Genomic DNA, 107233 nt, shown 5'->3' with positions numbered 1-107233 from the left:
CCATTTCCCCCCCTCCCCTCACTCCCCCCCGCTCCGACCACCCCCCCACCCACCTGGCATCTTCCCCCCCCCCATCCCCAGGTACCCCCCCCCCCCCCCAAGCACCCTCTGCATTAAAAATAGACCATATCCCTTACCTGCTCACTGGGTAACTCTCACTCAAGCGCCCCCCCCCCCCCCCATCTCAACAGGACTTCCCAAATAACCCAGGTACCCCATAGTATGGTCACCCCAGTTAACCAAGAGGCTATACTTAATCTCATGGACTAAGTTATTGTTTTGTTGTTTACCCCTGCGGTTATGTTTACTCCGCGCAACAGAGGTTGAAATTTTGTTGAATGTTGATATGCTGTCATCATAGAGATTGTCCTCGGTCACTGAATAAGCTGCAATGTCCAATCCACGGAACGGACACTGATCCTCCAGTCATCTGTATGAACATGTTTAAACATATGGCCTAGACTCTTATTATGTTGGATATTCTTGCGGTTTTGTTTACTCCACATGATAGATGTTGTACTACTGTTGAATGTTATTGTGCACCGCAGAGCCTTGTTCTGAACCCATAACAGAATAGTGATGAAAGACTTCGAATCCTCCTCTCCATATTGTCCCCCACCCCAGCTTCCCTCCCCCCACCCCCCTTCCCCACACTCCACCACCCCATCCTCACCCTCCCCAACCATACCTTCCCTCCCCCCACCCCCCTTCCCCACACTCCACCACCCCATCCTCACCCTCCCCAACCATACCATCCCTCCCCCCAACCTCACCACCCCCCCCTCCCTTCCTCACTCACCCCCCCTCCCCACACCCACTCACCCCCCCCCCACATGGAGAACTACTGCCTCCCCAGGCGACCATATTGTCACTTACCTTAAGGGGCACAGACCCTAATATCTCAGGCTCCTAGGCCCCTGGTTTCCGTGTTACTACACCCAAGCCATGGGCCAAACTATTGCCATGCTCACTTGTTGCAATGTTGATTCCACGCGATAAAACCCAAAATGTTGTTGAATGTTGTTAAACACTGCAGAACCTCATATTGAACTCGAAACAGAACAAAGATTGAAGGTTTTGATTCCCCCTCCTCTCCCCGCCCCCCCCCCCACTCCCTACCCTCCCTCTTTTCTTCTCTTTTTCAATGAAACTATACCAGAGAAACTAAACACCACAACTGAAAAAGGGGGGTAAAGTGTTAATTACAGGCACCAAAAGGTCTGGACCCCTCTGTTGCCCACCGGCCATCGACGCCGGAGCCACCCCCGAAGGGCACCTCAGCCGAAATGCCGGTCGCCCAAGGACCTGGAGACTTTTTGTTAGGCCCTAGAAGGGACCTAATCACCTCTACCCTCTATCTTCTGACCCTGTCCCAGCAGATCTTCACCCCACTCTTTCCCCCCTCTCCACCCCTCCCTCCCCCTCTGTACACCTGGTTTGCCTCACACAGAAAATGTACCCATCCTATATGTTTGCTAGGGCACTACGAGCTTCTAAGCTACAGAATTAAGACCCCCCAGTGGGAAAGGAGGGGTCCTAAGGTCTCACACCATAAAAAAAAATCCAATGACCTCCACAGCCCAATCAAGATACTGTCATTAAATGTCAAAGGAAGAAGATAGGCGTAGATAGAGCACAGCTCCAGACATCCTGTAGTAAAAATCCAGGAAAACAAACCAGGCCACTCCAAAATAGTAACAAAAAGAGGTTATTTAATGCTGGCTAGACATACAGGGAAAAAGGGGGGACTAAATGAACGCACCTACGCGTTTCGTACAGGAGTACTTTACCTTGATAAAGTCCTCGGAATTTCTAAAAACAGTTCTCGAGGGCGTTGACCCGGGATATCTGTCGTCGATACTAGTGGGCGGGGACCTAAACATGGTTCTAAACCCCACCGAGGACAGATCAACCGCAATGGGTCACCCCCGTACAACCCACTCCCAGCAACAGGGGAAAAGGTTTAGGGGAATACTGAGTGAGTTCTCATTGGTGGACATATGGAGATCTCAACATCAAGGCCAGAGGGACTACACTTTTTACTCAGCACCTCATCAGACCTATTCTCATATAGACTACTTTCTGGTAACCAAAAATGTCTTGGAGGCGTCCATTGGCTCAGAGATTGGCCCGATTACATGGTCCGATCATGCCTCTGTCACCTTGACCCTATCAGTACCATTCGAAAAAACTACATCCTATTCTTGGAGGCTAAACGACTCCTTACTGAACCATCCTGAGATAGAGAAGGAGATTAGAACCTCACTTAAGGACTACTTCTTTTTTAATTCAGGATCAGTCTCTTCCCCAGCAATCCTATGGGAGGCCCATAAGGCAGCAATCAGGGGCAAATTTATCTCTATTGCGTCCAATGGGAAAAAGTCAGACAGAAGCTGATCAAAGAATTTACAGACAATATTCTTACGCTGGAACAAGCCCACAAAACTAACCCCTCAAAGATAATTTATAAAGCTCTAATTGCAGCCAGGCTGAAACTTAAACAAGCCCAGCTAGAAGATGTTGAGAAGGCCCTCAAATGGACTAACCAACAGTACTACGATAAGGGTAACAAGGCCGACAGACTTTTGGCTAGCAGACTGAGAGGAATACAAAAGAGATCCCAAATAACGGCGATCAAGAATAGATCTGGTGAGATACAATATAGTGATAACAAAATAGCAGCAGTGTTTACTAAATACTATACTGAACTATGTAACCTAAGATCCAAAAATGGCCAACCTGAACCAATAGCATCCGAATCTATAAAAAAATATACCTAGACAATTGCCACCACCCTACATTAACAGAGAAGGAAAACACAGTCCTCAACGCTGAGATTTCAAAAGAGGAACTGGAAGAGGCAGTCAAAGTGCTAAAACTTTCTAAGTCCCCTGGCCCTGATGGGTTCACCAATGTCTACTACAAGAGCTTCTTGCCTATACTATCCACGCATCTACTAAAAATTTTCAACCACTTTATGGAGGGGAACCCAATTCCCAAATCAAAGTGTCTCTCGCTAACCGTGCCATCATCCATAAGGAAGGCAGAGACCCGATGCAATGTGGAAGCTATAATCCAATCTCCCTTCTCAACAATGACCTTAAACTATATAGCAAAATACTTGCAAATAGACTAAACCCTATCTTACCGAGACTTATAAACATTGACCAAGTAGGATTTGTCGCGGGCAGACAAGCCTCAGACAATACTCGTAAGATAATTAATATCATAGACCATGTCCACCTCACTGGAACCAAAGCATTACTCCTAAGCTTAGATGCAGAGAAGGCATTCGATAGAATTGATTGGCTATTCCTAGACCACACCTTGCGTAAATTTGACTTTAAGGATTCATACCTAGAAGGGGTCCGTAGACTCTACCAAGACCCGTCAGCAATGGTAAAACTACCAGGGGGCAGTCTTCAGAGATTTAATATTAAAAATGGCACAAGACAGGGTTGTCCCTTATCCCCTCTCCTCTTGGCACTAACGATAGAACCCCTGGCATCCACAATTCGAAATAATGTAGACATCCAAGGAATAGAAATTGGACATACGCAATATAAGATATCCCTGTTTGCGGACGATATCATCTTAACGCTCTCCAAACCCCAAATTTCCCTCCCCAATCTCCAAAAAGAACTCCTAGACTTCGGAAGAATATCAGGTTACAAAATTAATAGTGACAAATCTGGCGTTGAATCTAAACCTGCCAGAGTCAGAGGTGAAACTCCTAAAGCTAAATTTTAACTACCGATGGAGCTCCTCTTGTATCAAATATTTGGGAGTAAAGGTATCGAGGAACTACCAATCCCTATATCAACATAATTACCTGGCCCTATTTCGGAAAATTAAACAAGACCTGGCTAAATGGGGAGGGTACCAAATATCATGGATCGGGAGAATGATCTCGGTGAAAATGAATATATTCCCCAAATTGTTATATTACTTCCAGACTCTCCCGGTCCACATCCCTGGCTCAGAATTGAAGAATATCCAAAAACTAATCTTTCATTTTATTTGGCAGGGTAACAAACCCAGAATCGCCAAGGCAGTTTTGCTTGCTTCAAAGGGGAGAGGGGGTCTTGGAGTCCCAGATATTGCAAGATACTATCAAGCCACCCGGCTGCGACAGGTAGTAGTCTGGAACGCAGACCCAGGCCAATATTGCTAGCTGGACAAAAAAACGCAATACGCCTGCACGCCCTTTCTGCCAGCATGCCTTTGGTCCCTGAGCAGGGAAGATATGCAGAATAGTAAATTCAAATTAGGATCAATGAGATACACATGGGAGACCTGGATGAAATGCAAACTCAAATTCAAGTTCACGGCCCCTAAATCCCAACTCATCCCAATTATAAAAAATAAAAAAAATTCCACCTGGCTGTGAGCCCAGACAATTCGACCAATTTACGGTCAAAAATATTCGGGCGGTTGCCGACTTCCTGAGTTTAGGGCAGTTCCTGAGTTATCAAAGATTACAAAACAAATATGAAATAGTAGGACTGAATGTCTTCAAATACCTTCAAATTCGACACTTTATTCAAATACTATCCCAAACATTGGAATTTCCCCCTCTCACTGGCTTTGAATGGCTGTGCAAGGAAACAGCCCACCAAAAAGGTCTTATAACACAAATCTATGCAGAATTGGAGAGGGCGACAGACGCCCCCATCCATGACTACATGCTTAATTGGGCAGCAGAATTGAATATAGTTATAGACCAAGAGGACTGGGAAAGTATTTGGGAATCAGCCTCAGGAACTTCCATACGTACCACAATGAAGGAAAATATTTACAAAATACTGTTTCGCTGGTATCTTACTCCAGTCAGAATAAGTCAAATCTACCATCTGGCCTCCGATCTATGCTGGAGAGGCTGCGGTCAAAAGGGAGACATGGCCCATATCTGGTGGTCATGTCTAGAAATTCAGAAATATTGGGAAACCATACAAAATATAATAAAAGAGGTCACAGACCTTACAATACCCATTGACCCGCTGACCTACTTATTGGCCAGGCCAATAGAGAACATTGACCGACCAATAGGAAAATGAATCTCCTTCATTCTCACGGCGGCTAGATGTGCAGTGACAGCCTCATGGAAGAAGGTGTCTCCCCCCCCCTAAGCAAACAGTAAAGAAAAGAATACAAGAGGTAATGGTAATGGAGAAGCTATCAGCCTTTCTGAAAAGGACAACGGTATCCTTCTTTAAAATATGGGAACCATGGCTGACCCAAACAGCAGATTAAAACTTGCCTATCCCCAAGAAGCAATAGATGAGACTTCAGAGAAACCCATCACCGGAAACTGAGGAGAATGGAACGCTCCCTCTCCCCCCCCCTCTTTTTCTCCCTCTCTCTTTCTCTTTCCACCCTCACGCTAGCCTTGTCAACCCAAGGAGAAGGGTCGGGAGAGCGTTGAGACTTTCTCTGTTAACACCAAAAAGAAAAACCCTGTATTAGGCCAAGATATTTTGTAATAATGCATACTGTATCAATGCCTAATAAAAAAATTGAAATAAAAAAAAAAACAATACATAAAAAAAATAAAAGTTAGTACCATAATTTTTATGAACACATCTTATATTCATAGCTCAAATTATAACACACCATGAACTCTCACAAGCAGTTAATTTGCAGAAAGCAAGAGTATAGAGTACATGTTTGCGATTGGTTGTCAGATTGGGCTATTTATCTAGGAGGTTTAGTCGGGACAGTCCCGTTTTTTTAATGTCTGTCCCAGCTGCCCGACATTCTTTAAAATGTCCTGATTTTTGAGGCTGTCCCAGTTTTGACCATCAGAGGGGGGGGGGCAGCAGAGAGGAGAGAAACAGAGTGTAGAAGAGCAGAGGCCGGCTCTGAATGCAGCTGCAGAGGGTGGGAGCGGGGTTAGCTGCAGAGGTTGGGGGCGGGGTTAGTTGCAGATGGTGGGGGTTGGGTTAGCTACAGATGGGGCTGGGTTAGCTGCAGAGAGTGGGGGAGGGGTTAACTGCAGAGGGGGAGGCGGAGTTGGCTGCAGAGGGTGGGGGTGGGTTAGCTGCAGAGAGTGGGGGTGGGGTTAGATGCAGAGGGTGGGGGCGGGGTTAGAGGCAGAGGGTGGGGGCAGGGTTAGCTGCTGAAGGTGGGGGCTGGGTTAGTGTCAGTGGAGCCTCAGCAGTGAGAACTTCCAGTGTCTGCTTCCAGGGATCAAGATGGCTCCCCCTCCCCCCCCCCCCCCCATGTTACACAGTGACAGGTAGGGACAAACATACACTCAAAAAAGGTAGGGTTACCAGATGTACTGGTCTTGCCGGGACAGTCCCAGTTTTTTCTGTGCTGTTCCGGTTGCCGGTCCGTCCCGGAAATTGCCTTGTTTTTTCTCCCTGGTCCCGTTTTTTAGATGTGGTGTGCGGGGGCGGTGAGGAGGACGCGGCAGCCCGGCCAGTTAGTATTTTCAGAATGCCAGGGGCTGGGCTTCTTAGTAGAACATGCCGGGCCGCAGGTGATTGGATGGAGGTTGCTGCACTCTTGGAAGGCAGAGGCGATGTGCTGAGGGGGAGAGAGGCAGGCGTAGGCCCGCTAGCACGGCCGTGTCGCCCGCTGCGGCGGGATGCGGCAGCAGGTAAGCGGCATGACGTGCCGAAGGGGCGTAACCCCAGTGCGACCCTTACAAAAAGTAGCTGACTAAGATTTGAACTGGGTTTGACTACTTTAAAGGCAATGGTACTCCCACTGTAAGGGCTGTTACATACTGCGTGCGGCCGCGTGTGCCTATGCGAATGCGCGTGCACATGCTGTATGCTTTTCATAAGTATACTGTGTTGAGTAAGTATACAGTGTTGAGTGTGTTTGTGTGTTTATATATGTGTGTGGGTGTGTTTATGTGTAATTTATTATTTATTTTAAAAAAAACATTAGTAAAAATAAAAAATGTATTAGATTTGTGCAGACACACAAATATATATACACATACACACACAAATACACACACATATATACATACATATACACAGTCATCGACAAATCACCAAAAAATCTACTCGCCGAACAAAAAAATCTACTTGCCACCTATTACCACACGTGTGCTGCTTGGGTCAATAGGAGCTCGCCACGATGTTAAATCCACTTGCCCGGGGCGTGCAAATGTATAGGTTTGTCAAACACTGCATATACATATATACACATGCATATATATACACACACACACACACACATATACATACATTCAGCGCCGGTAGCGGCGCGAAAAGATGATTTTCCTCACCTTCGTCGCTGTCTGTTGGCTCCCCTCTCCCTGCCGTGCGCGCGTGCGGCCCTTATATAGAAAGGCTGACTAACGTCAGCCAACTAAAATTCCGCGCACGCACGGCGTAGCACACACCTGGCACTATAGAACATACTTAATACTCAAGGAAGACATAGCCTGTTATCCATTATGTCATAATATGTAATACAGGAAAGGGATGTTTGTGATGGAGTAGTGGTTTAGAAGATATCTTCATACCTCTGTCATGTAAAACTACAAGTATTATTAACGGGAACCAAAAATCTATTCTAATTTTCAGGATAATATGGAGGTAGTTGGGCAAACAGAGGATAAAAGAAAGGGGGTGTATTCGCTAAATGGGGTAGGAGAATAGGGGCGTTGTTGAGTGATGGAAGGAGGTGATGAGTTGCAGGTGGGGGTGATATTGAGAACTTCAGCTTGGACTTGTTAAGCATGAGTGAGACTGGCTGAGGAACGGCTTGGGAGATCGACCACAAGTCCTACTCACTTCCGAGATCGTCCTCCTGGGCTCCGGACAGTAGTCCCGGCTTCGCCACCTCCTCGTTGCTGTTTGCAGCCCTGCCTCTAGGCTGTTTCAAATAATATTTTTTTTGGACACATCAATGATTGAGTCAGTGTGTGTAAGGTTAAAAATTGTATCTGTCAAGTTTTGTTCCCTTCAGGACCTGAATAGGTTAAGGCAATGTATGTCGGCTTCATTCTACTTAGGGACTTAAATAGTTACATATTTTAGTCTCCGTTAAGTTTTAGATCAGCTGGCTCAACATGTCATCTGCCCAAGAAGCATGACCAACCAAAGACTTATATGATCGCACTAAATAGCTGTTACTCAGCAGTAAATGTTTTAAGATTTACAGAAAAGGCAATATGTAAAGGTTACATGTAAATTTAGATGTGTATCCATATATGTAACATATGACAACGTTTTTTTCTGTCCTTGCATTGTGTATAAAAACTGCTCTCTTTGTATTAAATGTCAGTTGTGAGAACTCAGCATGCATTCCTTGTGTGACTGTCGTTCTCTCACTCCGAGCTCGTAACTATCATATCTGAGAACAAAGAGTATAGCAGCTGCGTGATGAATCTCCCCGGGTCGAGTAAAAGAAGTTACCTGCTCTAAGGTTTGGTCAGGTATATAGACCTAACAGATGGTGTCAGAAAAAAGTGGGATTTGCACAGAAAAAAGGTGAGAAAAACGTATTTTATTGTTTCTCACCGTTTCTTTGCGAATCTAAAGAACCTAAATTTTATAGGGCAAAAGAATAGAGGGTTTAAGTCCCTGATCTATATAACAAAGGGTTGAAGTCCCTATTCTTTAATTGAGAATCAATGGTTTAAATCCCTGATCTATTTAACAAAGGGTTGAAGTCCCTATTGTTTAATTGAGAATCAAGGGTTTAAGTCCCTGATTTATATAACAAAGGGTTGGGGTCCCTGTTGTTTAGTTGAGAATCGAGAGTTTGAGTCCCTGATTTATATAACAAAGGGTTGGTGTCCCTGTTGTTTAATTGAAACGGGCTGTATATGGTGTCTCAGATATGATGGTAATTTAGGATAAGATAATTGTTTAAATTAAGATGATATTAAGAATGATTAAACTAACCCGATTGTACACTGGCGACACACTTTATTCGAGCTTGGCTAGTCCCACGAATTCGGGTATACCCGGGTGTATTGAGGTTTGTGACTGTTTTCTGCCCGAGTACATTGAGTTATTTTTCAGGCAGGGATTGAAGCATTTTATTCCCGCTGGCTGCAATACTGCACAGTATATATATATACACTGCATTACAATTCATGAATTTATGCCATCTGGTAGACACGCGAAGCATTGCAGCCTATTAAATCCTAATCATCCTCATTTAACAGATCAGCCGCCCATCAGCCAGGCATGAACCCAGGCTGGGAAGGCAAATGCAACGGGGCTTGTCAGAGGTGAGGAGCGGCGCATTCCAGGTATCTGCCAGGTACATACCGGGTATTTGCTCGAATAAAGTGTGTCGGTGCAGTATGTTGTTAAGATAAAAATTCCTTTATAAGTTGTTTATGGGATTATAAGTATATGAAGAAATGTTCTGTAGTATGAGTTAAAATTACCCTTATGGATGAAAGATGTTGCTAACTGAAATTTTTATTATTTAAAAAAAAAATGTATATCTATCTCCTGCCCATATGATATCAGGACAATTACCTCTATATGTTGCCCCCATTTACCCCAGTGTCTCCATTCTCAAACCCCCTGAACCCCTTAACCCTTTCTGGGTCACAGGCACTGAGGCAATCTTCAACTAAGAAGTTTTTATGATTTCACTAAGAACCTGACTGAACAGCCTCTAGACCACTCACTATTGAAATACCTTTTACACAGAGGAGGGGGAGGAGATGAACCTTAGGCAAAAATTAACCTCGGTCAGGGACTATTCACGGGATGAATGCAGTGTGGCACAGAGATGAACAGGTCCCTCAATTAACACTCAGGCACAGCAACAAAGCTGGGATTTTTCTTTTGACAATCTGTCCCCCTCAAGTTAGGCAAAAAGTTATGTTGAAGACCAAATGATATTAATTACAAGGGTTTGTTTCTAAATATGTCAAAATCAGCTCTGTCTCTCTCTGTCTCACTTGCCTGCATGTACTGTATTAGCAGCTGCAAGTAACACCCACTTTTTTTTTTTTCCGCCAGCTATTTTTACACAGGCATAGGAATGTTGTACAAAATCGTGAATGGCAGCATGGCTCTTAGGAGAAACGAAAGACATGCAAACCCAAATTATTTGTGCAACATTAACCGAGTATGAGTGTATATTAAGTTGAAATTAACAATATTTTCCCGTCTGAATTGAAAAGTGGAAAACAAGATTATAACAGGTATAGGTATCTTTTTCCCTCAGCATGTTTTATTAGATTTTTAAGTATAGATTTGGTAAAAAAGGTTGATTGATTGAGTAATCCCTGTGTGTGCTTGTAAGAATCTGAGTGAATTCTATGTAAAAGTTTTATGCGCATTGAATAATAAGAATACCGGTTTATTGTTTGTATACAAAATTACTATTCAGGGACTTGCAAGTGCTTATAAATAAAGAATATAATTAATTGCTCATGTGGAAATCTAATTTTTAAAGGTGTACACCCCCAATATAATATAAACTAATTAACACTGGGTAGGGGAGAATTTGGGGTATCTGTGGAGAAAAAGAATAAAGAAAAAAGTGAATTCTTTTTGTAAACAGTCCAGTCACTGGAATAATAAGGATGTTTATCGTACTGACCAGGCGATTTATTTCCTTAAACAGAATTACAATTATTTTCCTCTAAATCTCCACAGATAAAATCAGGTGAATATGTTATATAGAAATAACAGGCGAAATATATTCTAGACACAAAGCTAACTAGAAGCTCAGCATTTTAAAATTAGTTTAAAAAAGTTAATTATGATATGGAAAAAAAAAGGGATATCTTTATTAATTTAGTCTGCAGGATCAAACTGTTTTGTTTTCCTATTTATTGTAATAGGTGAGAAAATATGTGTCTGTTATTTTTGTAAAAGCTGGTTGAATGTGTGAGGAGCTGCATATTTCAAGCTGTCCCAAATTGTATTGCAGTAACCAGTAATTAACTGTTTTTTCTGTTACAAGGTTTTGGCAGGATGCCCAGAAAGATATTTCAGCTTGTTATAAGGTCGGAAATGGAAATAATTGTGAAATTGACTAATGTAGAGTTCAAATGAACAGAGGACAGTAACCTAGAATGAGCACTCTAAACACCTGGTGGGTGGGTGGGTAATGAAGGGGTTAAAACATAAATCTTTATTATCCGTGTAAAATAATGGGGATTAAAACAAATATTAAACGCTCAGATCCTATAGTATGAACACAATGTAATGTTCTGGATCACTGATGAACTGCATAGAATCACTAAACTAGTGTCTTGCAGTTTGAACAAGTGGATAAAGTAACCACTAGTCCAATGTCCAAAAACTCTAGTGCTGAGGCACGTATAATTGTGCAGACCCTGTAATAGCAGTAAAGCAACGGACAAGGAAAATGGACCCTAGCCAGGTCTGCCAGTATACTAGAGGGTTCTATGTGGAATTATTTTTCTGCAAAGTTGATCAAATATTTAATATTTTATCATTTTTAACCATCTTCTTCTCAACTGTGTCCCATCTTTAAATCTGTGTCTATAAGTTTTTTATGCTACAGGTTGTTCTTTCAGCAAACCAGATGTTATTTGGTGTTCTAAAAGTTTCTGTCAGAAGACTATAGCAGATTATATTTATATTCAGTAGGGTTTTTTTTGTTGAGATTTTTAATGTAAAATTTATACCCAAAGGTTTCAGGTTAGTTTTGCTATACATCAATCAATTCCATTAAGGTTATGCTTTAAATGCTGTTATCCTTTATGTGATATTGTTCACATGTAATCAAAGTGAAAAAAAGGAGGGTGTTATTGCTGTTATTATTGCTGGCTGCCCCTGAAACCGTATGGCAAGGGCTGAGAGTGTCAGCTCTTGGGTATAATATTGTACCTTACTATGTTGCCTGTAATTTTTCTTTTCCCTTTTATACTGTCCCCCATAAGGTTATAAGCTAGGAACTGTGTCTGTGGGATTAACTGTGTAAGACCAGTGGGCTAGTTAATGCATTCTCTGTGTATTCCCTTTGCCTCATGGGCCTGCAGCTGCCTGTGCGAACTTATAAATTGATTGCCTTGTACGGGTGGCCCCTTTTGAGAAATAGCTGCAGAGCAGAGTCCCCTGTACATGAGGGAAAAGGGGGGGATATTTTGGCCTGTCTTGCCTGCCAGCAAGGTATTCTTAGCTGGTGTCTTAGAGAAGAGAAGGTTTTAGAACCCCACATGATAGGTGCAAATGGTGGAGTGCAAGCTCTTGTGTCTACATGTTGGTTTTACATGTTCTAAACCTGCAATGCATTGTGCTTGTCCTGTGAATTAAACCCAGGTTGGTGAATTAGCATGTGAATAAGCATTCCAATGCCCCAGCTCAGATATGGAGTGCCTGAAAGTGAACTGACCCTGTTATTTCCGATGTCATATTCCCTTAGCGGAACTGTGAAATTTCTTGTGTGTCAGTTTTAGGGGGATATTTGGGTGGAAATATAATTATTTTGGTTGCAGGAGTTGGGGGGCCAAGGTGCTGGTAGTCATTTAATTTTCCCCAGCAAGCAGGCATGATTTGACGGTACGCAGGGTGAATTACACCAGGGCTTCCCTGTGTCACCCAGACTCCTGGATTTGAAGCCCAAATCACCCCAAGTTATTTCCCTAATAAGTATAAGGTCCCCCAAAGTATATTCTCTGTTTCTTGTGTTTCTGTGTGTCTCCGAGGTCTTATCCGAATAAACCGCAATTTATTTTTCTGCCTGTTTTGTCTTGTGACTGATCCCTTAAATATAAAGGTGTATTTGGCCTGGCCTAATGTGACAATCAGAAATATTTTTTTCTCATGGGAAGACCAATGGTCACCCCAGGTACCTTGTAGATTTAATGTTGTATGTTTATGCTCTAAACAGACGATTTTAATCAGCATCTATTGTGTGAAACTAATGCAATTGTCTGAGTGTCTCATGTCTAGGTGCAGACCTTCCAATTAGATGAAGATAAAGGTGACGCAAAAGCGCTTTTCATCTAAAGTGCAGAAGTCCATTCCAGATTCTACCCCGACAGAGTATTTTTCCTGGATCCATGTTACACAAGTGCACCTACAGTCGCTTCAAATTAAACCTCAACACAGGAGGGATGGCCTAAAGACACAGCCGTTCTCAGTTGGTGTTTTGGTTCATAAGAAAACCCGGCACTAACCAAAGAAGGAGATAAGTTCGTAGGAAGAAAATCCGGACTTCAACATATGAACTTTGAACTTTTTAATAACCTTTTTTTCACAGGTTTTATTATTTTAATTACAGAGTTTATTCTATTAAGTTTATATAAGTGGTGTCCACATGAAGACGATAGGATAGTAACAAGAATATTTTGTTATACTGTATAATGGAATCCTGGTAGACAAAGCCCACATCTTATGTGCAATATAACCCAATGTACTATCCATACCCAATAGGTTGCACCCCAGGAACACGAGAATTATATTTAACCCCTTGGAAAAATTACAATAGGTTTTAAGATATTTGTAGAAATATATATATATATATATAAGAAATTGGTTACGAAGGGAGTAGAAATACGACTTTGCCCTGGGGAAGTTATTGACTCTGTGACAGAAGGATAGATAAAGTATTATCCTGCAACTAGACCAGGTTATGTTATTTGGGAAAAGTGGTTCCAGTGTTTGAAGGTTGAGCTGAGGGTTGGGATTTGTTGGGACTTGGTGGTTAGATTATTTAGCTAGGGGCGAAGCTAGTGGATGTTTTTGTATGTGTGTCTGTCCTACTCATTACTCTCTCTCTCTATATATATATATGTTATGAACAGCAAAACTTTGGTCCAGAAGTGCGTTGCAACCCCCCCACCGATGCTATGTCTCTTTTTGGTGATAAAGATGTCAACAGTCCCCCAGAAGAAGAGACCAAAGAAGAAATCAACTGGGCCAATACAATGGCCAGAAAGGAATCAAGTTATGCACTATGGGACTATTTTTTGGGTCCGGCAGGACTATGATATGGTTAACTGTTCTTTAAAAAGACTGTCTCTAAAGGATAAGAGGGGACTGAGAAGATTGGATATGAGGAAGGTGGGGAGGTCACCCAAGGGCGTGTGTCAACCACAAGGAAAGGATCACAAGTCAGCCATTTTGACTATGGCAGCCATTTTGTCTGTTCCGATATTCTGAGTAAATGTAGTATGTAAGATGTATATGTTGTGCAGTCGCTCCTAGGAAATATTAACCCACACCAACCCCCACTTATTCTCAGAAATAGAATTTAAATAATGTTCACCTTACCTAAGCAAAGAGAATGAAATTGAAAGGCATTAATTACTAAAAGTAGCTCAGTTAAGAGAATTGCGGGAGGTCTAATACCCTTTTTAGGAATGTATGATTTATATGCAAAATGAGATTTTTTTTAGTAGTCAATATAGATGCCGTTTTTAACGATACTAAAACACACTATTTTAAGGCTCAGTAGCAAATAGCAAAAAATTAGCGCAACAGTATTGCAAAATTGTATGGCATTAGGTTATCTGCTGGCAGCACGAGGAGGGGTTTGTAAATTAGTGGGTAAAGAATGCTGTGCTTATATTGATGACCAATCAAAAAGTATGCACCATGATATGGATACTCTAGCAGAAATTCAATCTAGAATGCGAGAGGAACCAAAAGGGTTCGATTGGATCTTTTGCCTTGGAAATTGGCTCGGTGTATTGGGAATTAAATTCTTTACGGAATTAGGATAATCGCAGGTTTATTACTCCATGTGTATGTATTAATCTAGATGGCTAAAAGTGTAATCAGCTCTATTTTTGCCAAAAAAAGCTGTTTCTACTTCTACAGTTACGTATATGTCTCCCACAATGAGAGCAAGAAATACCAATACTCTTGGTACTCGTCAACCACCCATATATTCATCTCTGATTATCAAACGAGATACCTAACAGAGGGAGGTTTCTGCGAGGATTCTCCCTTGGAGTTTTTCCTCTCCTGAGTGGACGCAGAAGAATAAATGGGACTGGTCGATTGGATTGTTCCTCCAGAACAATCAGGAGGGAATGTAAGGTTAAAAATTGTATCTGTCAAGTTTTGTTCCCTTCAGGACCTGAATAGGTTAAGGCAATGTATGTCGGCTTCATTCTACTTAGGGACTTAAATAGTTACATATTTTAGTCTCCGTTAAGTTTTAGATCAGCTGGCTCAACATGTCATCTGCCCAAGAAGCACGACCAACCAAAGCCTTATATGATCGCACTAAATAGCTGTTACTCAGCAGTAAATGTTTTAAGATTTACAGAAAAGGCAATATGTAAAGGTTACATGTAAATTTAGATGTGTATCCATATATGTAACATATGACAGCGTTTTTTTCTGTCCTTGCATTGTGTATAAAAACTGCTCTCTTTGTATTAAATGTCAGTTGTGAGAACTCAGCATGCATTCCTTGTGTGACTGTCGTTCTCTCACTCCGAGCTCGTAACTATCATATCTGAGAACAAAGAGTATAGCAGCTGCGTGATGAATCTTCACGGGTCGAGTAAAAGAAGTTACCTGCTCTACGGTCTAGTCAGGTATATAGACCTAACAGTGTGGATAATTCATTAACTTGCGATACCACCGATTGTCGATTGAGCACGACCGCATGGAATTTTCCTTCGACTTCCATGAGAGATTCTGTGTGGTAGTCCTGAATCTAAATGATCGCAGCATAATGATTAACCTGCAGTGGCTCTGATTTTTACCATCTGCCTCTTATAGACTTCAATGGAATCTCACTGGCTCCCCAGACTCACCCCTATCTCTGTATGTGGGGAGAATAGGGAAGGTTGCAGCGAGTGCAGGGAGCGCTACGGCGTACCAGAGGCTCCGCAGTGATCCGAGCGATCAGGGCGCCGCCATGTTGGATGTTCACGCAAGCGCGGCGGGCCGTGGAGGTAAAGATGGATCAGAGGTCGCGAATTCACAGCCAGAGGTTGCAAAGCCCGCGAAAGAGGAGCGGCTCCTATAGGGTGGAGCGCACGGGACTACGAGTCCCAGCAGGCATAGCGAGACCAGGTGATGCCAGGGAGCCTATAGGGCAGCCAGGATATCGGGAGGTGGTTAGAAGGTTGTGCAGGGGAGCACACCGGCAGAGCCGAGCGGGAGGAGGAAGGAGAAGGAGCTCTATGTGTAGGGAGGCTAACTGCCCCTACACTAGGCCATATACCCCGGCCCAGTTAGGCCCTGAGACCCCGTAGAGTGTAGCGGAAGTAGGGACCGGCCCTCAGTTACAGTACCCTTTAGTGCCCACCGGAGAACTACAGCTACAGAGACAGTTGCACTATCCGGCCAGAGGTTTGGGCTCAGACCTCAACAGCCGCAGCAGCAGCCGACCGGGTGGGATCGCCCCGGAAGGTAGACCTGGAATTCATCCGTCATCTGATCCTTTGTGAAGTTCCTTGGCAGGCCCGGGAGCTGGAGTGCTCGGCAGGTAACATCATCAAGTGCACCAACTATACCATATATCTATATCAGGACATAGTGGCTGCGCAGTCACACACACATACCTCACTTGAGGGTGGGGGAACACTGAGTGTGGGTACTAGACATGTGGTGGGAGCAACCGGTGAAGGGGATTGCATCCTGCGAGATGCAGTAGTATAGTGTCTCCTCTAGGGAGGGAAACCTGTTGATTATATGCAAAGTTATGGTTGCGTTAGTAAAGTCATTGGTTATTTTACATGCTGTGTGTGTGGAGTGATATATATTTGTCCTGCGAGGAACCACTCCCCCTCTGGTGGGAGCCATTGCAGGTGGAGGCGCTGCACCAAGTAAGAGTCGGCCGAACATATCAAAGTAAGTGGCCTGAGCAATGAAGACTACCCTATCGATGGCATCGTGACGGTGTCTCTAGAGATTCAGCAGCTCAACACCGGGAAGTCACACCCTATGAACGTGGACGCCCTCGTGTGTCCGGAACCCAAGGATCTACCCAAGTACCCGATCATCCTGGGGACCAATGCAGACATTGTACAAGCTGTTATCCGAGCCTACTTGCAAGAGACGAATGAATTGCCCATGTCAAGTCTTCAACTGCAGCTCGTTCAGGTGGACCCGGACCCCCCAACCTCGGGCCTCGAGGGCTATGGGCTGTTGTTCTGCGGCAGAACCGGCCTAAAAAAAATTCAGCTAGGGGCAATACAGAGAATGCCAGCCTGGTGCTCATATGCCGAGCGAGAAGACACTGAATATCTCTTTTCATTGGAAAGCACTACGGAAGAAGACGCTCGAAGGGGATACCGAATAGTGCCTGAATTTCGGGATTGGCCTGCTGCCATTCCTCGTCACATCTATGTGTTGGTACAGAATCTATCTCCCTTCACCATGGCTATAGATGCGGGACAGAAATTGGGTCGGATCTACCCGGTCAGTCTAGTGGATGAGCCCGTCCAGGTCAAAACCGCCGAATACCCCTAGGCAGGACTAGACTTTGGCTCGTCCGGGCTGCCCGAAGAGTGGAAGGAGAGATTAAGGGGCCAATTGGAAGGCAGGCGTACCATCTTCTCTACTGGAGAAATGGATGTGGGGTGCAGTCGCAGTGCCCAGCACACTATCCAGATGAATGACACGACTCCCTTCCAGAGCGCTCCCGGCGTATCGCCCCTAGGGACGTCGATGATGTACGGGCCATGATTCACGAGATGGAGGAGGCCGGGATCGTCATGGAGTTAAGGAGCCCCTACGCATCACCCATGGTGGTGGTGAGGAAAAAGACTACGTGTGGATTACAGGACTTTGAATAATCGCACGATTCCTGACCAATATAAACTCCCACGCATAGAAAATGCCCTCAATGGGAGCAAATGGTTCAGTGTGTTGGATCTCAGGTACAGGTACTACCAGGTACCCATGAACCCCGAGGATCAAGAGAAGACTGCTTTCATCTGTCCGTTGGGATTCTATCAATTCACTCGCATGCCACAGAGCATTTGTGGGGCGCCGGCCACATTCCAACGACTGATGGAGAAAACCTTGGGAGACTTGAACCCCCGAGAATGTTTGGTGTATCTGGACGACATCATCGTCTTCGGCCGAACACTAGAGGAACATGAGACCCGGCTCCTGAAGGTGCTCGACCGTCTAGCCCAAAAGGGACTCAAGTTGTCCTTGGATAAATGCCGTTTCTGTAGGACCTCCATGACCTACGTAGGACACATTGTATCCGCGAAAGGAATAGCCACCGACCCGGCCAAAATAGAAGCCGTAGTAAGCTGGCCACGACCCGATAACGTTGTAGAATTGCGCTCTTTCTTGGGGTTCTGCGGATACTATCGTAGGTTTGTGGAAGGATATTCTCGTCGGGCCAAGGCCCTCAACATTCTTCTAAAAATATATCCCGAAGACATGGGGCGAAAGGCAACTCCCGCACAACAACCCTTCGGGGACAAGTGGACCCCAGAGTGTGAACAGGCTTTCCTGGACCTGAAGCAGAGTCTGACAGCGGCTCCGGTGTTAGCCTATGCCGACCCCGAACAACCTTATATCCTACATGTGGACGCTAGTCTCAGTGGACTAGGGGCGGTACTGCATCAGAAACACCCAGAAGGATTACGACCCGTAGCCTACATCAGCCGCAGCCTGACGTCCAGTGAGCAAAACTATCCCGTACATAAGCTAGAGTTTCTCACCCTAAAGTGGGCCATCGTGGATAAGCTCCATGACTACCTCTATGGAATCACTTTCGAGGTGCGCACGGACAATAACCCCCTCATGTATATCATGACTTCAGCTAAACTGGATGCGGCTGGTCATCGCTGGTTAGCAGCACTCTTCAACTACAATTTCACCCTGAAATACAAACCAGGCCCCCTGAATGTGGGGGCCGATACCCTATCCAGACGACCGGGGCTGGTCGCAACCCCCGACGACGATCAATGGGAAGAAATCCCTGGCCCCGGGATGCGGGCTCTGTGCTGCACCGCAGCCATAGTGAATGATCAAGTAGCCTTCTCCGAATTAAGGGTGGCGGATTCTTTAGGGTGTGCGTCCAAAGCCATCCCGGCTGCATACCGGGACCCCAGTGGCATGCACATCACCCATGACAAGATCATATCCTGGAAAGACATGGTGTGTTATCAAGTCCGTGACCCGATAGCCGGCGCCATCCGCCACACTATCCAGAGAAACCGTCCTGATCTACTCAAACATGCCCCTGGCGATGTGGGGGGTATTCTGATGAGAAAAGCAGATACATTTGAAATACGGGACAATTTATTATACCGGGTTGTGGAATATCATAACCATCCAAGTAGGCGGCAGCTGGTTCTACCTAAAATGTTACAATACTTGGTGTTACGGTCGTTACATGATGAACATGGCCATTTGGGTGTCGACAAAGCCTTTGGACTGGTGAGAGATCGATTCTTCTGGTCAAAAATGAGGGAGGCCGTGGAGCATCATTGTCTACGGTGTAGCCGATGCATCCAACGCAAAACACTGCCCACCAGGGCCGCCCCAATGGGTCATTTGAAAAGTACGGGTCCCATGGACTTAGTATGCATGGACTTCCTGTGTATTGAGCCGGATAGCCGGGGAATCTGCAATGTGCTAGTTATCACAGATCATTACACGAGATATGCGCAAGCCTTTCCAACAAAAGACCAAAAAGCCATCACAGTAGCCAAGGTGCTTTGGGAAAAATACTTCATACATTATGGGCTTCCCCACCGACTACATTCTGATCAGGGCAGAGACATTGAGAGCAAACTTATACGGGAATTGCTGAAGATCTTGCACATCACCAAATCACGAACCACCCCGTACCACCCTGAAGGGGACACCTTGCCTGAACGGTTCAATCGCACTTTACTGGACATGCTGGGCACCTTGACGGGGGTGCAAAAGACTGAGTGGAGTAGACATGTGGAAACGCTAGTACACGCCTACAACTGTACCAGCCATGAATCTACCTGATTTTCGCCCTACTTCCTGATGTTCGGAAGAGAAGCCCGACTGCCAGTAGACATACGGCTGAGGATCTCTACTGATGCAGTTCATAATGCCACTCACTTCAAATATGTGCTAAGACTACAAGAGAACCTGCTACAGGCCTATCAGCAAGCTGAAAGATCTACGGAGAAGCTGAAGACTGGTAACAAGAGACCACAAGGTCAAACATCGGGACATTCAGCCGAGGGATGCGGTACTTCTCCGCAACTTGGGAGTACCGGGAAAACACAAATTGGCTGACCGGTGGAGAGAAGGAGTCTATGAAGTACTGCTGCGGCGCATCTGAGTCTAAAACATCGCCGGTTTTTCCCTGGCTTTTTCCTGGAATGCGATGCACTTCACCCAGAGCATGCCGCATTCATTTTGCGTTCTCAGCCACGGGTTGACGCGCGGTTGATGTGTTTATTGAGAGTGGTTCTGATTTAATAGGTTGAAATTCTTCGCGTGTCTGCCAGATGGCAGATATTCATGAATTGTAATGCGCATGCGCTTCAGTAATGTGTCGACTTGCAGGTGTTTCATTTAAATAAGATACTGTACCACAGTGTGCCATTGTAACTTGGCCTTGAGACTGAAGGAAGAGGTTGCAAAAATGTATCAATTTAGGCTTTTCATATTAAAGAAAGACAAAGACCAGTTTCGGTTACAGTATTCTCCAGAGACCCGCCGCCCACCATGAGTGTTCAAGTGCAGCCCGTTTTCCAAAAACCCGACAGAAGTTACGCGTATTTGATATGGGCCACGATTAATGCAACAGAAGATAAGATGGCAACAGTTGTTCAAACTTATCAGTATTTTATCGAAAACTATGACTTTTACAAATTTTCGCCAGCTCCTCATACGTGGAAGCGTGCAATAAGGAAAAGGTTATGTAGCGACCCGTTTTTATCGTATTAAGCCACAATTTGTTGGAGGGTATTGGTGTGTATCACCGGCTTTTTCCTGTATCTATGATCATGCAGATGGCAAAAGGCGAAGGGTCATGTTAAAGCCAACTAAGAAACGACAATCGCCGCCAAGCACAAGTATGCTGATGTTTTCCGGCCGAACAGTATACAATACTTTTTTTATATACAGTACAGTATACTGTGTAATAAACCCGAAAAAATTAAAACTATGCATTTATTCTACATGTATTACACTGACAGTACATACAGTACAGTACAGTATGCGTCTTCTATTTTTTTTTGATACTCATACTGAGCATGCCTACAGTATACAGTGCAGTATGCCTCGACATTCTAGAAACACTGTATTTTGTTACAATGGAGCCAATGGAACAATGTAAAACAAATAAACATGTTCTTTTATTGGTGGAGTAAGTACAAAAACATTTATTTACAAATACTGTACAATGTAGAAACATTTTAAGTGCACAGCAATTCAAAACATCAACAGGTGTATGGTTTACTGTTACAGTAGTGAAAACATTTATTTATGTATAGAAAGTAAAAACATCTACAGTCAGTCAGTATGGTTTACAGTCACATGCTTTAAAAACAAATTCTTTATTCATAAATTATACAAAACCCAACATCTCCTTTATTAAAGTCAAAACATATACAGTGGGATGGTGTGCAAAACAGTCTGCACCAGTACAGTCCTCGAGGGCAGCAGACAGGCCCGGTTTTCAGGACAACCTTGAAAACCGTGCCTGTTTGCGGCCCTCAGGGACTGGAATTGTGCAGGTAGGTCCTGTGTGTTACAAGTTACAACATTTCTGTATAAATACAAGTTAAAAAACACACAACAACATGTCCTTTATTTAAGTACAGCAGGTCAAAACATGTACAATACAGTACAGCACAACAGTATGGTCTTACCTGTGATTAATAAGAAATGTTTATTCATAAAATGCAGTATACAAAACTTAACATCTCCATTAATAAAGAAACATACAGTACAGTATACAGTACAGTGGGATGGTGTGCAAAACGGTCAGTCAGGCCTGCACCATTGCACCACGACAGTCCTCGAGGGCAGCAGGCAGGCCCGGTTTTCAGGACAACCTTACCTTGAAAACCGTGCCTGTTTGCGGCCTTCAGGGACTGGAATTGTGCAGGTACAGTACAGTATGTCCTGTGTGTTACAAGTCGCAACATTTCTGTATACAGTAAATACAAGTTAAAAAACACACAACAACATCTCCTTTATTTAAGTACAGCAGGTCAAAACATGCACAATACAGTTTAGCACAACAGTATGTCCTCCACATGGTCCGTCCATGGCCGATGCCTTGCATGGCGCAAAACGCCATTAATGCAGTCTCAAACGCCTCTCATTACAGGATCTGTAATTGGATAAAAGCGCCGCAATTCATCCAGAATGTTCTGTCTTAAATTGGCAGGAAGCGCTTTTTTTACGCGATTTCCCTCGTAGTTCACTTTGAAGGCTCAGTCGCAGTACAACGAGTAGGGAACATGCTGCTTAAAAAGTAACATGGCATACTTGTGGGGTGTACCAGCACTCTTCACCCTATACTTCTCCCTGAGCGCCGGTGTCAGATCGCACAGGGTGATGTCGGGCACCGTATCGATGCGAGCGGGTGTAGGTCTTTTGGGAGCGGGTGTACTTGAGGCGACGGGCGATGGTAGGTTGTCTGGGAGGAAGCTTTCCTCCGGTCTTGGTCGCCGTGTTGTCTCCTGGCGTCATCTTGATGGGGTTGTCATGTTATCCTCCTCCTCAACGGCATACAGTACACTACACTACGGTACACTACATCTTCTGGTGGAGGGGGTGCGCTTGGTGATGGAAGGGGGTCGTAGGTCCCATTCATCATATCCATGTCACCCCCCTGCTCCGGCGCCTGGGAAACAGGGGCATGAACACCGAGCAAATAATGTATACCTGCTATGTCAGCCTCTATCTTCTCCATCCGTCGCTCCATATCTAGCATTGTCTCCAGAAGCAAATCTATCTTTGCCAGCAAAATAGAGTTCCCGGGGATATCCACACTTATCCCATTGAGCATCCGGTCAAACGAGCTGCTTCTTGTGCTTGGCGTCTGGACATCTGGGTGGATGGGTGCAACGGAGGATGTGAAGGATGGAGGAGGTGACCTGTGGATATCCGGTAGAGGAGAAGCGGCAGCGTCGTCGAAGAATGATGGAGAAAGGGACCTTTGGATTTCCGGGTGAGAAGCAGAGTCGTCTAAGAGCAAAGGAGAAAGTGACCCGTGGATTTCAGAGGCGGCAGCGTCGTCGACGAGGGGTGGAGAAGATGGGCTGAAGATTTCCGGGACAGCGGCGGCGGCAGAGTCGTCGAAGCGTATGGGAGGTGGTGGTCTGCGGGTTCGATGGGTTGGCTGCCAATCGTTTTGCATCGACAGTACATCACTGTATATCTTCTTGACATAATAAGGTTTACGTCTATGAAAACCCTTAGCCTTTGGGGTCAGCGGAAGGTTTTCTTTATTGGCCTTAGCCTGTCGCTTTGGCCTTGGCGTGGGAACGGCAACCGCCTTTCGCTTTTTCTGCTTGACAGGCACGGCAGAGGCGAGTGGGTTCCTGCGTCCGTAGAATTGGGGTTGCTCCATGGAAGCAGGTGGCAAAATGCAGTATCTGGACGAGGGCAAGTTCAGATAAACATAATCAAGTGGTGTGCTACTGTATGCAAAGTGTGTAACCTTTTATGCATGGCAGCGAGGTACAGGTGTTGAAAGTGGGCATGAGTCATTACCGTATAAATACACCATCCATTTTGTGGATTCACTGCACATTGAATACACATCGACTAAACATTGAATATGCATTCTTGTGTTTGAACTGTATTTCTTTCTACTCGCAGCAATGGTTGTTAAGAAGATTTCCAAGGATCTCAGCATGCAAATTAAGGAGATGTACACGAGCGAACACCGAATTGCTGCTATCCAACGCTGGTTAGCTACTTCTGGCATCGTTGTGCCTGCAACCACCTTGAGCTATCATGCACACTGAAAAAACAGAGAACTCAAAAGGGCACCAAGGGTAGCTAACGCGTAAGTACAGTACAGTATAGTATATTTATAACATCTTCAAAAATGTAGATCCAGAAATATTTTGTATCATTATATTTATACTGCAACAGTATATATTTTGTATATTTACTGTATATTGCAACAGTATATACAGTAGTATATATTTTGTATCTTTATATTACAACAGTATACTGAAAAGTATATATTTTGTATATTTACTGTACAGTATATTGCAACAGTATATAGTATATATTTTGTATCTTTATATTACAACAGTATACTGAACAGTATATATTTTGTATCTTTATATTACAACAGTATACTGTACAGTATATATTTTGTATATTTACTGTATATTGCAACAGTATATAGTATATATTTTGTATCTTTATATTACAACAGTATACTGTACAGTATATATTTTGTATATTTACTGTATATTGCAACAGTATATAGTATATATTTTGTATCTTTATATTACAACAGTATACTGAACAGTATATATTTTGTACTGTATCTTTATATTTATATTGCAACAGTATATATATTTTGTATATTAACAATATATTTTCTTTACATTGCAGGGAGACAACTCTTCTGGTGGACAAAATAAGTGAGGAGAATGATGAGAACAGTGCACTAAGCGTCAAATACACTCTGCAGGAAAAGCACAATCTCGCTGTATCAGAGACCAGCATAAAGAAGATGAGACGCAGCATTGGATGGAAATATGGACGTGTGAGGTTAGTACTGGACAGTACAGGAGGTAAAAGTGTTGTTTCGGAAACTGTACTGTGCCGTTAAAATTATTTATTCCTTGTCATTACAGAGCATACCCCATGATACGGGACGCTAACAAAATCAAAAGAGTGGTCCAGGCCCAGGCATGGATCGACAGTGGGGAAACTTTCCAGGATTGCATCTTCACTGATGAGTCTACTGTGTCGCTGGAGAGATTTGCAACCTTTGCGTTCCACAAAAAAGGACGCATATCTTTGAAGCCGCAGCCAAAACACCCCGTGAAGCTGCATGTGTGGGGTGCCATCTCTAGGCTTGGACCAGGATGCATTGTCATCTTTGAAGGTAAACTATATCAAATATAATGTAGCCTTATGCACTGTACTTTACTAGTCTAGCCTTACTGTATGCACTGTACTGTACTATTGTGCAGTTTTTTGAGCACTTTTCTTTTCTTGCTATAGAAATCATGAATAAAGCTTTCTTCCAAGACAACATTGTGCCTGAGATGCAATACATTACACACGAGTTCCCCAATGGTCACCGCTTCTACCAGGACAAAGATCCGAAGCACACCACGTCAACAGCGCATATCCTTGAGCGCGGTATCAACTGGGTGAAGACGCCAGCGGAGTAAGTGCAGTAGACCGTGTCCCATTTTTGTTCCCCACTGTTTTTACTGTGTACTGTATCTCTTAAACTAATTGTCCTTTTTTTCCCAATGACAGATCGCCAGACTTCAATCCGATCGAAATGGTCTGGCATCAACTGAAGGACCATATCCGGAAAGTGGCGAAACCCTCCAAAAAGGACGAGTTGTTGAAAGGCATAATGAGTTTTTGGAATGATGTACTCACCGTGGAACGCTGCAATAAATATATAGACCATATTGCCACTGTGTTGCCCATTGTGATCGCGCGTAATGGGCAAGCATCAGGAAAGTAGTGCTGTGCTGTAGTATTGTAAGTACAGTATGATAAAGGTAAGTATGGCACAGATTTTTTCTTTCCCAATAGTCAGAGTATACAGTAGTTACAGTTTTTTCTTTACAGAGAGAGCAGCACCAGCCATCTACAGTACATAGTATTTAACAGTAGTCAGAGTATACAGTAGTTCCAGTATACAGTAGACTAGTTTGACAGTACTACGGTAACCGCCTACTAACTGCTCAGCACAAGCAGCACCAGCCATGTACAGTACAGTACAGTACATCACACAATGCCATAATACAGTACGCACATAACTGCACTAATTTTTTGTTTTATTGTCGTTTCAGGAACAACGGTGGCCTGGTGGGAGGTGGGGTGTTGTGTCCAGGCTACTCTGCTTGTACAGTCAAATGTACAGTATATAAACAGCAGTAATGATGTACACAAAACCTCTCCTCTCTCAATGAACTACTGTACTGTTCACAGAGGGAGGAACAAGATACAGACAGAAAAAATAATATTACTATATATATATTATACATTACAGTATATACTGTATTATTAAATAATATTCTTATAAATGTGCATTATTCATGTTTAAAAATGTTTATTCATGTTTAAAAATGTTTTCTAAATGTTTATCCAATTTCAATCTGCCAGAAGAACTTAATAAAGACAGCATTATTCATGATTATTTTTATTTTTGTATTTTTTGGTTCCTGATAAAATAAAATGAATATTTATTCACATTCCTGCTAATCATAATCATTGACAACAACCACAACCAAGGGGGGGGCCCTTCAGTGCACCAATGAATAAGAATGAATGACAAAACAACATTAATCAGTTAATGGTTTTTTTAACTCTAAATTCTCACTATGCTGTGCAAATCAGATTTACATTTCAAAATCGAGAAGGGATTTTCCAAAGCTAAGCCTCAAAGGTTTGGGGGGGGGGTAAGTCATGTACATTAATCAGCTAGCTCCCATGTCTAAAAGGATTAGAGTACACACAGGCAGTGTGAGGCTTTGAAGCTCGGCTATGGACGGATAAAGAACACAATGACTAACTACTGTAACTTCAGAAAATTAATGACTCTGTTGAGAGAGGGGGTTGGGTGACTCATGCGCAGTAAGCAGCAAGCTCCCATCTCTGAAAGTATTAGAGTACACGCAGGTGCAATGAGCAGAGTCGATAAGAGTTTGTGTGTGCGTGGGGGAGGGATGAAGGATTAGTCATGCAGCAGGTCAAAGAAATAACATACAGTACAGGCAGTTCATCATAATACTGTAATTTGATCCCTACACCCCCCAAATACAGTACATAAAAAGCACACACGTCAAGCATGTGCAGGCAAACGCACAGATTAAATATCGTAATATCAAGATTGTTTTTGCAGGCGTGTGGATAAAATAACAGTTAAGAGTTACAGGCGCATGAGCAGGAATAAACTACAGTAGCTCCCATCCGAAAGAGGATTACACACAGGCGCATACTGTAGAGAGGTGATGCTCTGTGCAAATCAAATTCGAGAAGGGATTTTCCAAATCGTTGCCGTAAACAAAGCCTCTAAATTCCCATCTCAAAGAGAATTACACGCAGGCGTAGTGAGTCTTTGAAGCTCGGCTATGGACAAATTAAGAACACAATGGCAAGACTCAGAAAATGAATGAGTCTGTGGAGAGGGGGGGGTTGGGTGACTCATGCGCAGTAAGCAGCTAGCTCCCATCTCAAAGAGAATTTCAAAAGGCAGTTCATATACACCCCAAATACAGTATGTAAAAAGCACACAAATCAATCATGTGCAGTCAAACACACAGTGTCGCAGTCAAAAGCTACAGCACAGATTGAATATCGTAATACAGTAAGATGGTTTTGGCAGGCTTGTAGAGAAAAAAAATGGTTTGGTTTGTGGAGAAAAAAAATTACAATAACAACACACGTTCAAAGGAATGGTGTGGGAGGGATGTACTGCATTGCACAGAAGATGACACTGTTACAGTACTGTACACGCCTACAGTATGCGTGTAATTGTAAATTGTCTCAACAATTTTCAAATGAGACATACTGTACTGTACAACAGCACAGCACTGCAAATGCATGTATACTTTGAATATGCAAATTTACAATTACTGCGCTCACACACAGACTGTGTACTGACATAGGCTGAACCGCGAAGGTATTAGACTTCCAAGACAACAGCTCGCAAACGCCCCCCTGAGTTTTTACACGGCATTGCAGTATTGCAGACAGCGAGAATAAAATGCTAATATCACGAGTGCGAAAATAACGCAGTTTACTCCGTGCGAAAACGACAAAAAACGCACCTAACCGGGATAATCTGAAAGCCGCGGATCTAGCCGCCTTAGACTCAGATCGGCCGTCACTGTAGAGTCGCAGATGCCTGGCCTACCCCATTATGAGGCTCAGCAGTGGGCTCGCAATCGAGTAAAGTCAGTTATCGTTATGTTCAGTGAGATGTATAACCTTATATAGAGTGTAAAATGTATTGTTTACGTATTCATGCATTTTTATTATATAATCCTTGTGCCAGTTGATGTTCTAGTATTCCAAGAGGGGACGTTGGAGTCCACAGGGGGGAGGATGTAGCCAGGCTCCCCAGACTCACCCTATCTCTTTATGTGGGGAGAATAGGGAAGGTTGAGCGAGTACAGGGAGCACTCCGGCGTACCGGAGGCTCCGCAGTGATCCGAGCGATCAAGGCGCCGCCACGTTGGATGTTCGCGCAAGCGCGGCGGGCCGTGGAGGTAAAGATGGAGCAGAGGTCGCGCATGCGCAGACAGAGGTTGCAAAGCCCACGAAAGAGGAGTGGCTCCTATAGGGTGGAGCACATGGGACTACGAGTCCCAGCAGGCATAGCGAGACCAGGTGATGCCAGGATATCGGGAGGAGGTGGTTAGAAGTTTGCGCAGGGGAGCACGCCGGCAGAGCCGAGCGGGAGGAGGAAGGAGCTCTATGTGTAGGGAGGCCAACAGCCCCTACACTAGGCCATATACTCCAGCCCAGTTTGGCCCTGAGTCCCTGTAGAGTGGAGCGGAAGTAGGGACCGGCCCTCAGTTAGGTTACAGTTCCCTTTAGTGCCCACCGGAGAACTATAGCTACAGAGAAAGTTGCACTATCCGGCCAGAGGTTTGGGGTCAGACCTCAACAGCCGCAGCAGCAGCCGACCGGGTGGGATCGCCCCAGAAGGTAGTCCTGGAATTCATCCGTCATCTGATCCTTTGTGAAGTTCCTTGGCAGGCCCGGGCGCTGGAGCGCTCGGCAGGTAACATCATCAAGTGCACCAACTATACCATATATCTATATCAGGACATAGTGGCTGCGCAGTCACACACACATATCTCACTTGAGGGTGGGGGAACACTGATTGTGGGTACTGGACAAGGGGTGGGAGCACCCGGTGAAGGGGATCGCGTCCTGCGAGACGCAGTAGTATAGTGTCTCCTCTAGGGAGGGACACCTGTTGATTATATGCAAAGTTATGGTTGCGTTAGTAAAGTCATTGGTTATTTTACATGCTGTGTGTGTGGAGTGATATATATTTGTCCTGCGAGGAACCACTCCCCCTCTGGTGGGAGCCATTGCAGGTGGAGGCGCTGCACCAAGTAAGAGGTTATCAATATTCTTACGAGTGCCCAGGCTCTCCGTGGCGGAGGCTCAGGCCCTGCGAGCCAACAGGTTACACAGCATTGGTAGCGTACTGTATTCACTAGGAAACAGGGCTACATAAAAAAGAAACAAACAAAAAGAAAAAAAACTTTAGATTTAGGTCCTTGGATGTTAATGTCTCTTTAAGAAGCAAAATAGTAATAGTACATTTCCCCCAAAATGTCTGACATGTCTAGTCTACAGCACCATGTAATGCATTTGATTTCAATGCAGGATTGTATTAAGACACCAAAGTAGAAATGGACACAGATGACTGGATATTTCTAAAGTACTTTATTCCCCATTTAGCGAATACACCCCCTATTTTTTATCCTCTGTTTGTCCAACTACTTCCATATTACTTTCTAAAGTACTTTGCACTCCCGTATCTTTCTCATACATGCTAAGGGCAGCATTTCTCCTCTTACATGCCTCCGGCTGCGAGTCTGCCTGGCGACCGCTGCTAAGAATTGAGCTGCTGCTATAAAAATACATGAAGAGTTCAACTGTGCATCAAACACATATCTTAGGGGCAGGTCTGCCCCCACTTAAATTTACCAAGAGACCAGAGCAGTTTGTTTTTAGAATGAATCAGGGACCTTTTTTTTCTGCAATGGCTTTTTATTGTAATATCAATTGTCTCTTCTGTTAACCGCTTCAGCAAAGCAATGGCACTCAACACATTGCAAGGAGCTGCGTCTATAGTAAATCGGTTGAACAATTTTGCTGCCCTTAAAGACATCAACACTGAGGTTTTCCCCATTGTAACTTTTAATTCAATTTAGCTGAGGTACAATAGCTGTAATAGGCTTTCCTAACTCCAAGTAGACAAATGTAAAAGTTTGGAAAGTGGAAGGGATACTGGCAAAAATGTGTTTAGTTTATTCCCACAACGGAAATTTAATATTTCCTTATGATAAAACAAGTGTGACATTTACCTAGGTACATACAGGAGGGAGCATTCTCACTCTAGATAAGGACAGATACAGTTCCAATACCTTCCTTTTATTAGGGATCTTTTTTCTTTTCTTTTTTTATTAGGGATCTTTTTTCTTTTCTTTTTTTATTAGGGATCTTTTCTCTTTTCTTTTTTTATTAGGGATCTTTTTTCTTTTCTTTTTTTATTAGGGATCTTTTTTCTTAGGGATCTTTTTTTTATTTTTTATTAATTGGGGATCTATATTTAATTCCACATAGTGTTGATTAAATAATTAGAACTGAGGCCAGAATACTCACAGGGAGGGAAATGAACGCTTTTTCGGCCCCGTTTCTTTATTTATTGTAGTTTATACGTAAACTTTTATCTTTGCTTAATGTTCTTGCACCCTTTTTCCTGCAAAAACATTCTTAGAGTGCTTAACGCAATCTCACTCTATCTTCCACATCTGTTCGGGTCACTGGGGGGATGACCACGTAATTGCTACCCTCAAGTGATCACGTAGGTGTCTTCCCTACCCTCAAGTGATCACGTAGGAGTCTTCCCTACCCTCAAGTGATCACGTAGGTGTCTTCCCTACCCTCAAGTGATCACGTAGGAGTCTTCCCTACCCTCAAGTGATCACGTAGGAGTCTTCCCTACCCTCAAGTGATCACGTAGGTGTCATCCTTACCCCTAAGTGATCACATTGCGATCCCGGAAGACTGGCGATACTAAAAAGCAGAATTCGAAGGGAAAAAAAACCACTTGTCCATCAATGCAGGATTATTTGAAAATAGGGAGTGAAAAACCACTGCTGTTGATGAACATCTTTGGGGGCATACCTCACAGCTCTGCTTGTCAAAGTCATGCCACAATGCGTTGTGTAGCACTATGCAAGGCGTTGTGGAGTGTGACTTTGTCAAGCAGAGCAGTGTTTGCCAGACCTGCTTCCAAAGAGATTGTTCAAGAGTCGCTTCCACCTCTGGCGTAGGAAAGACAGCTTGGTCTCTCACGGTGGCAGAGTAAGTAAAAAAATGTTCAGCCCTGCATGTAAGCCAATATACAAAAAATGGAGTTAGAGTGGATATCTCCTATAAGATCCCTCATCTCATCATTCTTGTACCATGACTTTGTTACAATTGATTGCCTTATTTGCATACTGCAAGGATTTTTCATTGAACCTCTTAAACTGATCCATATAATAATATATATTTTTTCTATAGTACTAAGATATACAGTATGTAGAATTTTGCAGGCACAAATCCCTGACGAGCTTACAAATAACTTTCTTGGGAGATAAAATGACTTTTTCGGCATAAAAGTGTCACGGATGCTCACTACAACCTGGACTAGACCATGGGGCTGAGGTGGGGAAGATATATAACCACCGCCCTAAGCCCCGGGGATAGGTCCGGATTGCAGAGTAGAGGACATGTAGCCGGTACACGGTAGGAGAGTGGAGAGAGTAGAGGGTACTTGCCGTGGTCCAGGGTTGTAGAGTGTAGAATGGTCGTAGTCCGTAAGCCGAGGTCGTGGAGTAATTTGTGGCAATCACATTTAGTGCATGTAGCTACGGTGCTAGCCAGAATTAGGGAAGCGGGGCTCACCTTGAAACCCACCAAGTGCCTAGTAGGGATGGCAGAAGTCTTGTACCTGGGGCATAGGGTGGGTGGCGAGCACCTCAAGCCAGAGCCAGCCAAGGTGAAGGCAATAGTGCAGTGGCCCGTTCCCAAAACCAAGAAACAGGTTATGGCTTTCCTAGACACCGCAGGCTACTACAGAAAGTTTGGCCCTCAGTACGGTGCGATAGCAAAACCCCTGACTGACTTGACCCAAAAGCGACTGTCTGTGCTAGTTGTCTGGTCTCCAGCCTGTGAAGCTGCCTTCCAGGCACTGAAGACTGCACTGGCCAGTGCCCCTATACTAGCTGCCCCAGATTACACAAAAACATTTTTTGGTGCAGACTGATGCCTCGGACTATGGCATTGGTGCTGTGCTCAGGCAAGTGGGGGAGGAGGGTAGTGAACACCCAGTGGTATATTTGAGCCAAGAGCTGCTGCCCAGAGAGGTGGCATATGCCCCCATTGAAAAGGAATGTCTGGCCATTGTCTGGGCTCTGAGAAAGCTTAAGCCATATCGATACGGCAGGTCATTGACAGTGATCACTGACCACAACCCGTTAAGTTGGTTGCAGAGGGTGTCGGGGGAAAATGCCAAGCTCTTGCGCTGGAGTCTTGCTTTGCAGGAATTCGACTTCACCATCCAGCACAAGAAGGGCAGTGAGCATGGCAATGCTGATGGCCTTTCCCGCCAGGACAGACCTCATGAACTATCAACCTTGTCATGTACGACCCCCTGCTAGCACGCGACTTGCATACGGGACAAGGGTTAATACCGACGCTCGCAAGCGCACCCACAAAGGTCCGTCAAATGGACAGTATCCCCTCTCAAGCCGTCCCAATATACCACCACCTAGGATAGCACACAAGTGAGCACGTGACTTTAGATACGCAACCAGGGTTTATACACAAGGCTACTCAAGCAACCCCCCTTTCTCCTCAGCGAGGAACCAGCGAGTTAGTATTAATCCCTACTCAACTGCATGTCATAACCATCCACTTTAACATAACATCAACAGTAGTAACGTGTGCCCGAGCTTAGTAAATTATTCTTTCCAGTGTGCACCAGTTCAATCAGAGCCCAAAGCATTACTTATGAAATGTTTTAATATATATAAATACAGTGCTTAGATTACAGAAAGGAGATACAAAATAAACATACAGTTGCAATATAAGGCAGAACAGTTTCTTAAAATAAAAGGAATAAAAAAGAAAATCCTATACAGTACATTACCAAAGGACATAGGTTCTTCCCAAAGAGGTCATTGATAAGAGGCAATGCCATATCCTCAGTCTGGTCTCCAGAAAACTCTGAAGCGAACTGCCTACAAAATCTTGTAGCCAACTGCCTTTCAAAATCCTGTAGCCAACTGCCAACTGCCTTTCTCAAGGCACCGGCAGGAGCCCACCCCTTCTACAGAATACTTTGAAGCTACCCTCCCCCGACCAGGTATGTAGGCCTTGGTTAAAACCATTAACACCTTGAGTGGGCCATCCAGGATGCAGAACAGACCAAAGAAACATCCTGGCCGGTTTCAAACCCCGCATTTTTATCTTTTGCTAAAAATAAAATAAAAAAAGTGTATGTCATTAACCCCTCAAGCACCAATGGGGATTAAACGACCTAATAGTTCCTGATATTATCATGACAAACCTCAAGAGCTGCCAGGCCAGCCCAACCACCGGACGAGGTGGTCGGGGCAGAGCCTGCGCTTTGAGTTGGGGGAGGTGTGGCGATAGAGGGGTTAATCAGGCCATGAATAAAAGCATTATTCCTAGCTGATTAACCCCAAATCGCATTGGGACTGCAGGGGTTAACTGTATGTGCACACACTGCTCTGTTTCCCCCTACACCATCATTCTTGTCCCCATTTTGCAGCTCACTCCCTAGCTGCAGTAATAGAAATGTATATAAATTGTGCCAATTGGTTTTGCGACAGAAGAGGGAGCTGTGAGCGCTAAACCAAGCGCTGATTGAAGACGCGTGGCTATGTATGGGGGGCCGCGTTGAAAGTATAGGGATCACTTTCCAAGCTCTCGACCTCGCAACCACAAGGTTAATTAAATAAGTGGTTTGCGGTCTAGCTGAAGTGATTTCTGTCAAAATGTATTCGCTACCTTGTTAACTTCATAACTTGAAAGAGGAAAAGTCAATTGGGTTAAACCGCAACCCACATCATAGCCTGTTCAATTAAAGAAGCTAACCCGCGATCGGAATAAGCTAGCACTCTAATTTTTGGGGTGCAGTAAGTAATAAAGAAACCATGCAAATACATAACATTTATAGTAGTGGCACAAGCAGAACATACTTTATTAATAAACTGCGTTATTCTGTTGGTTTTAAATGTCAAGACAGGAAAACTTTTTCTGTGATCCCAGGAAAAATCCTTTAGCATGCAAATATGCTAAGGGTGAATGAACTGAGGGATTTCTCAACTCCGTTCTTCAAAGGCACCCTGCAAAGAGGGCACCGCAATGTCTATGAGAAGCCCGAAGTTGAAAAGCCTCAGCAATCCTAGGTGTTAGGATGGCCGGGATATTGTAAGTGCCAGATACCGGTGTAAAGTATGCGTACTTCACACTTGGTGGCCAAACCCCACACTGTGTCGCCAGGGAAGGGGCTGACCCTGGTATGCTAAGGAGCGCAGGTGTGAAGTTGACACATGCTCCCGTACAAACCAGGAGGCAGCTCCTGCCCTTTATGCAGACTACTGGCAAGTCGAGGATAGGTGTGGAAAATATTCCCACGGGCAGGATTGGGTGCATATGTTAAGTATAGGACCCTGAACCCTATAAAAATGCCTGCAGCCCAGTCCCAGTCAGACTCACCTGATGTAACAACGATTTGACCAAGTTCCAGCGTCTGCGGTTCCGGAGTGTGAGGGGTTAATAATATCGTAACAACGTATCATCCCCCTCTTCTGGAATTCGTTAGATCTAAAGGTTCCCGAACGAACGCTGTAAGGACTGAACAAAGTTTTTCGATTTGGCTGAGATAGTGGGCTGGCAAGTTGAGCCCCGAGCCAGGAACGGCTACACGGATCATTGTGAGCACCCACTTGCATGCGTGCAGGGGTGCCCAGAAACTTTGTTTTATTCCAAGGACAATTGATTTTGTTTCCCCATCCCAGTAAGTGTTTTATTGAGTGTATATTGTGAAGATTTGTGTTTGTCTGAAAAGAAATAAATTACAATTTATTTTACTCAATTTGTGTGCTCAGTGCAGAATCCCGGTATTAATCTGTAGATAAGACCTGGTCTACCGTGACAATCAGTCACATGGCAGAATAACTTTTGTAGGTATGAACCCAGCTCTTGGGGTTCTACCATTTCATGTATACCCCTGATTCTTATGTTAGAGCGTCTTCCTCTATTATCCAGATCCTCTTTATGCATATTTTGTAGTCTTTTCCTGTACTTTATGGGTTACATACTCCTGTTGGGAACATACCAGCTTCTTTTTCCAGTTCATCTACCCCGTCTCATAGAGTACTAATATCCTTTTTAATCTCAGACAGTTCCGTTTTAAACATTAGTGTTAAGTCTGTGAACAGCTTTTGTATGTCTTCTTTAGTTGCTAAATTTGTCAGGTCTGCTTTGTAGCATACTCTACCTGGCCTTCAGCCATTTCGAATGCAGAAGATCTCAAGCTGGTCAATGGACCCAACTGTCAGCCTTGAACGCCAGGGGAGAGGTAAGCCTGCGCAATCTGGTGGCTCCACAGGGAGTGATTTGCACAGTGATTACATCTCCCCGAGCAGCTTCCAGCGCATTGCAAACGAATGCCTTGCAGAAGTCAGATTTAGGATTTTACCGTATACTGTGTAATGTGGGCCCTTATAGTAGAAAATAGTAGTGGTAATTAAATATACGGATATTTCAATGGAACAGAAGTTAGAAACAACACTGACCTCACTCAACTATCTGGGGATGTAGCCATACCCCCGCCTGTGATAGGCCCGTTCTGCCTGCCCACCTTGCTTCTGATTGGCTGAGGAGATTGCTGTTTTTCCACAAAAATTGTTATTACCGTTTTTCCTCGATTGTAAGTGCTAAATCAATGGTACGTCTTACAGTCGATGGCGTCTTGCAATCAAGGAAATACGGGAAATAATAAAAATAGATACCAAAATGAGTGGAGTAATGATTAGGATGAAGTAGGGCACATATATGTCCACATAAAACAGTTTTCTAATTGGAATACCAACTACTGTATGTTGTTTATGTCATAGAAAGTCCATGTAAATGACAATATGTAGGAAGAACCAAATGAACACTGAAAGATAGGTTCATGGAGCACATGGAGGAATGTAGAGAAGGGTTATCTTTTACATTCCCTTTCAAAACACTGGCGTGGCGGACCCGTTCTTGGGCACCCAAAGGATTAAAGCGTTAGTCCCACATAGCAGGTGAAAAGCGATTGTGTAATTAGCTTGCTTAGATTAAAATCACCTTTAACCTCTTGAGTGCTCTTATGACAGTCATTGACATCACAAGAGCAGGCAAACTAATAGCCCATGTCACAGCCAGTAAATGTCATCTACTTTATGATCATTTTCCATGGGAGCTGCGATCTAAATGCAAGAAGAGGACCCTCCTTTTACCCATGGTTGACTTCACGACACGTAATTGCTACTCAATTGATCACGTGGCTGCAACTTTGCAGGAGGTCCGTAATCATTTCTTAATTATATCGTATAAAAAAAAAAGGAATATGTACTGTATACTTTTGCAAGGAACACTGAATTCAAGCATATCAACTACTAATGCTAACCTGTTAAAAGAATGATGGCATTAAAATTATTTTGCAAACAAAGAACCAACAATGTCTGTGGAATAGCCTCAAAAACATTTGTTTACCTAAACCAACAATTTGTCTGTGGTATATTCTCAAAAACATTTGTTTATCATGGTAATGTTAACATTTTAAGATTTAAAAATACTTAAACTTGCTCATCTTTTTAAAGGTGTAAATCAACTACATTTAACTTATTAAACATGCCAGTGGCATTGGTTCACTACCCATTTAACATTAAAAAGGAAAACCTTGAAAAATGAACAATTTATTCGCTCTTATTCACCGTGTTTGACAGACACACACACACACACACACACACACACACACACACACACACACACACACACACTTACTATTAAAACGAAAATATAGTCTTATGACGCAGAGAAATAACCATCATGGAGGACGCGTCACAAAAATTAAGATTGCTAAGACTTTTTTCTTGTTTCCAATGGATTCTTAAACTGGATAAAAAAAATTCAACTGCTACTTTTTTGTGTGCAGAATTCAAGGCTCGAGTTTTACTTTTACTTTATTGAAGCACCCCCTGCTTTCTATCTGAAAATATATTTTCCCAATGAGCATGAGCTACTATATCTTTAAGGATAACAACAAATAAAACAAATTGGCCAAAAAACTTTAATGATTCTCAATTAAAAAAGCTGATGATACTCTGTGCCAGGCCTTAGATGATCCCAAACACTTCCTAAATGTAAATAAAATACTGTCAAGGACTCTTCTTCATTATTATTGTGTGCAGACAGTAACCGATGGGCAAAATAAACACTGCATATCTGAAACAGGCCATATCTTGGGACTACTTTCAGGAGCTTGGGTTGGAAAAGTAGAGATAATATCAACATGTTCTTCAAATTTCTTCTTTCCTCTTGTCAATAAAGCACTGCAGTTTTCTGTTAATATTTTGGAAATGTTTCTCGGCTTCCAAAACAGTTTGTGATTGTAGCAGAAGTGCAGGTAGGCTGGAAACTCCATACTGCAAAAAAATAAAATAAAAAAAAAAAAGAGTAAGCATCATGAAAAGTGCTACAGTGGAGCCTTTATTTGGGACCATCATCTTCTAAGCACAGGATGGGAACCGAGGGTCCTCCAGAGCGGGGCAGTGTCATTTTCAGCTATGTACACGGGTAATTTCCGAGATACTTACCATTAAAATTCACTTTTCTTTTGAAATGGCTGTCCAGTACAAAGCTGAAACCAATGACATGGCTATATTGTTTCTCCGGAAGGGACATTTATACCCGGTAACTATACTGCCAAGTATCTCTAGTACGGCAGGAGAAGGCCTAGAGTTGAAAATGTCATGGTTCAGTTCTGGAGGATCCTGGGCTACCATCCCACTAAAAAAATACAGCCTTAAAAAAGTCAGTTAATCCCTGGTGCTGTGCTTCTTAAGTGAAGCCAAACATGCAAAGCTGAAATCATTTACTAGAAAATCTTTCCACAATGAATCCCAGTAGTGACCAATAGCTGTGGTAAGGGGAAGGCCAGGATCAGGATCCTTATCCCCAAAGGAGTGGGAGGTTCTGGGACTTCCAGAACAGATGTGTGCTGCCTGCAGCCAATACAAAATACTAGGGCTGTTGTCGGGGGAAAGAGCGAGGCACCTCTGTAAAGCTCTTACTTTCTTTCGTGCCGCCCTCCTTCAAATGACGCTGCACCGATACGTTACCATGGCACCGTGACATTGCAGCGTTATTTGACGCCACAAAGCTGAAGGAAGAGGGTGACACGAAGGAGGAGTGCAAAACCAGGTAAGTGCCTATTGGTGCCTCTGCCCTCCAGAATTGGTAAAGAACCTCCCACTAAGCCAACTAAAAGGCAAGCGAAGAGAATTACAGGAAAGGAATATGCACGATTCTCTGGTTCCTGCAGAGTATTATATTCCCCAGGAGTGCGTCCAAGAGAAGCAACGCCGACTAATAACATTCATGAAATTTGTGAATTTTCTACATTATCAAATATGGTAAAAGTTACCAAAAAACAGCAACTGCCCATTATTCTGAAATAAAATTTAGCAGTTAAATTAGCACAATTTTTTTAAATGTCGAGTAATGTGGGTGTTTTTGCAGCAGGTTTTGCAGTTTACATAAAAGACAAAAAAAGCGCAAAACGCAAATAGTGAAGTATATCAAAAACTTGTTTAGTTAAAAGAAATTTTAAAAACCAGACACAAAACATAAAACACAGACAAAGCTCAGTTTTAGCACATCCAGTGAGACTCATACACGGTACAGTGCCTAAATATATATGTATAAATATCTAATAAGTAAATGGTCTTTTAGTTTGACATTTTTGGCCAAAATTGTTGTAAGCCCCTGAGCCAACGGCACGGCAGACCACATATCAGGGGTCCCTAACGCTAATATAAATTCTTAATAACCTGTGTAATAACAGGAAGAATGATTTATAGTAAATCTGTCAATATTAGTTGCAAAGTTCTAAGTCTGACTGAAGCTTTTATTAACCTGTACATTACCAGGAAAAGCACTCTGTATTAGAGATGTCACAGCCAAACTGCAAGCAGGCAAGTTCCCCTGAGTGGAAGATGCTATGGAGTGAGCCCATAACCATTTAAATGTGGGAGGGGGTGAGCTTCAATTAAGAAGGAGGTTGCCAACCTCCAATCAGCCATGACTAGCTGGTTAATAAAAGCTTCAGTCAGACTTAGAACTTTGCAACTAATATTGACAGATTTACTATAAATCATTCTTCCTGTTATTACACAGGTTATTAAGAATTTATATTAGCGTTAGGGACCCCTGATATGTGGTCTGCCGTGCCGTTGGCTCAGGGGCTTACAACAATTTTGGCCAAAAATGTCAAACTAAAAGACCATTTACTTATTAGATATTTATACATATATATTTAGGCACTGTACCGTGTATGAGTCTCACTGGATGTGCTAAAACTGAGCTTTGTCTGTGTTTTATGTTTTGTGTCTGGTTTTAAATATATATTGCCATGCTCAGTAGCACTCCTCTGTGACACTCATATGCTTATATATATGTTGTGGTCATTTTGGGGGTTTAATAGGAGCTTGTTAGGTGTCCAGTATGTTTTACAATTCTTGTCCAGCTAGTCATGGCTGATTGGAGGTTGGCAACCTCCTTCTTAATTGAAGCTCACCCCCTCCCACATTTAAATGGTTATGGGCTCACTCCATAGCATCTTCCACTCAGGGGAACTTGCCTGCTTGCAGTTTGGCTGTGACATCTCTAATACAGAGTGCTTTTCCTGGTAATGTACAGGTTAATAAAAGCTTCAGTCAGACTTAGAACTTTGCAACTAATATTGACAGATTTACTATAAATCATTCTTCCTGTTATTACACAGGTTATTAAGAATTTATATTAGCGTTAGGGACCCCTGATATGTGGTCTGCCGTGCCGTTGGCTCAGGGGCTTACAACAATTTTGGCCAAAAATGTCAAACTAAAAGACCATTTACTTATTAGATATTTATACATATATATTTAGGCACTGTACCGTGTATGAGTCTCACTGGATGTGCTAAAACTGAGCTTTGTCTGTGTTTTATGTTTTGTGTCTGGTTTTAAATATATATTGCCATGCTCAGTAGCACTCCTCTGTGACACTCATAGGCTTATATATATGTTGTGGTCATTTTGGGGGTTTAATAGGAGCTTGTTAGGTGTCCAGTATGTTAGTTAAAAGAAAGTAAGTATTCAGGGAAATGCCTGATAAACTACCTTGTAAGCAAAGCTGTAGTTTATCAGGCATTTCCCTGTGTACCACTCCCTAGCTACATCGCCCGGGTGTATATTGCTGGAGATACGCCCTCCCGTGTGACGTCACACGGATGCGCGGACACTGAGGTGAACCGTCACTGCCAGTTGCCGGTCTCCATGACTGGGACGTGATCACCTCTCTGTGTTCTCTCGTTACCAACTCACTGGCTGACGGGTACAGAGACTTTCCTCTAACTACACACAGTGTGAATAATTTGACTTAGGACTCTTTTTCATCAACGTCACGTGAGTGACCCAGACGACAACGCAGTGCCTGCCGCGGGAAATCCTCAGACGATCCGGATGCTGGTTACGAGTTGCAGTCACCGTGAGAGACCCAGATGACATCTGGAAACTGCGGAAGACTACTTACCAGAGAAATCTCCTTCTAATACCCACCCTGATGTCAGCTGTGTGGTCATTTCGTATATTGATACACGTACATGCGAATGTTCTTTTATATTGATGTACGCAGAATACTTACCTTCTTTTAACTAAACAAGTTTTTGATATACTTCACTATTTGCGTTTTGCGCTTTTTTTTGTCTTTTATCTCTAGTTCGTGGGAGTGTTGAGCCACTCTTTAACTATAGCAGCATACTCCACATACCAACGGTTTTGTATGGTTCAATATATTTTTCACTTCCACAGTAGGGTTGTGCCTTTTATTGTGTGCATAGCCAATTACGATATACAGTATAGGGGTTAATATCTGTATTTTTTTCACTGTTAGACACGGTCTTTTACCACAATTAGGTTGTCTTTTGGGTTGCGCACTTATTTTTCTGTATACATTTGCAGTTTACATGCCTTTGGAATGCTGAAAAGAAAATATGAGAAGCAACCTTTTGTGATCATTTCATAAAATTCAGTTAAGCGGATGTATTAATACATTTGTAAAAAAAAACTTTGATATCATACAGTAATTTTTACCCTCTCAGACAACAGACTGCAAAGTGCCAACACGGCATGTATTAAATTGCACGGAACTGAAGGATTGAACTTGCGATAGAATGGAACATGCCAATTATGTCAGTTCACTTGATATTCTTCTACCTTAATGTCATATATAGCAGCCTCTTCTTAAACCACGACAGCGATGCAATGATAGAAACACTTACGGTTTCTTCAGATTCAGGGTTTTCTGCCTTGAACTTTAAATAATTCCCTTGAAGCTCCTTCAGATTTATCAGGAACTCCTTTGCTTTCGTCAACGCAGATTGTTTCTCCTGCAGTTCTGAATATTCCCTTCGGAGTTGCTTAAGTTTCGGTTCTGTCCTGGAATCACAATAATATTATCCTATGTAAATGTGCATATAAGGGGGGACTCCATTTTGATTGCTGGATAACCATTTTTCTATAACTATTCTGTACTAACGTTTAAGTCTCAGGAACTAATCACATGCCATATGCCATATGTAATTGTGCTGTGCAGGCAGGTCTGAGAATGTGACTTGACCTGTCACCTACTTATCTTTAGCTGAACTGTGTTTGTTCAGACTCATTCAGACTTATTTTGCCCTGTAGAAAACAGGAACTTGTCTTCAGCCGTACTGGGCATAAGTTACACAACAATGCATTTCACAACATACTGCCATTTCCTTAACGGCCTCCTAACTAGGAAATGTGCCCCTTTCTCAGACCATAAACTGTCTAACTGTCATTTTGCTGAGATAGACAGACTGTGAAGTAAAAGGGGAAGTATGTTCTCATATCTGTGTTTTTCTATGCCCAAGTTTGCTATATAAACTGGCTGTAACCCTTCAATAAATGAGAGAGAACAGTTTTTTGACAAAGCTTCACTGTCTGACTCAATTACTGCTTTCTCCCGAGCTCGTCCACCATTTTGTTTTCCCAGGTCATCAGCGCTATAAGAGTGGGGTTAAATCCTCCGGAGGTGGAGTCGTCCTTGAGTTGGCAGACGGTGTATTTTCACGCTAAGACGTTGGAGAATACAAAGGGCACCTATTTTCATCCTACTATCGTTATATCCAGGGCTTTCCAAGTCAATCTTCTCAAGTTTGTATCAGATTACAGATTTATTGTATTTACTAACCATATAGAAAAAATAGGCTAAAGCGCTCAAATGCAGGTATAAAAGAATAAAGCAAGCCAAACCACTAATCCAAGGTCTAAGGAATGAGTAATGATATTAGTACTTAATATCCAATAGTATGGGTACTATCCTCCTGAAGACAGGTGGTAGATGGTACATGCCCACCCACCATCAGTCTCATTGGCAGGTTCCCCTGAACATAATAATACTCACAGATTCCTTGGAGTGGTAGGCAGGCTGTGCAGCTTCCAATGTGTAGTTAAACAGGAATGAATGGAGGACAAAGCGCACAAGCAAAAAACAAAGCAGGAAGGACCTAGAATCAAAAATAAATTAAAAGGGCACTTTAATGTGACAAAGACCCATCCAACGCGTTTTGAACGTCACAGCGTTCTTTTTCAAGGAAAAAGAACGCTGTGACGCTCGAAACGCGTTGGATGGGTCTTTGTCACATTAAAGTGCCTTTTTAATTTATTTTTGATTCTGGGTACTTCCTGCTCCATTTTTTGCTTGTGCGCTTTGTCCTCCATTCATTCCTGTTTATTTACTAACCATCCAGTATAAGAAAGTGTGGGGTTTTTTTGAGTCCAAGATATGTTCTCAAAACTTGAGCCATAAGGCCAGAAAGAGTCCAGTAGAAGTGCTCTGCTGCAACCAGAGCTCAAAACGAGGCTAGTCATTAGCCGAGAAGTTCTCCGACAGTCCCTCTACAGCAAAAAATTTACCGGGAAAATACTTTCCTATTTAAAGCAATGTTCCTTTTTTTTTGTAACTTCAATTTTTTATTGAATTGTAACAGCAAAAAATACATTATAGAATACTTTTTTTGTCTTGTATGAAAACAATATTTTAACAACTGAGAAAATAGTAGGAATTTTGTTCCTTAATAATTCAGGTGTAGTATTTGTGCATGTGTATACGGAGAAGTGAATCTCCAATGTAGCGCTCTAGAAGATCCCAGTTTAAGCCACACAGGGATACAGGATAATAAATTCCATAGATAGAAGTAGGGATTTAGTCTGTTAATGTGAGTATTCACAGTGATAGCTGTACCTCCGGATCAGAGTTATGAGTCTGCTAGACAAGACCCAAAGGTGAAGCCCTGCAGCAAAGCTGGACGATAGATGGGGTCAATGTACACCAGCAGCTCTAGATCCAGGTAAGTAGCAGCAAATAACACAACCTCCATAGGTAGTTGACCAGTACAGAAGGTAAATAAAGTACTCACTGACCCATGCTGCTTGAAGTAGCGAATGGATTAATCCCGGCGTGCATCCCGTAAGGAGAAATCCATAGAAATAAAACAAGGTAGCGCTGAGCACAGCAAAGTAGAAGAGAGAACTGGAGGTAGGATCAAAAGTGAAAACAATAAAGGTTTATTTACACATAGTGCCCGTACAAAAACTGAAGAAAAACTCTGATGCGTTTCCCGCCGTCACTGGCGTTTTATCAAAGAGTATTATCTTCAGGTGAATCGCAACCATATATAGGAGCAGCTCCGGCGGAAGGACCGCAATCAGTATCCCACCAGGTAAAATGACCGCCGACACAGAAACAATGTGTCTTAGACAAGACAACAAAAAAGATGGACGCCCTTCCGTCGGAGAACCCAACTCAAGTTGCAAAAGTGCATAGTATCACTCATCATTTATCAATAATATTTATTAATAGAACAATTTAGAAAGATCTAAACTTACATTAAGAATAAAAACAGAGAATGTTAACAAATACAGTAGTATCAGAACAACTAAAGTTCTGATGCAATTTGAAAAGTTACTGGGTCTGTCAAACTAATGACATCATCTTATACACATGTTAATGATGACTTGGAGATATATCCGCCTGATGTAAGGATTAGAAATGTATCAGGAATACTGCAGCAACAATATAACTAAATTCTAACAGTATAGTTACAGAATCTCGAAGTTTTACTGCAAAAGGAATAAATGTAGCCAATTAGTGCAATCGTCCATGCTCCGGTCCCGATACTATTGAGGCTGGAGAATCTTGGCAACACTCCCAAATTTGACAGCCATAGACATTATAAAAACAATAGGAGAGACTAACCCCTTAACCGTGTCACATATGGGTGCTGGGTGTGGAGGAGTTGGCGGCGAGATGTGAGGACCTGCAGAGCGTTTTCTTTCCTTCTCTCTACACCCTTTTCTCCCCCCTCCTTTCCCATTATCATTATTTTTATCATTTCAAGTTCACAGTTTGCAAGAAAAGATACAATGCTGTGAGCTTATGGTTACCTGAATGTTCATGATCTTTTTCCATTTTTATTATAGGTTGTAACCGTGCTCGCAGATAATAAGGAAATGTTTAAAAAAAACAAAAAAAAAAAAACATGTCACATATTAAGTGTTTGTGGAGTTGAATACTATAAGAAAATCTGGACTCTGCACCACAACAACTTTGCAACTGTGAGATCTTGACTTTCTAAATGCTGTGATTATTTGTACTCTTCCAATACTCCATTAACTGGTTTAGTCTCTCCTCCTGCATCTCACTATGCCCTCCATATTGCTTTTTCTGTTTACGGTTTCCTCACTCCTTTGTGAACGTTTCTCTTCTCTACAACCTCCCCACACCCCTTCTATCGACATTTCTTCATCTCTCTTCCCCTCCACCTATGCATGTGCCTATACACTGCACCATTATGTATATACCTCTTTGACAACAACTTATTTTCCCCTCAATAAAAAGCACCCTCACAAATCCTCTATTCACATCCTCTATCTACGCCTTCCTGCTGCTGGGGATATGTCTCCTAATCCTGGACACAGCCATATATACATCTGCTCTCATCCACGTCTAATTGCCACCACTTTCCCTGCTAATCATGTTGACCTACAGTATCTAATTTAATACTGACTAACCTTAAAACTCACCCCACAAATCTGACATCTCAACAGCCTGCACTCATGGCTATTGTCCCACACCCACAGTCACTCCTACCAACCATTGTGACCAAACACTGCCATTTACAGCACTTATTCCCTCACCTGCTGTCTCTGTAAATCTCCCATCATACCGCTTAGATTGTAAGCTCTTCGGGGCAGGGATTTTGCTGCGCTTATTGCATTATTATAATTCCCTGTACTATATTCTTTGTGAAGCGTCAGTATACTTTTGGCGCTATATAAATAAAGACATACAATATTATTCACACCGCTAAATCTTACAATAGATTTGACAAACAATACCAGTAGTGGTCAAGCAACTATTTTTATTAATAGAATGCATGTATAATCAAAAAAAAATGATGTATATATAATTTAATACCACAAATATGTAAGTGATATGATTTTAGATAGAGCATATGAAATCTGAGTGGGTCTGATGGTCCTCCCCTTCCACTTTCTTACGGATGTTATTTGGGTATGTACAGTATAATAATACTATGTTCACTACTCTACAATAGGCTTGACAATCCATTTCTACTAGATGATATAAAAACATATATATTTTCAAATAGAGACGTTTGTTATGATTACTGCTCTATCTAAAATCATATCACTTATATATTTGTGGTATTAAATTATGTATACATTCATTTGTTTGATTATACATGCAATTATTAAAAATAGTTGCTTGACCAGCAACCATCCACTGGGATGGTTTGTCAAACCTATAGTAAGATTTAGCTGTGTGAATAATATATTGTTCTTATAATGTCTATAACTGTCAAATTTGTGTTGCCAAGATTCTCCAGCCACAATAGTATCGGGACCGGAGCACTGACGATTGCACTACTTGGCTACATTTTTTCCTTTTGCAGTAAAACTTTTTGTAGCTATATAGCTTATTTTTGTAAGATTTTGTAACTATACTGTTAGAATTTAGAGTTATATTGTTGCTCCAATATTCCTGATACATTTCTAATCCTTACATCAGGCGGATATATCTCCAAATCATCATTACGATGTGTATAAGATTATGTCATTAGTTTGACAGACTCACTAAGTTTTCAAATTGCATTAGATCTTTAGTTACTCTGATAATTAAGTAATAATCCCAGAAGAACAGGGCATTATTGGCCAATAATGCCCTGGCTGGAAGAGTTGAAGGCCCGAGGTGAAGCCGAGGAACTTTAACCCAGCCATGACATTATTGGCCAAGTAATGCCCGGCTCTAGGGAATTATTACTATTATAGGCTAAATGTAGGCCAATTTTTATTTTTTTTATTTTAATTTTTTCATAAAAAGATAGACACTTTTGTAGTCATTGATTTTTATCAGCATTCTTTTGCTTTTACTGCAAGTTTATTATTGGGAAATTGTACATACACACAACTATATATACATACACATTCATATACACACATTATATATATATATATATATATATATATATATATATATATATATATACATATACACACACACACACACCCTCTCTCTGCAACCCCCTCTATATACACAAACACCCTCTGCAGTCCCCTCTACACACTCTGCAGCAGCCCCCTTCTACACCCACAAAACACACTGCAGCCCCCTATAAACCCACAACACACAATGCAGACACAGACACACACACACACACACACACACACACACACACACACACACACACACACACACACACACACACACACAAACCAACAAAACAGACTGCCACCTCTACATCCACAAAACACACACCAGAAGCCCCCTCTCTACACCCACTGCAGCCACCATGTAAACCCACACACTGCAGGAACACACACAAAACACTCTGCATTCCTCCTCCACCCACAAAACACGCGCTGAAGACACACACACTGCAGACCCCCCTCTATACACCCACACAGCAACAAAACAGACTCTGCTGTCCCCTCTACACCCACAAAACACACACCAACAGAAGACAACACCAATAAAACACTTTGCTGGCCCTTTACACCCACAAAACGCACAGCAGACACAGACTTTCCCCCTCACTCTCCTGTGCGGAGCTCTCTTCATGCAGAGTGGAGGAGTTAGTGCCTTGCTGCTGCCTCCTGTCCAATCACCTCCTCTGTCTGAGAGCTGCTCTCACTCTTTGTGAATGAGAACTGAAAGCTGATTTGCTGAAAAACTTGTCAGGGTGACAAAAATTCAAGGCCATTACTGATTGGATAATGCCCGGAATTTTAACCAATCAGAGAGCAGGGATTTCAATAATGCCCAGAATGTAACAGCTATAGCCTATAATATTTGTTACCATTCTCCGTTTTTAATCTTAATGTAGGGTTAGATCAAATTGTTTTATAAATAAATATTATTGATAAATGATGATTGGTATTATGCACTTTTGCAACTTGTGAGGGATGCTCCGACGGACGGTCGTCCATCTTTTTTGTGGTCTGGTCTAAGACACATTGTTTCTGTGTCGGCGACCAGTTTACCTGGTGGGATTGCGGTCCTTTACGCCGGAGCTGCTCCTATATAAGGTTGCGATTCACCCGAGGATAATACTCTTTGATAAAGCACCAGTGATGGCGGGAAATGAGTCAAGAGTTTTTCTTCAGTTTTTGTACGGGCACTATGTGTAAATAAAGCTTTATTTTTTTCGCTTTTGATCCTGCATCCAGTTCTCTTTTCTATTTTGCTGTGCTTCCCGCTATCTTGTTTATTATCTTGTTTATTTATGCAGTATTTGTGCATCATCTTTATTTTTTCCCCAGTTTTGCATAAATCACATCAATGATCTATGTATGGAAAATACACTTTACATAACTCATTTTTATTTTGATTCAACCCGGCATATATTTCTTACTATAGGTTCACTATAACTAATTTTTGTTAGTGTTTCTAAATCAGAAGTAGTACCGGGTGTATAGGAATTGGGGCAAGGGGGAGAAAAGATAAAAGTAACTTACGCAATCAGTTCATTATTCACTTCAATCAAACGTTTCCTTTTCTTTCCAATTTCCAAATGTATCTATGGGATATTAAATAATATGAGGTTTCCTGCACTTCTAGTGATAAGAATATAGGCCATTCATTTTTGGTGCTCAAATTGTACAGGGCATTTTAACTAAATTAATAAACTTGCTGGAATACAATACTTACTAAGGGGCCTATGCAGAGAGCAGCGGTAGAAATAATTGGAGAGTTTTAGAAAAACTAGATTTAATGGAGAGTTTTATTCTCCATATGCAGAAATGGGCGAAATCCGCTATTTTTAGCATTACTGCATGTGGAGAATTGTAAATGAGGAGATGCGCGCAGCTGAAAGGGAAAAAAAAAAAAAATCGCGCTTTTTTTTTTGTTTCCCTATAGCCGGCGAGCTCCTGCTTCTTGCCAACTTTAGTTGGCGGAGAAAATTGGAGAAAATCGCGCCAAAAACAGCCGCTAGATGGCGAGCGCGCCTTTCTGAATTCGGATATTTTTCAGACTGGCGAGATGTAGTTTCTCGCCAGCCGCGCGGCGAGATTTTCAAATAGAAAAAAAAAATGGCGCTTTTTTCCTACCTCGCCATTTTCAGCTGTTTTTAGCGCGATTTTCTCCAGAAAATGGCGAGATTGTAAATAGCGCTGCTCTCTGCATGAGGCCCTAAGAGGACTGGGAATCACAGAATAAATATCTCAAAATGAAGTGCATACATTTTGCAAATATTTGCTTATTAGTGTAACTGAACAAGACCAGCAGTCTGCTGTTAATTTACAAATGGAATTAAAACAGTACATGGTATAGTTTTGACAAAGGGGAAAAAAAGGATAAGGAAAATGTAAACAGATAACATATCAACATATTTAAAATAATCCAACAGTATATTTACTTTGTACTGTATTTGCAAACACTCATGAGGAGAACGTATGAAACAAAAGCTTAACCATGACAGAATGTAACTCTCCATCATGCTACTATACTGTATACAGGTTACCAAATGCATACATACAGGGGCTGTTCATTTCACATAGGTTCACTAATTAGCGGTCAGGTCTTTTAATGGTTACTTTCAAGTGGCTTGTCCTGAATCAGTAATAGGATTATAGACTATATGACAAGTACTGTAAACATTTCTTACTACACCATTCATATACACTGCAAATACTGTATGAATCACTTTGACCTGTCTTATGACTTTTGATTCATCATTTTGGGAAATGTGATACTACGAAGCGTTCTTTAAAAATAGCCATAAATGTGTCTACAGTAGTAGTGTTTGCAAACAATCTGATCCTGGGTAATGAACCTCGTACATTTACCTTTGCATTTTTTCTCTTAAGATTTCTTAGTTTCTGAATGTCTTCTATCTGTGGAAAAAACAAAGTTTAAAACAGAGCATATTTGTTAAACTTAAAAACAACAACAAAAAAAACCATGAATCTCCATTCAAGCCATACATATTGGCATGTCCACCAACTTGTTCATGAAGAGTACCAACGAGACTGGACACTCATCTGAAATTATAACTAACAGGTCATTTTCCTCTATACTAGTTGATATAGCACCATTAATTCTTTAATCTGCCTTTAATGCCAAAAAGTAAAAAGTTGTAGTTGCCGGTCACACATTGGAAATTAAGTTAATTGGCAATCATTAGTCATTATTTCATTACCCACGGAATTCCACTCATTGCCAAAACCCAACCTTACACTGGGTTTAGTCCATGAAAAATAATCTGCAGTTAAAATATCATCCCTCCTGACCCTGTTCTTTAAATGCAACCATGTATTTTTATAACTCTGTGCCCAGGACATACTTGAAACGAGAGGTAACACTCAATGTATTACTTCTTCCTGGTAAAATATTTTTATAAATAAAAAATAAATAAATTGGGTTTGTTATTAATAAACAGGCAAGCAACACCACGTTTGCATGTTGTCGCTTGCCTCAGCCAGTAGGTTAGTTGACAATCCAGTTTGCACAGCTGAAGCAGGTGCCTATGACAATTTTGGTCCTCGATGCAGAAAAAGCCTTTGATATGCTTTGGTGGGACTTCATGTTCGCAACATTAAAGAAATTCAGATTTGGCCCCAGATTTATGTTGAGAATAAAAGCCTTGTACACAAATCCATCTGTGGCACTTCGCATGAAAGGGCTGCCCCCTGGGCACACTTCTGTTTGCGCTCTCCATGGGGATGCTGAGCAACCAGATCCGATCTAACCCAAATATTTTGAGATGCCAAGTAGGTCAGGAAGACCTCAAGGTATCTATATGTATTTGACATTTTGCTGACACTGACAAAACCATTAATTTCCCTGCCCAACCTAATAAGCACTCAAGAACAATTTGGAGAATTCTCAGGATTCAAAATTAACGATAATAAAACTGAGGCCCTAGACTTAAATCTTCCACTCCAGACCCCAAAACGATTGCAGCTGAATTTTGACCTGAGATGGAGCCCTCAATATATTAAATACTTACCTGTTACAATCACATTCAATATGACTAATGAGCCTCACTTACTCAAACAATTATATATATATTTTAAGTTCTGGGGTGCCTTTCCAGTTTCATGAATAGGCCGGATATACAAGGTGAAAATGAACCTGCTTCCTCGATTTCTGTAGTATCTTAACACGGTACCCATCTCTGTCTAAGCAAGGGACCTTAAGGGGATACAATCTGAAATCACTACATTTGTATGGAACAATGGTCGCCCTAGAGTCAGTCAGAAAATTATTTCTCACCCCAAATTACAGGAAGGCCTAAGACTGCCCTATATCTTCCAATACAACGTGGCTGCGCAATTGGGTCAGTCATGTGGCACAACCAGCACAGGATCAAAAGATGGGTGGATATTGAAGGTGACTTTTTTGGGGCGTCCGCCCTGGGCAATGTACTATGGCTGGACAGGCAACATAGACCTTGTGTAATTGAGACTGTTTCTGTCTTAAAACACTTGTGTACACTGTGGGATCAGATAGAAACGCTAAGCTGCTCTCCATGCCATCGCTTATAACACCACTACATGCCAACCCAGACTTTCCTCTGGGATGTGAGGGTAACCGCTTAGCCAAATGGGTGGTAGGTGGGGGTTTCAAGGGTGCATGACATGATTTCGGGGCTCTGGATCATATCTTTTTCAGACATTTGTGAAAAACAAAAATTCCCAGGTCAGATTTTTAGATATATTTACAAGTGTCTGAGTTTAATATGTCTAGCAATTTAACCCAATTGCAACAGAACTAATCTAATAAACATCTCCTTGGTATGTTTGAGTTGAATAGGCAAACCCCTCCCATAATTATTAGTCAAGTGAATCTGTTTTGGGTATTGAAGTCAGTCTATCTTGACTGTGCCATATGGCTGTGTAACATCTTAAGTGTCATATATAAGGTGTCAGTGGAGTTAATATTGGAGTTAGAATTGGAGGTGAAGACTCTGCACTTCATCAACAACTCTGCAACTGTGGGAACTTGGCTTTCTAAATGCTCTAATTTGTACATATCTGTAGACTCAGTTTCTAAGCTGCTGCTTAATATTCAGTGCTACACTATCAACTCCTACTATTCCTATCCTCCAATTCATGGGAACCCTCTGCTCCTACCGCATCACATTATGCCCTTATTGCTTTTTCTGCAAGCTCTTTATTCACTCCTTGTCTACTTTTCTGTTCTCTTCAACTGCCCCACTCTCCTCCTTCTATCCACGTCTTCATCTCTCCTCCCCTCCACCAATGCCTGTGTCAACACTGCACCATTATTTATACACCTCTTTCCCGGCAACTTCTTTATCCCTCAATAAAAGCACTGCGACAAATCCTCTATTCACCCCCTTGCTCTCTACTCCTTGCTGCTGGGGATAGCTCTCCTTATCCTGCACCCAGCTCTCACCAGCCTCTTTCCCTGCTAGTGACAAAACGCATAGGGCGTTTCCCAAAGTGGTGAGTTTGTGGCCGATTTTACTGCAACACGAACGGAGAGAGTATTCTGAGGCTGTTGCTAATTTATTTGGGACTGCCGTCGTTCCGGTATTGCGGTTGCCTGCTGGCGAGCAGTGAAAGCTGAAGGAGGTGTATCCGGAGGGAGTCTCTGACCGAGACGCTGATTCCAACATCACCTGGTTCCTGAAGCTCCAATACATCCTGCTGTACCAACGGACGCACCAGAGGTGGCACCAACGGGACAGTCTGGCGTGGATCCCCTGCAACTTCAAGGCGATTGAGTATATCTCATACATGCATATTTTTTTACTCTGTGAGTGCGTTTTTTATATTTTACAACTCTATAAATACCTTTTTATACTTTATTACACTAGGAGTGCGCCTGTTTTTTCTTTTGTTTTATATATATATATATATATATGTATTTACATTTATATATATATATATATATATATATATAATCATCCTCATGTCAGCACACAACATAGCATTTGTTTTAACCACTTATTGGAATCACAACATTCATGTTAGGATCTGATGCTACATGTATTGAAGCAATTTAAAGGGGGGTTTAAAAGGGGGTAATGCTGCACTCCACAATGATAAATCAATGTATACAGTTTACCGGTGCTGCTGGTTCAAGGAGGTACCTCTCAGGTATATTCCAAGGCAATACTCAGGAAGGAAGGATCCAACGCGCCACGGTTTTTTAAATAAAGTAAATTTATTGTGCCACACTAAATGGATGTATTGAAGCAACAGCTTATTTCCCATGTAACAATTTTTTATTACATGGGATTTTTTATTACAATTTTTTATTACTATACTTAACCCCAAGAGTGCTGCATGACATACCAATAACTTTCCTGGGTGGGGGTTGGGGGACTCAAAGCATCTCTCCAAATATTAGACAGGGGTACTTTTTTTTTAACGAAAAAAGTGTGGAAATCAGCCTTTATATATTGGGTCAAGAAGTCCCTCAGTGAAATAACAGAATTCTGTTTTTTTTCTGTAGCTTATAAATCACTATAAATAGCGGCAACTGTGGGGTGTGGGACCAACTTCTTGGGTAGTTTGGGGAGGTATCCTCACCTCAAGTTACAATGGGGAAGGTTACACCCAACCCCCCCCCCAAAAAAATCTCCTTGCGTTATAGGACTTACCCCCTACGTAAAAGTACTACAAACGTAACTTTAGAAAAATCGTGAATGCTACTTAAATATGAGCCTTGTTAAACAAAGTTTGACAAAATATATGCGTTAATAACATATCATCTCATTACATTTTTATGCAAAAAAATATATGGTGTTAACCAATTGAAAATTAAAGATGTGGACTCCCGAGGTGGGAAAAAAACAAGTACAGCAATCCTATGTTTCACGCACAGAGGTGCTTGATAAACACGTAGGAGGATCGCTGTACCTAGGTGGCGAGTAGATTTTTTGGTCCGGCGAGTAGATTTTTGGGCGATTTGTCAAGCACTGGATATTGAGATACCTGGATACAAAGACACCTATTTGGGCATCTACATGGCCGAGTGAGTTGTTTATTTATTTAGCACCACAGCACAACATGCCCCTCACTTAGTTTTAATTTTATTGCATTTTAGAATTATTGCTCATACACATTGTTTCAGATTTTCGTGTGTAATTTGCATTTGCATTCTACACCAGTGAAGGGTCATGCATGTCTGCTCCTCATAGGCATGTTTACATGTAGTGGTGAGAAAGTTTGTGAACCCCTTAGGATTTTCACATATTTCAAACCTAAAATATTATAAGATCTTAATCTAAGTCCTAATAATGGATAAAGATAACCCAAACAAGTAACACAAAAACTTGATACTTTTTCAACATTTATTTATCTACAAATGATTCAACATTCAATATCCATGTGTGAAAAAGTATGTAAACCTTTAGATTCAGTTCCTGGTGGCACCCCCTTGAGCAGCAATGACTAACAAAGCATTTCCTGCAACTGCTGGTCAGTCTCACATTTATAAGGAGGAATGAGTCAAAATTCCTCAAAACCGAACTGCTTCAACTCCTGGATATTTGAGGGTTTCCTTGCATGGACAGCTCACTTCAGGTTCTGCCACATCATTTAGATCGGGTTTAGGTCCGGACTTTGACTAGGCCATTCTAAAACGCAGAATTTCTTCTTCTGCAGCCGTTCTTTTGCAGATCTGCTTGTATGCTTAGGATCATTGTCTTGCTGCGTGATCCACTTTCGTTTCAGCTCACGGACAGATGGCTTGACATTCTCCTCTAGATTCTTCTGATACAATGCAGAATTCATGGTTGTCAATGATGGCAAGCTGTCCAAGTCCTGAGGCAGCAAAGCGCCCTCAAACCATCACACTCCCATCCCCATGCTTGACGGTTGGGAGGAGGTTCTTCTGTGCAGACGCAGTGTTTGTTTTTTTGCCAAACATAACGCTACTCATTGAGGCCAAAAACTTCTACCTTTGCCTCGTCTGTCCAGAGAACATTGTTCCATAAGCGTTGTGAATCATCTATGCGCTCTGGCGAACTTCAGGCGGCCAGCAATGTTCTTTTTAGAGAGCAGTGATTTCCTCCTGGCTATCCTTCCATGAACACCATTCTTGTTTGGTCTTTTTCTGATAGTTGTGTCATGAACACTCACATTAGTCAAGGCGATAGTGGCCTGCAGATCCTTGGATGTTACTCTGGGATTCTTTGTGACTTCCTGGTTGATTTGCTGGTTTGTTCTTGGAGAGATTTTGGCAGGACGACCACTTCTGGGTAAAGGGACTATAGTCTTGAACTTTCTGCATTTGTAGGCTGTCTTGTTTCACACGGTCCAGGGGGAGCATAAGGGGAAAAACACACAAGAAAAAACTCTAAGTGCAGATGTATGACAAGTGATCGGAATATTCCCTAATCAATCTTGGCTCCTATGGCTGTCCTACTCACAAGAGATAAGATATTTTCAAGCAGTATAGATCAGATATCGAGTGGTGGAAAAGAAACAGGCAGGCTCCGTCACTAGGGGATATGACCTCAGCAAGAGAAAGAGAAAACGCCCTTCTTGAGAAAGGGCTGGAGAGCTTGAAACATGTCGGAGATTTTGTTTTTTATGTTAGTTTGTTTTTTGTTTTTAACAATGTAATTCAATAAACCTTTTTTATTTTTTGCTACCTCTGGTGAGTTGATCGGTGCTCTCTCTGGGTTCCTGCTGTTCCACCAATTTTTTCAACTCTACAAATGATATGGCTAAATATGTGCAAAACTGGTGCATCAAACAATGCATTGATAGTGTGTGTGTACTAGTCACACTGCAAAGGCAGAAGAAACTCTATGTATAATATAGGCGAAAAAAAATGTCAGCATGGGAACTACTAACATTTTTATGTCAAGTCTGGTTCAAAAAACATACAATGCATGTATCTTATTTATTTAAAAAAATGTTTTAGCAGGAAGTAACAGATTGAGAGTTACCTCTCGTTTTAAAGTATGTCCTAGGAACAGAGTTATAACAATACATGGTTACATTTAATGAACAAGGTTATATAGTCAATTCACAGACATTTCATGGACACTTAAGAGTTGGAGAATTGGATGCACAGGATAAAAGGGTTGGAGAGTTTCAGATTTAAATACAGCAATTTTAACACCAACAAACATCAGCGAACAGCAGCAAACGGCTCACACCGTTTGGCTGCCCTTCGGCTATACGCCTTTGGGGCGACGCAAATGTAGACTGAAGGGGTTCAGAATGAATGCAGTCCTTTTGTCTTCCAGGGCATTAGCATTCCAGAGGGTGGGGCTGACGAAACACAACAGTAAGCAAACGCAGAGATTAAACCTTAGCACGCTGGTTGTGTGCAGAGGGGAACAGCTCTTGGGGAACCCCATTATGCGTCCGCCTTTGGGGGATGTATTTATATAGCTCCATTAATGTACATAGCACTTTACAGCAGTAATACACGTGATAATCATATAAATAGAAAATAATGGAAAGAAGTGCTTCAGACATAAAAGTGACATTTAGGAAAAGGAGTCCCTGCCCCGAAGAGCTTACAATCTAATTAGTAAGTAGGAAGAATGTACAGAAACATTAGGAAGGTGTTCTGGTAAGAGCATCTGCAAGGGGCCAAGGTTGATGTATAAGGTGTAAAATATTAGCTACGGAGCTACTCATATGCTTTGTTAAGGAGGTGTGTTTTAATATGGGTCTTAAAGGTGGAGAGAGAGGGTGCAAGTCAGATATTGAGGGGAAGGGTATTCCAGAGGTTTGGGGCAGTCAGTGAGAAAGGTTTAAGGCAGGAGAGGGATTTAGATACAAAGGGGGTAGAGACAAGACATCCTTGAGCAGAACACAAGAGTCAGGATGGTGTATAGCGAGAATACAATACAAGTATCTATTTGCACAAGTAAAAGAGTTTTTTCCTATACCAAAGAACTATTGTGATCTAGTTTTGTTTCTAAGGATAAGGAGAATAGTGTGAAAATCCTCTACAGAATAGCAATAAAAAGAAAAGATCCCTTCTTGTGCTGCTGCTGCCCTCAATACCTTGTTTTTAGTGAAATGAAGAACCTCAGTTCAAAATGAAAACGTACCATTTAATAATAGCATATTAACAAATTGCTATATACATACAACATATAAATTGGCGAATATAATAATTGATATTGATAATGTAAATTGCATCAATCTAATACAAATGATTAAAATTAATTTAGTTTCAATATACTTTATATTTTGGAGTTATCACAGCAAATCTGTGTAAGCCTTAGTTACAGCACTCAATGTTTCATATAAAAAGATAAATGTAACCATGTTGGGTGCAGCAAAGTGGTGAGTGTGACGATATGGGCAGCCAGCCTCACATAATAAAGGTTGCCCCAAAGCTGTGTGTTATGGCTGCCTGTGTGAGGCTCATTTTGGCCTGTATGTTTGTGTTCTGTGTAACCTCTTCTACAAGAGATCTTTATCGCTGTGTGATATTTGGAATGGGGAAACTGTGTCTTGGGAAATGGGGATTGTAAAAAAAAGCACTTTTATTCCCTGTGTTAGTGTTTTCCCCGCACAGTAAGTCAGCAATGTCCTTTGTGTTTCTAGTATTTCTCTTTGTGAAGAGACAGTAATTCACTTAGCTGGGCTGTATACGGAGAAATACCGGTTCATGGCAGAGCCTGGGAGCGGTTTGAATACCGGGACAATAGTGAGTGGGGAAGGGCTGTGACTTCTGTCCGGGAACTCGTTCTCAGCCGAGCCTTTGTTCGCCGAGACGCTGGAGCGCCTATCCCGCAGGGGACTGGCCAGGGGAACCGTTACCGGGTCTCAGCATCGTAGGCATGATTCCCATTGGCCAGTTCGAATTTCTGCTCGCCAGTAGCTCACTCCCCGATGTGCGGTCCAGGGTTCCTAGGCCGGCCCCCTCCTCTGATTGTTGCAGCCGGATGAGCCCTCATCCTCCGATTGGCTGCATCGCCACAAACTGATCTGATTGGTCGGCGGCCTCTGCTCCAGTGAAAAGATAAGAGACCGAGGCATATGTAAGGGGCACGGCCGAACAGAGTACGAGCTGATCCTGGAGCGTGGACCGGAGATTGTGACGTCACGACTGGCGGGCTATTCGAAAGTGCTACTTGTCGAATAGCACTGAGAAGACGGAGAAGAAGCTCCTGCACCTAGTTGAGGCTAGATTCTTCCCCTCAGGCCCCAGTTGGTGATTGTTACACTGCGAGTGTGTTTGCTGGCTTGCCAGAATAAACGTTTGTTTATTCTACTACTCTGCCCTGACTGGTGATAGTGATCCCGGTGTGAAAAGTACTGATCTTCCGTGACAGTGAGTCAGTGTAATGCCTGAACAGGATCACTTACAGTATGTCAGGATTGTAGTCGCATATTGTTAGTACTGAAATAGGTTGGTTATTATTTACCAGCATGCAAGTGTAAAGCTGTATAAAGCACTCAATGTTTCCAAAGAGAAAAAAGGAAACACAGTTTTAGGTGCAATATACCAGTTGTCCAACGTGGTCAGGTAAAAAGCAAGTATGTCAGGTGGCAAGTATGTCTGCAAGGATAGTTATAATTACAATCACACAGACATGTTGTTAATACTAAATAAATAGGCTATGACCAATTCTTTGACTGAGCCACCTATGCTGAAGCAGGGATAGCCATAAAAGCTGGCCAGGTGGTGGCCCTTGAGGACTGAGTTTGAGACCCCTTCATTAGAGGATAACAAAGGAGATATTTGTTTGTCAGTTAACAAAAGGAGAGAATACAACGCCCTCTTTAAGGTCATTTGGTCCCTATAGTGTAGATCCATTTGGAGTTCTTTTAACATAGTTCCCATTCCCCGTCTCCTCTGCTTAGTCCCTGAGGTAGGTGTTCGATGCTTATGAACCTCAGGTGGTCTATGTTGCCATTTTGTTGCGTTCGAACAGCACATGTGCCAGGGGGAAAATAATAGGCAATAATTATTTTTCATCCCCGGGTAGACAGAATATACTTTTTTGTGTAATAATTATTATTTGATCAAAATTTTGGGGAAGAAAAAGGGAGTGCTTTCTTCATGCTCTTATTTTCTTTAAATGTAATAAACTGACTGGGTGGTAGAATGGCTGCCCTGGTAAAGTAAAATATTTCAAAATGGCTTGGGATAGGCACAAGCAATCTTACAGAATTAAAAACTAGAGAATAAAAGCCTTAAATCAACTATGGTCTATGGTTTCAGATTAGATAGGGAAGAGAGGCATAGTAGGATATTTAGCCTTCAGGGCTAAATCTATGTTAGTCTACGGGAGCCATGTAGTATGTCAGAAATTGCATTACTCAACAGACTCAGATATGTCAGTTATTTCTCTCACCACACGGAATGGACAACATCATTTTTAGCGGATTAAAATACATGTTTGTGATACTTACAGATTCAGTGAGTTGCTCCTTAAAACTGGAAAAGAATCTATCCGTTAATTTCTTGCAGACATCAGAATCAACTGTTTGCCTATGAAAAAAAAAAAAAAAAAAACACGTTTACGGTTACCATGTAATGAGTATACATACATATATACATAGACATCTAAAGAGCATATCACCACTCTGTTGTATACTTAAGGTGATTTTTTTGACAGTCACCAACGCGACCTGTCAAGATGGACTCACCACTGTAATAAACAACCTTATAAACCCTCTTGATTTAATAAAACAGCACAAAACTGAAAAACAGTGACGTCAGCAGTCATTTAAAAAAAAAAAAAAAACATAAAAAGTTCATCATACACTGTGTTAATATTATCAGATTAGAATGGGCACTTAGAGTACGCAAATAGAACAGACATTACACATATTGGAACAAATTAAAAGTAAAACAAAAAGGCAAAGAACTGTAGCAATAACAAAAATAATCAGAAACAGAGGAATAGGACTGGGGACTATGTAAAGAAAATCTCAAGTCTTAGCCAATACATGACCCATAGGTAGGGACACTAAATTAAACTATGTGGGGGCTCAATGAAAGGTATTATGCTATAACTATGGATTCAAAAACACACAAACATTAAGTCTTAGTCTATATCTGCCAAACCAACTGTTTGGGATGTTTTCAGCCCCCCCAAAAATCCTCATTGACTTCAATTTCCGGCTGACATAGAATAAGGCCATAAGCATCAAGTGTGCTTAAAAAACACTCACATTTCAAAGACATCTTATTTTTCCTTATGTTTCACATTCTCATAAAGCGTATGTGGTATATGATGATCTTTTACAGCTCATTGGTGTCTACATTATTTCTAAGACTGGAAATGTAACATACTTGTAATCTGTGACAATATCCTCAAACTCGAAAAGTACAACATCCAACTCATTTTGGTCTCTGGCAGACCTGGGAAGGCCTTCTGGACACCAAATCTTCAGGGACGCCGGTTTATTACGACCTAAAAATAAGCGAGATTTAGAATCGTCACATTTAACTTAACCCCTTCCTCCGCCAGTTGGGCCAGCAATGTCGTGCTCCCCAGTGCGGGACAGGCCCCTCTCACAGTGAAAGGGTTAATCTTTCACCAACGCTAAACGGTTGAAACTAAAATAATCTGCAAGCATGGCAGGAGAAGAAAGCAGTAGAGGTGATAATGCTAGGTAGGGAGAGCAAAGTCAGAGAGAAGACCAACTTCTTAACAACCAAGAAGCATAGGAGGACACAGAGCGGTCATTAAGGAGCTTTTTTATTGTGCTGTTGGACTGGTTTCCCCTGTTATTTGAACAAAGGAACAAAGGGCACTGCGGATTTAAGCAAATTAAACTCATTATTTGAGCCAACACTGTGTTGGCTCAAATAATGAGTTTAATTTGCTTAAATCCGCAGTGCCCTTTGTTCCTTTGTTCATCTGTCTAGGACTGACTGCAGGCTTTCCTGCAAACATTGGAGCACCGGTAATTGTATGTCTTTTCTATTTTGAGGTGTGCAGCATCACTCTATTTTTCCCCCTGTTATTTCCCATGCCCCTGTGCCAAGGCTGACAGACATCTAATCAGAACGAGCACTCAATCCTATTATCAGATTCCGAATACAAGGAGAGCCGTCACTTGTAGGGCCTAGACTCAAAGTCCTTCACCAAAACTACAACTCTTCTCGCCTGATAAAGGTATGCGGACCCTGGGTGTGAAGCAACAATAACATTTCAAACGAGTCCAATTAAATCAAGAAAGAGTAATAGTAAGGAAATAGATAAATAAATGATAATAAATAGGCCATAGAGAAAGCTAAATTGATATAGAAAATAAATATTTAGGCAACATTTTGGACTTCAGTGACACACAGTAGCAAGTGACTGTGAAATAGCCATCTTAAGTACCACACTTTCCATTATGCACTCACTTCCTACAATACTGAAAAGATATTTATGAGATCTTTGACGTGCATCATATATCATGTTAAATCTATTTGGGAAAAACCTAGTGCATTGTAAATCCATCTACAATGTAAACAACCAAAAAGGCAGTTTCCCCCCAAAATAAAAGAAACATATACATTCTTACCCCAAGGGATCCCCCTGCAGGGTATAGAAAGGAGAAGATTTTTAGCCAGCAATGCGTACCCTCCATCAGCAAGCAGATGCATAATGATGTGATTTTGATTATTTTATGTGAAACTGCCTTTTTGAAGGTTTAAAATCTGCATGGAATTACAATAAAAATAACCTTTTTGGACATTTAATTAAAGTGCATGGACTCATTTCCCTTTCTCATACACGCTATGTGGGAGTGGGTGGACTCTTATCAAGACTAACTGCACCCATTATTTCCCTTTCTTTGTTGACAGTTGTTTACCTTTTTTTAAGTGCTTTTAGTGCAATACACACAATTTTCAATTTATAATACAATCCCCATACACCATAGATGTAAAAATAAATAAAATAAAAGACCGTTTATACCTGATGTGGCCGATTCCTTTGGGATAGAGTTATTTCTTTTTCTTCCCCTGGATTTGTCCGCTTTCTTTTTTGGGGAGCCCTGTTACAAAGGAGGGGGGGGGGGGCTTGAGGACTGGAGTTGTACATCATTGCTCAAGAGTAGTATTAATCCTCACAAAGTTGGGAGTAGGGCTAACTTTCAACAAACCAGGATCAGGCGCTACCTGTTCTTCTGTTTAGCTGAGCTATGGGGATTAAAACTGCATCAAAACAGACAAATACAGAATCAAAACCACTAAGAAAAATCAGAAGTAAAACTCTGCTTTGCAGGGAAAGATTAACGTGCATGGAAGGAATAGAAGAAAACGGTACAAACCATTTCCCTTTTATCTACTACGCCAGAACAAACAAATGGGAATGTAACAAAGCAAAACACTCTGCGATTTCTATGTCCTTTTGGAAGTAACGATGTCCAAAAATATAGACATAGTGGAAAATTCTCCAGAAGCTTAATCGCCACGAACACATGTACAGTATTGTATTGTAGCTCATAGCAGAGAATGCCAATAGCTCATAACCAAAGCAATCAAACAACCACAGCATATTGTAACAACACAAGCAGTTCACGGGAGGGTATAGAGCATGAGGAAACTCACAGAGCAGGACAGATGTTCAGTTATTTCCCGTGAGACTAATTGGCAAATAGTTAAAAACTTTCAGCCAAGAACAATTTTTAGGTGAGCACAGCCCAGGTTTACAAAAGCAAGATCAGAACCTTTTCTTACCAGTACAATCCTAAAAAGGACAAACAAGCGACCAGCCTGCTCTTGAAATACACATACCTTCAGAGAAGACAAATATTTCACTTTAACTTTTAGCAGCTACAGAACTCTCCACACATCATCATTAAGAATCATAGCAGCTATAGCACGCCTTTGGAATACTAGATGGTAACAGGGTTGTCTGTTTCCAGAACAGGAGCCCTTAGATTCCAGACTTGTAGCAACAAACAAACAAAGACAGCGATATCCTCTTCTGATACACAGAAGAGCATATCTTGCTACTGAATACCACAAATGCAGGAGGCATTTAGTTTTACCACAACGGCTAGGACCATTGGTAAGCCGGGACCTGGTAGTTCCCTACTGTCCAAGTGTATGCAGCAGGTGAAGAAGGGACTTCAGGCAAATCTTTTCTATCATGTACAAGAATAAGGCCCTGGCAGGACAAAAATTGGCAGGACAAAAATAACTGCAGTGAAGTGTAGACCACAAAGCCGTTGAAGGGGCTGATGGATCCCGATTTGTTTAAACGTTGTCCTACCTCCAACAAGACACTGTTTGTTTGTACTGGCATAGGAAGGATGTAGAGATGTCTGCTTAACCTGCAACAGCAAAAAGACCTCCTCCATAACACGCTAAGCAATAGGGAAGGGTTAATTATTGCTTTACATACATGAGTTTGATGCTGTATTGCTGGTCAGGATGATATGTTGATATCCTGTTTTTTCTTCTAATATAGATTGGGCACACACAGCAACACTCCGTGTTGTTAAAGGTAAATTATGCCATGAACACTTTCAAACACTTGGTACCGTTATATATTTAGTAAATAATATTCTGATATTTTTAACACCTTCAACCTACTGTATAGCCGTCTGATATGACGTTCAAACTATTGAAATTGTTGGGTGAGCTTCCAATAACATTTAAAAATGCTTACCAATGAGGTTTGAAACAGATTAAATATTCCCAATGTGCCTGATGTCGTTTTATAGAATAACTGCATATTGTAATATACTGATTACAATGGTAATCATACCATAAGCAGTACATGATCAAATACACATCTCCCCTCCCCTTTAATTTTAACCTTCATCTATACCTTAATATTTAATTAACAATTTCGTATCTGTCTGTGAGTTGATTAGGCAGACTCCTTCCTTAATTGTGTTTTAGAATACTTAAGGCAGGATACCTTGGCTGTGAGCCATATGGCTGTGTGTAACATTTAAGTGTGTGGAGTTAATCTTGGAGTTGAAATTGGAGGTGATGATTGAGGAAGATCTGGACTCTGAACAACAACTTTACACCTGTGAGAACTTTACTTTCCAAAAGCTGTGATTATTTGTACTCTTCCTATCCTCCAATTACTGGAAAGTCTCTCCTCCTGCATCTCACTATGCCCTCCCTATTGCTTTTTCTGTTTACTGTTTCCTCACTCCTTTGTGAATGTCCCTGTTCTCTCAAACTTCCCCACGGCACCATTATTTATACACCTCTCTTCCAACAATCCTCAATAAAAAACACCCACACAAATCCTCTATTCACACCCTCTATCTACTCCTTCCCACTGCTGGGGATCTCCCCATAGCCTGAAGCCAGACATACACACCTGATCTCACCCACGGCTCCCTGGCATCTCTTCCCCTGTAAATAGTGTTAACCTTTTCATTTAACACTGACTAACCTGAAAACTCGCCCCACAAATAAAGCATCCCAATGGCCTGCACTCATGGCTATTGTCCCACAGTCACTTATACCACCCATTTTGGCCAAGCACACTCATCTACAGCACTTATTCCCTCACCTGCTGTCTCTGTAAGTTTCCCCTCAAACCTCTTAGATTTTAAGCTCTTCGGGGCAGGGATTTCCTTTCCCATTGTCTGATTTTGCTGCACATTTTGTATTTTTAAAATTCCCTGTACTGTATTCTTTGTGACGTGCTAAGTACACTTTTGGCGCTATCTAAATAAAGACATACAATACAATACAATACGCCCAAACTCAGGGGTGTGCAAACTTTTTGAGCTGCGTCCCCCTGCCCGGCAGCCGCAGCGTTCGTGCCCCCCCTCTCCAAGGACTCGGCATCAAATGACATCGCTGGTCATGTGATGTCACGTGACCCCGCCGCGTCATTTGCAGCGCGTTGCCATGGCGACACGTCCCCAAGGTCCCGGCAGAGAGCAGGTAAGGGAGTTACAGAGGCCTCACGCCTCCTCCGGCATTTAATTTAAATGTTGTGGGGAAGAGCGTGGGCCTCTGTAACCGCCGCGCCCCCCATCCCTAACTAGTAGTGCTCATTGTAGGCTTACCCCACTTTTCCTTCGTTTCCTTCCACTTTTATTCGATTTTGCAGGTTCCTGTAACGTATGTGCAACTCCTTGAGAAGAGTGATTATCAGAGTCCTGGCCAGGCAGGTCTTCTAAAGCCATCTTTTCTGGATAGTCCTTTATGTTGGAGCAAGGTGGAAATTCTCTCACCTGGGATTCTGCTCTGTGTGGTGTCTAAAAAGGAGACTAACAATGTGAATGCTTTGGCTAACAAAAGAAAAATGGTGAGGACAAAAATCAATGCAATAAAATGCAGCCTTGAGCAAAGCGCTATCTTGATTTTCAACCAGCTGTTAAAAGGGCTTTTAGTGTAAGAAATCATTACACACCTGAGTTCTCTTTCGGGTTGTGTCCTTCTGGGTTGCATGGTCTGTAACAGATTTCCTGGTTTTCCTTTTGGAGGTAACAGAGCTCTGACTTTTGCTAAAATATGCCAAACATATTTATACAATTTAAATATGTTGTTAACATGTTGTTAAACCTTACAAATATCTCTAAGTGGTGAAATATCACTAAAAAGGTACGTACGCATAGAAACATTATTCCTGCATTTAAACAATATCCATTCCTTATGTACATTTCTCAATTTTTGCCCAATAAATAACTCATGATCCTGTCTGAGAATTTGTTTTATGTTCTTCGTGGCATAGGAGAAATTTTTCTCCTCTTATTCTTAATAGTTTAGCCTCTGCAACCAAACACAAATATTAAAGGGTAAAATATTATTATAGACTATTGCTAAGAATTGGAAACAATCTGCCCCTCCCTCTTAACATCAAATAAACGATACAATTTGGCATATAGTATATACAGCGTATGAAAAAACCCTCTGCCTATCTAAATGGTTCCACGTCACAGTTCACACTGACTTGGGCCCCTTGGTTTCGACATGATGGTATATCTACATATTTGGATTAAAATATTCCGAACGTTTTGATCTATACTATTTTAAAACTGATGTTTAATTTACTGTATATGTACAAATGCTGTATCTTTCCCTCTTCCTCTAATTCCTCCCCCCCCTTGTGATTTCACCTAATTGTATGTATGTATGTATGTATGTATAGCCAAGTTAAAGTGATCTAAAAGGCGCTTAACACAAAAAGTGCTCATTATTCTTAAAGTGATTAAAAAAAAAAAAGAATACAACATATATATTGTGAAAAACAAATGTGCATACAAAATATAATATAAATCAGTGCAATATAAAGTTGTAACTCCCTGCTCAAACCCTCTGGTAGGGTCTGTCTTCACTGGTCCCTAGAAGTTGAACTGTATTTTTACAATCCATATTGATCTGTGCCATGGATACTTTTCTCCTATATTGCGGAGGTTTATCTCTCCTGACACCCCTGTCTGATGACACTTCTATCTGATGTTTACCCTGACCTGGTACAAAGAAACCGTTTGCCACAGTTTTGGAGTTGCTTTATTACATCTGACATCTTGTGAGTAGGCTGCACATAAGAGCAAAAAATCAAGCTGATATAAACCATATTTTGCACTATCATCTGCACTTAGATTTTCTATGTTGCTCTTTTCCTATATGCTCCCTCTGATGTATGTATGTAAGCCACTCTTTTTATTATTTTATTTTTATGTATCCCCCCCCCAAACACACATACATACATATACACACACACATACATACATACATACATACATACTCGGACTAAGAATTAATGCAAAAAAAAACAACTGAATTGAATACCAGCACTCCTAGAATGGAGGGGTGTGTGGTATGTGCACTAAGGGAGGAGGGTATGGATGAGGAGATCTGATAATCTCTACTAAAGAGGGAAGCAGATTTTAATAAAAAAAGTCCCCAAATTGCATGCACTCTGAGATCAACGCAATATATATTACATAATTACAGTACATAGTTACATAGTAGATGAGGTTGAAAAAAGACATGCGTTCATCAAGTTCAACCTATACTAAATTTAGACAACAGATACTTTATCCTATATCGGTACTTACAGTATATTGATCCAGAGGAAGGCAAACAAAAAACTCCAGTGACATATCATCCAATGATATCACATATGGGATAAAATAAATTCCTTCCTCACTCCAAGAATTGGCAATCGGATTACTCCCTGGATCAACATCCTTCCCATGTTTACTTATTTGGTATAACCCTGTATACCTTTCCTTTCTAAAAACATGTCAAACCCTTTTTTTTTTTAACAAACATGGGAGTAGTAAATTGCAGTGGTGCAAAGTAATGGAACATTGCGCTAACTAGTATTTAAGTACAGAGACCCTGGGGTAATGATATCAAAGTTGTAGTGAATTAAAAGTATATTTCTTTAATGAAACAAAAAAAATCTAAATAATTGGGGTAATAATAATGCCTGAGAAAAGCGTCTCTGCTATGAGGAAGCACATAGTCGTGGAGCCGAAGAACTAATATTAGAGTACAAATGTGTATAAAGCACACTAATATTGTGGTCAACTATGTGCGAATTCTAAAAGTAATGGGTTCTAGGTGTAGCCTTGCATAGTTAACTACTCCATATATATTGTGTGGGTCTCAGAGTGCATGCAATTTGTTTTTTTTTTTATTAAACTCTGCTTCCCTCTTTAGCAGAAATTATCAGCCCTCCTCCATCATCAGAGATATGTGGCTGTCATGCGCTCCTAGGCTAAAGTTGAATGAAGTACTGATTGTGCAGGGCTGGTAGGAAAATGAGAGGATAAATAAAGACCACTATAAAGGTTGGGGCTCAGGGGCAAAACAGCAATCTTACCCCTGTCAGCTTATCCGTCCTGGGTCCAATAATTCCTCAGCAGTGAGTCCTACACCGTGCATCCGGCAAAGAGGTCATGTAGAAAGGAAAGGTGCATCCGGAGCAACAGAAAACAGCCCAATGACGTCACAGTCCAAAATTGAACATCAAAGTTTTATTGGAGACACACAGTGGACACAGCAGGCTGCAGCACAGCCTCCTCCTCTGCGCGTTTCACGCACACAGGCGCTTCGTCTTGGAGTCCACTGTGTGTCTCCAATAAATCTTTGATGTTCAATTTTGGACTGTGACGTCATTGGGCTGTTTGCTGTTGCTCCGGATGCACCTTTCCTTTCTCCTCCATCATCATCATCATATATTCATGTCCTATATTGCCAGTGCCATAATAAATACAACTTCCTGGTTCAATGCCAACCTCGCCCATTTACTGTACAAGCACAGGATTTTCATATTATGTACGTGTTTCCATTTGTAAATGAGTTATATCAATATAATTCTTCAATTTGTATGTCACTGACAAGGTACAAAACTTTGGGTGTATAATGGATCCTAGTAAAAAATGGTCTACTTGGAATGGATAAATATAGTCCTGATAGATACGAGCAAGTAGAACAATTACAGTTATGTTGGTGCTGAACTCATGTAAGAAGACCCGATAGTACATGCAAAAGAGTAGCGTTGCTGATGAGTTTCAAATGCGTTTATTTATTACCAACATTTTGGTACAGCAGAGGTTAAAGACACTGATTGAGCATATATACAAACACACACACACACACACAGACACACACACACACGTGTTTGTGCGTACACATGAAAAGTAACATATTAATCATTCCATTATTGTCATGACCAATCTGTTTATCTTTAGTTTATAAGATATCTTTTTATGAGTTTTTTTGCGTTTGTATGTCACTTCTGCCAGGTGGGCCCAATACAGATTTATAAACTGCATTGTTTATTCACTCTATTTACACCTTGAGGAAGGTCCACTGGACCGCAACGTTGGCAATAAATATCCGTATGTGAATCAAATCCGGAGTGCTACTCTTGTTTTGCATGTATGGTTAAATAAAGATAGTTACATTACCAATAGGCCACGTCACCCCATCAGCACTGTTAATATAAATTTCAATAACCATTTTGTTCCTTTTGTTCCAATACATATTTTAGTATCCATTTTGTTTCCCCTTGTCCCAGGTTTTACTTTTAAAATGTATTACTTTAAAATTTGAGCAGGTGTTCTGGCAAATCTCCTAGAACTCTCGTCCTCGAAGATAAGAGAAGAATGTTAGCTTGTTATAAACAAAGCTTCACTCCCTGTACTCCCACATTTCTCCCTTCTCTATTTCCCTTACTCCCTAGAAATAAGTGAAAGGCACAAATGTAAGCAACATTTAATCTATGTAGCAATAAATTAGGTAGAAAGTCAGCGAATACCTCTAAGACACTTCAGCAAAAACACATCTAGAACTGTTTTTGGCTATATAACTCTGTGTTATCTGTAATAAAGTAGTCTAGTGATTTGATACAAGAGCTTGCATGTGTCTTATTCAAACTGCTGACTCCAGGCCTGCACTGCTCTCTACCCACACATTGAATACACAATCTCCTGAGAGAGCTTCCGAGTCGCGGATGGGCATAAAAGAATTATATATTAACAAGCACCTTCAAAAAGTTTGCCATACTTACTGCATAATGCCTGAATTGAGAGGTTAAGAGTTTGCCCTTGAAGTAGCTATAAAAATGCCTTTCCAAGTCATTGAAAGGAATGTGGAAATTGAAAGGCACTGTATAAATACAGGACATCAATAGTGTAATTCGTTCCAGTTTGACGACTCCCCAATTATGCAAAGACATGCTCTAAAACCATGATGCTAGTTTTTACCATATAGCCCGCCCTCAGGAAAATAATATACACGGTACCTTTTATGTGTGCCTTTGCTTACAGAGGGAATTTGTGGCACATCCTTTGTGGACTTTTTTTTCTGGAGTTCTGCTTTCTCCAAGACTTCATTCCAGTCAGCATCAACTGCTGTACTATGTAAAGGATGATCTATCAAACATCAAGAAAACCAAAACAAAAAAAGTCAATAATCCAGGAACGATTTGTACATTTTACAGACTTACTGGATGCTCAGGATGTCGAGTAAATGAGTACTACAGTATTAGGTGATACCTTTTTTATCTGGACAAACAATTGATGCTATAAGACAAGCTTTCGAGCGTTCCCTCTCTTCCTCAGGTCAGCAATACTGATTTACACAAATTCCCTGAGCTTAACACAGATGTAAAAAATGAAAAACAAGATAGGCATCTAAGGCAGAGGATGCAGAGAAGGAATAAACACAGGACTATAAATGGGTGAAAGCCACAGTGAGCCACAGGACTATACAGTTGTGTGAAAAAGAAAGTACAACCTCGTTGAATTCCATGGTTTTACATATTAGGACATAATAACAAATTATCTGTTCCTTAGCAGGTCTTAAAATTAGGTAAATACAACCTCAGATGAAAAACAACACAACATATTAAAACAAAAATAAAGCCAAAATGGAGAAGCCATGTGTGAAAAACTAAGTACACCTTATGATTCAATATCTTGTAGAACCAGCTTTAGCAGCAATAACTTGAAGTAATCGTTTTCTGTATGACTTTATCAGTCTCTCACATCGTTGTGGAGGAATTTTGGCCCACTCTTCTTTACAACATTGCTTCAGTTCATTGAGGTTTGTGGGCATTTATTTATGCACAGCTCTCTTAAGGTCCCGCCACAGCATTTCAATCAGGTTGAGGTCTGGACTTTGACTGGGCCATTGCAACACCTTGATTCTTTTCTTTTTCAGCCATTCTGTTGTAGATTTGCTGGTGTGCTTGGGATCATTGTCCTATTGCATGACCTAATTTTGGCCAAGCTTTAGCTGTCGGACAGATGGCCTCACATTTGACTCTAGAATACTTTGGTATACAGAGGAGTTCATGGTCGACTCAATGACTGCAAGGTTCCCAGGTCCTGTGACTGCAAAAACAAGCCCAAATCATCACCCCTCAACCACCGTGCTTGACAGTTGGTATGAGGTGTTTGTGCTGATATGCTGTGTTTGGTTTTCGCCAAACGTGGCGCTGTGCATTATGGCCAAACATCTCCACTTTGGTCTTGTCTGTCCAAATGACATTTCCAGAAGTCTTGTGGTTTGCTCAGATCCAACTTTGCAAACCTAAGCCGTGCTGCCATGTTCTTTTTGAGAGATAAGAGGCTTTCTCCTGGCAACCCTTCCAAACAAATCATACTTGTTTAGTCTTTTTCAAATTGTACTGTCATGAACTTTAACATTTAACATGCTAACTGAGGCCTGTAGAGTCTGAGATGTAACTCTTGTTTTTTTTGCAAATTCTCTGAGCATTGCACGGTCTGACCTTGGGGTGAATTTGCTGGGACGTCCACTCCTGGGAAGATTGGCAACTGTCTTTAATCGTTTTCCACTTTTGAATAATCTTTCTCACTGTAGAATGATGGACTTTAAATTGTTTGGAAAAGGCCTTATAACCCTTACCAGATTGATGGGCAGCAACAATTGCTTCTCTAAGATCATTGCTGATGTCTTTCTTCCTTGGCATTGTGTTAACACACACCTGAATGCTCCAGACCAGCAAACTGCTAAAACTTCAGCTTTTATAGAGGTGATCACACTTGCTGATGATCAGTTAATCAAGGGCATTTGATTAGCATCACCTGTCTGCTACTTAGAATCTTAATTCCTATGGAAGCAGTAAGGGTGTACTTAGTTTTTCACACATGGCTTCTCCATTTTGGCTTTATTTTTGTTAAATAAATCATGACACGTGTAATATGTCATGTGTTGTTGTTCATCTGTGGTTATATTTACCTAATTTTAAGACCTGCTAAGGAACAGATGATTGTTATTATGTCCTGATATGTAAAACAATAGAATTCAAAGAGGGTGTACTTTCTTTTTCACACAACTGTACATCCATCAGCAGCGTGCAGAAGGTGGGAATGCAGGGGGTGGGTAATTGTAAAATTCACAGAGAGGCCAGGGGAAACAGAACAAAAAATGATGGTAGTGGGTTAAAAACTCCATATCAGCACTAAGTCCTCTTGTTTTATTGTCAGAGTATTATAATTGGGAGTCCAAATGTTTTCCGTTCGAGTGCTTTTAAACATTCTTTTTAGTATTTTGATGTTTAATTAATTTATGGAATGATCTGGCTGTGATAAGTGGTGTCTCACTGGAGTGCAGTATCTCCCTTCTTCATGGTGTGTTATTGTGTGTATGTGCAGGTTTGTTCTGGTTTGAAGTTTTTGGCTGGTTTCACCAATGTAGCATCCTTGGTCATATTTGCTGCATTGAATCATATATACCACATTCCTGGACATGCAGAATTTTCCTTTGATATAGAACATTCAATGTTTGTGACTGGCTGTGGGATCTTGGCATATGTTTGCAGCAAGTGTTGTGGCATGGTTTTGTGCCATGAACAGCGTCCATCAGTTCGTTATGAAGTTTTCTATTGATTAACTTCTGTCTGAGGTATGATGGTTAGCAGAATCCAATGATGGGATGCTTGGGGAAGATGTATTTTAATGTTTCAGCCTCTGTCAGCATGGGTTGCTGAACTTCAATTGTCGCATTCCCTCTAGGGCAGGGTTGTATGTAACGACGAGTGGTATACGTGAGGTTTTTTATTTTTTATTTCTTGTATGGGAGCAGGTGTTCCCACGGGGCTTTAAGTGCAGTTGTGATAGTTTCAGGAATAATCTTTGGCTTGTATTGCTTCTATCTGAATGATGGTCACGATTGTGAGGTGTCTGTTTTTGTCTTTAGTGTCAGAGCATATACGGTGAAATCTTATAGCCTGGGTGTGTATGATTTTTTGTAGTAATGGTGAGCGCATGGAGATGAGAGAAAGGATAAACACAGGGTAAATGTTAACCCACTAAATGCAACACAAATTTACATACACAGGGAAAGGATGGTGGACTATATCAAAAAGGCTGATGCCAGATCTACTCACACGGGCAAGTGTGAGCCAATCTCATCAGGGTTTCTTTATGTAAGTTCTCTTCGAGATCCACTTCAAGGGATAGTATCCAAGGATGATATGAGGAGAGATCCGAATGCTTCCCTCCCTCTGGTATAGCTCCAAGTAGGGGCAAAAACACGATCACATGAGAAAAGGGTGAATTTATTGAAACAACAGGTAAGTATGCAAAACTGTTCCACATACATGGCTGTGTATGATGGCTCATTTTGTATGAGTGGGGTGAAAGCTGGAGCTATGGAGGTTACAACATCTGTTGAGGGTTTCTTGTATAGAGGTGTGTGTAGTTTGCCATTATTCCGTGTTACTGTGGTATCTAGAAAGTTCACTAGGTTTGCCGAATAATCTATTTTGAGCTTAAATGATGGGTGGAATGAATTCAAGGACTCATATAAAATTGTTTAAGAATTTCTTTGCCCTCGGTCCATATTATCATCAATGTATCTGTAATATTTGTAAGGTTTTTTTGGAGGCATGTGGTTAGTAATCTCTGTTCAAGATTGGTCATAAAAAGATTGGCCTATTGCGGTGCCATCCATATTGTTACATTTATTGAGAAAATATGTGGTATCTTGTATGTAGATGTTGTTTTTTGTAACTAGTGGTTTTAGGATATTCTCCACTAAGGCTAATCTTTGTTCAGTGAGTGTATACATAGCTGTAATAAATGGTCTGCAGGATTTCCTGGTTTGAGGATTCTGGGAAGCATGTAGAAGATACCAACTCCTGAGTTGTTGGGTATTATTAGCTCCAGTTCTGGTAGCAGGTGATTAGAGAATGATTTGATGAGATTCTTAAGTTGTTTTGTATATTCCTGGGTTGGATCATGTCAGTTTCTTGTAGTAGATTTTGTCTGTTACCATCTTCTATGTATTTATTTGTATCCATAACCACCACTGCACCTGCTTTATCTGCTGGTTTGATGGTGATGTGTTTGGTTCACAGTTCCTTGATTGCAGATCTCTCCATGGGGGAAAGGCTGTACATTATTGTTTTCTGCTGATGCTAGTGTGAAAACTTGCAATCTGCAGTCTAGTTTGTTGTTGTGTCCTGTTGGTGGTATGAAATAGATGTTCCTCTTATTGTTGCTGTACTCCATCATTCTGGGGGTGCTCTCTTTGTTTGTGGAAATATTCTTTCAATCGTAAGGAATTGTTCTTGTTGGAGATTTGATCCAGTTTGGTGGTGGGACCTGTCACGATGACACCAACTTTTATCAACACATTTATATTTCTGGGAACTTGATTGAACAGAACAAGTTGCAAAATAAATTGTGATTTATTTCCTTAATAGACAAACAGACGACATCTGCAGAATACACTTAAAACAACACTCACTGGGATAAGGGAACTAAATAAATTGTCCTTGGAACAAAATAAATTGTCCTTTGCTTGCAAGTGCCAGAAATGCAACCTTGGTTTTAAAAGTCCTGTGGTTATGTTGTTATTAACCCCTTCACTCCTGGACTGGTTGCTGCTGGGCTGGAACAAAGTCTTGCATCTTTACATCATGGATTAAAATTCAGGAATCACACTGGGGATACCTGGGGAGCCACCGTTATAGACTGCCCAAAGCTATCTTTAACATGTGGATCCAATCCCCTTGTGGGAACAAAAAAAACCACGAATAGCCAAGTTATCCACAGTTCATAAGACCGGTCAAAAGGGCTGTCCAGTGGGCAGGCGCATGGGTCAGGTTGACGCCCATGCCACTTAACATACCTGGCCTACACACATAACTTGGTGCCGCTCCGTCTGATTTTTGACCAATAAATGTCAATAGACTGGCATCTGTGATACCTCAGAATGCCGGCCGTGTATAACTTATGGGTATCTGGGTCTTTTCATAACTGACACCCTTTTAGACAGGAAGATGCTAATCAGCTCGATCTCTTTGAGGCTCCATCATAAAAATACCGAAGCTCATTCACCCATATCACAGCTGGATGTTCACAGAATTCCTGCTTGGACTTAAGATCTGGAGTTTTTACCCACTTTATTAAACAACATGTTACGTTTGTGTTATAACTGAAGCATTACATGCGCATAAATATCATTTTTACACTGTATTTGCACTTCAAAAATCAGGTTTCTGGGTGCTTTCTTTCTAGAATTAGTATTTCTCATTGAAATGCCGGCTTCTAGACTGCCATCATGTGTCGGTTAGAGGGTATGGCAAGCAATGCATCTTGTCTTTTACCCTCGCAAGCAGGGAATGGCCAGGGAAATGTGGAATAAAAATGGCTGGGACAGGGCAACCACAGTAATGCATAGCAAATCAGGTATTAACCCCTTCCTCCCCGTCACAGGACCCAATGTTGGTCCCTTAGAGCAGGGGTGCGCAAACTTGGGGGCGCGCCCCCCAGGGGGGGTGGGAGATTTGTCTGGAGGTAGGGGTGTGCGGGCAGTTGCAGAGGTCCCACGCTCTTCCACCACGCATTTAAATTAAATGCCGGGGAATCGCATGAGGCCTCTGCAACAAGAAAACTTACCGGGATTCAGACACGGTGACGCGTCTCCATGGCAACGCGCCGTCAAATTACGCCGCGGGGTCATGTGACGTGACATCACAGGCGTGAAATGACGCCGCGGGTCACGCGACCTGACGTCACGTGACCCCGGAGCATCATCTCACACGGCTGCCGGTAGGAGGCGGGGGAGGGGGTTCGAAGCAAGAGCAGGCCAGACAGGGTGGCACAGCAGGAAAAGTTTGCGCTCCCCTGCCTTAGAGAGAACTGAAATCTCAGGTTGACAGTTCGTAATCAGACAGGGTTATAACTCCCTGGCAGGCTGTGTGTTCTTCTTGCTTGACAGCGAGTATCTGTTTTCATTACTGCCATGCTGGTGGTTAGTTGTGTTGATGAGTATTTGTAATCCTCTGCATTTTCAGGGTTTCGAGTGTTGTCAGTTTTTGGTATTTCAATGTACTGTATGTTTCTGGATGCGCATAAAGACATGACATTTTCACTGCCAGCATCGGTTCCAAATCAGTAAGTTAGTTTAGCCCTTTAAACTTAAAATGTTAGTCAAGGAACTAAAGTTTAGACAATTGGAACAAGTAAAAGTGAAATAAATTAAACTGTTACAAATGCACTGCACCAGGTACTAAAAGAAGGGTGGAAATCACATAGGCGTGCAAAGACAGAAACAAAGAGCATTTACATGAAATGGAGGACGTAGATTTTTTATTTCAATTTTAATGCGCAAAAAGAAAAAAGTCAACAGATGGTTGATACAGGTCATCCCAAAAAACATTTTTTAAATAAAAGATTTTTTTTTATAAAACACGATTTTTAAAAAAGTGGCAATTATGAATACACTTTTTTCCCACAAGGGTAAAACAGACAGGTTTACAATGCCACAGCAGCACTTCAATGTTACAGTGTGAGCAAAACTGCCTTTGCAGCTTCACAAACCTGACAGAACGTGCAGGAATGACAGTTTATGGCTGGTTGTTAATTGGAGATTACACTAAAGCCCTTTTAGCTTGTTAGTTAATTAGACTACATTATGGTATTATGAATGGGTCATGTCATTTTAAGGTGACAATACAGCCAGGGTGCTTAAAAGCAATGCAGTACACCTACCCCATGTGCCTAAGTGAGCCATGGATTGTGGACTCACAGTACTGCTCCTTTAGTTTACCTCCAGGCTCACAATGATTAGGCAAGATCATAAGTAAGGAACAGAGAGACTTTCAAGGTACTATAACGAAACCAGCTTGTTTGTGCACAAATCTAAAGTGAGACAGAGGGAAAGAAGGAATGCCAGGTATATTAGGCATTTAGGAGACTAAACGTCTCTCTCTGATATGAACACCCTTTTAAAGGGGCAGTCCCACAAGGACCAAAGTGCACTAATGTTAGCAGCATTCTTTCTGTTTTTTCCCCTCTTCTAAGTCAATAATGTATCTTACAAGTGCTGTGTTCCCACATCATCACCTACATCCAACAGGAAAGTCCAAACTTTTTCCCCATGTGTAGAATATGTCCAAATTGTTATATTGTTAATGGATCTCACTTGACATATTAACAAAACAAAAAAAAAAATGAAATATGAATACAGTATAGACCTAGCCTCATTTAAAGCATTACTTTCAAAAAGAAAGATTCAATCAAAATTGATTTTTTTGAGAAAAGAAAGATCTGATTTTTTTTTTTATACACAAAGCATGTGTTTTGGGGCATATACAACTCTAATACAAAAGGAATAAAAAGTGCTTTAATAAAAATTAATTCACAATTGTGCTGCATTTTATGCAGATTTGACTATGTTGCAGTTACATAATACAGGTAAACCCCGTTATAGCGCGGCCCGTTATAATGCGGTATTCACGTGGCTCCCATTTAAAAAAAAATTAAATTAAAAAATTGTTTTTTTTTGCACACTGCACACACTGCACACACTGCACACACTGCACACACTGCACACACTGCACACACTGCACACACTGCACACACTGCACACACTGCACACACTGCACACACTCCACACTGCACACTGCACACACTGCTCACACTCTCCCAGCACACACTCTCCCAGCACACACTGCTCACTGCACACACTCTCCCAGCACACACTCTCCCAGCACACACTGCTCACAGCACACACTGCTCACAGCACACACTGCTCACAGCACTCAGCTCTCACAGCACTCAGCTCTCACAGCACTCAGCTCTCACAGCACTCAGCTCTCACAGCACTCAGCTCTCACAGCACTCAGCTCTCACAGCACATCTCCCACTCCCCCTCCTTACCTTTGGTGTCGGCTGCTGAGATCGGAGCGGAGCTGGCATTAGGAGGGGGGGGGGGTCGGGAGGAGGGGGGGTGAGTGAGGAGCAGGCTAGGACTCCGAGGGCCGCGTGGGCTATGCCGAGGAGGGGGTGTGGGGGCATGGGAGGGAGGAAATGGATGCCAGTGGTGGGAGCTAAGGAGCAGGTTGCGGCTGGACTCGCCGTTGCTAGGGGACGTGTAGGGCTTCCAGCCACCTCTTCCTTCCTTCCTTCCCTCCTCACTCCCTCCCTCCCGATCAGGCGCGCGGCGGCCATTTTTTTTTAAAAATTAGCGCGACCCCGGGTCTAGCGCGGTCGGATCGGGTGGCCCCCGAGGACCGCGCTATAACGGGGTTTACCTGTATATAGTGAAAGGCATTAAATAGCTTAGTATCTTATAACTATGGCTGCAAAACATAACTATTATATAGCCCATCTGGAGATCCACAGCTGGCCTGAGCACCACTGGAATAATTAACGTGTTTTGATCAGCACAACATCTTCATTCTATTATTTTTAAATCGGCAACACCAGCTTTCCAACTACCTACATATCCCATTGAAAGCTGCTTCTCAACTGCTCAAACCCATTGAAAAGGCATCTACTGTACTAACCAAAATACTCATCATGCTCCTCATCCTGTTCAAGATCCTCAGATTCCTTTAAAATACTGGAGATGTCGGGATGAACCAGCAGCATTTCCTTTGGGTAAGAAGACGTTTCCTTGTTGCCCTTGGACTGTGGGACCATAATCTCAGCTGCATACCTTACTTCAGGCTACCAGAGAATGTGTTAAAGAAAGCAAAAACAGAAAATCAGTCCAAAACCACTTACTACTCTACGTCTCTAGGCTGCAAAAGGTCGAAATAAAGTATGCCACATTTTTCAAAGGAAATGATGACGCCGATTTCTAGTTTGTGTGTGTGTGCGTGCGTGGATGCTGCAGTATATGTGTATCTGCTGCAGTGTGTGTGTAGCTGCAGAGTGTGTGCGTGTGTGAGTGTAGCTGCAGTGTGTGCAGCAGCAGAGTTTGCATGTGTGTAGCTGCAGAGTTTGTGTGTAGCTACAGAGTTTGTGTGTAGCAGCAGTTTGGGTGTAGCAGCAGGTTATGTTTGTGTGGAGCTGCAGTGTGGTGTGTGTGTGTATATAGCTGCAGTGTGGTGTGTGTGTGTGTATATAGCTGCAGTGTGTTGTGTGTGTGTACACACAGAGGGGGCGGCATTGTGTGGATATAGATAGCTGCAGTGTAAGCGTATATAGAGGTGCTTTAATGTAGTTACCATTTTATTTTAATTAAAAAAAATTATATAACTATACAAAAGTGTCTATTATTTATGAAAAAAGCCTACACTTAGCCTATAATAGTAATAATGCCCTGTTCTGAGGGAAAAATTGGCCATTAATGCCCTGTTATTCGGGGATTATTACTTAAGTAATACATTGAGTCACCTCTCGTTTTCAAGTATGTCCTGGGCACAGAGTTATAATGCCAAATACATAGTTACAATGCATGAAATGGGTTATACAGTACATTATATACAAGACATTGCATGCACAGTTAAAGGTATTATATATTATAGGCGTATATAACAGTTACAGACCAGATTAAAATGTGAGCTTTAGTTTTGAAAGAATTTAGACTGATGGTGACTGAGTCTCCGGTAGGTTGTTCCAGTTGTGGGGTGCACAGTATGAGAAGGTGGAGAGGCCGGATACTTTGTTGAACTTTGGGACCATGAACAGTGTTTTGGAGTCAGATCTCAGATGATAAGTGCTGCATGTGGTAGGGGTGAGGAGCTTGTTCAGGTAGACGGGTAGCTTGCCCAGAAAGTATTTGAAGGCAAGACAGGAAAGATTAACTTTGTGCCTAGACTCAAGTGATGACCAAGCTAGTTCTTTGAGCATTTCGCAGTGATGTGTGTTGTAAATGCATTGGAGGACAAAGCGGCATATGGAGTTGTAGAGGGAATTAAGTTTGCTAGGGTGAGTTTGGTGTGCCGTGCCATATACTATGTCCCCATAGTCTATATCTATGTCAGGGTACCAATTTGCAAAACATACAGGACATATATATATATATATACATATACATATATATACGTATAAGTGTCAAAGAGGAGTGCTACCGAGCATGGCAATATATATTTAAAACCAGAGACAGAACATGAAACACAGACAGAGCTCAGTGCTACATCCAAAGACACTAATACACGCCACGGTACAGTGCCTAAATATATATATATATATATATATATATATATATATACTGAGTTAAGTTATGGTGAGTAAAAAAAGTGACAAAAACCCTCCACAGGAAAGCAAATATGCAAATATAGCTGTATGCTCATCTGCATGTCTTAGGCAGGTCTGCAACCCCACCTTTCCCCATTATCACCCAGCATACAGCACTTCCACTGCAGCAAGGGATTCTGGGAAATGACATGCAAATGAGCACACAGTGTCACTTTTTGCCTCAATAACCATTTTTAACATGGTTCCCTATAGGCTTAAGCTTGCTGCATGGTCACAGCTTCGAGCACAGCCAGGGTTAAGGTGCATACCCAGAAAACCACCCACAGACAGGTTTTTTTTTTTTTTTTTTTTCCTCACGAGAGGGTACACCCTCTCGCTCATCGGATCCCAGTCCACTTCAGTGGATAGGGAGCTTGCCCTTGGACTGTCCAACCGAAGTCAGACCCGCCCTCGGTGCCCAGTTTCCCTGGAGGTTTCAGCCCGAAAGCCTAGGTCTCCAGGGACATTGATGCCTTCCTCCGTTAGGATTCAGGACATCCGTCTCTTCCTCCCTCTGGCCCGAGGCCCGCAAGGGAGTTCACATCATATCCCCTCTTTCGAAGGTTGTGCGGGTGCACCCCAGCCCCGAAGGGCTGGTTGTTCGAATGCCATCCCCCCTTAGCCCGAAGGCTCAGGGGTTCTGTGGTCCTGGGCCTGGACACCACCTCTCAACAAGCTAGAGGGCCAAATGCTTGCCACAGACCTTTCCTACTGGAGCCCATGTAGGATAGTACTGCATTTGGTCATAGCTGTGCAGGTCGAGAGGAGCACTCATCTCGCTTGATCTTAGCCAAAAGGCCGAGAAGCGATGCAGGACATACAGATGAGCATACAGCTATATTTGCATATTTGCTTTCCTGTGGAGGGTTTTTGTCACTTTTTTTACTCACCATAACGTAACTCAGTATTATGGTTTGGCCTATCCCATAAGCCTCTCTTGCATTCCCAGTAAAATCAACCCCACACTGATGAGACCCATCAAGGTCGAAACAGCTGTCTGTAGGTGGTTTTCTGGGTATGCACCTTAACCCTGGCTGTGCTCGAAGCTGTGACCATGCAGCAAGCTTAAGCCTATAGGGAACCATGTTAAAAATGGTTATTGAGGCAAAAAGTGACACTGTGTGCTCATTTGCATGTCATTTCCCAGAATCCCTTGCTGCAGTGGAAGTGCTGTATGCTGGGTGATAATGGGGAAAGGTGGGGTTGCAGACCTGCCTAAGACATGCAGATGAGCATACAGCTATATTTGCATATTTGCTTTCCTGTGGAGGGTTTTTGTCACTTTTTTTACTCACCATAACTTAACTCAGTATTATGGTTTGGCCTATCCCATAAGCCTCTCTTGCATTCCCAGTAAAATCAACCCCACACTGATGAGACCCATCAAGGTCGAAACAGCTGTCTGTGGGTGGTTTTCTGTGTATGCACCTTAACCCTGGCTGTGCTCGAAGCTGTGACCATGCAGCAAGCTTAAGCCTATAGGGAACCATGTTAAAAATGGTTATTGAGGCAAAAAGTGACACTGTGTGCTCATTTGCATGTCATTTCCCAGAATCCCTTGCTGCAGTGGAAGTGCTGTATGCTGGGTGATAATGGGGAAAGGTGGGGTTGCAGACCTGCCTAAGACATGCAGATGAGCATACAGCTATATTTGCATATTTGCTTTCCTGTGGAGGGTTTTTGTCACTTTTTTTACTCACCATAACTTAACTCAGTATTATGGTTTGGCCTATCCCATAAGCCTCTCTTGCATTCCCAGTAAAATCAACCCCACACTGATGAGACCCATCAAGGTCGAAACAGCTGTCTGTGGGTGGTTTTCTGGGTATGCACCTTAACCCTGGCTGTGCTCGAAGCTGTGACCATGCAGCAAGCTTAAGCCTATAGGGAACCATGTTAAAAATGGTTATTGAGGCAAAAAGTGACACTGTGTGCTCATTTGCATGTCATTTCCCAGAATCCCTTGCTGCAGTGGAAGTGCTGTATGCTGGGTGATAATGGGGAAAGGTGGGGTTGCAGACCTGCCTAAGACATGCAGATGAGCATACAGCTATATTTGCATATATATATATATATATATCTTTTGAATAAAATGGTCTTTTAGTTTAACTCTTTAGCCAAAGTGCAGTCTGTGTTTCATGTTCTGTCTCTGGTTTTAAATATCAATTTGCAACCCAAATGTTAAATGGGAGTCAAACCATAGGCCCAAATATTTGAAACTAGAAAACAGGGGCTAGGATAGTATTAAGCCGAGTCCATAGCAGGGGAGGCCGTGCTGAGCCGTGCGGACGCTCCGCGCTGAGCCCCTGCATCCTCCATGAGGATGCCTTGAGAGGGGGCTCACGCGAGCGTTCGCAGGCGTGCTGAGGTGCTGGATTTTTCAGCCGACATCCAATCAGCGCGGAGCAGCGTCAACGTCACGGCGCCGTGACGTTGACATCGGTGCGTCGCGGGCGATTGACACAGCGACGTCACTGCCCCGCCTCCCTCAGTCTCCCCCCGCCTCCCGATCGCGCCCGCTGGCGCGCCTCAGCCTTGCTACCCCCTCTATGGCCCCAGCCTTAGAGTTAGTTCTGATCTGTAGCTCCTTCATTGGAAACTTTAGAAATTTAGCCTTGGTCCCAAACACCATTGTTACAGTCTTGTCAGTGTTTAGAAACAGTTTGTTTTGAGAAATCCAATTTTCAAGTCCAAAAAGTCAGATTGAAGTACACGTCCAAAGTCAGGGAGGTTAGGGCTGTGTGCATATAAGATTGTATCATCTGCATACATGTGTATTGAGGCTCCCTTACAAGCTGTCGGAAGATCATTGATGAACACTGAGAAGAGCAGGTACCCAGAACAGAGCCTTGTGGGACAACACGTGATATCCAGGGGGTTGGAGTTAGTGCCCGAGATAGACACATGTTGGGATCTACCTGATAGGTAGGAATGAAACCAGTTTTAAAGCATGCTTCCCTATTCCAGAGCTCTGGAGTTTGTTAAGCAGGATAGCATGATTGACTTTGTCAAAAGCCTTTGCAAAATCTAGGAATACTGCACCAGTGAGTTGACCCCGTTCCATTCCACACTGGATTTCATTGCAAACTTTTAGCAGGGTAGTTACGGTGGAGTGTTTGGGACGAAACCCAGACTGGAATTGGCTAGGGAAATTTGTCTTGGTGTAGAAATCGCTTAATTGGGAGTGGACACATTTTTCCATTACTTTGGATAGAATTGGGAGAAGAGAGATTGGCCTGTAGTTTGAGACAGTGTTTTTGTCCCCACTTTTGAAGATTGGGACAACTCTGGCAGTTTTCCAGGTCTTAGGGATATGGCCTGCAGACAGGATAGAGTTGATTAGGGAAGCAAGCGGTTTGGCAATGGCGGGGGCACCAAGTCGTAGGAATTTAGATTGAAGTAAGTCAGGACCACATTGGCTGCTTAGTTTTAATTTGAAGAGCGCTTGTGTAATCCCCTCTTCAAATAATTGAAAACGGTGGGCAGTGTTGGGAGAGGGTGGGGCTCTAGAGGTACTCCGAGAATTAGGTTCATGTATGTAGTTCGGGTAGCATTTCGCTAATAAATTAGTAGCACATCCCAAAAAGTAGTCATTGAATGCCTTTGCAATGTCAGTGGGATTTGCCAGGGTATCATCCTCCTTAATGATATTACATGGTTGTTGATGGCTAGAAGGCTGGAATATATCGTTGATAACCTTCCAGAAATTAGCTGGGTTTGATGTATTCTGGCGAAGATTGTGAGAGAAATACTGTGCTTTTGCATGTCCTGTTTGCCTTGTGCACATGTTCCGCAGGCATCTGTAGTTATTAAGATCCTTGGTAGTGCCAGTTACTTTGTAGCTTTTTCACAAATGGCATCCCTAAGATGGTAGAGCGCTATAAGGTCAGTTGTCACCTATGGAAGGTGCCCAGTACTCTTATTCTACCTAGTGGAGCATGGGTATCACAGAGTTTTAAGAACTCTGATTGGAAATAGTCGAGCGCAGAATCTGGGTCGGGAATTAAGTCAATTCTGTACAAAGGGCAGCTGGTAAGGTCATCCAGAAACTGTTGTGGGTTAAAGTTCCTAAATGTTCTAGTGAGGACTTTTTGAGCTTGATTGGGGTGATCTGATTTTCCTTAAACAGTACACTATTGCATGGTCACTGGAAATGCCAGGAGGATTGGATTCTGATGGGACTAGAGGAGACAATCCAGTCTAGAAATGAATGGTTGTGAGATTTCAGGTTCGCAATACATTCCAAATTCCTGCAGCAGGCTCAAAGTTAAAAAATAATTGCTTAAACAATAATAAAAGAAAATAAACAATATAAAAAAAAAACAACTTACAATTTTGAGTTGGTCAACAACTTCAACTTCCAGTCCTTTCTTCCTACTAAACAGAAAATTAAACTATGTTATAAACAGCTGAATCAAAAACAAATGTTTATCTGTGCGGCTAGGTACTTAATTAGAGCGCATTTTCACATTCAGAGAATCAAAGGGGCTGACCTACTCTAATAAAATATGTAACAATGGAGCTGGTCAATTACAATTCGAATAACTTTGTGAATATTGCTCTGTAAAGTGTAAAGCTGCTCTGCAACCTACAAGTATTTTAGTGATTTACAATCATCTCAGAATGTGCTTAAACTGTTTAAGGCTGTGTCCCACACTGCCGCTGAGCCTGCTTGGTGCGTTTACTTCAATGAATGTGAATCTGCACGGCCATGCTCACACAGCGCACACGCTCTCCCAAGCTCGGCGCTTGGGGAGATAAAGAAAATTGACTTTGAAGCGTGCTCAGCAGCAGTCTATGCACACAGCACACACACACAGCCAAACACAAACAGAAATAGCCCCGATCCATGCCCCCCCCCCCGCTCGCAAAATTATGCAGGACACCCTGCGCTCATGCTTGGAGAGTTGGTGACGTCACCACACTCAAGCATGAGCGCGCTCAACATTGACAAAGCTTGCAACAAAATGTTTCAATTGTTGAGTTTTGTTAACTTTCTGCAGAGAAGAGTTCAGAAAAGGCAGTGATCAATAAAGTATAAATTCTATTTAAGATATATGCGAGTTGCATGGAATTCTGGAAATATACTGACCTGAACCAAAAACATCTCCCTAGGAGTTGGAAACTCAGTCAAACACATTAGTCAGTTTGTGGTCAGTAACTTATGTTAAAAAGAACAACACACACACACACACACACACACACCAGAATGCCGTATAAAGGAGAAAATTTAAACAACTTACCGTAATTTTCTTTTCCTGGAACCATGGCAGTGGGCACCATTGGGTTAATCCCTTCTCACTCTAGGTAGGACAGGAAATAGACTTTTGCAGGTAGGCCATATAAGGCCCCTCCCTCTACCTGCACCTTAGTCTTACGATTCTTCCATAGCTGAAATATATAACTGATAGGCATTAGACATACATAGGGAGGGTAACTATGTGCCCACTGCCATGGTTCCAGGAAAAGAAAATTACGGTAAGTTGTTTAAATTTTCTCCTTTCCTGATCACCCTGGCAGTGGGCACCATTGGGACATACCCAAGCAGTGCAAATTTTAGGGAGGGATACATCAGAATAAACAACACCAGTTTAATGCCTTATCAGTTTGACCTTTATTAATACACTTTACACTTATTTCACTACAGTTTCTAACACTCTACGCCCAAAGCTTGCGTCAGCTGATGATTGTACGTCTGTAGTATTTCAAGAATGTATTGAATGAAGACCAGACAGCTGCTTTGCATATTTGTCCTGGTGTAGCCTGGGCCTTAAATGCCCATTAAGTAGCCATGGCCCTTGTAGAATGAGCTTTAATGTTCAAAGGTTTATCTTGTCCTTTGCTTTCATAAGCTTTTTTAATACAAGACACAATCCACTGGGAAATTGTTGTCTTTGATGCTGCTTGTCCTTTCTTTGGTCCCTCTGGAATGACGAATAATTTGTCTGACTTTCTGATATCTCGCATCCTTTCCAGGTATCTCGCATCCTTTCCAGGTATACTTTAAGACATCTTACCACGTCTAACTTGTGTAGTCTTTCTTCTTTCTTATTTTTTGGTTCTGGACAAATTGACGGAATCACAATCTCTTGATTCATGTGGAACTGTGATACCACCTTTGGCAGGAATTGATGTATCGGTCTAAGAACTGCCTTGTCTTGATGTATGATTAGGAATGGTTCCTTAGCAGATAGCGCCTGTAGCTCTCCCACTCTCCTTGCTGAGGTGATTGCTATCAGAAACGCCATTTTCCATGACAACCATTTTAGGCCTATCTCCTGTATAGGTTCAAACGGAGCTGCTGTTAATACATCCAACACTAGAGACAAGTTCCATGTAGGTACCCTGTTCTAGATTTGAGGTTTTAACCTTTTAACTGCTTGAAAAACCTGATTATCAATCTTTCCATTGCCAGATTTCTTTCCAACAAAGCTGATAGTGCAGACACCTGTACTTTCAATGAGCTGAGACTGAGACCTTTCTCAAATCCTTTATGCAGGAACTCCACTATAGATACAATTCTTGGTGAAAGGAAATTTTGTTTCTCTTTTTCACACCAATCGCAATTGAGGTACCTTCTTTATTACTTCTGCTTGTAATAATTTCTTTAAAGCCGAATTCATCTGCCTTCTTTTTTCCTTGGACTGTATCCATGTTATTAAGAACATATTTCTTCTTGGCATCTCTCTGAATTCTATACTGTACCCCTGACGAATGGTCTGTAATACCCAATTGTCCTGTATTGTTTGGGCCCATGTTGCAGAAACTGCTTCAGTCGCCCTCCTACTGGCAATTGTCACGAAAAAAAACGGTTCTGGCCGCCCCTCCATGTTGTTTGTCTTGGAGATGACCTGCCAGGTCTATATGCCTTGCTTCCTTATATTGGTCTCTATTAGCCTGTTGGAAACCAAATCTTCTGCTTTTCTTGAGGTAAAAAATGCTCTTACCTCCTGATGCTTTTGCTATTATTGCATCCAGTTTGTTACCGAAGAGGAACTCACCTTCAATGGTAATCCACACAAGTTGTTCTTTGATGCTGTGTCAGCCATCCACTGTCTGAGCCATAAAGCCCTTCTTGCTGATACCGCCAGCACCATAGATTTGGCTGCTCATTTTACTTCGGACAGTGCTTAAATAATAGCACTTCTTCCCACACCTTTGTATATTGCTTCTTCATTTTGGCAATCCACACTCGCATAGCCCTTGCTGCTGACGTATTTGCTATGGCAGGTTTGAGGATGTTCCTGCGGTAACGTATGCTTTCTTCCATACTTATCCATCTTCCTATCCATAGCGTCCTCCAATGACGCAAGCATCATCCCACAACAAGCCACCTTAACAAATCCTGCTATAGTTCAGGTCATTGGTATCCTGACACGAGGAGGGTAGTCCTGACACGAGGAGGGTTTCCTGTATCACTGACGTCACACGCCGAGTCGACAGCGTGTCCGTGTGCAGTATACCTCCCCGCTGTGTTGGAAGGATTTGCAAGCTGCGGACGGCATTAGCGCGGAGTATCATCCACATTGCACCATGTGAGTGTATTTTAAGCATTGTTTAATTGTTTTAGCCCAATAAAGTAATTGCATACTACACCATATTGTGCCCATCTTATCTCACGTCGGTGGGGGTGTCGCAACGGAACTATCCCTGACGTCATTGAGGACTGTGATTGATCCCAGTAAGCTGTCTCCACACGGGGGTTCGTGAGAGGAACAGAGGAGAAGGGGAGCCACCACAGATTCTCTCCAATGAACTTACAGACATAACTCATGTGAGTAAGATTCTGTATATCTTAGATAGGGATCTGATTGTAGAAATACGCTGCGCAATCAGGTGTGTCTGTCATCTATATTTCAGAAGGTGTAATCATCTACATCAAAGACACCGTCCCATCTGAAACATCTTTATCAAGCCCAACTACCATCTTGATAGATCAGAGACTTCCTTTAAGGTCACGGTATCTTGGACTTATAGCGCTGGGGACTTTATATTTGTTTGTGCATTCCAACACTAGAGACAAGTTCCATGTAGGTACCCTGTTCTAGATTTGAGGTTTTAACCTTTTAACTGCTTGAAAAACCTGATTATCAATCTTTCCATTGCCAGATTTCTTTCCAACAAAGCTGATAGTGCAGACACCTGTACTTTCAATGAGCTGAGACTGAGACCTTTCTCAAATCCTTTATGCAGGAACTCCACTATAGATACAATTCTTGGTGAAAGGAAATTTTGTTTCTCTTTTTCACACCAATCGCAATTGAGGTACCTTCTTTATTACTTCTGCTTGTAATAATTTCTTTAAAGCCGAATTCATCTGCCTTCTTTTTTCCTTGGACTGTATCCATGTTATTAAGAACATATTTCTTCTTGGCATCTCTCTGAATTCTATACTGTACCCCTGACGAATGGTCTGTAATACCCAATTGTCCTGTATTGTTTGGGCCCATGTTGCAGAAACTGCTTCAGTCGCCCTCCTACTGGCAATTGTCACGAAAAAAAACGGTTCTGGCCGCCCCTCCATGTTGTTTGTCTTGGAGATGACCTGCCAGGTCTATATGCCTTGCTTCCTTATATTGGTCTCTATTAGCCTGTTGGAAACCAAATCTTCTGCTTTTCTTGAGGTAAAAAATGCTCTTACCTCCTGATGCTTTTGCTATTATTGCATCCAGTTTGTTACCGAAGAGGAACTCACCTTCAATGGTAATCCACACAAGTTGTTCTTTGATGCTGTGTCAGCCATCCACTGTCTGAGCCATAAAGCCCTTCTTGCTGATACCGCCAGCACCATAGATTTGGCTGCTCATTTTACTTCGGACAGTGCTTAAATAATAGCACTTCTTCCCACACCTTTGTATATTGCTTCTTCATTTTGGCAATCCACACTCGCATAGCCCTTGCTGCTGACGTATTTGCTATGGCAGGTTTGAGGATGTTCCTGCGGTAACGTATGCTTTCTTCCATACTTATCCATCTTCCTATCCATAGCGTCCTCCAATGACGCAAGTTCCTCTATTGGAATTGTGGTCTTTCCTACTATTCTGGAAATAGCAGTATCCACCTTTGGGCTGACATCCCAAAATTTTACCTCCTCTTGTGGGAATGGATACATCTTCCAAAACCTTTTAGGCGTAAATACTCTGGCGTCTGGTTGCGCCAACTCCACCTGAATGAGGTCCTTAATTACTTGATGGATAGTAAAGACTCTATCTTTATAAAGCAGCAGCAGCAGCAGCAGCAGCAGACCGCTTAGCTTGTAAACAGTAGGCCAGTAAAGAAACTCTTGAAGCATCCAGGACACTCTTTGTCTCGCCCCAAAAAGTTTATCTTTTTTTTTTGTGGGTTAACTCCTCAGTGTCTTCCAGTTCCAAAGCCTGTATCATGGCTTTGATGAGTGGATCCACCCTTCTACATCAAATTCAGATTCCTTCCTGAATATCTTGATCTGATGAATCCATTTCACTCTCTGACACATGAAAACAATCAATTTCAGACTCATATGATGAAAAACCTTTCCCCTTATCCAGACTGGTCTGGGATCTAGATATTTCCTGCGCAGGGTTAACAGCTTGCTGGACTGCCGCATCAACACTCTGTTTAACAGCCTCCTTCATCTATAAGGAAAATGCTCATTTGTTCATTGGTATCACCTGCAGGTGTCTTAAGACAATCTTCACATAATTACTTCCCTATTAGGGCTGGTTTCTCACAAGCTGAACACCATTTAGTTTTCTTAGCAACCTTTCATTTATGTTGCAGGGATTCCCCCGTCCCTTTTGAAGATCCTGCTTCTGGGAGGGTAACCACCGAACTAATTTATAAAAACAAAATAAATACTAAACATACACCCTAATACCATCTCTCTTTCCCATGTAGAACTAAAACTAAGGACTCACCTAGCCTTGGGAACTGAAGTTTTGGGTGTTTCCATTTTTGAATCCATATCCAGCACTTGGCTTCTCCCTGCTGAGTGTTCCATGCTGCAGCTTTCACTCACACATACACACAGTGTGGTCGTCGCTTCTCTGACGTCATCAAGTGCTCGTGCACGGCTCGCGTGTCTGTGAACGCATCTGCCGGCAGGCCGTGACGCGCGCGCTCCCGAGCGGCCGCGTGCACTGTACCCTTTTACCGCAGTATTTCAGATACTCACGCGGTCAATATGAACCTCCTTCGGTTCGCAGCAGAGTTCCTGGGGTAGTTTTACCGCCGCGTCCCAGACGCTAGCGTGGTCAATTGAGCCTTCCTCCGCTCGCAGCTATGGCTGCTCCCCCCTCCGCGTGTAGCGGGCTGCTGGGTACTTTACCGCAGCGTACCAGACGCTAATGCGGTGAGTCTGGGCCTCCACGGCTCCCAGCTGCAGCTGCTGTGCGCCTTCGATTGGTCCTGGGGCTTTGCACCTAAGCTTCCCCGCCCGCGGCTGCAGCTGCTCCCCCCCCCAACCAGGGGCTCCCCCGACTCTAAGGGGTCTCCGTCTTGCCACCCGTAGGGCGCGTCGACCGGAGCTTCAGGGCAGAGAGGCTGAGACCCTGGATATCTGCACAAGGTCCAGTAGGTGAGTCCTGTTAGAAAATAACAAATCCTACTCCTAGCTGTGAGACAGGAAAAAGACTAAGGTGCAGGTAGAGGGAGGGGCCTTATATGGCCTACCTGCAAAAGTCTATTTCCTGTTCTACCTAGAGTGAGAAGGGATTAACCCAATGGTGCCCACCGCCAGGGTGATCAGGAAAAGAAACAATTCAACAAATTTTATTCAGGCGCTACAACATCATCTATGTAATACGCAACAATAAGTAATGATATCCCATGATAAGCATATAATACTGATACTGTTTCTGGAGAGCATGAGTCACTTTTTTTTAAATTGTTCATTATAGTAGAGATTGGTGGGCTCTTCTCTCACTGAACTCGATTAAAAAATGTTGTATATTATTTTCTTCACTTTTTCTGTTGACCATCTTTTTCTTTTTTTAAACTGCTATACTTTTTGCTAATTTTGCAAGTAACTTATTGTACATAACACAGTGTTAAAGAAACTTTACCTCATTTCATTTTACGAGGTTTGATGTAGGGGGTCTCCAGAGCTGAACCGCATTGATTTTAGCTACAGGGACCCCCTGCTTCTTAAGTGTCACGGGGGAGACTCCAGGAGGGGGTAGGACCTCGGTTGCCGGAACAGCGGGGAGCAGGCAAGACTCGTCAGGGTTGCAGGCAGAAGTCAGATAGCGTGGTCGGGGGTCATGGGCAGACGGCATGGTTGGGGTCACAAGCAGTGGTCGGAGGCGGGTGGCAGGCCAGGATCGTCGGGGGTCACAGGCAGGGTTTGGTGGCGGGTGGCAGGCAAGGATCGTCGGGTCACAGGCAGGGTTCGGTAGCAGGCAGCAGGCAAGAATCGGCTGGGTCCAGGCAGGGGTCGGCAGCAGGAAGGCAGGAACTGAGACCAGGGAGCAGGAACTAAGACAAGGGAGCAGGAACTGAGCCCAGGGAACAGGGAGCAGGAAACAAACGGGGACAAGCCAGATCATAGGCAAGGGCCTTTAATAAGTAATCAGGACTACTGGGAAAAGGTCAGATCAGGGCAGAAACAGGAGTCAGGATCACAAAACAAGGGCCAAGAGATACAGGAAACTATAAAGACAGACAGAGACGGAGGACAGGAGCACCAAGAGTAGACAGGCAGAGGAAAACCCAGAGCAGACAGAAACAGTAGCACACCCGGTGGACAGAGAAAAGAACTGGGAGAGAGGGAGATTTAGGAATCTATGTCAGTATTATTCCTGACATTACTCCCCCCTCAAGAGCGTTCTCCGGACGATCCTCCAGGCTCTTCGGAGAGACCATGACGAAAGGCCAATTCGGGGTGGCCCACATCTGGTGATCTGTTGACAGGCAGGAGGTACTCCACAGGTACAGGCTGAAAAAGTTCATCAGAAGGCCAACAGAAGGATTCAATTCTCTCTTGGAACAGTTGAGTGTCAGGATGCATCAGCCCAAAATCCGTGAGCAGTAAACTTGACTTTGCAGAGAAGGTCACAGACTCAGCAGAGGACGTGTCAGATACTTGTAGACAAACAGAAGAAAGTGTGCTTGTCTTCACAGCGGGAGCAAAGGAGCCAGTAGATCCGCCGGACAACCCTTCAGCTTTAGCAGGGTGTCCCTAATGGAAAGCCGACTCACGGTGGCCTCGGAAAAACACTCCATGTTTTGCAGGAACATAGGCATTAGCAACGACCCCGGACAACCCTCCAGGCTCTTCTGGGAGACCTTGACCGAAGGCCGACTCAATGTAACCTTCAGAGAACCCTCCACATTTTGCAGGAACATAGACATCCGCAACAGGTACCACGGGTGCCGCTGGGAAACCAAAAAGAGAGGTGCCTTTATCCTTCACGCAGGAGCATAGGCCTTAGACTCAGATACATCAGGCATTGCAGGGAATTTCACGAGGAGCGCATCTAACTTCATCGCAGGGGCGTAGGCATCAGGTACAGGAACACCAGGCTGTTCACAAGAGTCAGTGGGAGAATTATTTTCCTTAAACCCACAGAAGACTCCTCACTCAACCCATCTTCTACTGGTTTGACAGTAAATTGTCCTAGACATCATGCTGCTATGTCTTCTTTGTTGCTGGTGTGGCTATCTGTGTCTGGCTCAGCATAAAAGATCTCCAGCAGCTCAACCTTGGCGGAGTTCTCACCAGCTCGGACTGTATCCCGTGACATCTTTCTTTCTTGGTGCATACATTTATTCCGACGGAAACAATGAATAACCAGTGACGCTCTTTTCCTTGTGCAATAGCGGTTATATGTGTTTCATTCTAGTCACAGACTGAATATTGATGGCGGCAGCTTTCATAACAAGGAATCCGGTACGAACCAAGTGTGCACGATAGAATGACTGGATCAGAATTGCACTTCTTTGCCGTAGGTTACAATCTGCTGAAATTTACCAACCATGCTTGATAAACACGGCAAACTTTATCTTTGGTAATGCAACCTTATGCATGAATGCAGTAACATCCAACACCTCAGTGGACAGTATCAAACGCTAATTAAATACAATATGAGTGCCAACATTGTATGCAAACCTGTGTTAATACATATAATACATGAAGTTTAATGGAAGGGGGAGATTCTTAATGAATCTATTACTGGTTTATTAGGTGCAGTCACTACACCATGATTATGAATGTGCATTTTGAAATATCTTTATACATACTAGTTACTATTCGACCAATTCCATATACATTGGTGGAATTTTACATTTAGGTTGTACATATGGGCATTTAATATGAATTATAAGTACCCATTAATGGCAAATTATTTGTCCACCAGCATAAACATAGCAGATTGATCTATGTGTTTAGCTTATTGACCACTCAGTTTTTACTATGGCTGTTAGATTCCACTATGACTGAGGTTGTCCTATTCATGTGGAACACAGGACTTGGTATTTACAAACCAATCAGAAAAAGATTCATCTAGCGCAGTGATTCCCAACCGGGGCTCCGCGGAGCAGTCCCAGGGGTTCCGCCTGGCCGCCCCAGCGGTTTCCTGGCTCTCCTGGCTCATCCTCTCCCAGGTTTCCCCGGCTCTTCCACTCCCTCCCCCCCCCCCCCGAGCCTGTACACAGCCGCGTGTGTGTGTACGCATGCGCGTGCCGCCCGGCTCTTCCACTCCCTCCCCCCGAGCCCGCACAAAGCCGCATGCCGCCGGCTACTGCCCGCCCGCAACCTGCCCGTCCGCCCGCAACCTGCACGCCGCCGCCTACTGCCCGCAACCTGCAAGCCGCCGCTCGAGGTGGGGAAGAGAGGGAGATGGGACATGCAGGTGGGGGATGATGTGACATGCAGGGGGGGATGATGTGAAATGCAGGGGGGGGTGATGTGAAGGAGATGGGACATGCAGGGGGGGGTGATGTGAGGGAGATAGGACATGCAGGGGGGGTGATGTGAGGGAGATGGGACATGCAGGGGGGGGTGATGTGAGGGAGATGGGACATGCAGGGGGGGTGATGTGAAGGAGATGGGACATGCAGGGGGGGGTGATGTGAAGGAGATGGGACATGCAGGGGGGGGGTGATGTGAGGGAGATAGGACATGCAGGGGGTGATGTGAGGGAGATGGGACATGCGGGGGGGGGGGTGATGTGAGGGAGATGGGACATGCAGGGGGGGTGATGTGAGGGAGATGGGACATGCAGGGGGGGGGTGTGAGGGAGATGGGACATGCAGGGGGGGGTGATGTGAGGGAGATGGGACATGCAGGGGGGGGTGATGTGAGGGAGATGGGACATGCAGGGGGGGGTGATGTGAGGGAGATAGGACATGCAGGGGGGGTGTGAGGGAGATGGGACATGCAGGGGGGGGGGGTGATGTGAGGGAGATGGGACATGCAGGGGGGGGTGATGTGAGGGAGATGGGACATGCAGGGGGGGGTGATGTGAGGGAGATGGGACATGCAGGGGGGGTGATGTGAGGGAGATGGGACATGCAGGGGGGGATGTGAGAGAGATGGGACATGCAGGGGGGGTGATGTGAGGGAGATAGGACATGCAGGGGGGGTGATGTGAGGGAGATGGGACATGCAGGGGGGGTGATGTGAGGGAGATGGGACATGCAGGGGGGGGGTGATGTGAGGGAGATGGGACATGCAGGGGGGGTGATGTGAGGGAGATGGGACATGCAGGGGGGGGGTGATGTGAGGGAGATGGGACATGCAGGGGGGGGTGATGTGAGGGAGATAGGACATGCAGGGGGGTGTGTGAGGGAGATGGGACATTCAGGGGGGGGTGATGTGAGGGAGATGGGACATGGAGGGGGGTGATATGAGGGAGATGGGACATGCAGGGGGGGTGATGTGAGGGAGATGGGACATGCAGGGGGGGTGATGTGAGGAGATGGGACATGCAGGGGGGGTGATGTGAGGGAGATGGGACATGCAGGGGGGGGTGATGTGAGGGAGATGGGACATGCAGGGGGGGGTGATGTGAGGGAGATGGGACATGCAGGGGGGGGGGGATGTGAGGGAGATGGGACATGCAGGGGGGGGTGATGTGAGGGAGACAGAGGAGAGAGAAATACATGGGTAGAGGGTGGGAAATAGAGGTGGCTCGGGAGGGGTGAAATTAACCTAAGGCCGCGCTTATAGTGCCGGCAACGCTGACGTCAGGCTGCGGTTGCTAGAAAAATCAAATTGAAGCGACTTCCAGCGATCGCGACCAAGCCGCCGCGCCATCCTGTCACTCCAACTATAGGCGCACGCAATGGCGTCAATACATTTTTGACGCGACGTTGCCATCACGATAAACGCAGCCTAATATGTGTCAGCCAGATAGGGGTTCCCCGAGATTTTTCGAAATACTTCAAGGGTTCCTCCAAACAAAAAAGGTTGGGAATCACTGATCTAGCGGCACACCATCGCTGAATTGGGTTTCAAATGTTATATGTTTTGTGTCTTTTGATCTAATAAAAGTTTATTATAGTGCATCAATAGGGAATCTTTCCTTCATAAATTTACAGTATCCCTCTTCCCAGATAGCACCCTTCTAGTACGTGAATTACGTTGTATTTGCAGCTGAGCAGGAACCCAATCTCCCCGTGTGTGATAACTAGAATAGACTGAACATCACACCACAAGATGGCACCAAAGCCTAAATATTAATTTACTGCCTCCATATACAACTTGCCCAGCCATCATGTTAAACATATTACGTGAACAAATAACATATATTGAATAATGCTTTACCGATTACTTACCCGTCGTTTTTATTTTTAGGGGGATTCTTCTTTGTGGACATTTTGTTCCCTCAACTAGTCATCCGTTTCAGTTCTCCTGAGAACATACATTCAATACAACATATGGTTTTTAATGTTCCTCATATTTATCTGTGCTAAATTGATCAAATTCATAATATGGATATTGTACATCGTCAATTCGTAACAAGTGAAAAAAATACTAAATGCACATAAAGTCAGGCTACACCCCCAATTAAGAAAATCTGGAATATGAATCTTTTCAGCTGAGGTAATACCCGTGTGTTTAATATATCAAGAAAGGCCTCAATATCAATAAATATCCAAAGCAATTATGTGAAATGACACCAAGTAAGGGACATCATAGTTTTCTTCTACGTGATACCATGCTCGATGTTATGCCTCTCTCTGCTGTCCAACTGTCTCCCCGTGCCATTTTTTATTATGCCTGTGACAGGAACCATTAAAAGGTGGTGGTATATATATATTTTTTTTTTTTTCTGCAAGAACACGTAGAGGGGGTGCAAGTGCATCCACCTCTAAGCAGCAGTCCAAGTATGATGGTACTAGAGGGGTGCAGAGTAAGGCCTCAATTATACAAACAAAAAAAGTGTGTGAGTGCCGAGCACGCGCATTTTAAGTGAAACATCTTTGTCTTTTGTCACTGAAATTGTATTTGTAAGTGTGATATTTTTTAATTAAAAATCAAAACACAATTTCAGTGCCAAAACGCAGTTTGACTTAGAACGCGTGTTTCAGCTATTTGCACTTCTATTTATAGTAACTGAATTCCTTGTATGTGTCAGTGTCAGTGTGTGTGTCAGCCAGTGTGTGCGTCTGCCAGTGTGTGTGTGTCTGCCAGTGTGTGTGTGTGCGTCTGCCAGTGTGTGTGTGTGCGTCTGCCAGTGTGTGTGTGTGTGTCTGCCAGTGTGTGTGTGTGTCTGCCAGTGTGTGTGTGTGTCTGCCAGTGTGTGTGTGTGTCTGCCAGTGTGTGTGTGTGTCTGCCAGTGTGTGTGTGTGTCTGCCAGTGTGTGTGTGTGTCTGCCAGTGTGTGTGTGTGTATGTCATTCTCTATGTCCTGCTGCTGGTGCCTTCTGCCTGCCCCCATCCTCCCCCCCTGCAGAGGTACAGGGAGGGATTCTCTGAGCTGTCGCTGTCCGAGTCCCCCGGCCAGCCCCCCCTCTCTCCCCCCCCCCCCCAGCAGCGGTACAGGAGGGGGTGTTCTGCATCCACCGGCCAGACCCGCCGCTGAGTCACCCGGCCCGGAGCAGCCCCCACTCTCTCCCCCTCAGCTGAGCCTCGGACAAATAATGTGCGAGTGTGTGTTACTTCTCTACCCTCCCTCCGCACGCTGCCTTCTCTTCCTCCTCTCTGGTGACTGCTGGTGTTGGAAGCTGACGTCACTGGGGGGGAGAGGGGTGCCCAGCATCCACCGGATCCAGCTATGAGGATACAGCGGTGTGTGGGTCTTCTCTCCCCCATAATGGATACAGCGCTGGGGTGTGTGTCAGCTCCTGGTGGAAGTTGGCAACACCTACAGCCTCGTCTGCCAGCAGTGACGTCACTTCGTCACCAGTGACTTCCGTCTCCATCAACTCCATTTACTGCTAGGGAATTTTGCTGATGTGCTAGGTGCCGTGAAAGAAATTTCACTTCAAAAGTGTAGAGCTGCAGAGGCCTCGGCCAGGGTGAGGGGGTGCTCGCACACCGTGACGTCAGGCGCTGGGCGATCCTTGGCCAGCTAGTTGCACGCTCGGGGGGGGAAGGGGTGTGTGTGGCTATGACATCACAGAGCTGGTTCGCCCTCATTGGGCAAACCGATCACGTGGCGCGCCAAATCAAATTGGTTTGTCTCTCCAAGCAGCTGAACGCTCACATGCACGCTGGTCAAACACATTGTCTCAATGTGTTTAATCGCGCGTGCGCCCTCAGCCTGGACGAGCATTAGCACTACTTTTTCCATTAACAAACTTGCAGTACCACCTTTTTTTAAATAAATATTAATTTGTTAGAAAACATTTCACCATTCCTTTTTATCATATTACATATATTTCAAATAACTTAGGTCTCGGCTATAGTGGAAGCACCGCTTCTGCGCAGCGCACGCTCGCAGCAGGAGAGATTTCCTGTCCTACAGGCAGAGGCCACAGGGAGGCGTGTCAGGGGGCGCGGCCGTGATGTCACACAGCTAGTTCGCCATCATTAGGCAAACCAGTCACGTGACTCGGCTGTCGAGCGGGAAAGACAAACTTGTTTGTAGCGTGAAGCGCCGGTCTCCCTGTAGCACGCGCGCGCACACTATACACCAATACATTGTCGTCCCAGTGTTTGTTTTCGGCACAAGTGACGTAGCTCGCGCCGTCTCCTGCACTATGGACGCCGTCTTAGGCCGTGCTTATAGTGCCGGCGACGCTAATTCGCCCGAAAACAAACGCATTGCCGCCGCGTGCGCTTATAGTGCACGCGACAGCGACAAGCGACGTCGCGAAAACCCGTCGCCGGCAAAATTTGATTTTTCAAGGGCCGTCGCGTCACGTGCAAATCAAATTGCGGGAATCCCCTCACCCATCGTATCGCCGTCGCCTGCACTATAGGCAAAGCCTTAGGCCCCGCTCCCTCAGTCAGCGTGCCCGCACTGCAGACAGGCGGCGCGCTGACAGGCACAGACCGCGATATGCGGTCTGTAGGGAGCCGGAGTGGGGGGGGGGGGGGGGGCGGGGTTTGAGCGGAGGGACCCGCTACTCCTCCCCCTCCCTCCCTGGGCTCGGTCTCCCAGGCTGCTGGAAGGTAAGCAGAGATATATATATATATATATATATATATATATATATATATATAAAAAACACAGATGAGCATACAGCTGTATTTGCATATATATATGTATATATATATATATATATATATAAACACACACACACACACACACACACACACACACACACACACACACACACACACACACACACACACACACACACACCACCCCCTAACTTGTGGAGGAAGCTGCCTGACAGCTCCCGCCCCCGCCGGTGATAGGCTCATCAGCGCACCACGTGACGCGTCACCGCTCGGGATCCCAATTTTCTTGCATCCCCTGGCGGCTGACGCATCTCAGCACGTTGTGAGCCGTGCAGCGAGGGGGGACTGGGACCGGCTAGGAAAGGATACCCGTGCTGGTGAGGAACGCGCACGCGGCCGCACGCGCCGCGGGACCAAAGCCTTAGGCTGTATTACCTGAGGCGCGTGCAGTTGAAAGCTGCTTTGTGCAGTCTGTAGGGGAGCTATGGGATGCTCGGGGGGCAGGGCCATGACAGGACTTATCTGCCATCCCATTGGCACCGCGCCGACCACATGATCGCGTCTCGGGAAGACAAAATTCTTGTCTTCTCTGTCAGCGTATGCGTCACAGCGCTTTGCGCGCCCACACACACACACACTGCCACTGGGGCCTGCTGCCCCATAGAGGGCCTGTGTAGTGGTGTGTGGTGCACACGCCGTAACGGCCAATGGGGACCTGGCCTTACACTTTAAATGAAGCCCAGTATCACTTCTTTTTTGTTGATCCTTTGAACAACTGCCTATAAGATCGCCCTGCAGCAAAATCCGTATCAGGGAATGTCCCCTCAATTTCATTTATTTGGGGGCTTGGAGGGGGTGGGAGTGAGATTTCTGTTTTAAAACCCACATTATATGCCTCCTGCACTTTTGCCGAAGCAGCCTCAGCACTTTTAGCGTCACCAAGAACAATGGTGCCCGGGACGTGATTTGATTGGTTGTTGACGTCACATACAAACATTCCTACACCCTGACGCAAATTACGTAATTGATCAGTTACTTGGACCCATGTATTTAACATCATAAAATGCGGCAAATTCAAAATACTTCTTTCCTCCCGCTACCTCACTAATTAACTCGATTCTTACATCCCTAAAAACACACAAGATCTCCGCGTGTATGTTATGTCACAAACTGTCATATCCGGCGAGGTGACATCATCTCCCCCCCAACCCAAACCTAAAAACACATTTTATTTAAAGCGTTCAGTGGATCAGCCTATTGAGAGATGATGCGCCTTTTTATCAGCCATTGCATGAGCCAAACGTGAGCCGTTACCTGCGCGCGCCGTGCGTCACAATCCCGCCACCTGTTTGAATCTCACTCGGCCGTTCCTCCTCTGGGCCCCCCTGCTCCCCACGCGCCTGTGTGACGTCAGCAGACCGCGAGAAAGAGCGCGCTAACGGCTAGGAGCTGCTGTGACTGGTGGTATCGGAAGCGAGTGGTGGAACGCAAATAAAGACACTTCCGGTTTACACCCGTGCGTGCCAAGTAGAACGGCGCGCTTCCCATTTGGCGATGGAAGGGAGAGAGACAGAACAGGCAGAAGCCTGCACTCCCACACAGGGGGTGGGGTAAGTGTTTATACATAAACATGTATTTAGAGAAGAAAATTCCACATAAAATGTTTGCAAAATAATGTCGGTCTGATCGAAACCAGCTATAAGAATCACAAAGAGAAGTCTCATTAGAAGGGAATAGTCACAAAACAGATAAAAGAAGTGCGTAGCGTCTCACTGTCTCTGTTATACGAATCCTCCATCAGAGACAAACATTATTGTGTATGGCAGGAATGTGGTCACCAGTCTGTGTTCAATATAGTGTGAGCTTTTCTACACACCGGCTGATAGACACAGGGCGAAAGAATACATAAAAGTAGTAGCAAAAACCGAAAGGTACTTATCAATAATTTTTTTTTAAAAACCTGACTCGGGGAGTCAGAAAAATATTGCTATCAAACTCTTCTCTCATACAAAAATATACGCTGCAGGAAACAAAAAAATGACCACCTGGCCCTCAACGGCTTGTGGGAGGAGAATTACATCTAAATAACACATTTAATCCAGGGTCAGATTAATATCTGTACAATAAAAATCTCTGTTTGCAAAGGGCAGATGTGTGGATACCCTCCCCTCGCTCTCCCCAGCCTCCACTGCTGACTACAGTCGCCCAGGAGGTAAGGGGACCTGGCCACACCTATTTTCCCTTACCCCCCTTACCCTATACCTATCCCCCCCTTACCCTTTACCTATTTCTCCATCCCTTACCTTGTCCCTATTTCTCCCCCCTTACCCTGTACCTTTTTTCTGCCTTTCACCCCCTTACACCATACCTTTACCCTCCATACCTATTTTTTACCATTACCCCTTACCATTTTTCCCTCACCCAGGCCAATGCCTCCACCCCATGCCCCATAATTATTCCCCTCCCCCTTAACCTATATTCCCCCTCCATCCTATACTTATTTTCCCCTTACCCTATACCCATTTCTCCCCCTTACCCTGTACCTATTCCCCCCCTTTACCCTGTACCTATCCCCCCTTACCCTGTACCGACCCTCCCTCCTTACCCTGCACCTATTGCCCTCCCCCTTACACCATACCTATTTTCCCACACTTATACCATACCTTTTTGTGAAAAGTCCTGCAGTATATAATCTAATAAACATATCCGTGTAATTGGCTTCTTTAGAAATATGTAATCACTCTTCAAGTAAACGTAAGGAGGGGGAGTGGGAAATAAATGGAGGATGGTGGTGTTAGAGGAGGGGAGTGTAAGACAGGTGCTCGCAAGGCTGCGGATATGGGGGCCCGTTGAAAACTCTAGTCCTGGGCCCCATGAAAGCTGTCGGCAGCCCTGCCTCATGCAGCGATACAGTCGATAAGGATTAACGAAAGAAGAAATATTTAATTACAGACTTTCCAGAGCAAGACACCGTGTGGAGTGTGCCTTCGGGATTATGACTGCTATATGGCGATTACTATTAAAAGCTATAGAAACGTCTGTGCCAAATGCAAAGAGAATTATAAAATGTGTGGCTTTACTGCATAATATTGTTATTGATTTGGAAGGCACTACTGAAGTGTCAATGGTGGATCGTGTGCCTATATTTGATACCCAGCTTCATAGAGCTAGCGCAAATAATGGACGTGCAAACATGCAAATGTATTCGTGAGTCATTCAAAGATTGTTTTAATGCTGAAGGAGCTGTGTCCCGTGGCAAAAGAGTGTTTAATTGTTAAAAATCAATAAACATAATAAATCCGAACTTGTGGTCCTGTATTTTTATTTGAGTAATGTTTTAAGTATGTGATATTATATTGATCCACTGATTTCCAATTTTCTATTAAATAAATGTTATATAGTATGTGTAAATGAGTAAAAACACAGACATGGTCTTAAATAGTGAAAAAATGTATTAACAAGTGGAAGGGGAAAACATGGAAAACTCAATATAAAATCAATTTTTTTAATAGGTTGAACAATGTACAATGACATGTTTTTCCTAATTATTATTATTTTGGACCGCCTTCAAAACTACAGCTTGAATCTCTTGGCGTACCATTAATTTTGATACTGGGTCAAATTTTTTAATATGTGGAATTAGAGTTTCAAAGAAATCTAACTGCCTGAATTGTCTTTAAATGCACGACTCATCATTTCTGATTTTTTATTTTTTTTTCTCTCCTAGAGAAATCAATAGGTTTTTTTTTTAATTCGCTGGGCGCCTTCAATCTTTTGGGCTGTGGTTCTGGGGATGTTGCCGTCTCGCACAATGAATCTTCATCCAATGTTACGTCTCCAGAAGCATCTTCTGTACATTCGCTTCCAGGTTTGACACCGTTCTTGCAGGCACCATTTGCTCTTTTAGAATCCCCATCATTTTGAAGAACGACCATGAAGATGTTTATTCATACGCACTCATTCCTGCGTCCCCTGAGCGTGGATGTTTAATTTTATTTAGTTCTCTGCGGAAAGAATCTCTTAAATTCTTCAACATTCCTTTTGCTAAGTCACCTAAAAAATAAAAAACAACACACTGGTAAATCAATTTGTTATTATACACAATTTTAGGCTAAAGCACAAGCATACTGCAATGAAAATTATACACAATTGCACGCTACAAACAAGCATTCTTCAATCAAAATTATACACAATTTCGGGCTATAGAACAAGCATTCTGCAATTAAAATTATACACAATTTTAGGCTATAGCACAAGCATTGTGCCATGAAAATTATACACAATTTAAAAATGATTAAATAAATTTACTTACTAGTATTGAACAATATTTCCCTAATTTCTCTCCACAATTTATCGTGAAGGTAACGGTCGTGGTATGCCTTGCAGCACTGATTCCACAAAGGATCTCTTTTAAATACCTCTGAAATCAGTTGTTCGATTGTAGAATTATCCATAATGTAAAAGAAAATAGAACTCCACTGTCAAAACTACCAAAGTTATGACTTGGGCAGAAAAGTTGAGCTTTGCTCTCATTTGTTCAATACTGGTCACGTGATATGGCCGTCAGCACAACAAAAACAAAATCCTGTGTCTCCTGAAACCACTGCTCATATTGGTGTGTAGGCTCTGGCCTCCTGAAAACGACAGTATGTCTTGGCAGTCTCTGAAAGGATGTTCTAGACCTTTGGATTTGTAGCAAGAATTAGTTCATGGTGCTAGAGAGCCTGGTATGTCACCCAAAGCTTCTCCAAAAAGATAAGAACTGTTACAAGACAAGAGATACCAACTGCAATTTAGAAGATGCGTCACACAGAAAATCAATGGAGTCTTTGAGGTTCGAAAAATCCTGGCACAATCTCCGCCTGGAAGTCCCTGCTTCAATTCGATCTTCCAAATTGGAGATCAGATTCTCACCGTTCTGGATATACTGGCCATGGCAGTCGCTGGTTTCAAAGTTGTTTCCAGAGTGGTGTACAGCTTCCATAACATGCCCTCAATATGCCACTTCATAAGCTCTTTTAATAGAGGAACTTTCTAGACCAGAGGCACGGTCGTCTGTCTCGCTATCCATGCAATCGCCACATCCACCTTAGGAGAATGACTCCATGTTTTGCTGTGTTCTTCTGGAATGGGTACATTTTTAGTAAATCGTCTCGTCGCATTACCACATTTTCCCATTCGGAGCAGATCATGCCTTGAATAAAGCTGTGAACTAGGAAGAACCTAGCAGCGTTCCTGGGGCCCTTAAACACTTGATCCAAGACCCCGAGTTCCTACATAGGGTCTTCGATGTTTAAGTGGTGTGCATATTCTTAATCTTTCAATGGAATCCATTGTACGCTTCAGTCCAAGCGGCACTAGGTTTAAAAAAGAAATAAGTTTGAAGCAGGGGGTCTTGACACAGGTCCATGTGAGTGAGGACCAAAACATTGAGCCTTTGCAAGGGCGTAGTTATAGCTCGTACAGCCCGGGGGCCGCGCTCTTCGGGGGGCCCGCTCTCTCCTCCCTCCCCCCCCCCCCCCCCATCAGCGACCCATAGAGACAGGAGTGGGGAGATGGTATGTTGCGGTGGTCTGACAAAGGGGGGACGGGACAGCCAGGACGCTGTCCCAAGTCCAGTGTGTTTAGGGGGCCCGACCCCTGCAGCCCGCACGTTGCGGGGCCAGAGATGCAGTAGGAAGGACAGAAGGAAATCCCTTCCTTTGCAGAGCCTCCGTAGGTGGACGGGGCTTCAAGTAGAGCAGCGTGGGGCTGGATCTGCAATCTGAGAAACGGACTCGGAAAGGTGAGAGGGAAGGGAAGGGTTAAATCATGTGGGTAAAAACACATGAAAGGGAAGAAGACAGAAAATGAAATACAAGAGAGACATAAGAGGGAAAAGAAAGATATTAGGGGGAGAAGAGAGACATGAGTGGGGGGAAAAGAAAGGGACATGAAAGGAAAAGAGACAGGCATAATGGGGAGAAAAGAGACATGAGAGGAGAAAAGTGAGACAGACATGAATGGGAGAAGAGAGACGGGAGAAAAGAGGAGTGGGAGAAAGAGACAAGGTGAAGAAAAGAGATGTGAGATACGAGGGGGAAGGAAGAGAGAAAAAGATGCTGGGAAAAGAAACCTCAGGTTGTTAGAGAGGATGACGGGAAAATATATGGGGGATTAAATAAAGAGAATGGCATGTGTGAGAGAAGAGAAGACGGAGGGGGAAAAAAAGATGTGAGCGGGAAATAAGATAAATACATGAGGGGAGAACAGAAAAAATGAGATGAGCAGTGTAAGAAGAGAAAGACGTGGGGGGGGGGGAGACATGCTCCGGGGGAGGGGAAGAGACATGCTGGGGGAGAGGAGAGAGAAAGATTCTGTGTGGGGAGAGAGAAACATGCTGGAGAATATAGAGGAGAGACATGCTGGGGGGAGAGGAGAGAGACATGCCGGGTGGGGGGAGAGGAGAGAGACATGCCGGGTGGGGGGAGAGGAGAGAGACATGCCGGGTGGGGGGAGAGGAGAGAGACATGCTGGGTGGGGGGGGGGAGGAGAGACATGCTGGGTGGGGGGGAGGAGAGACATGCTTTGGAGAGACATGCTGGGTGGGGGGGGGGGGGGAGAGACATATATATATATATATATATATATATATATCAACTGTAAATATTCCTGTATATTCATTTGGTCTGCAACCCTGTCTTTCACCATCACCCATCACACAGCACTTTCACTGCAGCAAGGGATTCTGGGAAATGACATGCAAATGAGCACACAGTGCCACCTTTTATCTCAAGCTCACATTACATGAGCAACCCTTAGCCAATGCATGCTGCTTTAGGCCTCGGCCATGTTCCTTGCTTGCTTGCGGAAGCGCGCTGAGGTGCGCTCCCGCTCAGCACTGAGCCCCTACAGCCGCAATTAGAGCGGCTTTGGTAGGGGCTCACCTATGCTTCCGCAAGCGCGCGGAAGCGCAGGTCTTAGGGGAATTTAAAATTCCCCCGCTTGCCGGCGCGACAGGCCGATCACGTGAGCGGTTCGCCCAATGAGGGCGAACCAGCTCCGTGATGTCACTGGCCCGCCCCTGGCCAGTGACGCGCCCGCCCCCGGCCCGCCCCCTGACAGCGCGTGCGGTTAGCAACCGCAAGGCCAGGGTAAGCACCAAAAGACAGGGGGAAAAAAAGAAACCCCAATGTGACAAAAATACTTATATATTCTCTTGAATAAGGATCATTTAGTTAAACCTTTGGCTATCTTGTGCAGTACAGATCCATTGTGGCCATTCTCCCTCCAGCTGCGGTAAATGAGAATTTGCATAGGTAGTGTTAGGACCTGCTTACTGGTCATGCCTTTATGGGGCTTGCAGGCTTATAACGCTTTGGCCAAAGGGTTTAACTAAATGGCCCTTATTCAAGAGAATATATATAAGTATTTGACTGTGTTTTTTATCACATTGGATGTAGCATTGGGCTTTTCTGTCTTGTTATATCACATACAAATGCCTTTTTTTTTTGTTGCACTTTTGGTCAGAAATGCACATCTTGCTGCCACCCCAACACACATTCCAGTAGGCATGGCTATACTACCAAGTTCTATTTATAACTTTGATCTTGCGCTTAAAAGGATTGCTTGCCCTGCGGCTTAAAAGCACAGGACAGATTGTATGTTTACACAATAAGCAACAGAACACATACAAGCGCAACAAAGTGCTGCATACATTGTTGGTTTCATGTTCTGTAAATATAACTATCCTTAATCCAGCAGATTTATTTCTCTCACCCCCCCCCCCCCCCCTACAATAGACTTTAATCTATGAGAAAAGTTTGCACTTTTGGTCTAATCAAGTAAGGGTGCTATAAACAAACCCTACATAAAAAAAAAAAAATATTTCGTGGCAGCTTGGGGAGTCCCAGGAGTTGGAGCATCTTAGTTTAAGACACAGCACACTAGATAACTTCATCCTCACTTATGGTGGCTGTATGCAGAATTTGTTCAGCAGGAATGTCTCTTTACCATGTTGATATGTTCGAACACTGTAGAATGTTTACCTGTCAAGATTCTGGGCATGCACATTATAGCAAACACTGTAGAATGTTTGACATATTAACATGCTAGAGGAGCGGTGCGTAATCTTTCCCGGGTGCGTGCCTCCCCCCTCCCTTATCTCCAGCATTAAAATGACGCCTCGGGGGGAGGGGGGGTGTCACATGACCCCGCAGTGTCATGACACCACGTCGCCGGAGGTAAGTGAAGTTGCAAAGGCTTCACACGATCCCCCGGCATCAATTTAAATGCCTTTGGGTTAGAGCGCGGGGCCTCTGCAACCGCTGCGCCCCCCCCAACGAACCATCTTGCGCCCCGCTGTGCTAGAGTAGCAAGTGCAACAGACATTTATAAAAATGTTTTACCCCGAAGTAGTTTACCTCATTTTCAAAAGTATGTCCTGGGCATAGTTATGATGACAAAAAAAATGCACAGTTGCATAAGTGAACAAGGTATACATTATATACAATACATTGCATGCACAGTTAAAGAGACTATATATTATACGCATATGTAAGAGTTACAGACCAGATTAAAATGTGAGCATGTATGTAAAGTGAAAATGTACTTAAAGTGAAGCACTACCTTTTCCCCACTTATCGATGCATGTACTGTACTGCAATCGTCATATACGTGCATAACTGATGTAAATAATGCATTTGTAACATGCTCTATAGTCTCCCCGCTTGCGCACAGCTTCGGTACAGGTAGGGAGCCGGTATTGCTGTTCAGGACGTGCTGACAGGCGCATGCGTGAGCTGCCGTTTGCCTATTGGGCGATGTGTCCTTACTCACGAGTGTACTTAAAGTGAGTGTCCTTAAACCGGGGTATGCCTGTACATGTGATTTAAAAAATATTGTGCATAGAATATATATATATATATATATATATATATAATCCAATGCACAGCCGGCACACCATATGCAAGTAAATAAGTTTTGGTGCTTATCCCATAAAGCAATAACAGACCATACGATACCGGTTGCAACACGACATCAAGGGACAGCACGCAGGTAAGTAAATCAAAAATGTTCTATATTTGATAGAAGACACAAAAACCGACGTTTCGGTCCCCCAGTGGGACCTTTCTCAAGGTGGTGCAATTGAATGCAGTGCACAGTACATATATATACCCCAAACCCCAGTGC

General features: G+C 43.1%; 1 protein-coding gene and 1 long non-coding RNA gene across 10 annotated transcripts; both read right to left on the bottom strand.

Moving 5' to 3' along the window:
- Nucleotides 1-37130: 37130 nt before the first annotated feature.
- On the bottom strand, nucleotides 37131-99544 carry CENPU (centromere protein U). 9 transcript variants are annotated; one of them, XR_012803406.1, is made up of 16 exons: nucleotides 99377-99543; nucleotides 95267-95342; nucleotides 83842-83887; nucleotides 77833-77995; nucleotides 69310-69439; nucleotides 64960-65053; nucleotides 64613-64804; nucleotides 61540-61618; nucleotides 59922-60042; nucleotides 59036-59114; nucleotides 52312-52401; nucleotides 49511-49558; nucleotides 48179-48240; nucleotides 41398-41554; nucleotides 37673-37811; nucleotides 37397-37501 (listed from the first exon to the last, which is right to left on the bottom strand). XR_012803406.1 is itself a non-coding variant. In XM_075610327.1 (15 exons), the coding sequence occupies exons 2-15, from the start codon at nucleotides 95305-95307 to the stop codon at nucleotides 37376-37378; spliced, it is 1428 nt and encodes a 475-aa protein (XP_075466442.1). In that variant the 5' UTR covers nucleotides 95308-95342; nucleotides 99377-99542; the 3' UTR covers nucleotides 37131-37375. The 9 variants fall into 9 exon arrangements, 8 of the variants coding, with proteins under 8 accessions (XP_075466442.1, XP_075466471.1, XP_075466451.1 ...); XM_075610327.1 differs by lacking the exon at nucleotides 37673-37811 and having other exon boundaries at nucleotides 37131-37501; nucleotides 99377-99542; XM_075610356.1 differs by lacking the exon at nucleotides 37673-37811 and having other exon boundaries at nucleotides 37131-37501; nucleotides 83842-83884; nucleotides 99377-99542.
- A 2009-nt stretch (nucleotides 99545-101553) lies between these two features.
- Nucleotides 101554-103484, bottom strand: LOC142501081 (uncharacterized). Its single transcript, XR_012803411.1, has 2 exons — nucleotides 102375-103484; nucleotides 101554-102115 (listed from the first exon to the last, which is right to left on the bottom strand). It is a non-coding gene; the product is annotated as an uncharacterized LOC142501081 (long non-coding RNA).
- Nucleotides 103485-107233: the final 3749 nt, after the last annotated feature.

The sequence above is a fragment of the Ascaphus truei genome, chromosome 1, assembly GCF_040206685.1.
Source record: "Ascaphus truei isolate aAscTru1 chromosome 1, aAscTru1.hap1, whole genome shotgun sequence".
NCBI lineage: Eukaryota > Metazoa > Chordata > Amphibia > Anura > Ascaphidae > Ascaphus > Ascaphus truei.
This window is presented reverse-complemented; position numbering and strand designations above follow the sequence as displayed.

Bases quoted from the DNA above. Each gene is read 5' to 3' on its own strand.
- CENPU (XM_075610327.1), bottom strand. From the start codon at position 95,307: ATGTCCACAAAGAAGAATCCCCCTAAAAATAAAAACGACGG. The intron at 59,115-59,921 runs GTATGTTACATT...TTTTTTTCATAG, and splicing joins GATATTGTCACAGATTACAA to GCAAACAGTTGATTCTGATG. The intron at 37,502-41,397 runs GTAAGTGTTTCT...ATTTTTTTGCAG, and splicing joins ACCCTGAATCTGAAGAAACC to TATGGAGTTTCCAGCCTACC.